The 120,022-nt window shown below is 40.7% G+C and overlaps 5 protein-coding genes and 1 non-coding gene across 9 annotated transcripts in view; 4 read left to right on the top strand and 2 right to left on the bottom strand.

Moving 5' to 3' along the window:
- The first annotated feature begins 16,938 nt into the window (after nucleotides 1-16,938).
- Nucleotides 16,939-44,077, top strand: CCDC110 (coiled-coil domain containing 110). 3 transcript variants are annotated; one of them, XM_025385487.1, is made up of 7 exons: nucleotides 16,939-17,023; nucleotides 17,831-17,935; nucleotides 25,978-26,033; nucleotides 26,314-26,379; nucleotides 27,865-27,975; nucleotides 28,787-30,899; nucleotides 43,716-44,077. In XM_025385487.1, the coding sequence occupies exons 1-7, from the start codon at nucleotides 17,014-17,016 to the stop codon at nucleotides 43,754-43,756; spliced, it is 2,502 nt and encodes an 833-aa protein (XP_025241272.1). In that variant the 5' UTR covers nucleotides 16,939-17,013; the 3' UTR covers nucleotides 43,757-44,077. The 3 variants fall into 3 exon arrangements, with proteins under 3 accessions (XP_025241272.1, XP_025241273.1, XP_025241271.1); XM_025385486.1 differs by lacking the exon at nucleotides 43,716-44,077 and adding an exon at nucleotides 31,208-31,257 and having other exon boundaries at nucleotides 16,945-17,023; XM_025385488.1 differs by lacking the exon at nucleotides 27,865-27,975 and having other exon boundaries at nucleotides 43,716-44,071.
- Nucleotides 39,685-63,359, bottom strand: C5H4orf47 (chromosome 5 C4orf47 homolog). Its single transcript, XM_025385489.1, has 8 exons — nucleotides 63,204-63,359; nucleotides 59,494-59,666; nucleotides 56,838-57,057; nucleotides 52,842-52,979; nucleotides 52,665-52,740; nucleotides 48,414-48,593; nucleotides 44,129-44,295; nucleotides 39,685-39,926 (listed from the first exon to the last, which is right to left on the bottom strand). The coding sequence occupies exons 2-8, from the start codon at nucleotides 59,600-59,602 to the stop codon at nucleotides 39,878-39,880; spliced, it is 939 nt and encodes a 312-aa protein (XP_025241274.1). The 5' UTR covers nucleotides 59,603-59,666; nucleotides 63,204-63,359; the 3' UTR covers nucleotides 39,685-39,877.
- Nucleotides 63,360-63,622: 263 nt separating this feature from the next.
- On the top strand, nucleotides 63,623-87,257 carry UFSP2 (UFM1 specific peptidase 2). Its single transcript, XM_025385145.1, has 12 exons — nucleotides 63,623-63,741; nucleotides 67,358-67,436; nucleotides 70,585-70,768; nucleotides 70,850-70,916; nucleotides 73,530-73,687; nucleotides 74,053-74,245; nucleotides 75,250-75,396; nucleotides 78,169-78,333; nucleotides 78,511-78,635; nucleotides 80,527-80,603; nucleotides 82,889-83,013; nucleotides 86,325-87,257. Exons 1-12 carry the CDS (start codon nucleotides 63,739-63,741, stop codon nucleotides 86,409-86,411), a joined length of 1,410 nt encoding a protein of 469 aa, XP_025240930.1. The 5' UTR covers nucleotides 63,623-63,738; the 3' UTR covers nucleotides 86,412-87,257.
- Nucleotides 86,552-90,276, bottom strand: ANKRD37 (ankyrin repeat domain 37). Of its 2 annotated transcripts, XM_025385148.1 has the most exons (5): nucleotides 89,807-90,276; nucleotides 89,467-89,619; nucleotides 87,764-87,855; nucleotides 87,019-87,222; nucleotides 86,552-86,781 (listed from the first exon to the last, which is right to left on the bottom strand). In XM_025385148.1, coding segments are annotated over exons 1-5 (477 nt in total). In that variant the 5' UTR covers nucleotides 89,834-90,276; the 3' UTR covers nucleotides 86,552-86,780. The 2 variants fall into 2 exon arrangements, with proteins under 2 accessions (XP_025240933.1, XP_025240932.1); XM_025385147.1 differs by having other exon boundaries at nucleotides 86,552-87,222.
- Nucleotides 90,277-106,798: 16,522 nt separating this feature from the next.
- LOC112625637 lies at nucleotides 106,799-106,986 on the top strand. Its single transcript, XR_003119717.1, has one exon. It is a non-coding gene; the product is annotated as a U2 spliceosomal RNA (small nuclear RNA).
- Nucleotides 106,987-110,242: 3,256 nt separating this feature from the next.
- LRP2BP (LRP2 binding protein) overlaps nucleotides 110,243-120,022 on the top strand; it is a 10,244-nt gene continuing 464 nt past the window's right edge. Inside the window, exons 1-7 of the mRNA XM_025385149.1 lie at nucleotides 110,243-110,363; nucleotides 111,406-111,518; nucleotides 112,681-112,794; nucleotides 113,883-114,025; nucleotides 114,102-114,207; nucleotides 115,262-115,485; nucleotides 117,233-117,407. Coding sequence (XP_025240934.1) covers nucleotides 110,258-110,363; nucleotides 111,406-111,518; nucleotides 112,681-112,794; nucleotides 113,883-114,025; nucleotides 114,102-114,207; nucleotides 115,262-115,485; nucleotides 117,233-117,407 — 981 coding nt within the window. The 5' untranslated portion in view covers nucleotides 110,243-110,257. The remainder of the gene's footprint in view (nucleotides 110,364-111,405; nucleotides 111,519-112,680; nucleotides 112,795-113,882; nucleotides 114,026-114,101; nucleotides 114,208-115,261; nucleotides 115,486-117,232; nucleotides 117,408-120,022) is intronic.

Raw genomic sequence — 120,022 nt, 5'->3', positions numbered from 1 at the left:
ATGATCTCACCTCACTGCAACCTCAGCCTCCTGGGCTTAAGCCATTCTCCTGCCTCAGCCTCCTGAGTAGCTGGGATTATAGGCGTGCGCCACCACTCCTGGTTAATTTTTGTATTTTTAGTAGAGACATGGTTTCACCATGTTGGCCAGCCTGGTTTTGAACTCCTGACCTGTGGTGATCCTCCTGCCTCGGCTTCCCAAAGTGCTGGGATTACAGGCATGAACCACCACACCCGGCCCCTTTTTGTTTTTTTGTTTGTTTGAGACAGAGTCTCACTCTGTCACCCAGGCTGGAGTGCAGTGGTATGATCTCATCTCACTGCAACCTCTGCCTCTTGGTGAGATCTCAGCTCCCTGCAACCTCTGCCTATTGGGCTCTAGCAATTCTCCTGTCTCAGCCTCCCGAGCAGCTGGGACTACAGGCGTGTGCCACCACGGCTAATTTTTGTATTTTTAGCAGAGATGGTTGTTTCACCATGTTGACCAGGCTGGTCTCAAACCCCTGACCTCAGGTAATCCGCCCTCCTCAGCCTTACAAAGTGCTGGGATTACAGGCGTGAGCCACCGAGCCCGGTCTACAAATTGACGTTTTAAAGCTAATTAGAATGTTATGTGTGGTTGATTTGGAAACAAAGTACCTATAAGAAGTGGTTATCTTGTAGAAATTACTTTCAGATTTCTTAGTAATATTATCCATCATTCATAAAAAAAAAAGAAAAGAAAATAACATAAAATTAGGCCTGGCGAGGTGGCTCACACCTGTAATCCCAGCACTTTGGGAGGCTGAGGCAGGCGGATCACAAGGTCAGGAGATCGAGACCATCCTGGCTAACACAGTGAAACCCCGTCTCTACTAAAAATACAAAAATTAGCCAGGCGTGGTGGCCGTGCCTGAAGTCCCAGCTACTCGGGTGTCTGAGACAGGAGAATGGCAGGAACCTGGGAGGTGGAGCTTGCAGTGAGCGGAGATCAGGCCACTGCACTCCAGCCTGGGCCACAGAGCAAGATTCTGTCTCAAAAAAAAAAAAAACACATAAAATTAGATATTAACATTAGCGTTTTAAATCCCTGAAAACTTTGTCTCAGTGTGCAGAGAATGTCCAAGAAATGTCAGCATGTCATAATTCATGAAAACCCAAAGCACAATTCCATTCTCCAAATTATTCAAAAAATAATACAATATCGAAAACCTAGTTGCTACTGCGTCGGTAAGTATGGCAAATGCATAAATAGATTTTAAATTAAGATTATATTAAATACCAAATGTTTACTTTAGGATGAAAATTACTCCATTCATTTATTTGATTATTAATCTTGTGAAGAAGGATACACGGGTTATCCATTTCTGCACCAAGAGCAAAATGATGTTGTGAGTTCGAGAACTCCCTCTCAGGAGGCCAAATTCCTATTCCACCTCATCTTCTGAGGTGTCTGAGTTGAAAAGCACAAGTGTGTGTGTGACCAATGGGTACAGGCACTGAGGTGAGCACATATCTGTGGTCCTTTCAGGCCCTGAGGATATGTAATAGTGTCACGTGCTGGAGCCTGCACTGTGCGCAATTATGCCCCAGACACCACTTCCTTCCGTGTTGCTCAGCCTACCTCTTCTTACATCTAGGGCCCCTGTGACCGCTCTCTGAGTTCCCAAAGCTCCCAGCCATCACCCTTCTAGAGCACTGCTTCATCCTGCAGACCTTTTATTCCACCTCATGAATATACTTGATCCTGATGGCAATTCCTCCGATTAATGCTTGCTCTGTCAGCTATGCTGATAGACTAAAGCATGCTAATGAGTACTACTAATTTGCTTTTTTTTTTTTTTCTTTTGAGATGGAATCTCACTCTGTCACCCAGGCTGGAGTGCAGTGGCGCGATCTCTGCTCACCGCAACTTCTGCCTCCCTAGTTCAAGTGATTCTCCTGCCTCAGCTTCCTAAGTAGCTGAGATTACAGGGGAGCACCACCACGCCCGGCTAATTTTTGTATTTTTAGTAGAGACGGGGTTTCACCTTGTTGGTCACACTGGTCTCAAACTCCTGACGTCAGCTGATCCACCTGCCTCACCCTCCCAAAGTGTTGTGATTACAGGTGTGAACCACCGCACCCGGCCTAATAATTTTCTATTGCTCTCATTTATGTCAGACATTTGCATTTTGTTCCAGAGACAGTCCTTTCGTGGACAAGAATGTCTTCAATGGTAGGAATTCTAGATAATTAGTTGGCTGGTGGCAGGCCATTAGGTGGCTCTCAAATGACCTCATTATTATGAACAGGAACAAAATTAATCACAGGTTCAATACGCAGTTCAGCTATTTGACTTTACTCTATTTAACCTTCCAGATGACACCAGAAATTGATATCCTTTTCTGAATAATTCAAGTTATTTCAACACACGGAAGATCAGAAAGCATGTGGTAATAGATGTGTATACATGTGTCATCCCAGGTAGAAACACGCCCAGTGTACGTCCTCATGATGCTTGGGAACAATAGCATGTTCTAATATGTGCTCTCCAGTGTACACTCATGGTGTTCACAGCGATCAAGAAGTGCAGCTTTGGAGCAGCTGGCACCTCACTCCATTTAATAATAGTCAATTGCGATGGATCACACCTGAAGATTCAGCTGGCTCATCCATCGTAATGTAGTTAGGACAGGTTTTGAGAGTTATTTGATCAAATAACAATTCAATTCCATTTTTTAAAACTTTTTATTAAAACATGACACACTTGCAGAAAAGCGCACACACACTGAGTGTGCTTGCAGCACAGTGAATTTACTCACAAAGTGAATAAACCCCTGTAACTGCCCAGTGATGAGGAAAGAGAAGACAGCTAGCTCTCGAACCCCCTTCCTCCCTCTCCCTTTTATTAACATCCCATCATCTCCAAAGTCTTCCACTCTGCTAACTTCTAACACCATAAACCAGTATTGCCTGGTTTTGAACTTCATGTTTTTAATAAATATTTATATTTTTATAAATATGTTTTATATTTTTATATTTAAATATTTATATTTCTTCTGTGACAGTTCCTTACACACACACTTATGCTTTCCATTGCTCTTCATTCCTTTCTGCATGTCTACATTTCCATCTTCCTTTAAAACTCCCTTTAGTTGTTCTTTTTTTTTTTTGAGATGGACCCCCAGGCTGGAGTGCAGTGGTGCGATCTTGGCTGTCTGCAAGCTCTGCCTCCCGGGTTCATACCATTCTCCCGCTTCAGCCTCCCAAGTAGCTGGGACTACAGGCACCTGCCACCACGCCTGGCTAATTTTTTGTACTTTCAGTAGAGACGCGGTGTCACCGTGTTAACCAGGATGGTCTTGATCTCCTGACCTTGGGATAGGCCCACCTTGGCCTCCCAAAGTGCTGGGATTACAGGTGTGAGCCACCGCACCCGGCGACTTTAGTTGTTCTTTAGTGCAGACCTGCAGGTCACAGATTTTCTCTATTCTAGTTCTGAAAAACGTTCATTTCAGTTTCATTTGTGAAGAATATTTAAATCAGTAAAGCATACTAGGTTTACAATTTATTTTTCTTTATGTTCTCTTATTGTGCCAAAATATACATAACACGAAATTTACCATTTTTAAGTATATGATTCAATGGTATTAATGACATTCATGATGTTGTGCAACCATCATCAATATCCATTTCCAGAACTTTTTCATCATCCCCAAACAGAAACTCTGTGCCCATTAAACAATAATTCCCCAGTCCCCTTACTTTCAGTCCCTGGTAACCTCTATCATACGCTATGACTGTGGCAATGCGTACTTGAGGTACCTCATATAAGTGGAATCGAACAGTATTTGTCCTTTTGTGTCTGCTTGCTTTCACCTGGCAGAGTGTTTTCAAGTTTTATCTATGTTGCAGCATGTGTCAGAATTTCACTCCTTTTTAAGGTTGAATAGTATTTCATTATATATATATATATATATATATGCCATACATTTTAATCCATTCATTTATTGATGGAATTTTTTTCCACGTTCTAACCATTTTGACTAATGCTGCTATGAACACTGGTGTGCACACTAGTTATTTTAACATCTTCACCTTCAAAGATTGTAATACTGATGATGACTAAATTGTCACCAAAGACTGTTAAAAAAAACACAAACATAATGATCCTTCGCATTTTGCACATGCGTCACAATCTTGACTTCGCAATCTATGAATGGAGCTGCTGTCTGGGGAATACAAAGACAAAAATTCCACCAACTGAACTTAGTTTTAAAGAAACCTGTTGTTGGGAGAGGAGTTCTACAGCCAAAGATCTGCCTATGAACCACCATGTATGGAAAATTACTCTTCCAAAGAAGAACCAGACAAGTAGATGATTTTTGATGTCACGTTTCCCCTAACTCCTAAGTTTTCTGTAAGGGAGAGAATGTGTTCATGCCGCCAATGCGTCAAGATCAGTGAGAGGTGCTCAGTGAGGAAAGAGCACTTGGTGGAATGCGGGCTGCCAATTACAAATCTCCAGATAAAACAGAGAGAAAATGTGACTATGTCTCCACTTGAGATCCCTAGTTAGCCAACAGATCAGGCGCAGGGTAAAAACACAAGTGTAATTATTTCAGTCTACTAGAAGAGCAAGAAAAAACGCCTTGGGGTCTACATTTACGCTTATTAACTACTAAACTAAATGAATTAGTGTTTGTCAGGCAAAGAAAACTGAAAAATCAGGAATTGCACTCCGTAACTGCCACAGTGGGTTTCTTCTTCGTTTTTTAATCAACATAATGTAAGTGAAATGATTGGAGAAATGAAAAGAAATGAATTTATCATAAAAAATGTATATTTTAATATTTAGGTATGTGGGCATAGCTAAAACAGAAGATAATAGGAATTAATCAGTATGAATGCAGTAGCTACGAATGCAGACTAATATTTATGCATGTGGGCATTCCTATAACAAAAGATAATAGGAATTAGTCAGTATGAATGCAGTAGCTACAAATGTAGACTAATGTGAGTGCATTATATTGGCCCGTCAGACACCTAAGAAGTGTTGCTTTTGGTGACTTGATTAAGTTGTGAACAAAGTTTTTTCAAACAATCTATTAATTTACATGGCAGTTGCAGTCATAACACCTTCTATTTATATTAAACATTACAAAATCATTTTGCATTTTACAAGGAAAATAGATTCGTTTTTATAATCATGTAATTATAAACAGGTTTTTCACCTACATGAATATCTGGCAAGACCATTAAATGTGCAAGCAATGCAGAAGAATTTTTCTTTTCTTTTTTTTTTTTCTGAGACAGGGTCTCACTCTGTCACCCAGGCCGGAGTGCAGGGGCACAATCACAGCTCACTGTGCAGCCTCAACCTTGTAGGCTCAACTGATCCTCTCACTTCAGCCTCCTGTGTAGCTGGGACTACAGGCACGTGCCACCGTGCCTGGTTAATGTTTATATTTTTTTGTAGAGATGAAGCCTTGCTATATTGCCACAGTTTGTCTCAAGCAATCCTCCCACTTCAGCCTTCCAAAGTGCTGGGATTACAGTCATGAGCCACCGCATCCGGTCAATACAGGAGAATTCCTCAATATGTAGAACTGTTTGGCACATTACAGATCGTTTCATATCCCTGGTCCAATTGTACTAAATCCCAATAGACCTCCCATCCCTGTAACAGCCACAACACAGAGGCAAATAATCCTCTGAAGTGTATCACCATCATTGAACTTCTTGTCCTTGAAGGTGATTAGACGGAATTGTTCTAGATAAGGAAATGACCTGACGATGGCTCCTCAGGGCAATAGTAAGGGGTTAAGGGAAGAAGACCAGGGTACACATGTATAAAAATGTAATTTGTATGCTTCCACAAGTGCTAGAGACCTAGGCCTACCATATACCTGAAACCCAAAGATGGTAAGACCCTGAATAAGGATGTCTTTGTAGTTATTTAAGAATTCCATTTCCAGGTTTGCCATAGAGTAAGTGAGCCAGACGTGGAAATGGAATTCCTAGAAATAACTAAAAATATTAATTGTGGAGCCAATTGACTTTAAATTGTCCTTAATCATGGGCGAGAAACAATGAAAGCATCAGACACAATGCCTGAAGATCAGCGCAGAGCCCTTTACCCAGTCACCTGGATTGTGAAGCCTGGGTTTTGTTTGGACAAGAACCTAAAAGTTTCCCCTTACTTGTCATTTGTACCTAGATCAGAAACTGAGTATGGATCTCTTGTTAAGCTAAGAAAAATGAAGAAAAGTTACAACCTGAAAACTACCGCACATCACTGTGTTTGATAAAGCATGGTGGTCTGTCTCAAAAATGTTATTTTGAGAATTCCTAGTCTTGTGTTCCTTTACAAGGAACAGAAAACAGGCAGGCTGGAAAGCTGGACAACAGATTTAGCAGAACTTCTAATCATTTTAGCTGGAAAAAGCATTTGTGGATGGGTGAATTATTTGGGTCCAGAAGTTAACATTATTAGGTGACATCAACATAAATGGCAGAGTAAGGACCTCTGAAAATTATCTTCTCCATAAAAGCGACTAGAACAACAGCACAATTGTCAGAATCAACTTTTTCACACATCTGGAAATTAACCCACATCTTGCAATAATCCAGGGAGCATTCATTTAATAAAAACAGCAGAATCTTGGTAAGAGCAGTGAGCTCTGGGTGTTTTGTTAGGTTGGTGCAAACGTAATTGCAGTTTTCTCATTGTTGGAATTTGCCATTTGATGTTGGAATACATTCTCAAATAAATGTGGTTATGTTATACATTATTTTAATGGGCATTTCTCACTATGCTTTTTTGTTAATGACTTATTACTTGCTATTTATTTTAGACTATGGAAATGATGTTAGACAAAAAGCAAATTCAAGCAAGGTTTTTATTCAAGTTCCAAATGGGTCATAAAGGAGCAGAGACAACTCACAACATCAACAATGCATTTGGCCCAGGAACAGTACAGTGGTGGTTCAAGAAGTTTTGTAAAGGAGATGAGAGCCTCAAAGATGAGGAGCATAGTGGCAGGCTATCAGAAGCTGACAACAACCAGTTGAGAGCAATCATTGAAGCTGATCCTCTTACCTACACAAGAAGTCACCAAATAACTCAACAGTGACCATTCTACGGTCTTCCGGCATTTGAAGCAAATTAGAAAGGTGAAAAAGCTACATAAGTGGGTGCCTCATGAACTGAGTGAAATTTTTTTTTAAATCGTCATTTTGAAGTGTCATCTTCTCTTATTCTACACAATAACGAGCTGTTTCAGATTGTGATGTGTAACAAAAAGTAGACTTTATACGACAACCAGCTCAGTGGGTGGGCCAAGAAGAAGCTCCAAAGCACTTCCCAAAGCCAAACTTGTACCAAAAAAAGGTCATGGTCACTGGCTGGTGGTCTGCTGCTGCTGTGATCCACTACAGCTTTCTGAATCCTGACAAAACCATTACATCTGAGAAGTATGCTCAGCAAATCAGTGAGATGCATGGAGAACTATAATTCCTGCAGCCAGCATTGGTCAACAGAAAGGGCCCAATTCTTCTCCACAATAACGCCCAACCACACATCGCACAACCAACGCTTCAAAAGTGGAACAAATTGGGCTGAAAAGTGTTGCCTCATCCACCATATTCACCTGACCTCTCACCACCAACCGACTACCACTTCAAGTATCTCGACAACTTTTTGCAGGGAAAATGCTTCCACAACCAGCAGGATGCAGAAAATGCTTGCCAAGAGTTCGTCAAATCCCAAAGCATGGATATTTAACTACAGGAATAAAAACTTATTTCTCATAGGCAAAAATGTGTTGATTGTAATGGTCCCTGTTTTGATTAATAAAGATGTTTTTAACCTAGTTATAATGCCTTAAAATTCACAGTCCAAAACCGTGGTTACTTTTGCCCCAACCTAATAGCTTCCCCAGTCCTATTTCCTGAGCTCCAACTCCATGACAGCTTTGAAAACCAAAAGCCCTCATTCATTATTAAAACCAGCAGCCTAGTTTGACAAACTCCAAATGGGATAAACTCAAAGAGATCCACACTTAGACACATCATAACCAAACTGTTTAAAGCCAAAGACAAAAGAGAGAATCTTGAAAGATCAAGAGAGAAGCAACACATAATGTACAAAGGATCCTCAATGAGAGTAAGAGCTGATTTCCCATCAAAAACCATGGAGGCAGAGGCAGTGGGATGATGTATTCAAAATGCTGAAAGAAAAGGATTACCAACTCAGGAGTCTGTAACCAACAAAGCTATCCCTTAGAAAGGAAAGTGAAATTAAAACATTCCCAGATAAACAAAAATTAAAACATTCCCAGATAAACAAAAACCAACAGAATGTGTTGCTAATAGATCTGTCTTCCAAGAAATACTAAAGAGTGTGTATGCAGTTGAAATAAAAAGACACTGGACAGTGACTCAAATCCATATTATTAAATAAAACAGCACTGGTAAAAGTACACATAAGTAAATATAAAAAAGAGTGTAAATATACATCTACACACACACACACATATATATATAGTAACCCCTTTCTTCTCCTCTGAGACTTAAAAGACAACCACATAAATAGATAATTATAGACTGGGCATGGTGGCTCAAGCTTGTAGTCCCAGCATTTTGGGAGGCTGAGGTGGGAGGATCACTTGATGCCAGGAGTTTGTAACCAGACTTGACGACATAGTGAGACCCCTGTCCACAAAAAAAAATAAAAATAAAAAAATAAAAAATTAAAAAATTAATTATCCAGGCATGATGGCATCTTCTTGTAGTCCTAGCTACTTGGGAGGCTGAGGTGGGAGTATTGCTTGAACCCAGGAGTTCAAGGTTGCAATGAGCTATGATTGTATCACTGCACTCCAGCCTGGGCAACAGAACAAGGCCTTGTCCTCTTAACTTGTCCTCTTAAAAAAAGAAATACATATATATAATATAAATAAAATAAATCTACATTTATGTGTGTATATATACACACATACATAAATGCACATACACACACATATAAATGTAGATTTATTATATGTATATGCACACACATATATAAAAATGTAGATTTATATTATATATATTTAAGGCCAGGTATGGTGGCTCACACCTGTAATTCTAGCACTTTGGGAGGCCAAGGTGGGCAAATAAGCTGAGCTCAGGAGTTCGAGACCAGCCTAGGTAAAATGGTGAAACTCTGTCTCTACTGAAAACCCAAAAATGTATCTGGGTGCAGTGGTGAATGCCTGTAATCCCAGCTACTCAAAAGGCTGAGGCACAAGAATCACTTGAGCCCAGGAGGCAAAGGTTTTAGTGAGCCGAGATTGTGCCACTGCACTCCAGCCTGGGTGACAGAGCAAACTCTGTCTCAGAAAAAAAAAAAAATTTAATTAATTAAATTTAAATTTAAATTTAAAAATAAAATATATATTCTATATATATAAAATAATCTACATTGATGGTCACACAGACGTAGACGTAATTACATAGAAGCAATTTACATAACAATAACAAATACATGTAATTTGTGTAACAATAATAGCATACAGGAGTTTAAAGAGAACAAAACTATATTGAAGCAAAATTTTGTAGATAATTGAAATTAACTTGTTATTAATATAAACTACATTATTATAAATTAAGATGTTAATTATAATCCTCAGGGCAACTACTAAGGGAAAAGATAGATAGTAGATAGATACATATATATATACATACATACATACATACATGACTTCCCCAAATTTCCCAAATGTATCTCTTAAGGGAATTAAGATGGTATACCAGAACATATGTATAAACAACACTATTTAACACAAAATAAGGCAGTAATGAAGGGAATTGAAAATTAAGGCATAAAATATAGAAAAACAGCAAATGCCAGAACTAAATCCTACTTTATCAGTAGTTATATTAAATGTAAATGGGTTAAACACTTCAATTAAAAGGCAGAGATTGGCACAATGGGTTTACATAACATGATTCAGCTATTTGCTCCCTGTAGGAGACACATTTTAGATTTAAAGACACAAATAAATTGAAAGAAAAAGATATGGCATGCAATGGTAACCAAAAGAGAGCTGGAGGGTTATAATAATACCAGATAAAACAAGTGTTTAGAAAAAAAATTGTTACTAAAGAAAAAAAAGAAGACATTTTAATGATAAAAGAGTAAATACATCAAAAGGATATAACAATTATAAACATATTGCACCAAACAACAGAGCCCCAAAATAAGTGAAGCAAAAACTGACAGACTTGAAGGAAGACAATTCAACAATTACACTTTAAGACTTCAGTACTCCACTTTCAATAATGCAGTGAACAACTAAAGAGATCAATGTGGAAATACAGAACTTGAACAACTCTACATGTCAGCTAGACCCAAAAGACAATTATAGAAAATACCACCCAACAGGCTGGGCATGGTGGCTCATACCTGTAATCTCAGCACTTTAGCAGGCCAAGGCAGGCAGATCACAAGGTCAGGAGATCGAGACCATCCTGGCCAACACAGTGAAACCCCATCTCTACTAAAAATACAAAAAAAAAATTAGCTAGGCATGGTGGCATGCATGGCGTGAAACTCCATCTCAAAACACACACACACACACACACACACACACAAAACTTATTAGAGCTAATAAATGAATTCAACAAGGCTGCAGAATACACTAGCGACATACAAAAAGTCAATACTTCATAATGAATAATCTGATATTGAAATGAAGAAATTGGCTTTATTTACAAAGTAACAAGAATAAAATACTTAGGACTAAATTTTAAAAAGTAACGCAATACTTGTACACTAAAACTACAAATCATCATTGAAAGAAATTAATGAAGACTTAAATGAAAAGACACTGTATGCATGTATTACAAGACTTACTATTGTTAGGGTCGCCATACTCCTAATTTGAGGCACAGATTCAATGTAGTCTCTCTCAAAATTCCAGCTGCCATTTTTGCAGAAATGGACAAGATGACCCTAAAATTCATATGGAAATGCAAGGGATCTAGTAAGAGCCACAACAATCTGGAAAGAGAAGAATAAATTTGGGGATTCATACTTCTAGATTTTAAAACTTACTATGGTAATCAAGACACTTGGAATTGGCATAAGGATAAACATATAAATCAATGGAATAGAATACACTCAGAATAAACCCATACCATTACTGGTACAAATGTAAAATGGCATACCTGCTTTGGAAAACAGTTTGGCAGTTCCTCAAAATGTTAAACATTGAGTCACCTATGTGATCCAATTTTTTGATATCTAGTATACAATAAAGAAAAATGAAAACATATGTCCACACAGAACTTGTACACAAATGTTTGCAACAGCACGAGTCATAACATCCAAACAGTGGAAATAACCTCCAGGTCCACTAACTGATGAACAGATAAACAAAACGTGGCCGATCCATACAGTGGAATATGATTCAGCCATAAAAAGGAATGAAGTACTGATGGATGCTACCACATGGATGAACCTTGAAAATAATATGTTAAAGAATCCAGACACAAAGGCCATATGTTGCATAGCTTTGTTCATAGGAAACGTCTAGAATAGGCAAATCCATAGACACTGAAACTAGGTTAGTGATTGCCCAGGGTTCGGGGTGAAAGTAGAGTGGGGAGTGGGTTGCTAAAGGGTACAAGTTTTGGGGGGTAGTGATGAAAACGTTCTGGAATTAGATAGTTGTGATGCTCGTACAACCTTATGAATATACTAAAAACCACTACATGACATACCTTTAAAAGGTGAATTTTATGGCATGCCAATCATATCTCAATAAGATCAGCCAGTCCACATATTTTATGGTTTCATTAATATGAAATGTCCAGAATAGGCAAATCTGCAGAGATAGAAAATAAATTAATGATTGCCTAGAACTGGGGGGTTGGGGTGAAATGGGGAGTGATAGGTAATGGGTGCAGGGCTTTTTTGGGGGATGACGAAACGTTCTCAAGTTGTTTTGTTGTAAGATTGTTCCAGCATATGTGAATATACTATGAACCATTGAATCACACTTTAAATGGGCGAAGTATATCTCATTAAAGCTCTTATTTTTAAAAAGAACACTAATATGAATATGTATTTGTCACTAATCTGTTAAGTATATACATTCCTAAGAACGAAATGTTTAGGGTCAAAAGAAACAACATGGTTAGAAATATTCTTCCTTATTTAGATGTTTTATAAATCCCATTTCTGGAAATGCGTGATCGTTGCTGATATAACAGCAATGGCAAACACACAGCTCTTACTATGTACCAAGCACTGTTCTAAATGCTTTACATGCATGAACTCGTTCACTCTTCACAGCAGCCCTGTGAGGTAGCTACTCTTTATCTTCCTATTTTACAGATGAGGAAACTGAGACACAGAAGTTATTCAGTTTCTCCTGTAGTAAATGGAGCCAGAATTTGAATCCAGATAGTCTGGTTTTGGAATCCAGGCTCTTTGCTTTTCACTTAGGATAATCATAAGGTTTTCACGGAACCACAAAGTTCTCAGTAAGCTTTGTCAAAATTATCTCTTGGATTCCATTTCAATATAACTTACTTTAGGTATTAGAGCCTAATGGTTACAAAAATGAGCTGTGGACTCAGGCAGAGGTGACATGAATCCCAACTCTCTACCTTTCAGCTGTAAGAAACAGGGAAATCACGAAATCTCTCCAGACCTCAGTTTCATCAACCCATAAGCTTAGGATAATACTCCTTTACAGAGTTGCTGTAAGAATTAAGATAATTCATATAAAAATATCAAACACATCACCTATTAAGTAAAGTGTAATCCTGTAAGAAACTATTATTATATATAATTTTTACTATTCAATTTCAGATCAAAAATGATGTTCCTCTTTCTTCCAATTATTCTTTGGTACCAAAATCAAGGGTCAATTAAATGAGCACAACTATATCAAGCTGCAACGTTCACAGAACTGGATTCCTATTCCTGCGAATCCCAAGACAGCTGATGTTTCACACTGAAACTGATCAGGTTCATGGAGCTCACTGGAGCTTTTCTTCATCCGAGGAGGGCAGTTTTAAAAGCCTGATCTCACATGAAACCCAACTCCACCAAAGACTCACTGACAATCCTCTATCTGTTACATCCAATGGTAATTTCAAGCAATTCTTAATTCTTGAAGGATTTAGAAGACTGACAATTAAAGTCAATTCTGAGTAAGATTTCCAGCTACCGACACATTATTACTAATCCTTCCAACAACTTTGCCAAATAAATATTTCACAGATGAGGGAAAGTTTCAGAGAGTTGGATTTTTGTACAGGGCCAAACAAGTAGAATGAAAAAAGCATGTAAACGCACTAATATTCACTAGTAATAAGTAATACGGTTTGGAAATCTGCAAACCTATAAAAATTTAAACATTATTAAAATTCCTCCTCTCTATTGTATGGTTGTATTTTTAGCACTGATAAGTTTTAGTCCATATTTGTTCTCTTTAGAATAAAAATCATTTCTTCCATGAGTGCTAGCAAAAGCAGTGTGGAATAATAAAAATATTAAGTAATACCGTCACTAAGAAGGTTGTCATGGAGACAGCTCTGGATAAGGACTTGGAATGCAGGCACGGCTCGGCCTTCTGCAGAATGAGGAGAGGGGACAGGATGATCTCTGAGACCTCTAACATGCAAATACTCAATGATCTGATATCGACATTGTCTTCACCCGTGTCAGCTAGGCTGGCCATTCCATTTAGTGAGGGCATGCTGTCAATGTGGCCAGATTCTTGGTGCAATTTAGAAGTTTCTTTCTGTTCCATGGTCATAAATGCCACCTCTGACTCATGCGTGGCTCACAACAGAAGTCAACCAAGGAGCATGCATTTATCATTGCAAATTAATTAGCTCCATTGGAAGTACACATTAATGGTATCTTTATATAGCAAGGGAACATGCTATTATTATTAATGTAAAACAAAGTGGCCTGAGGCAGTGCAGCTCCTTAAGTGTCTAAAAACTAGAAGGCAGTTTGGCATGAAAAAGAAGGGGGCTCTCCTAACTTCTAAGTCAGATAAAAAAGGAAAAAGAAAAAAGGGGGCTCATGTACTACAAGTTGAATTAAAGACTCCTCAGTCTGGAAGAGGCTACAGAGACTACTGCCTTTGATGGACTCAAAGTGATAACACCTATTCACCCGTAGTAAACTTCACAGACAGCACTGTTCTGACCTAAGGGCCTTGTTACAGAGAAAGTGTGTTCCCCGTTGCTTCTGTCTCTGTCATCTCTACAAAATGGCCAGATCTTCACACATTCAAAGAGACTGTTAGTCCTCTGTCCTCCTCTTGGTCCAAGTCATGTCTATTACTCAATTCCCATCCTATTACTCTATTCTTCAAGTTCTCTTTCCAACTTATTTTTTTGCACCCAGTCTGTCTTTGCCACTGATTCTTATTCCGAGCCTACAAACATGCTTAAGTACTCCACCCCATCCTAAAAATATCCCTTTCCCTAACACCTGCTCCTTCACGAGCTACTTTGATATTTCTCTATGTCTATCCCTGTAGCACACCAAACTTGTTATAGTTAAACAAACTTCACTCTCTCAGTAACCCATCATAACAATAAACCCTCTTAAAGCAGCAATTAACTTCCTAAGAGCCACAGCTGGAGTTTACCTTGTTGGCTTATGGAGTTCATTCTCATATAGATGAAATCAGGTTAAAACTAACACTAAAGGCAATTTAAAGAAGGCTGCGGGGAGAGGTGTTTGTATTTGGATAAAGCCTTTGAGTTGCGGAAGGAAGGCCACTACCCACCCAAGACATCCTAAGTCACCAGCACACGGGTCCTCTCTGTGATCAAAACACAACTGCCCAAAATTTCATTTTCTTTTTTTTTTTTTTTTTTTTGAGACGGAGTCTTGCTCTGTCTGTCACCCAGGCTGGAGTGCGGTGGCGCCATCTCAGCTCACTGCAAGCTCCGCCTCCTGGGTTCATGCCATTCTCCTGCCTCAGCCTCCCGATAGCTGGGACTACAGACACCCGCCACCACGCCCGGCTAATTTTCTGTATTTTTAGTAGAGACAGGGTTTCACCATGTTAGCCAGGATGGTCTCGATCTCCTGACCTTGTGATCTGCCCACCTTGGCCTCCCAAAGTGCTGGGATTACAGGCGTGAGCCACTGCGTCTGGCCCCAAATTTCTTACACCCTAAGGGCAATCTGGTCATTTTTTTCATGCTACTATAGATTTCATCTATGATTAATAATAGCCTTGTGATATCAGGTTTAAAAAAAGGTCTTATGAAACTGAAAAACCCAGAAGTATTTTAGTCTGGTAATAAGTTGCTAAGAATAGGTTCACTAGCTTGTTTTTGTGCAATGCTCTTGACTTTACTCCAGATTGTTAAATCTGCAGCTGTTAGTCAACAGGTGAAGAGGATTCCCTAGGAGGAGCTACTGTTTGAAGATCTTTGAAATATTGTGACTCACAGCTTTTGTTTAAATTGGTACTTCAGATTTTAATTCCATCCTTTAGCAAATGATCTTCACAATCAAAAAAACGTCAAAGATTTTTTTCAGGGCAGTTTTTTCTTTTTCTTTTTCTTTTTTTTTTTTCTTTTTTCTTTTCTTTTTTTTTTTTTTGAGACAGAGTGTCACTCTGTGGCCCAGGCTGGAGTGCAGTTGCACTTTGTCGACTCACTGCAGCCTTTGCCTCCTGGGTTCAAGTGATTCTCCTGCCTCAGCCTCCCAGGTAGCTGGGATTATAGATGTACTCCACCATACCCGACTAATTTTTGTATTTTTAGTAGACACGAGATTTCACCATGTTGGCCAGGCTGGTCTCGGACTCCTGACCTCAGGTGATCCACCCACCTTGGTCTCCCAAAGTGCTGGGACTACAGGTGTGGGCCACAGCGCCGGACCTAGAGCCCATTTCTTTGTTTGTTAGTTTGGTTTTGTTTTTTTGTTTTTTTGAGACGGAGTCTGGCTCTGTCGCCCAGGCTGGAGCGCAGTGGCGTGATCTCGGCTTACTGCAACCTCTGACTCCCGGGTTCAAGCGATTCTTCTGCCTCAGCCTCCTGAGTAGCTGGGATTACAGGCACGCGCACTGGAGCCCATTTCTATAGGAAACAAGAAATTAGAGGAAGTAAGCATTGAAACTATCATAAGCAGTTTCATTTCAATGAAAGCAAGCCATGTATTACTTATCATCTAGTATATAGCAAATTATGATATCCTGGTGATTGTGATTTTGAATTTTAATTTTCAAAATTTTGTAGTAATGGTTTACTACAAAATAAATAATATATAATCGTTTAAAACTTTAAAGAGCACCATTCTCTGATGGGCAGGAGGATTAGCTGAGGGCACACCCAGTCCTTGGTTAAAGGAGGTCGGGTTTCCCGTGAATGCAACATCAATCCTGCACGTGATTCACCAGGTTCGTAAAAATTAACATGCGTAGACAAATGAAGACCACTGTCGCTTCCGACAGCTTTAATAGGCATATTTTAATACATGTTTAGGTTAAGTTCATTATTGGGAAATAGGAGTCTCCTTTTCATGGTAGCAAACAAAAGTCCTTTCACAATATTGCTCATGGGCCATTCAAATCCCCAAATGCTGAAACTCCTCTGAGGGATGCGCTGAAACGAGAGAACTAAGAATAAAACCAGCAATGAAGTGGAGATGCGGAAAGACAAAGGGGAAGCTCTCAGGTGTGTGTCCGTCCCCAGGCGGTCCCTTTCTCTGCACCGCTTTGGTACAGCGGGTACTGCCGCAAGTCCGAGTGTGAGCAAGCCCGTCCTGGATAGCCGCGTGTGTGCGGGGAGGGGCCCAGGTGGGCTGTCCCAGGCCAGGTTCCCAGGGAAGCTCTCGGGGAAGAGTCCGGAGTGACGAGGGACCCACCGGGACCCCACCAGGGACCCCAGCCGAGCGCGCGCCGCCGAGGGTGGGGGTGGGGCCAGCGCCCCGGCCACCCGGTTACCCGGCGACAGGATGCCCTGAGCGGGGCGGCGGAGCGGGCGCGTGCGGCGGCTGTTGCGAGAGAGATGAGCCGCGGCGATGAGCCCAGGTAAGAGTTGGGCGGGGCTGGGCTCCTAGGGGAGCCGCGGGAACGGAGGGCAGCAGAAGGGCATTCAGCAGGCGGCTCCCCGCTCGAAGCCCCGGGGCATCCCGGGTCCGCCCTTCTGCACTTGCCGCACATCTCCTGCTCGGCCCTAGGGCTGAGCACCTGCTGCGGCCCCCTCCTCCGGCTGTGATTACAGGTTAGCTGCGCGGTCTGCCGCCGCTGCCCGCCCACCGCGCCCTCGGGCGGCCGCTTGCCGAAAGCGCCGTGCCCCGCCCCAGGCCCGGCCTGTTGCCATCCCTCCGCCCCGCCCCACCCTTCAGCCCTGACCCCGCCCCACTCCTCTGCCCCTACAGGTCCCGCCCAGTCTCTCCGCCCCATCCCATCCCTGCGCCCCGCCCCAGCCTTCAGCCCCGCCCCCTCCTAATTATCTCCGCTCCGCCCTCCCCGCCCCATCCTTCCGCCCCGCCCCAGCCTTCGGCCCTGACCCCGCCCCGTTTCTCTGCCCCCCGCAGCCCCGCCCAATCTCTCCGCCCCATCCCAGCCCTCCGCCCCGCCCCAGCCTTCAGCCCCGCCCCAGCCCCACCCCAGCCCCACTCCCTCCGCCCCGCCCCAGCCCCATTCCCTATGCCCAGCCCAGCCTTCAGCCCTGACCCCGCCCCATTCCTCTGCCCGCCGCAGCCCCGCCCAATCTCTCCGCCCCATCCGCCCTCAGCCCCGCCCCGCCCCATCCCTCTGCCACGCCCCCACCTCCAGCCCCGCCGCGCCACGCCACGCCCCGCGACCGAACAGCCCCGGACGGTTCTGTTACAGAAAAGCAGCCCCAGGAAGAGGATGAAGTTGACTCCGTTCTCCTTTCAGCGTCCAAGATCCTAAATTCCTCGGAGGGGGTGAAGGAAAGTGGCTGCAGTGGCACAGGTAAAATCGCCAGGCTGTAAACGCCGCCTTTAACTATACACAGGCGGCAGCACCTGGCCCGCGCCACCTGCTCACCTGGCGTGCTTCCCACGGCCGTGATGACACTGACAGCAGCCGCCACGGCACTCGCGCTTTGTGCCAGTGCTGTTCTATCTAGGCACGTGATGGATCAACTCTTTTTTTTTTTTTTTTTTTTGAGACGGAGTCTCGCTCTATAGCCCAGGCTAGAGTGCAGTGGCCGGATCTCAGCTCACTGCAAGCTCCGCCTCCCGGGTTCCCGCCATTCTCCGGCCTCAGCCTCCCGAGTAGCTGGGACTACAGGCGCCCGCCACCTCGCCCGGCTAGTTTTTTGTATTTCTTAGTAGAGACGGGGTTTCACCGTGTTAGCCAAGATTGTCTCGATCTCCTGACCTCGTGATCCACCCGTCTCGGCCTCCCAAAGTGCTGGGATTACAGGCTTGAGCCACCGCGCCCGGCCTGGATCAACTCTTTAATTCTCACAACACTTCTACGCAGTAGGTGCTGTCACGATCCCCATTTTGCAGATGAGGAAACGGGCACAGAGAGGTTAACTCCCTAAGGTCACACAGGCAGCATGGAATGGGGCGGGCATTCAGCAGGGCGGCTCCGGACTACCTGTCTTCACCACCACGCTATCCTACATTGCTTCTCTGAATGCTAAGTAAGAATTGTTGAGTTTTTTGGACACACACTAAAACGATATGCAGTCAGCCCTCGGTATCCGGGAGTTCCACATCCTTGGATTCAACCAACCACAGATGGAAAATATTCAGGGGGAAAAAAAAATTTAAAAATAACAGTACCGCAATTTTTAAATGCAAATTTTGAACAGTATAACAGCCATTTACATAGCATTTACATTGTATAAGGTATTACAAGTAATCGAGAGATGATTTAAAGTATATAGCAGGATATGCATAGAAGCTATGCAAATACTACCCCATTTTGTATTAGGGACTTGAGCATCTGCAGATTTTGCTATCTGCAGAGGCTCTGGAACCAATCCCCTGTGGATATCCAGGGAGGAGTGTATACCTTTTCTAAAGAAAACTACTTTTTACAGTAAATGTTTATAGACTACAGGATATTATATGGGGAGGATGTTTGAAATAGCCACATAGCTAAAGTTTTCAAGCTCCACATAAACTATGAATAAGATGGGGGTACCCAGCTAGGGGAATCTGAGGACATTGAAGGTGGAGTCCCAGGTGACTACACGCCTCTCAGAGGAGCCTGCTGTGAGGTGACATGCCGGGGAAGGAGCAGAGCACGGGGCAGAAGAAGGGTCTAGACTGATGTGCCACACCTGGACCCCCAGTTGCCCCTCTGTAGGATATGGATAATCCTGATGCCAAAGTGCTGAGCCCCAAGAGGTCTGAGTTTGGGACAGGATTTCTGCACCGTCACCATCCAACATCTTCACAAAATGCCTTGTTGGGGCCTGGAAAGAAGAGACTAGAGCAGTCACACCTCAGCAGACGGAAGACACCCAGGTGCCCAGGCACCCCAGTGGAGGCCAGCAGGACAGGCACTGGCCAGTCCCCTCTCCGCCCTCCTGCCTCCACCCATGAGATATGCAGGTTTCCCTGGGCAACCAGGAGGGGCAAAGGGGGCCCCTAAAAACAGGAGAAAGAGTCCTCACAGAGAATTGAGACATTGAGGTAGCTCTGTATTTACCTCAAAGAGAGCATGTAAGGTCAGAGGAAATAGAAGTACCTTAATTTGGCAAGCTCACATGTTTTCTAACATGAATGAGGCTTAGGGTTCTGGAGAAAAATGCCAATATGTATAGAAAATAGTTACATGCAAAATAGCACATGTATTTGTTTAAGAGTTACAGTCTTTCTTGTCAGAACACAGTGGTTACAGGTATGGTGTTGACACAGGACAGGTTCTCAATAAACACCAGTTATCTTGAGTCAGGGGCCACCCAGGAATTTCCTGCCTGCAACTACAGGCAAAAGTAGGAGGTATGGCTGGCGCCCTTCTCTCTATTCTCCTGTTGACGCTTCATTGTCACCAAGTGATCCATTCCCTGAGTACTGACAAAATAATGACCTGATTTGCATAACTACTGCCAGGTTACAAAGAGTTATAGAATGTTCCTAAGGTCTCTATGATTTGAGAACTAGTGGTTAACCTAATTCACCCTTACTGGAATGGGTTTGTGAGAGACTTTTGAATTTGAGGATGACCAGGGTATTGTTCCCAGCACCCTGTTCTACCTGAGTCTTCATTCATTCATTCATTCGTTTGTGGAGCATATTCTTTTGAGCATCTGCTAAGTTTCAAGTGATGTTCTAGGTGCTGGGGATCCAACAGTGAACAAGACATGCAAGATTCCCTGCCCACAGGGAGCTTACCTTCTAGTGAGGGAACGGACAGACAAAGGCTATTGCGTGTGTGTACGTGGGGAATAAATTCTATGGAGAAAATAAGGCTGAGAAGGGGTGGAGGAATATTTGGAGTGGCAGAGGTGGGTGGGAAGCGTGTCATTTTAAACAGGGTGGTGGGAGAAGTCCTCACTCAGCAGGTCACATCTGAGCCAACACCAGAAGGAGGTAAAGAAGCAATCTGTGCAGATTTCTAGGGAAACAGCATTGCAGGCAGAGAAAATGGCAACTGCAAAGACCCTGTGGTGGGAGTGTGGCTGGTGTGACTGAGGAACAGCTCTTGTAAATGGAGCAGAACAAATAGGGAAGGGCAGGAGGGAGGAACCAAGACCGGGCTTTGAATTTACCAAATAATCATCATATCGCCTCTGCAGCAATGACTTCGTGTCTCTTGAGCATTCACTATGTGCCGTGCACTCAATAAGGACTTTACCTACAAACTGGACACTTGCCTGCAGTTACCCTTCACTGCGAGTGTGTGGCAAAGCTAGAATTCACATCTGGGCATCAGGCAACCTGCTGCATAGCTCTTTGCATAATGACTGTGACAAAGCCTCATGCAGAGGGTGCCACACCTCACAAAGCTTTGTAAGACTGGGACGTCTAGAAATGAACTTGAATTGTCACAGCAGAACTCAGTATTAGAACCTGCGGCCAGGCATGGTGGCTCACGCCTGTAATCCCAGCATTTCAGGAGGCCGAGGCAGGAAGATCACCTGAGGTCAGGAGTTTGAGACCAGCCTGGCCAACATGGTGAAACCCCATCTCTACTAAAAATACAAAAATTAGCCGGGTGTGGTGGCACATGCCTGTAGTCCCAGCTACTCAGGAAGCTGAGGCAAGAGAATCTCTTGAACCCGGGAGGCAGAGGTTGCCATGAGAAGAACCTAAGAATTAGAAAGCTTGCAGAGAGCCTGACATCCTATATAGAATCATTATCCTGTTGCATTTTCAGGATGTATTTGCTCCTCTTGGTCTGTTTGCTACGGGTATGCAGTCGATACTTTTTGTATACATTGAATACAATATTTTTTGCAGGCTCAGAATAAAAATTACCTCAAAAGTCATCCCATTGATAACTCTCTTGTTTTTCACTTTTGACACAAATATGAAACAGCTGGAAAATTTACGTTGGATGTAAGATGAGTACTATTCCTTACATTCCCAATAAACTCTAATCTTGGTGGGTGGGACCATGTCTCCAGTTTGTTTATATGCCTCCCGATATTGTAATTTTAGCAGGGACTTGGTAAATGGTGAAGTGTGATTGTGTTTTATCTCCTGGGTTCTTGGATAACTTCCCTTCCAATTCTAGAATCACATAATTCTGTGTGACTACGTTTTGCTGAGTTTTTAAATTACCTTTCCTTTGGGAATAAGTAGCAGCCAACATCTCTGAAACGCACAAGAAAAACAGAAAGTTATGTTGACAGCTTTTAAAAATAGATGACTCCAACCCCCTGCCTGTTCTCTGCCTGCACGGAATCATTGCTGGAGAAAAACACTCACTTGTGAGTCATGCCATGAATCTAAAATGAGTCCTCAATGCTATTGGGAAAACTTACTTTAGTTCCACAGCAAATTCTTTTTCAAACCCTCTGCAAGAAAAGCTATTTCACTCCTCCTGTTCTCAAATCTCTAACACCTTTCTCCCTGGCCTCTCCCCTTGTAACATGGTCCCACACTATGTGAAAAAAGTACAAGCACTCACACCCAAACTCCTTCATTCTCACCCTTCACATTTGTGAAACCCATATTCTAGGTCTTCTCCCATTTCAATGGAAGAATTGTCCTTGATCAATCAAAAGTGGTTTCCTTTGGATCTCATCTCCTGTGGAATTCTCAAGTACCCAGCTTCTGCAATTAGCCTCCCTCATTGTCCAGAATTATTGCTTTTCTCCCTTTCTGCTATGTGATTCCAGCAGCAAACAAGGATGTTAGAATGTCTTGTAGTTAAAAAAACAAAACAAAACAAAACAAATTCCTTTAGCCAGATGTGGTGGCACACACCTGTGGTCCCAGCTCCTCCAGAGGCTGACGTGGGAGGATCGCTTGAGCCTTGGAGGTGGAGGTTGCAGTGAGCCAAGATGGCGCCACTGCACTCCAGCCTGCGCAACAGAGTGAGACCCCATCTCAAAAAAAGAAAAAAAATTCCCTCTTCAACTTCACATCTCTTCCAGGATGCACTGTCGTCCCCTCCACAGTGAAACTAGAAAGAGCTACCTATCCTCCATGCCCACCAATCTCCACGTTCCATTCTCTCCTCAAGCACTTCCTTCGGGCTTCTATGCATGTCCTTCCGCATGGCCAGCAGTGACATCTATGTTTGTTTGTTTGTTTGTTTGTTTGTTTTGAGATGGAGTTTCGCTCCTATTGCCCAGGCTGGAGTGCAGTGGCACAATCTCGGCTCACTGCAACCTCCACCTCCCAGGTTCAAGCAATTCTCCTGCCTCAGCCTCCCGAGTAGCTGGGATTACAGGCACGTGCAACCACGCGTGGGTAATTTTTTGTATTTTTAGTAGAGACAGGGTTTCACCTTGTTAGCCAGGATGGTCTCGATCTCCTGACCTCATGATCCGCCCCCCTCGGCCTGCCAAAGTGCTGGGATTACAGGAGTAAGCCACCGCACCCGGCCCACCCATGTTGAATGATGTGTTCATTGCTGCTCCCATGAACCATACACTGGTAGACCCACCTGGCTGCTGGATATCTCTCCTATGATGTTTAACAGACAACCTAGCCTTAACATATCTAAAAATGTTTTTCTCCTAACGTATGTTCCTACTCTACTATTTTCCCCCAGTAAATGACATCATTACTCATCCATCTGCTCTCACCAAAAACCAAGGAGTCATCCTTCATTCCTCTCTCCTGGCCCCAACGAATCCTCCAGCAACGCTGCTGGCTTCATCTCCAAAGTGTATTCTGAATCCACCTACTTTTCCCCATTTTCCCCACCACCATTCCAGTCCAAGATATCTTCATCTCCACTTGGATTATTGCAATAGCCCTGCAGTTGCCTTCTTACTCCCACCCCATAATCCATTATCATGCAGCAGAGTGACCTGTAAACTTTTCAGTCAGATCAGATCATTCTCATGATGGAAACCTTCGAAAGTTCCCCATTTTACTTAAAGGAAAAGCCAACCCGCTCAGCTTGGCCCGGAGGCCCTGCGTAATCTAGCCCCATCTCCTGCTCCGACGTGTCCTCATCTTGTGCTCCCGTGGGTTCATTAAGCTGCCTAGTAACAGTGCAATCACGCTGAGGCCAAAAAAGGTTGAAGAGGTGGAAGATGAAAAATAGATGTAGACAACAGGTATAAATCCCATTGTTTTCTTTAAAATCTTTGATTTACTATATCCCTTTATTAAGTCTGTACATTTCTTTTGGTCTTATATTTCTTATTTGATTTTAGCTAAAGGAATCTTATATTTAGCTTTGAACTTGCAAATCCTCCTAATGAAAGAAAATCTGTACAGAAAAAGGAAGCTATTGCTGTAGGTATAGGAAGGAGATAGAATGTTGAACAGTTACATCATTCAGAATAAAATTGAAGGCTGAAAATATTTATGAGAATGATATCCTATCTTTGTGTTTAAATAAAGAGCTGTGTGGAAATTACGGTTACAGAACAGAATGTAAACATAAAACTTCACAGTGTATAAATCATATAACTAGCAAATATCATGAAAAGAGGGAAGTAGGCATCGAAGGAAATAGAATGCTAATTTTCTCACCTCTCTTGGCAGGGAGTAAGTCAAAAATGAATACAATAGAACTTTTTGTTATTGAAACAATAAAGATTTCAATCTCAATTCATGTTAATTTTCATTAGCTTATAGAGATCTCTTAGAAAATAATATCTCTCATGTAGTTAAAAAAAAATCTAAATACTAGAACTAATTTCCACTACTTGCAGTTTTTAAAATTCTCTTAAATTCAAGTAAATATGGGTACTATTTATGTAAAATACCGTTGATGTATAAAAGGATTCCACTTCGTCCACATATGTGCGTAGAGAGCTGACTGAAAGATGGCACCTAAAACTAACAGCAGTTTGTTGCGGGTGGCGGGATTCTACGTGGTATATTCTTTCCGGCGTGCTCTTTGCTCTGGTTAAGTTCATTAGAAGAGATTACTTTAGAGTCTGAAAAACTTGGTGTTTCCTTCCTATGCTGGTCTGGGCCTTCCTTCAGTTCCTTATTTTTTAGATGAACAGTTCAGGATACCAGGAGTTTAGCTGCCAGTTTATTCCCAAGAAGAGGCAAAGCTGAGCAAGACTCAGACAGACTTGCCCTCCTTCCCCGCCCTCTGACTGAAGCTTCTTCAATAGCCAGGCAGCTCCAGGCTCCAAACCAGCATTGCCCCTTTGGTGGTGAGGGTCAGAGGGCAAAAGGGGTGCCGTACTTTGCAAGCAGCTTCTCTAACATCTGACAGTCTGCCAATCCAAAGGAGATTCTCTGACCTCTTTAAAAACTTAGGGCAGAAATTATCAGCCTAGGGAACATTCCATCATAGCTCACATTTTACTTAGGACACTGAAAGCTTTTATTAATACACTCTTTAATAAAAAGTTGACAAAGCAAGCAGCCCGACATGCAGGCGAAGAGGAATGTGAGGAAATTTGCAAACATGGTACAGTCTCCCCCTGTTGCAGATCTATACTCTATTCAGGAAGGTATCAAGAAAGTGACATTCTGCCTATTATCAAAAGAAGTTGGAGCACTTCTGTCTACTGTGTCTCAGTATCCGAGTCACCAAGCAAAACACAACAGTCAGGCACCAGATGGAACAACGCTTTACTCACAGAGCGAAGAGACGAAGAGAGGGAGCAAGATCAGCCTCAGTAGTGGGTGTTAGTTCGCCACAGCCAGAGGGCCCAGTCCGTCTAGCAGGGGACAGATAGAGTAGTGGGGTTGGCCAGGTATCATATGACACACACACTTAAGCAGAACAAAGGAGTACACACTGAGTCTGAAGCAGGGAGTGCCATCCCCACACATGGTAGCAAGTCCAGCACAGGCTGTGAGTGAGGACTTTAGAAAGAGTCCTCTCGGTAAAGACGTGTTCCAGGCCCAGGCCCATTCATACAGGGCCAAGAGGGGATCTAAAGACCGAGAATGTGCAACTTCCCAAGAGAAGCCACGTGTGGGTACTGTGCTTAAGACCAAGACAAAAAATACGCTGTTGATCCAACTTGGTTTCCATAAGGGGAAAAGTGTCATAGAAATTTCATAGAAACTGAGGTCTATCTATATACTACTTTGCCAAGAGTCTCCCATAACATGAGGAGTATTAGTTTTTCTTTTTTGTTTTTTTTTAAATGTAGTTTATATCCCAGAAACAAAGATATTTGATATTTGAGTTTTTCAGAGTTTTAAGTGTGGTGTTGCAAATTAATGGTGTACTCTAAAAGGAAAGACACTACTATAGCCTCAAGTGGATATATTAAGTCAAGCAAGAATGATCACTTAAGCTTATTGTGGGACTAGCATAGTGTGAATATCAGAAGTTCTCATTATCTCTGCCTCACTATCCAAGAGAGTTCGGAGACCGCTTTCTATTACAGGTATTAAAAAATAAAATTTAAGAATTAGCTTATGTGGTTTTCCCATTTTGCTTCTTAGAATATGGCTGCATAGCAGAATCAGAGAACCAAATCCAACCACAATCAGCATTGAAAGTGAGTCTCTATTTCATTTTATTATCTCCAAAATTCTGGGTAAAGGCTGATCTTTTTCAGAACAAATACTCCCTAAATGCGTGCGGGTTCTCCCACTTTATCTTCACAAAGATCTCCATGAAAGCACATTGAAGAGTTAGCAAAATGACTAACAATGTGAACCACCTGGCCCTCATGGGATCCTTTCAAGTAATAGGCAACTTTGGGAGACATAAAATCGTAACAATTCAATAATATGTTTACCTCCCTAAAAATATTCAATTTCTTACTTTTGTCATAGGTCCTTCAGCATCAATTGGAATCATTTCAGGCTTTGCGAATGCAGACTTTGCAGAATGTCAGCATGGTATGTTTCTTTTAATCTATATATGAAATATCTAACCTTAAAGTATCATCCCATCTTCTAAGCTGATGATCACTAGCCAATGGATTAGCTGACACAGAATTTAATATAATAGAGGTCACAGCATATTCTAGGCTCAAAATTTCTTTTAAGGAAACTGCATTCTTCTCTCTGTTTTACTTGTGTTTGGAAGCAAGCCAAAACACGCAGCAGTCGCTGATCTTTTAAATACATGTTTAAAGTCTGTATACAGACTACAAATAGGGACCCTCATTGTTAGTGACATAAAATCTAATTCAAACTGGCTTAGGGGAAAAATGCACTTTAACAGCTCAAGTAAATGAAAGTCCTGGAGAGAGCCCACTTCAGGATGGCTGAGTCCACGTGATTAGGTCTTGTGTTGTCAGAGCAGGTCTCACTCTGTATCCTGATTCTGCTTTCCACAGTAGGGGATTCTCAGACTCCCTGTGGCGGTAGAAGATCTGCTAGAAGGTCCAGTTCTTTTTCCTTCCAAATTCAAGTCAGAAAAGAGAGTACACTTTGCTTTGAGAAGGAGTTTTCGCTCTTGTTGCCCAGGCTGGAGTGCAGTGGCATGATCTTGGCTCCCTGCGACCTCTGCCTCCTGGGTTCAAGCAATTCTCCTGCCTCAGCCTCATGAGTAGCTGGGATTACAGGTGCCCACCACCATGCCTGGTTAATTTTTGTATTTTTAGTAGAGACCAGGTTTCACCCTATTAGCCAGGCTAGTCTTGAACTCCCGACCTTAAGTGATCTGCCCGCCTCGACCTCCCAAAATGCTGGGATTACAGGCGTGAGCCACCGCACCCGGCTACACTTTGCTCATAATAGTTTAAACTGAGGTTCTTGGCCTGATTCAGACTGATCCCGACTGGGTCACAGGCAATGCTTGAACCAATCACTGTCAGGTGGCTACTATTTCCTGACTGGTTAGCGCTCAGTCAGGTGCCCCTGGGAGTTAGAGGCCGAATCAATACTACCATAACCACACTTCATCCAGAAGAAATAAGGAGAAGTATAAACAGAGGGCTAGAGTATGGATATGGGGGGTATGTAACACCCACATATTCACTAAAGACCCAATGTAAACTTCATCCCAATGTTCTTCTACTAAAAGCACCTGCAGGGAAATGGGAAGGGAAGATAACTCCTCCTAAAGGGGACAGAATAGATTCCAAAGGTCTCTTATTCAACAATGTAAAAATCAGACGTCTAAAATCATTTGAATATAGTTCATAAAACTTTGTTTTACTAAATTGTTTCTGACTTTATAACAATTAAGGCATAATTTTCTTAAAGATGAACAATAAAGATTACAATAAATTAAGTAGCTTTTATTTGTATTCGATACAATGGGAAAGACTTTTTATGGGCAGGAAATTTAAACACACCTTTTAATTTTAACATCTATTATTCCTGTACATTCATAAGTTTACAAATCTGGAATCAAATTTTTCTCAACTTTTAAAGGTACAGTCGGAAATCAGTGAAATATTGAACAAAAGTATTATTGAAGTAGAAAACCCACAATTTGGCTCAGAAAAAAATCTGGCGTTTGGTGCACGCATTGAAAAGGATTTGGTATGTTATTCTATAGAAATCATTTCTGTATGTAGGTACTTCAAAACGTGACTACCATCAGTTCCTTTCACTTTACGTGGTCCCCTTTGTTATAGGAAAAATGGACCATCAGAGATGAAAATAAGGAAAGTCCAGTCCTGAAACCCTTAAAAGACATGTGTTTTTTTACCTCTGTTCTTCTGCAATTTGCCCATTTCTCCTGAGAGTCTGGAAGGGACATTTGACTTTGTCCAGATCCCGAAAGATTCCCAAGTAAATTCAAATACAAGGCAGTTTTTATAGCCAATCTATTCACTTAGGATTGACCTAGGTCTGTGGTAAATTCCCTAGAAAAGCTCCAAACCAAAGTTACCATCACTGTGTCCACACTGACTCGAATTCACACTTCCGGGATAGTCACAGTCCTAAAATCACCTGAAGGGAGTACAAGCTAAGGTTAACAAATAGCTCAGAATTAGAAACATTCATTTGCCTGAAACTCCCATTTGACCTATCAGTTTCATCTTCCCCACCTACCTATGATGGCCTCTTGAAGGACGCTAAATTTCTATATTTCTGAAATTGAGGAGTTGGCCCAAGTATCTCACCCCAAAGGAAATAAGAGCAAGTTCTAAGCAAACTGTGAAGACCAGAGTTACAGATCTAAAAACAACTGTTGGAGAAAATAAATCATACTTGTTATGCTCCTTTGCTGTGGAAATGGGTAAAATGCTTGTTTAGGGTACATAAATAAATCCTCCACAAAATATTATCTGTACTGCTTGGACATGTGGCAAATGACAATACATTTATAGTGTACTTCTTGTTACAGCCTACAGAGAATCAAGAAGGAAACCTTTCTATGGAGAAAAGTCGTCATTTTAAGGATTCCAAGACACTTCATTCAGTGGAAGAGAAATTAAGTGGTGATAGTGTGAACAGTCTCTCTCAAAATATAAATGTTCCATCCCAGATGCATTTCGAGGACACTTTAACTCTGAGAACTTCAACAGACAATTTATCTTCAAACATAATTATACACCCTTCAGAAAATTCTGACATCTTGAAGAATTATAATAACTTTTATCATTTTCTACCTACTGCACCTCAAAATGTGATGTCTCAAGCTGATATGGTAATTCTGGATAAATCCAAAATTACTGTGCCTTTTCTCAAGCATGGATTTTGTGAAAATTTAGATGACATTTGCCATTCTATCAAACAAATGAAAGAAGAGCTTCAAAAGTCACACGATAGGGAAGTGGCACTTGCAAATGAACTTCAGACTTTAAAAACTGATCCAAGTGTTCAAAGTAATGATAAATATGACCTGTCCCCTATTCACCAGGAAAAAATGAACTTTATTAAGGAAGAAAACGTGGACCGTAACTTAAATGAAGATATAAAATCAAAGAGAATTTCAGAATTAGAGGCATTAGTAAACAAATTACTCCCCTTCAGGGAAACAGTGTCAAAATTCCATGTGAATTTTTGTAGAAAATGTAAAAAATTATCCAAGAGTGAAATACACAGGGGAAAGAGAAATGAGAAAAACAATAAAGAAATTCCCATCACTGGCAAAAATATTACAGATTTAAAATTCCATTCCAGAGTTCCAAGATACACACTGTCATTCCTCGACCAAACAAAACACGAAATGAAAGACAAAGAAAGACAACCATTTCTAGTAAAACAAGGATCAATAATATTTGAAAATGAGAAAACTTCCAAAGTTAATTCCGTTACTGAACAGTGTGTTGCAAAAATTCAGTACTTACAGAATTACCTGAAAGAATCTGTGCAGATACAGAAAAAAGTAACAGAACTGGAGAATGAAAATCTGAACCTTAAGTCCAAAATGAAACCTCTTATCTTTACCACACAATCTCTCATACAGAAAGTTGAAACATATGAAAAGCAACTTAAGAATCTGGTTGAAGAAAAGAGTACTATTCAGTCTAAGTTAAGTAAAACAGAAGAAGACAGCAAAGAGTGTCTTAAAGAATTAAAAAAAATAATTAGTAAATATAATGTTCTCCAAGGCCAAAATAAAACTCTAGAGGAAAAAAACATACAACTTTCTTTAGAGAAGCAACAAATGATGGAAGCATTCGATCAACTAAAAAGTAAGGAACACAAAACTCAAAGTGATATGGCCATTGTCAATAATGAAAATAATCGAATGAGTATAGAAATGGAAGCAATGAAAACCAATATTCTATTGATACAAGATGAAAAAGAAATGTTAGAGAAAAAAACACACCAGCTTCTAAAAGAAAAAAGCTCACTTGAAAATGAACTAAAAGAAAACCAGCTAGAGATAATGCAGCTAAAAGAGAAAGAAAGATTGGCAAAAACCGAACAAGAGACACTTCTTCAAATAATAGAAACAGTTAAAGATGAAAAACTCAATCTTGAAACAACATTACAAGAATCTGCTGCTGCCAGACAAATTATGGAAAGAGAAATTGAGAATATTCAAACCTACCAATCTACTGCAGAAGAGAATTTCCTGCAAGAAATAAAAAACGCAAAATCAGAAGCAAGTATTTATAAGAATAGCTTGTCGGAAATTGGCAAGGAATGCGAAATGTTATCAAAAATGGTCATGGAAACCAAAACAGATAATCAGATTCTAAAAGAAGAACTAAAGAAACATAGTCAAGAAAATGTAAAATTTGAAAACAGCATCAGTAGACTTACTGAAGACAAAATACTTTTAGAAAATTATGTAAGAAGCATAGAAAATGAAAGGGATACCTTGGAATTTGAGATGCGGAATCTTCAACGAGAATATTTAAATTTAAGTGATAAAATTTGTAGTCAGCATAATGACCCTTCAAAATCAACTTATATTTCAAGAAGAGAGAAATTCCATTTTGACAACTATATTCATGAAGATACCGCTAGTCCTCGGAGTAGGCCTTTGGCTTCAGATTTGAAAGGTATGCAAGTCCTGGTAGATTAGTAGAGATGTGTTTAAGATTCTTGTAGCCTGTTGGGCACTAGCCAGAGTACAGAAATAAGGAGGAAACTTTAAGATGAATATAATTTTGTTTTGTAAAATTTGTATCTAATGTATTATACAGTGAAATTATTTAGGAAATTTTTCTAGATAAAATTTATATTTATATTAATTATGTACATTGCATGCGTACAAAGCAACTTTGGCAGTGAGCAAGAGGGAGTTAATTACTATTTTAAAGTATAAGTAGTACTCCCACCTTAAAAGAATTCTTTTTTTTTTTCCTAGGAATTCCAAGTAAACTATATCAGTTGCTTCCATCCAAGATCTATAAATAAACGGCTAAAATCAATGTTTCAAAACCTTTGTCCAAGTACTTTTCCACCCCGAAAATAATTTTAAATTGTATGATGACATTAACCTGGTAATTGATTAGACTAGTTTTTAAAATTAGAAATTGGAATTAGGTATATATTTTATATTGTCAAGAACAGTGGCGAATGTGAGGTTTTACCCAACTGGTAAGCTCATATTTTAGCCTGCTACAGTTTTGTGGGTTCTCGTGGAAGGCACAAGACTCCTGAGTGAGAGACTGAGGATAGTTTGTTACAACAGCAGGAGTCAGAGTGTCAGCATGTCTGCATTGGTTCCCCGAGCCCCAATTTCTATAAGCAGCGTAAAGAGGATCATACAGTGGGTTGCATCACAGGAGAGAGCGAGCTTAGAAACCCAAATATTATAATGGCTAGTAAGATGCCTGCCCGTTGCTGTAGGTGGAAACATTGCACTGGACAATAAGCATGCCTGCCCTGGCTCCAGAGCAAACACGATCTCTAGCTTCCAAGGTTGCAGGCACACCTGTCCTGGGCTCCAGAGACACTCTGTCTGTTCAAATATTCAAAGACTGCTGTTCAAATATTCCTGGTTGAATTTTGCGCAGTGCTTTTCCTACGTTTATTGAGGTGATCCTGTTTTACTCCTTCAATCTGTCACTATGGTAAATTATGTTAAGAAACATTCACCTTGAATTCCTGGGACAAACTCCACTAGGTGAGGTTGTATTATTCTTTTAATATATATTCCTGGATTCAATTTGATAATATTTTGTTAAGGATTTCTGCTTCTATATTCAGAAGGACGTTGGTCTGTGTTATTTTCTCGTAATGTCTTTGTCTGGCTTTGGTATCAGGAAAATCCTGTTGGGAAGTGTTTCCCCTCCTCTATTTTCTGAATGTGTGTAGGATTGGTGTTATATTATTCCTTCCTTAAATATTTAAATACGTAATACTCATACATATTTGGAAAATATGTAATATGTAAATATCTACCAGAGGGCCTGGGTTTTTCTAAATGGGAAGGTTTTCCATTGCTAAATGATTTCTATTAATGTAGAACTATTCAGATTTTCTATTTCTTGAGTTAGGATTGATAATTTGTATGTTCTGAGGAATTTGTACATTTCTTGTAAGTTCTCAAATGTATTATCATAAAGTTGTTCATAATATTCCTTATTAGCATTTTAACATTCAAAGGACTTACAGCGACGTCCCCTCTTCAATTTCTGACATTGGTAATTTGGGGGTTCTTTTTTCTTTATCATTCTTGCTAGAGTTTTAGCAATTTTACTTTTCTTTTCAAACATCGGCTTATTATTTCATTGATTTTTCTCGCTGCTTTGTTTTTTATTCCATTGATTTCTGTTCCTATTTAGTAATTTTATTCCTTTGGGTTATCTGGGGCTAATGTGCTCCTTCCCTAGTTTCGCACCCACATTAACTGCACCATAGAGTCTGGTATGTTTTCATTTTCATTCAGTTCAAAATATTTTCTTTTTCACTCGTGATTTATTCTTTGACCCAATGGATTAGAAGTGAGTTGCTTGATTTCTAAATGTTTGGAGATTTTCAGTGATTTTTCTTTTATTGATTTCTTATTAATTCTGTCTTGATCAGAGAACATGCTCTAAATCTTTTTTAATTTATGGAGACGTGTTTTATTGCCCAGAATATGGTCTGTCTTGGTTGATGTTTCAGGTGAACTGGAATGTTCTATAAATGTCAACGAAGTAAACGTGTTGACAGGATTGAGCAAATCTATGTCTGTACTGATCTGGTGTCTGCTTGTTCTAACAGTTACTGATAGAGGAATAGAGAAGTTGATTTGTTCATTCTATAAATTTGTTTAATGTGTTTTAAAGCTATTTTATTTTATTTTATTTTATTTTATTTTATTTTATTTTATTTTACTGTTATTATTATTTTTTTTAGATGGAGTCTCAGTGTTGTCAGCCCAGGCTGCAGTGCAGTGGAACAATCTCAGCTCACTGCAACCTCCACCTCCCGGGTTCCAGCAATTATCCTGTCTCAGCCTCCTGAGTAGCTGAGATTACAGGCGCCCACCACCACGCCTGGCTAATTTTTATATTTTTAGTAAAGATGGGGTTTCACCATGTTGGCCAGACTGGTCTCGAACTCCTGACCTCAGGTGATCCACCTGCCTCAGCCTCCCAAATTGCTGGGATAACAGGCATGAGCCACCGTGCCTGGCCAAAGCTCTCTTATGCATGCACACACATTTAGCACTATTATGTCCGCTTGGTAAACTGATACCCTTATTATTATGAAATAACCCTCATTATCCCTAGGGGTATTCCTTGTTCTAAAGTCTCTGATATTAATATAGCCTCTCTAGTTGTCTTTAGATTGGTGTTTGCATAGTATATCTTTTTGCATGCTTTTATATTTATTTTGTAATGATGAATCAGTACGAGAAACTCTGAATAGTTAAATAATAAATATATACCATGAAAATGGATTAGTAAATCCTGGAAATCAAATATAAATCAAAGAACTAAAGCATTAAGAAAATAACTAATGGTGAGCACTATATCCATTTAAATACAAAATTAAGATTAAAGAACTATGAGAATTGTGGTTACAAAATAGAGTGTTAGTGTTAAAAAACATTGACAATATAAAACAAACAATATAACTAAAAAGTTAGGTGCATCCTTTTACTTTTAACCTACCTTTGTCTGTTTTGTTTACTGCTGAATCCCAGTGCCCAGAGCTATGCCTGGAATATAGCAAGCACTCAATATTTGTTAAATGAATGATGAATTAACAGGCTGCCATTACACTAGACTATTAGGCATAGGCTGGGCCTTCACTCTGTATGAATGTTATAAGGAGTTTTAAGTATCAAGAAGTTTAGACAAAATTAGCTGGATGGGGTGGTACATACCTGTAGTCCCAGCTACTCATGAGACTGAGGTAGGAGGATCACTTGACCTCAGGAGTTTGAGGTTGCAGTGAGCTATGATTGTGCCACTGCACTCCAGCCTGGGTGACAGGGTGAGACCCCATCTCTTAACAACAACAGCAAAGTTTAGACAAGATGACATTTTAGGTTCCTCCCTTCCTTCCTTCCTTCCTTCCTTCCTTCCTTCCTTCCTTCCTTCCTTCCTTCCTTCCTTCCTTCCTTCCTTCCTTCCTTTTTCCTTCCTCCCTCCCTCGCTCCCTCCCTCCTTTCTTTCTTTTTTTTTTTTTTTTTGAGACAGAGTCTTGCTCTGTGGCTCAGGCTGGAGTGCAGTGGCCTCATCTCAGCTCACTGCAACCTCCGCCTCCCAGGTTCAAGCTATTCTCCTGCTTCAGCCTCCTGAGTAGCTGGGACTATAGGCATGTGCCACCATGCCCAGCTTATTTCTGTATTTTTAGTAGAGATGAGGTTTCACTATGTCGGCCAGGCTGATCTCGAACTCCTGACCTTAAGTGATCCTCCCACCTCGGCCTCCCAAAGTGCTGGGATTACAGGCATGAGCCACCGCGCCCGACCATTTTAGGTCACTTTCTAACAGTAGTGTAATGATTTCAAATTGCTTTATGAAGATTTTTGGAAATATATATATTGGGGGGAGGGAGGATAATATATGTTTTTCTAGCTAGCTCCAATAGGCTTATAGCCTGCCCCCTTAATAAGGTGTGAGGAGGAATAAACTGGAAACAGGTCTTCTCAGTCTTTTTTCTTGTAAACTAACATGTGTTCTATAGTTGATTTCCTACAAGTAAGTTACCTCCATCTTACCCTGCTCTCCAATTTTGGTAAAGGCTGTAGAGTGACTAACATAACTTGAAAGCAGCCAGAGGCTGGGCGTGGTGGCTCACTCCTGTAATCCCAGCACTTTGGGAGGCTGAGGCGGGCGGATCACCTGACATCAGGAGTTCAAGACCAGCCTGATCAACATGGTGAAACACCGTCTCTACTAAAAGTACAAAATCAGCTGGTCGTGGTGGCGTCACCTGTAATCCCAGCTACTCAGGAGGCTGAGGCAGGAGAATCGCGTGAACCCAGGAGGCAAAGGTTGCAGTGAGCCGAGATGGCGCCTTTGTACTCCAGCCTGTGCAACAAGAACGAAATTCCGTCTCAAGAAAAAAAAAAAAAAGCAAGAAGGCTGAGGTGGGAGGATTGTTTGAGCCTAGGAGTTGAAGACGAGTGTGGGCAGCATAGGGAGACCTTGTCTCCACAGAAAATTTGAAAAATTATCCAGGTGTGGTGGCATATGCCTCTGGTCCCAGCTACTTAGGAGGCTGTGGCAGGATTGCTTGAGCCTGGGAGGTTGAGGCTGCAGTAAGCCATGATCACACCACTGCACTCCAGCTTCGGCGACAGAAACTAAGACCCTGTCTCGGGGAAAAAAAAAAAAAAAAGCAAGACTATGTGGCTTTGCCAGTGCTAGTTGTGCTAACTTGGACAAATTAGTTCATCTTTCTCAAACTCCATTTGTTGTTAGATGTAGATTAAGAGATTAATAATTAAAAACATATTAATATGGAATGCACATGGAATGGTATCTGGTACATTGCATTATATAAGTGTTATATAATGCTACTAACTTACTTTTGACATTGTAACAAAATACCACAAGGGAAAATTCAGTTATAATTGATGAAAATTCAAATTAACAAATTACCTTACAACTTATTGACAACAAATTATTTGATGGATAATGATCTAGTGGTTGTTTTTGTTTTGTTTTGTTTTCGTCTGTTTGCTTTTAGAGACAGGGTCTCACCATGTGGCCCAGTCTGGCCTCAAGCTCCTGGGTTCTGGTGATCCTCCTGCCTTGGTCTCCCAAAATGCTGGGACTACAGGTGTGGGCCACTGTACCCAGCCTTAATAGACTGATACATATTATTTATTTATTTTACAGCTTATAAAATATTTTAAATTTGGTTTTCATAATTCTTCCAGGTAGATAATACGGATGACAGATAATTCAAGAGTCTTAAGAAATTAATTTGCTCTACTGTAGACAGCTATAATAGTAACAGGTTGAACCTGGTTTTTTTTTTTTTTTTTTTTTTTGAGATGGAGTCTCACTGTGTTGTCCAGGCTGAAGTGCAGTGGTGCAATCTTGGCTCAATGCAATCTCCACCTCCCAGGTTCAAGCAATTCTCCTGCCTCAGCTTCCCCAGTAACTAGGATTACAGTTGCCCGCCACCACGCCTGGCTAATTTTTGTATTTTTGGTAGAGACAGTGTTTCACCATATTGATCAGGCTGGTCTCGAACTCCTGACCTCAAGTAATTCACCCACCTTGGCCTCCCAAAGTGTTGGGATTACAGGCGTGAGCCAGCGAGCCCGACCTTAAACTTGGCTTATTATTCTTAATGCATGTTCCACATTTATATACAAAAGTAGCAGGCAGTCTCTGAAGAAGCAGGATAAGATTTCAAAAACTATGATGTACTACTGCTTAACTTTCTCTCTGCTTAACAGTTCTTACTAGAGCTTATTATTGATCTAAGTCTCCCTTAAAGTTAAGCCTTTCTTCCATGTTAGGCCGACATCCACAATTATTGTTTCAGATTTGAGCCTTGAACAGATGTAAGTAGACGGTTTGTAGCAGAGACTGATGTCTGGCTAAGCAAGCTTATTTCTTCCATTACTCACTGATGATGGATACAGAAAACTACTCAAGTCATACAGGCATCATCACAGGAGAGTAGATAACTAGACGTGTAAGTTGTCAAGAGACGACACCAGAGTCATGGCTGAGTCTGAGGAATAAAGCTGTTTCACAGGAAACTACCTAATGTTGTATTGTTACATTTTCAAAGTTCAAAGAAGAGACAATAATTGTAAGAAAACAATCCATGGGCATCATAACTAGTTTGCACCTGTCAGATCAAACATGTGTGCATGCTTTCCTCTACCAACACTTAGAGAAATCTTAATTGTTTTACATATGTCATTATTCCCATTGCTGGTTTCCATATTTGGTTTTCTTTTTTTTTTTTTTTTTTTTTTTTTTGAGACAGAGCCTCGCTCTGTCGCCCGGGCTGGAGTGCAGTGGCCGGATCTCAGCTCACTGCAAGCTCCGCCTCCCGGGTTCACGCCATTCTCCTGCCTCAGCCTCCCGAGTAGCTGGGACTACAGACGCCCGCCACCTCGCCCGGCTAGTTTTTTGTATTTCTTAATAGAGACGGGGTTTCACCATGTTAGCCAGGATGGTCTCGATCTCCTGACCTCGTGATCCGCCCGTCTCGGCCTCCCAAAGTGCTGGGATTACAGGCTTGAGCCACCGCACCCGGCCTCCATATTTGGTTTTCTGTAAACTGACACAATACATTTATATAAAATCCAGATAAGATCTGTCAATTGTCACACTGCTGCTAAAACCCTTCAGGAGAGCGTTAGATTAGTGTTCCCATCTATGAATATGATATGAAGTGTTTTGTCTTAAAAAGGCATATTAATAAAAATTAACTATAGTTAAAAGATTAAAATGAAAATTATAATTTTTAAAGCTAAAATAAATTTCGATAAAATCTGAAAATATAAAACTCTTATCTCAAAAGAATTGGGATTACAGGCGTGAGCCACCGCACCCAGTCTAAGAATAAATATATTTATAAGGCTTGTTTGGTAACATTATCGATATATAACCATAGATGTTATTCACCTATGTGTACTTGGTAAGGCCATTCCTATTCTGAAGACAAATGTATTCAGTATTACTCTTTGATTCACATTATACCCTTGGTAATGTTTTTATGATATTAATTGCACAGTGTTAGTTATGAGGCAGGCATGAAAAATTCCTTTAAAACATTAATTGTAAAAATTATCTGTACCACCTGCACTCCTCCTTCAAAAGCCAGCTATGTATGTCTGGCTTGACATAGTTCCCTCCACTTAAAAAACGTGGGTAGGCCCAAAAGAAGAGTCTTGTAGCCTTCTACAATCTGATTTCCAGCTCTAGGCAGCCTGGACTGGCAGAAGGACAAGTTCTAAGAAAGCATCACGTATTTGTCCTTTTTCACAATGCTGATAAAGACATACTGGAGACTGGGTAATTTATAAAGAAAAAGAGGTTTAATGGACTCACAATTCCATGTGGCTGTGGAGGCCTCACAATCATGGTGGAAGGCAAAAGGCACGTCTTACATGGCAGCAAGCAAGAGTGAAAATGAGAACCAAGCAAAAGGGGTTTCCCCTTTTAAAACCATCAGCTCTCGTGAGACTTATTCACAACCACAAGAACAGTATGGGGGAAACTGCCCCCATGATTCAATTAACTCCCACCAGGTCCCTCCCACAACATGTGGGAATTATGGGAGCTGCAATTCAAGATGAGATTTGGGTAAGAACACAGCCAAACCGTATCACACCATTATCTAAAATAACTTCCAATGTATTAGTTGATATTTAGATAATTTACATTTCCCTTTTAAAATACAAACACCACTAGCCCCTGCCCCTGGTGAATGAGGGCTATCAATACCTCACTATGAATTACAGTAAGATACTTAAATCATGTCTTTTAAGAGCTGATTTTTTTTTTTTTTTTTTTTTTTGAGACGGTATCTTATTCTGTTGCCCAGGCTGGGGTGCAGTGGCACGATCTTGGCTCACTGCAACCTCCACCTTCCAGGTTCAAGCAATTCTCCTGCCTCAGCCTCCCGAGCTGGGATTACAGGCATGCACCACCATGCCCGGATAATTTTTGTATTTTTAGTAGAGACAGGGTTTCACTATGTTGGGCAGGCTAGTCTTGAACTCCTGACCTCATGATCCACCCGCCTCAGCCTCCCAAAGTGCTGGGATTTCAGGCATGAGCCACCGTGCCTGGCTTAGAGCAGATATTTTTAAAAGAGACAGGGCAGGTGAAGGAGAAGAGATAACTTGGGGACTAGCAGGTAAGGCCTCGGTGAGATGCCCCAGGTGAGGCAGCTTGACAGCTAGAGAGGAACATGGGAGGACACCAAAGACTGACTTCATCCATCTTCCAACTTCAGAATTTTTATAAGATACTCAACTAACAAGTACATCCCCCTCAACCCCTCAACTCATCCTGGGGCTGCCATTGGCTAAATAACCTGATGCTTTACGTAAGTCACAAATAGAGGGCGTATTACCATATAAGCTGAAGCATTTGCCTCACTATGTCATGTGTATATATTGTATCTATGTAATAATATAAATGGATCTAACATTTATCTCTGATGTTAAGAATGCTTTAGTAGGCTATGACACTTGGATAGCTATCAATCCAATTTTCAATACTTCTGAGAAGAAACAGCAAGAATTTATTGTGTACTTTCTACCCTTCCAGCAGTCTCTTCCACTCCTCCCCTCCAACCATGCAATTTTTTAACATTAGCAGTAAAAGCAAATGACAGATTGCACTTCAGGATTTCATACAATGTGTACACATGTTCTGCTCAGACACATAGATCTAAAAACATAAATCAGCAACCATGTGTTATTAGCAAATACTATTTATTAATTAAGTAGTAGTATGAAAACAAGGAAGAGAATTAGAGTTGCAGGCTTAAATTTCTTTTAACTGCTTGAGCTATCTGCTCCAAAACATCTTATATTTTTTCAAATAATTAGCTCTTGATAATGAATTACTCGTAGTTAAGATCTAGAAAGCTACTTGTCTTCCAGTTGCTAATAGGATGGTACTGAAGCAGTCTTGTAGTTCTTTGAATTTAGTGCCCTAAAATTGGAAAGTAAACACACATTAATTTTTTAGGTGCAAGTCAAATACCTGTACATTTTTTTTTTTTTTTTTTTTAAAGACAGGGTCTCGCTCTGTCGCCCAGGTTGGAGTGCAGTGGTGCAATCACAGTTCACTGCAACCTCAACCGCCTAGGCTTTTAAGCAATCCTCCTGCCTCAGCCGCCCAAGTATCTGAAACTACAGGCATGTGCCATCATGCCTGGCTAATTTTTATACTTTTTGTAGAGACAGAGTTTCGCCATGTTGCCCAGGCTGGTCTTAAAATCCTGGGCTCAAGTGATCTGCCTGACTTGGCCTTCCAAAGTGCTGAGATTACACACATGAGCCACCAAGCCCAGCCTATCTGTACATTCTTATGAAAACTTTTTTCACTAAAAAATTTAAAACTAATATACTTTGTAACATATTAACAATCCAAAACTAAAATTTTCTCATCAACTTAAAACACTTCATTTTATTAAAGCCATATATACTTAGAAGATATAGTTTAAGAAGGAAAACAATTATGGAATCAATTTTAAATACTACTGTCCAAAGGTTTACTGGTTTTAAAATTAGGGTAAAAGAAGCTAGAACTTGATTCAGGATAATGATTTGATAATGTATTATAAAAAGAAAGAGATTTCAATAAATTCAAAATTACTAAACGGAAGATAAAATTCAAATTTTTCAAAAGAACAATCACTTATTCTTCTCTTTCTCCCTGCTCCAAACATATAGGCTACAGCATCATAGAACTTTCTCAGGTTTATTCTCTGCAGAGAAAAGAACACACAGAAAACCTGAAATACTACCCCCCTTCCCACACACAAAGTTCCATCTATCAGACGGTGGGTGTGGTGAGGAAAATTCTAATTTTACCACCTGTTTATTAGATGAAATTGGGCAGAGTAGTGATAGGTGGTTTGCCAGAGGTTAAAGGTTAAAAGGATAGGAAAAAGCTCCATATCTTCCTGTTTCTAAGTCCAGTACTTTACCAACTAGCCCACAGAGAATAGTATTCCTGTAGACAACAGTTTAAATTACACACATTTACCCTAATATCTAGGGGAATCGTGGTTCAGTGACACAGATCAGTTTTTGTTAATTCAGAAAATGTGAATTTTGCTAGGTCAAAATCAATTTTCCTTACTTATTCCACAAAATTGTCACCAAAGTGCTACAAAGAGTAGATAAAATATGCAAAAATTGGTCATCATCGTCATCGATATTAGCTTATTATAATAAAACCCGTATGTGTTAAGCTACCATTCAAAATGTATATCCGGCCGGGCACAGTGGCTCATGCCTGTAATCCCAGCACTTAATCTCAGCACTTTGGGAGGCTGAGGTGGGAGGATTACCTGAGGTCAGGAGTTCGAAACCAGCCTGACAAACACGGCAAAACCCCGTCTCTACTAAAAATACAAAAATTAGCTGGGCATGGTGGTGGGCGCCTGTAATACCAGCTACTTAGGAGGCTGAAACAGGAGAGTTGCTTGAACCTGGGAGGAGAAGGTTGCAGTGAGCCGAGATCACGCCACTGCACTCCAGCCTGGGTGACAAGAGTGAAACTCCGCTCAAAAAAGGAAAAAAAGATGAAATGTATTTCCAAAACCTGTTCCTTCAAACCCATATATGGTGTCAGCAAGACATGGTAGACTTGGAAAGCTTGAATTGGCTAATTATTGCAGCTAAGAAGGATTCTTCATTTCACCTACATTACCTCACTTATAATAGCATCTCATACATTAGTGACTTTGTGCTAACTGCATAGTTTAACTTCTATTTGATGGTATCATAGCAATTTAGAGCTTTTGTCAAAGTAGTATTGGAGTCTGGGGGGTGGTTATTCTATTTTACATAAAATGAGAATGTACTATGCTTCCAGTTAATTGCAATGACACTATATTACTGAAATTGAATTCATAGGAAAGACACTGGTTCTAACACTCCTAATGAGATGCATGCATGGCTTAATACAGATGTCATAGTATTGGAGTCCACTGAAATACAGCATTCTGTAGTTAATGCTAGTGACACACACAAGTGCTCAAGAAAAAACTTCACTTGACAAATGCTTTATGCACTTGCCATTTGGGAAATACTGAGATAAATGTTTTGAAAAAATATAAAATCAAACATAGCTATAGGTAGCAAAATGACTATCATATAAGGTATAACATATATGAATGGCTATAACACATAAAAGACAGGTTCAAGATAGAAGTTCAGTAGAACTCCGTCTGAGGATATTAGCAGACTTTAGAGAAGAGATGACAGAAGATAGAAGGCAGAATGAACAACCTTACCAGCAATGTAGTAGAGTAGGTTAAAATAAAGTACATGTATTTCATAAGGCTCAAGAAAAAGATGCACGAAAATAACAAGAAAGACAACAGGAAAGCAGGTTATGGCCACCTTACAAGGGGCCTTCAGTTTTTTAAGCAAATGTTTGAAACTAGATGGCATCTCAAGCTAATTAGTCCCCATGAAACCAGAAGATAACTTCAGTATTTTTTTTTTAGAGAAAACACATCTTAAAGTACATAAAATACAGTAAAATCATGTATATCACAAAAAATGTTGTGGGCTGTAGATATTATGTCTGAAGTACCAAACTGTAAGCATTTTAAATTTTCCTTATTTGAGATCATTTTTTCTAATCTTGCAAACTCTCAACATAAAATTTAGTGCTAGGTAGCCCCTGAATGATGTAAAGCTTAAGATGTCCAGAAATTGTTTTTCAACTTAAGCAACGGACTAGATTAAAATAATTCAGTCAGAAAATTGGATACATATTGAAGCTCTAAATGGATGTTGAGTGAGAGAATCAAGTGAAAAAAAGCCATTGTTAGGTATCCAGGACCACAGAGTCTTCTCAGCAGTCTCATGAGCAAGAAGAGTAGTACAAGTATGAACATCATCCAAGTTAGGGCACCCCAAATTATCAAAGTTTTAAGACAGTATCAACTTACTATGAAGTCCTCTTTCCCAAAAGAATTCAGGTATTCGAAATCATATTTCTGGTTAGGTAAACGTTAACACATAGCACTGGTATTTTTAATTTATAAAAATGTTAAGTAATTTGTCTTTAGCTGATTAGTTCTGCTGGTAAATACATTGTTCCAAAGAACTTAACAAGTAGTCAATCAGAAATACACCTTTGTGCGGGGCATGGCGGCCTACGTCTGTAATTCCAGCACTTCAGGAGGCCGAGGCAGGCGGATCACCTGAGGTCGGGAGTTCGAGACCAGCCTGACCAACATGGAGAAACCCCATCTCTACTAAAAATACAAAATTAGCCGGGCGTGGTGGTGCATGCCTGTAATCCCAGCTACTCAGGAGGCTAAGGCAGGAGAATCGCTTGAACCCGGGAGGCAGAGGTTGTGATGAGCCGAGATCACGCCATTGCATCCCAACCTGGGCAATAAGACGAAACTCTCTCTCAAAAAAAAGAAAAAAAAGAAAAGAAAAAGAAAGAAAGAAATACACCTTTGTAATAAAGGGCAGTTTTATTTTTGTGAAATAATACTAATGTTAGTATTATAATTACTGTCTCCAAGTGATAAAGATGTACTACTGTTTTATAAAAGAATGTAAATTTAGTGTCCTTTAGACACAGAATAACTGATTGTTTTTACTCCAAAGAACTTTCTCAGTTTTGAGAGTATACAAAACCTGGATAAAATTGGAGTTTTAAGATACTTTGATAATAAACTTTTTCTCAAAGCATTATAGTTACGTTGGCATTTTTAATTAACCAGAATATTTCCTATTTTCACAGGTTATCTCAAAGTTAAAGACAGAACTCTCAAGCATCATTAGGATTCCTCACTACTGCTAAGAAACTCCCTTGGAGAAATAGCCAATGTTAACGTGTACTGCTAACTGAACGATGAATATCTAACTAGTCTCAAATGACTCATAATGAGGCGCTATAGATTTGCTTTAAAAATTACGCACAGAATGGTTTGGTGCAGATAACTTAAGCTTTTTCAGCTGGGAATTTCAGAAGATGGGGGAGAACTTCTACAAGGGAGGGCAGGTACTTGTATGTGGAAGAAGCTGAGATGTCTAAAGTCACCCAAATTTGTCATTTAAAAAAGTATATATAAATAAAAGATACTATTTTGAAGAAGTATAAAAGTTGGAAACAATTGTTTCTTGGTTTGTAAGCTAAGCATAAGGTTTTCCCACCTTCTGACATTCAAAGTCATTATACTTTCAACTGGTCTGCTTTTTGGTCCACCTGGTGGGTGGAAAATCTTATCGTTTTTGCCAGAAATAGTTGCCAATTTAGCCATATAAGGGTCAGCAGAATGTGATGGGTAAGGATCAAATGTTCCTGCCTTCATTCCACCAGGCTGCAAAGAAAAATGAGACAACTTAATGTGATTTTGTAAAATGCCTCTACAAAATTAGCTTGTGAAGAAGTTCATACATATTTTTGTAGTCTGCAGAGCTGGTTTTAAAGAAGATGATACTGTTTAATTCAAACACCACCAAAAGGTCTCCCTACCACCAACTTTATAGGGTCAAAACACCATAATCCAAAAGCTCTCAATAAAAATGACAATATTTATAGTAAGGTAACAGTCTAAACTATTGCCAAGCATTAATATTTTAGAGTTTATCAGGCCAGGCTATCACTTAGTTAGAAAGTGAGTCTATTAGTAAGGGAAATCCTAGGTCAGATGTATTTTGATAGAGAATGGGGAACAAGGAGTGTGGCACAACATGAGTTTACTAAATGCCAGTCAATGATGGAGAAGATACTTTAAAAAAAAGTAATAAGCGGCTGGGCGCAGTGGCTCAAGCCTGTAATCCCAGCACTTTGGGAGGCCGAGACGGCTGGATCACGAGGTCAGGAGATCGAGACCATCCTGGCTAACACAGTGCAACCGGTCTCTACTAAAAATACAAAAAATTAGCCAGGCGTGGTGGCAGGCGCCTGTAGTCCCAGCTACTCGGGAGGCTGAGGCAGGAGAATGGTGTGAACCCGGGAGGCGGAGCTTGCAGTGAGCTGAGATCTGGCCACTCCAGCCTGGGCGACAGAGCGAGACTCCGTCACCAAAAAAAAAAAAAAAAAAAGTAATAAGCAATAGCACAAAGAAATAGAAAGCAACAGGAAAATGTAATCTACTTTACTTTTCTTGTAGTCTTTTAAGAGAAGTCAATCAAAATATTTTTCAACCTGTACACAACACAGAAATATTTGCTTTGACTTCTTAAACTGATTTGACAGAATTTTAAACTTTATATTCTATATAATCACAGGAAATTCTATAGAATCATAATAACTCATTTAATTAGGCACTCTTGTAATGTCTATGCCAAATATACATGAAGATTTAATTCATTTGAAAGATACCATTGTAAGTTTTCAAGTTTTCCAGATTGAAGACACATGGATTATTTTAAACATCACAATAACAAGAAAACTTAAGAAAGTTTAAATTAATTTAAAAGTATAAAAGCAAAATGAATGAATTAAAAATAGAAAAGCATAAATAAGCCCAAGCGATGCTTTAAAAAGTAAATTAATAGCTATATCTGTAATAGAATTAAGAATGAAAAAGAAGTGAGGAAAGTCTATACCTATATTAAATATCAAAAATACAAAATAGGCCAGGCGCAGCAGCTCACGCCTGTAATCCCAGCACTTTGGGAGGCTGAGGCAGATGGATCACCTGAGGTCAGGAGCTCGAGACCAACCTAACCAATATGGCGAAACCCTGTCTCTACTAAAAATACAAAAATTAGCCGTGCATGGTGGCACACGCCTATAATCCCAGCTCTTAGGAAGGCTAAGGCAGGAAAATCACTTGAATTGAACCTGGGAGGCAGAGGTTGCAGTGAGCCAAGATCGTGCCACTGCACTCCAGCCTGGGCAACAGAGCAAGACTCCGTCTCAAAAAAAAAAAAAAAAAAAAAATATATATATATATATATATATATATATATATAAAAATATTTCCGCAAACCCCAAAAACCTGAATGAAATGACTGATTTTCTAAGAAAATATAAATAATCAACATTGACCAAAAAGAGATAGAAAACCTACACAAAACAGATGGAGAAAGACATGTAAGAATTGAGAAAATTAGCAGAACCATCCTGCAATATGGCTAAGCTCAGAATGCTTCACTGTGTGAACGCTTTCAAGTCTTCAGACAGCCGACATTTCTAGTGCTATCAAACTGCTATAGAACATAGAAAAACAAAGAAATTACCCCATTGCTTTAAGATGCCTGCATCCACTTGTACCAAAATAGAACAAGGCATATACATAGTCTTAAAAATACAGACCAATCACACTTCCAATTATTCTTGCAAAAATGCTTAATAAAATATTAGCAAATAAAACACAGTATTATATTTTAAGATTAATACAACACAGCCAAGTGAGATTCATTCCAGGAAATATTGTTATTCAGCTTATGACAAGTAAAAAGTGGGGAGTGAAGGGATAGTCTAAACAGATTACACCATTTGATAAAATTCAACATATATTCAATAAAATTCAGCATATGTTCCTGATTTATTCCTATTTTTGGCATCTATAAAAATGAAAAACTAAAGGTATCCCTATTAAAGTCAAGATTAAGGCAAGGATGGCCACTACTGCTGGCTTAAGGAATTGGGCATGAGCGTGACATAAAAAATACAAATATATGAGAAAGGTGGGGAGCAAAATTATTTGCAGATAATATAGAGCAGTAAAGCAAAAGAGAATCAAGAAAATAACCATCAGAACACAAAGTTTAATGAAGTTGCCAGTTATTTTTTAAAAATCAAATGTTTTTTATAATGACAAATAATATGAAGGAAAATATGTTGGGAAAAAAACCTTATTGACCAGAACCTTAAAATAACGAGGAATAAATATAAGATATAATATAAGCTATGCGATGTAAAATACAAAACTCTACAAGCGAGATACAAGGTTAAGTGGCTTACTCCTGATTCTGAAGATTCAAATTATAAATATGTTAATATATCCAAAAATACAAAGAGTAAATTTTATCACAAAATATCAAAGTTCTTTCTCTTTTGGGAACTTTAGAAAATAATTCTGAAGTTCTGGAGAATATGACAGAATAACCAGCACAACTTTTTTAAAGAGTAAGAAGAGACTAGACCACTCACTATTAAATATAATAGAACTTAAAAGGATTTTTTGGGCCAGAAATAGACAAATAGATTAGTCAAATGGAATGAAAACTCAGAAACATACCTTCAAAAATAAGAATTTTGGTTTGATAAAAATGGCATTTCAAAGTAATGGTGTTAAAAATGAATTATTCCATCAGTCATATCGGGAACAACTTTATTTTTAAAAAATCAGTTCTATTAAAGTCTAATTCACCTGCAATAAACTATACCCATTTAAAGTGAACAATGCTACAAGTTTTGGCAGATGTCTACACTCTTGAAATGACTACCACAATTCAGATACAGAACATTTCACCCCTGCCCAAAGTTTCCTCATGCCCCCAAACTAAATAAGAGCTGGATTCTTACCTTACTCTTTACATCAAAATGCATTTTAGATAAATATTTAAATGCAAAAGGATATGACTAATAGAAGGAATTAAGAAGCCACATTATTCTAATATTAGTGGTAAAGAGAGCCACTCTGAAAATGACAAATGAAAATGATAAATCTGACTACATCAAATCATGAAATTCCTGAACAGAACAAAACATCATAACCAAAGATCCAACAGATTAAAAAAATTATTTCCAACACAAATAACAAAACGAGAGTAGTACCCTTCATATATGAGATCTTACAAGAGATCTCACAATATTGATCTCACAATATTAAAACATAAACTTTGAAATACAAAGTCTGCAAGAAAAACAGGCAATTTACAGAAAAAAAAGCATTGACTAAGGTTTATACACTGCTGGAGCATTTTAATTTTTATTCTCACTTGTTAACTTCTGCAGTAGGAAGATAGTTAATTTTAATTGCCATTTTAAAAACTAAAAGATGGTTTGGCTTTTTATGATTTTAAGAAAAACTAGACCTAGGGTCTAGAGAAGCACTTCAAAAATTCATTGTGAATTCACCAGGCGTGGTCGCATACTCCTGTAATCTCAGCTATTCTGGAGGCTGACGCAGGAGAATCGTTTGAACTCGAGAGGTGGAGGTTGCAGTGAGCCTAGATCATGCCACTGCACTCCAGCCTGGGCAACAGAGCGAGACGCTGTCTCAAAAAAAAAAAAAAAAAAAAATTATAAATTCAAATACATTTGAAGAAACTAATAATTACTTCATGACAAGAGCTTCATTATCCCCTACACTATTCATACTTGGTGATTTCATGTAATTTTGTAAAAATGGGTCCCATGATTCTTGGTATCAGTACGAACAAAAGTTTATTATTTATATGGGGAAAAAATCATTTGACAGCAAGAGACAGTATTTCTTTATAATGCTTAATTTTTTTCATCCTAAAATTGTAAACTTGCCTTTTTACCAGGAGAAGAAGGTTTAAAAGTGTTTGAAATTGATTCTTTCTTCTCTTCTTTTTTAATTGGTGGTAAAGGTTCCTCAGAAAAATAAGGATTAGCATCAAAATAGTCCCTTGGGTGAAGATTTAACTTAAACGGTGCTCCTTTAAGTAAACGATGGTGTTCTTCATTCGCTTTCTGTAAATTACAGAGTTTGAAATTACACAGCATAAATTTCACAAATTGAAAATAACCCAGAGTAAAATCTTTTACATTGTAATATAAACATGATTCTTAAATCCATCCTGCTCCATGTACTTTTTTAAAACATTAATTTGCTACGTTCTATTTTTATGCTACGAAAGATATGCCTACTTGCAAACATAACTACGCTTATTCATTTTGGATACACATTTATTTGCGGTACTGAGACCTTATCACCTGAAGGAATCTATATTAACTATGTGGGCAGCATGATGCAGAATAACAAGAGTTGTCTCTAGTTCTCGCCTTTCCTGCTTTGTAGCATTTCTCAGAGATTCTGGGAAAGTTACGTTTTAGTGTCACATCTTCAACTGTGAATGCGGACATTATCATTCCCCCCGTAATGCTGTTGTAAAGATCACATGAGACTATGTAGATATATGATTTTATATGTGTATATATGAGATATGTATATATAACATTTTTATAATTTTTAAAAATATATGTATATATGAGATTACGTATATATCTCATATATGTATATTTGAGATATATACATATATGTATATATAACATTTTTACAATTTTTAAAAATATTTCATATGTATACATGAGATTATGTATATCTCATATATCTGTATATATGAGATGTAGATATATATGAGATATGTATATATGTATATATTACATTTCTATAATATTTATTGCTATCTAGTATTCAAAGCAAAACAGCAGCCATGTTTTCCTCTTATGTTATAATCTTTTCTATCAGACAATATTAAGTATAAAAATCACTGGCTATTAATAAAGTAGCAAAAATCAAATTATGAAATATAGATTCAAAAAAACAACTACACAGTGAATATTGATACTTTTTTTCACTTTTGCAAATATAAAATCTGGTATTTCATCATTCAACAAACTGAACTGAAAACACTTGATAAATGAAATCTAAAATAGATAGTTACTTGAGAGAAGACTAACTTTCACTACTAGGAACCCACTGTAGCACTTTCAGAATCCTTTCCTCTTTTGGGATTTTTCTCTCGCCCTTGCTTGTCCTCTTCCTTTCTCCAGCTTGCAGGACATTCATTCATTCTTGGTGATCTGCTCTCCACTCTTCCATATCACAACGATGGTACTGAAAATTTATTCTATTGATCTTTTGGGGCAGTGTTCCGCAAAATTTAGTTGTCATGGGAATCACTTGATAATTTATTTAAATTACAAATCACCAAGCCCTTCCCTCAAAGATTTCTGATTGCATTGGTCTGCTGTATGGTCCATTAATCTGCAGTTTTAACAGTCACCCTCAGTGATTCTCATGTGTGATTATAATATCATGTTTTAGGATCACTTTTTGCTAGAGCATGGTCACCTTTTACCAGAAAAATACTGTATTTGTCTTACCAACCCCTGCCCTAGAATGTTCAGTTGAGTACTGGTCAGCAGATGTATGAGAAAACTATTCAAAGCCCAGAGAAGAACCACCTGAAAGACTGTGAGGTGACGGTGTCTGGCTCTCACATAGAACTAGGAATGGTGCTGGTTGCCATCAGCTGTGCAAGAAAATGTCATAATTCACACGGCATCCGACGGAGTACCTAGAAAGGTCTTGCCTCAGTAGTGGGGAATAACTAGCCCTAGATTGAGCATAGCTCCTATCACACCTAACAAATCTGAAATGCAAGACCTGAAAAGATAAAAACCATTTCTAAGTAATGTGACAGCATTCCAGAACAAAGCCCAAGAACATTTACAAGAATACAAGAATATACAGCACTCAACAAAGTAAAATCCTCAGTATTTGACATCCAGTGAAAAAAAAACTGCCAGTAATTCAAAGTAGCAGAATATGACCCCCATACTGAGAAGAAAAAACAATTATTCAAAATCAACCAAGAACTAATATAGATGTTAGCATTAACAGAAAAGGGCATGAAGACAGTAAGTATATTCTGTACGCTCAAAAAATTAAGTAGAGACAGGTAAGACATTAAAAATACTCAAACTTCTAGAGAGCAAAACCACAATGTATGAGATTAAAAACACACTGGTTGACATTAACAGCAGATTGGACATTACAGAAAAATAGATTAGTGAGTTTGAAGATGCAGCAATAAAAACTAACCAAAATGAAATACATAGAAGGAAAAAAGGACATTTTTTAAAAGTTAATAGGACGTTGGTAAATTGTGGGACAATTTCAAGAAGCCTAATACACATGTAACTGGAATTTCTGAAGGGGAAGAGAAAGACAGATAAAAATATCTGAAGAAATAATAACTGGAAATAGTATAAATTTGATTTGAAAAACTATAAACCCATAGATCCAAGAAGCTCAATAAACCTCAAGCACAAGAAGGATGAAAGAAAACAACACAAAGTCACATCATAATCAAACTGCTTAAATGAGTCATAAAAAGAAAAAACAATTGCCAGAGAAAAGGACACATTGAACACAGAAGAATAAAAATGAGCATGACAACAGGTTTCTCATCAGAAACAATTCAAGCAGGAAGACAGTGGAGTAACCTTTTTTTAATACTGAAAGAAAAAGCAAGATACATTTTTCAAAATTAGTTTTAGGATATTAGTAAATCTAGGAATATAAAATTTCTGCCTTATGTATAAGTTCTAAAAATGAGGATAAAAGAGCTTTTTCTGTTAAGAAAGTATCTTATGCCCAATAAGTATAGGGTAAAAGATTAATTACTGAGCCACTATAAAATTCCACTGTATGTAGTTGTGTAGTATGTACGTATTATTATTCCTACAGATGAAAATTAGTTTATATACAATTTTATAAGAACCAAGGTTTCTGCCCAATTTAATGGAAAACTGTTCCTGGGGTTTGGACATGCCCGTCAGCAAAATGGTCATTATTCTCTCACATTCTACTGGTATTTAAAATTACCATAGCAAAACTGTTACAGCCTGCGTGCCTATAAAAACAAAAACAAAAAGCTATCAAGTGATTGCCATTTAATGCTTTATGTCCAAATTAACTTGACTTTTCATTACTACCAGCTTTCTTTATGTTATGGTGATATTGTGAAATTCTGTTCGTATGGTTCTAAAATTTATAAGGGTTCCTTTATTTATTTACAAATAGACATTCCCCATATAAAGGAACAGGTCTCATTATAAGTCAAATATGGTACACAGTGAGTGTAAGAGGCATATGCTAGTAAATTTCAGTTTTTATCTCTGCCATTTAATAAAGTGAGCAGTTTTCTCCTATCCTTTCCTCTGTCTCCTCATAGGATTCATCCATTCTCTAACCTCCACCTTTTCCCATCACCCCTCCACTCCTCCATCCCATTCGCTCATCGTAATGGCTTCTTGATCAGCCCAAAAGTATTACCACTATTTTTGCAGGCACAGATAGTAGGGTGTGTTGGGAATATGGCTAAGGGTCAGGATATAACTCTTTATTTAAAATAGAACATAGTTGATCAGGCCAGGCTAATAGAAGTTTCGCAGCTAGTTTAGAGAGATATAAAATAGATGTGGTAAACCATAGCAAGAGATAAAATTCATCCTGGAAAGAGCTGAGAGAATATACAGCAAGGTATGAAAATCTAATAGAACAGTAAAATTATCACAATTCATAAACATGAGTTTGCCACTGCCCCAGTGATACAAATAGATAGAACAAAACAAAATTAGATCTCAAGTGAATTATTATTATTATTATTATTATTATTATTACTGAAACAGAGTCTCGCTCTGTCACCCAGGCTGGAGTGCAGTGGCGCGATCTTGGCTCACTGTAACCTCTGCATTCTGGGTTCAAGCGTTTTCCTGCCTCAGCCTCCTGAGTAGCTGGGATTACAGGCGTGTACCACCACACCCAGCTAATTTTTGTAAGATTAGTAGAGATGGGGTTTCACTATGTTGGTCAGGCTGGTCTCCAACTCCTGACCTTGGGATCTGCCCATCTCCGCCTCCCAAAGCACTGGGATTACAGGCATGAGCCGCTGCACCCAGCCTCAAGTGAATTATTAATATCGAGTTAACTAAATAAAAGAAAGGTTGAAACATTCAAAACAGATTTTTTACCTTATAATTTAGTTTTGCTGCATCATAGAAGTCGGCAGAGTGTGAAAACTGTTTACCTATGGTAATATTTGCATAGCTAAGGAAACAAAGTAAGTAACGGTGACTTCAGAGTTCAGAAATTTAATTTTTTAAAATTTCAAAACAAAACGATATGACAAAGTACTAAAAATATCTTACCCATATCCAGTTCCTTTCTTTCCTGGGTTTGTGTATAAATTCTTTCCAGGTGCCTTATATTTTTCTCGAGGTCTTGACTGTGCGCTGAAAAATGGGACTGGACCACCTATTGTTCCATAGTAGCTTCCTAAGCCACATCTTAAATACAATTTTTTGGTGTTTTAAAAGGAAGAGGTTAAAATGGCAAATTTTAAGTCTATTTTACCATAATTTTTAAAAAGATTGGAAAAAAGAGAAAAAAATAGTTTTAATCTAATTTCATTTTCCTCATTCTTCAGTCACAGATTTTGATGTGAGATATGTTTTTAATATTTGTATTATTTTAAAAATTCTATAAAAGTAAAACTGCATAATCCTTAGGAAGTTAGAATCATTCCCATTAATTCAGTTAACTGTAACAATAAACAGAGTCTTTTGTGTTTTTAGATTAATTTATGGGCACTTTATGGCAAGTTAGCTAATAAATGGCTAATTACTTCTCACTATCCATCCACAAGAAACTACACTTCCAAAACAAATATTTAAGACTGCTGTTTCCACTACTGATGGAAAGTGACTCAGGGAATTTGGGTGCTAATTTTCTTCTGTTTGGTTTATATCTCATAACTTTACTGCAGAAAAAATTAACCAAATATTTTCTTTTTTTCCATTTTAATGTTAAATTTTCTGGGCACACAGTATCTATGCAAAATCATTAAAGTGTTTACTGTCCAGCACTTTCACAGATTTTTTGTTAAAACTTCCACAATAAGAATAACTATTGTTAGCGACAGTCATAGTCTCTAATTCTTAAGTTACCATTGAAGCAAACAAATTTTAATAATCAGAAAAAGGTCTACAAGACAAATGAAACCTTATTACTATCAAAACTTGACACTGTTCATACATCTGAGTTAAAAATTTCAAAAACTTGAAAGACATCAACATTGATTGCTTATTATCAATACCTTCAGTCTACAAATGGTAGGAAAGCATATTTTAATTAATCCTTCTTTATGAACCTATAGAATGAAATTCTAAAATACAACGAGGAAATAGAGCAGGGATAATGCAGAGAAAGGAGAACTATTCACAGACAGGCATAATTTACCCAGAGCATGATTTAACACAAGCATTAAAAGTCATTCTATTTAGAATTTATTAAATGCCTGCGGTTCTGGAGGTGGGCGTGGTGGCTCACGCCTGTATTCCCAGCACTTTGGGAGGCTGAGGTGGGTGGATCACCTGAGGTCAGGAGTTTGAGACCAGCTTGGTCAACATGGCGAAACCCCATCTCTACTAAAAATACAAAAAACTAGCTGGGCGTGGTGGCCTGTGCCTGTCATCCCAGCTACTTGGGAGGCTGGGGCAGGAGAATCTCGCTTGAACCTGGGAGGTTGAGATCGCAGTGAGCCAAGATAGCGCCACTGCACTCCAGCTTGGATGACAGAGCCAGACTCCATCTCACATACATACATACATACATACATACATACATACATACATACATAATAAATGACTATGGTTCCATAATTTGGTGTTGAATAAATTTCTGTATAAGGGCTTCTTATTTATGACACCAGTCTCCCTTTTTGGAAACACTTTCTGTATCCACTAAATTATAGATGTTTTTCACACATCTGTGAATTTTTTTAAAAAAGGAAACCTAGTCTAACTATGAAACTGTTATTATTTCTTGGCTGACAGATGAATATAAGCATATTATAAACTAATGTATCAAGGTAGCAATTCCCAATTATTACCACATGAGTCAAAGTTTATCACAGGCAGGAGAAAAGACTGAAAAATAGGAAAAAGTTATTTCACATATTACATGAAAAAGAAAGAAAGTAGTGACAAAAGGAAAAAAATCACATTTCTAAATTTATATCTAAGAAAATGAAAAAGTTCAAGAAACAGTAATAATAATAAAAAATAATTCAAATCTATCCAAAGTGTCAAAAGGTAGAAAAAGATGAAATTAAAGAAAAAAAGAAAATCCTTACTCTATTTTTTTTCAGACAGGGTCTCACTCTGTTGCCCAGGCTGCAGTGCAGTGGTGCAATCTCAGCTCACTGCAGCCTCAAACTCCCGGCTCAAGCGTTCCCCGCAACCTCAGCCTCCCGAGTAGCTGGGACTACAGGCATGCATCACCGCGCTGGCTTAATTTTTGTGTATTTTGTAGAGATGGGTTTTTGTCATATTGCCCAGACTGGTCTCAAATTCCTAGACTCAAGCAACCCATCCACCGCAGCCTCCCAAGGTGCTGGGATTACAGGCATGAGCCACCGCACCCACCGAAAATCCTGACTCTTTTTTGTTTTGTTGTTTTGTTTTTGAGATGGAGTCTCTGTCGCCCAGGCTGGAGGCACAATCTTGGCTCACTGCAGCCTCCACCTTTTGGGTTCAAGTGATTCTCCTGCCTCAGTCTCCCGAGTAGCTGGGATTACAGTCGCCTGCCACGATGGCAGGCTAATTTTTATATTTTTAGTAGAGATAGGGTTTCACCATGTTGGCCAGGTTGGTCTCAAACTCCTGACCTCAGGTGATCTGCCCATCTCAGCCTCCCAAAGTGCAGGGATTACAGGTGTGAGCCACCGTGCCCAGCCAAAAATCCTCACTCTTAATAGAGACAATAATTTTGGCTGACGTTGCCTACTAGAATTAGAAGGAAGTATAAGTTATACAAAGTAGTTTTACTAGTCTCAAAAAATACAGTAAATATACACAAAATTAGACTTCAGTTATCATCTATCAAATTAATAAATTGAGAGAGTCAAAGCTATTGAGTGTGAATGAATAATACCTTTTTTTTTTTTTTTTTTTTTTTGAGATGGTGTCTCACTCTGTCACCCAGGCTGGAGTGCAGTGGTGCGATCTCGGCTCACTGCAACCTCAGCCTCCGGGGTTAAAGCGAGATTCTCCTGCCTCAGCCTCCCGAGTAGCTGGGACTACAGGTGCGTGCCACCATGCCCAGCTAATTTTTTGTATTTTTAGTAGGGACAGGGTTTCACTGAACATTACGTCTTAAGTCTCAGTTATATAACATTACATTGACTTAATGGTCTAATGTTAAACTAATTTAAAGGGAACATTGATAGTTGTCATAACTAAGATACTGTTAAACCTCATAAGTATATCTTCACAATAATTTAAAAATAATGTATTTTTGATCAATTATTTTCTTCATCAAAAAAGAATTTCTGGCCAGGTGTGGCCCAGAACCCTCCTCCACTTGAACCCAGGAGGCAGAGGTTGCAGTGAGCCAAGATCATGCCACTGCACTCCAGCCTGGGCAACAGAGCAAGACTCCAACTGAAAAAAAAAAAAATTATCCTAATTCCACTTTTTTTTTTTTTTTTTTTTTTTAGACAAGGTCTTGCTGTGACATCCAGGCTGGAGTGCAGTGGCTCAATCATAGCTCACTGTAACCTCCAACTCCAGGGCTCAAGGGATCCTCTCACCTCAGCCTCCTGAGTAGCTGGAACTAGAGGCACATGCTACCACACCCAGCTAATTTTTTAACTTTTGTAGAGATGAGGTCTCACTATATTGCCCAGGCTGGTCTCAAACTCAAGCATTCCTCCTAGCTTGGCCTCGAAAAGTGCTAGGATTATAGGCATGAGCCACTGCACCCAGCCTTACACTTTTATTTATACTTCGTTAACAGCAGAAAAAATAGTCAGGGGCATAGACATGATAATTAAAGGCAATTTTTTCCCCAATCTGACTTTGCAAGGTTTTCAAACAAATTTTATTATTTAAGTTGTTTTTATTATATCAACAAATAGAGCACAGTGATATAGATAATCTAAAATTTAATATAATGAGAATATATTTAATCAAGATTACTTGTCAATCTAAATCATCCAATACAACTATCTCCACCTGAGACAAACTAAGAATAACACTTAAAAATTCATCTTACATAAGTAAGTCCCACAGAAAAACAAACATTTAATTTAGGGATAAAGGTGCAGGAAATCTATTTAAGACTTTTCCCCAAAAAACACTTACGGCTTTTTCTCTCCACTACTAGGGAAGAAGGCTTTGCCTAGATTTTTTCTGGCTGCTTCCATCATATCCCGTCTCCTCACTTGATTCAGATTCACGTAGCCTTCTCCTTCAAAAATCCTTACAAAACGGGGATCGAAATAACCTGCCTGAAGGTCTGACATTGCTTTGGATCCCCCAGGTAGCATCTGTTTACTTTTGCTTGCAGCCTCATTAAATGGTCCTTTAAAAATAAATTAGGCAGATGATAATTTTGAGCTTACTAGCAATTAAAGGACATGAAAAAGAAGAGAACAGTTTCCAAATACCATTTGGGCCAATGATGAATTTTGAGCTCTAGAGCACTGTTTTGAAATATTCCCTGAGAGCTCTGTGTGAAGGGCTATCTTGACAATAAGACCTAAGTGGTTTTCACCAAAACATTGTAATATTTAAGGCCTTGGTGATAGACTCTGAGTTTTAGAGCTGGTAGAGACCTTAAAGTGATCTAATTCAATGTTTCTCCAACTACAGACTAGGAAGCGCTGTGTGAGATGGCAGTCAGTGTGTGTCCGTAGGTCTAAGAGACGGGTGTTTCATACTCAAATTGAAGCAATTCCTCTCTGGGGCATATACTCAAGACACATGAGTGTCCATGGCCACTAACAGACATTAACAAGAATGTTCATAGCAGTTTTATTCATAATAATCAAAAACATAAAACAGCCCAAATGTCCATCAACAGGAGAACAGATTTTTAAACTGTGGAATTTATACAGTGAAATACTAGTAGCCCAGTAATTTTTTAAAGGCTGTTTTGATAAGTATTTAAAACATCTTTCATAATTTAGATCTAGGAGAGCTCTATTTGAGGAGAACTTTGGTAACATGGAGAATTTTTTGAAGTGCATACAATCCCTAATTCAACTGGCTATTAAAACGTGAATCTGTATCCTTGACTTTTTTTTTTTTTTTTTTCTTTTTTGAGACGGAGTCTCACTCTGTTCCCTAGGCTGGAGTGCAGTGGTGTGATCTCAGCTCACTGCAACCTCCGCCTCCCAGGTTCCAGTGATTCTCCTCCCTCAGTCCCAAGTAGCTGGGACTACAGGTGTGCACCACCACACCTGGCTAATTTTTGTATTTTTAGTTGAGACGGGGTTTCACCATACTGGTCAGGCTGGTCTTGAACTCCTGACCTTGTGATCCACCTGCCTCAGCCTCCCAAGGTGCTGGGATTATAGGCAAGAGCCACCACGCCTGGCCTGTATCACTGAGCTTTTTAAACTTCTTTTTTTTTTGACAAGGTCTTCTGTCACCCAGACTAGAATGCAGTGGTGTGACCATGGCTCACTGCAGCCTCAATCTCCAGGGCTTAACTTCCTGCCTCAGCCTCCAAGGTAGCTGAGACTATAGGCGCAGGACACCATGTCCAGCTAATTTTTGTATTTTTTGTAGAGACAGGGTCTCACTATGTTGTCCAGGCTTGTCTTGAACTCCTGGCCTCAAGCAATCCTCCCACCACCACCTCCCAAAGTGCTGGGATTACAGCTGTGAGCCACCACACTTGGTCAACTTAAATTTTTGAAAAGGTAATACATTCAAATAGTTCCAAATTCAGAAGTATAAACATTTTCACAACAGGTCTTTCTCCCATACTTGGCCACCCAATTCTTCTTCCACAGGCAAAGAGAGAATCATTTTGTTTCCCAAAGAATGTTCAGGTATGTTCAAGCGAATGTTTTCATATGTATCCTTTTTCATTGTTTTAAATGCTGTCTCAGAAGAATCACATTGTTAATGCTTAGCACACTATATAGAACATTCTCCACCTTGCTTTTTTATTTGACAGTGTATCTTGGAGATATCTCCAAATCAGTGTGTTTTATTTTGTATTATTATATAGAAGTAATTGGATATCCGAAAATTGAATGGAAACATTTAAATATTTATGTATATTAGCTCTTTTTATTATTTATGACTTTTGTAAAATCCCTCAGCCATTCACTTAGCATTTCATTTCTCAGGAAGGTAACAATGGATGGCCTTCTTGGATGCAAATGTAAACGCTGTTTGCATAGGGGAGTGTCCCATCTAACCAAAATATTCTGGGAGAAAACTGCCAGGCACTTTTGAAAAGAAATAAAATTACCTATGAGGACAATAAATGAGGATAGAGTACCCTCATAAAACCAGATTCCTATTCTCATAAAATAAAGTTCTTGCTGGGTGCAGTGGCTCATGCCTCTTAACCCCAGCACTACGGGAGGCTGAGGGGGAGGGATCTCTTGAGGTCAAGGGTTCAAGACCAGCCTGGGCAACATAGTGAGAGTCCCCACCTCCACAAAGTATTTAAAAATTAGCTGGGCATGGTAGTGTATGCCTGTAGTCCCAGGGACTCAGGAGGCTGAGATGGCAGGATCCCTTGAGCCCAGGAGTTTGAGGATGCAGTGAGCTATAATCAGGCCACTGCACTCCAGCCTGGGGAACAGATATCCTGTTTCTAAATAAATAAATAAATGAAATCGCTTAACTCCATTGAAATTTTACAAGTTAACAAACTTTAGAACTAAATGCTTTAAAATATAAACCACTAAACAATCATTCAATGTAAATACTAAATTCTAAATTTGATCTAGAAAATACCCACTATTCACCCATAGAGGAAAGCAAATATACTTACGATTAAACTGTGACACATATTTATCACCCACAGTAATATACTCCATCTCACTAAAGAGGCCAATCCTTTCCATGTCCGTTTTCCCTCCTTCCGCAGGCACGGTAGGCATGGTGGTGCTTTCTACACTGCTAACTTCAAAATTTCCCTAGGGTCACTTCTTTTATCGAAAAATCCTACTTTACATTGGAAATAAAAATAAAAGGGAAATGTTTAGAAAACAGTGGTTACTAATCTCCAGTTCTAATTACTTTCAGTCTGAGAGTTTTAAGGTTTACTATGAAACAAGAGCCTCATACTCTATGGGGAAAGAACCAGTCTGTGGAGGCGGGGAGAACAGTGGGATTCAGAATTACCCGTATGAGCCCTCCCCCTTGACTCTCCATGTGAAGTGCCCACGATTACAAAGGAATGTGTAAGATATCATCTATTACACTGCCATTTATCTGTTGGAAATGATAAAATTATTACTGTATGGTGTATTATAAACAAATCCTCCTGAGAAGTTCAGGGTAGATTTAAAAATCCTAATTACAGAAGGCAGACATTTTTACAGTTCACACATAATGATTTCAGCATCCTGCACTGTCCCTTATATTGAAAATATAACAGCTTTTCAGAGTGCACGACACATCTAGGTATTACCCTACAATTCTTGAGGGTTTTTTCAAGTTTAAATAAACATAATAAATGTGCCACTGGCAAAATTATCAAGGGAATGGGGAAGAGAACAATTATGTAGGCGAGATAAAGACAAGAACAAAAACAAAAATTCCACAATGAATTCTGAGTATTTGTTAACGGTCGTACTTCAGCTCTGAGCTTTCTTTGGAAATGACCACTTCAAACAAAGGTGAAATATTAAACATGCAACTCTTTATTTAGAAACCAATTTTTTTTAAGACAGAGTCTCTCTCTTTTTTTTTAAGATAGTCCCAGGCTGGAGTACAGTGGCATGTTCTTGGCTCACTACAACCTCTGCCTCCTGGGTTCAAGTGATTCTCCTGCCTCAGCCTCCTGAGTAGCTGGATTACAGACACGCGCCACCATGCCCGGCTAAGTTTTTGTATTTTTAGTAGAGACAGGGTTTTACTATGTTGTCCAGGCTGGTCTCGAACTCCTGGCCTCAAGTGATCCACCTACCTCAGCCTCCCAAAGCTCTGGGATTACAGGCATGAGCCACCGTGCCTGGCCAGAAATTAATTTTTTTATTTTTTATTTTTTATTATACTTTAAGTGCTAGGGTACATGTGCACAATGTGCAGGTTTGTTACATATGAATACATGTGCCATGTTGGTGTGCTGCTCCCATTAACTCATCATTTATATTAGGTAAGAAATTAATTTTTAATAGTAGACATGTTCTAAAAAAAAAAAAAAGGAGGAGGCCCAAAGAGCTAAGAATACTTACATCCATCCCGTCCTAAAGTTTTTAAGGTACCAACTATGAGCTAAGCACTGGGCATACACAGCGAAGAAAACAAACATTGGGTAGTCTTCCCAGTTTGTGACCCAAGGTAAGAATTTTTTTTTTTTTTTTTTTTTTTGAGACAGAGTTTCACTCTTGTAGCCCAGGCTGGAGTACAGTAGTAGCGGGCTCTCGGCTCACTGCAACCTCCGCTTCCCAGGTTCAAGCGATTCTTCTGCCTCAGCCTCTCGAGTAGCTGGGACTACAGGCGCCCGCCACCACGCCCAGCTAACTTTTGTATTTTTTTAGTAGAGACGGGGTTTCACCATGTTGGCCAGGCTGGTCTCGAACTGCTGACCTCAGGTAATCCACCTGCCTCGGCTTCCCAAAGTGCTGGCCACCGCGCCCAGCTGGTAAGAACCTTTTACCTTAAATGTACTTATTTATTTACTTATTAAGATGGAGTCTTGCTCTGTCGCCCAGGCTGGAGTGCAGTGGCGCTATCTCAGTTCACTGCAACCTCCGCCTCCTGAGTTCAAGCAGTTCTCCTGCCACAGCCTCCCAAGTAGCTGGGACTACAGGCAACTGCCACCACGCCCGGCTGATTTTTGTATTTTTAGTAGAAACGAGGTTTCACCATGTTGGCCAGGCTGGTCTCAAACTCCTGACCTCAAGTGATTCACGCGCCTCGGCCTCCCAAAGTGCTGGGATTACAGGCATGAGCCACCGCGCGGGGCCTTTTACCTTAAATTCAGAGCAAGCTGTTTCAGTGCCTCTCTGCAAGCCAGCCTGAAACAATGGCTCACCTGGTCATGAATCATTGCTAATAGGTAACACCAAAGGAGCAAGTGAAGATTCATTTTAAACTAAAACATAAGCAAGCACAACGCACTTCTCCACATCCTACCTCTTCCATTAATCAGGGATGCTTTAAAACCAAACTTCAGTCAAGATGTAGTACTTTCATTTACCTTATATTTCAAAGCTCCACTCCCCTGCCCAACCACAAAGGATTCCAGTGCTGCTACTGGGGCCTAAATGTCTCAGGCCCTGTATCAGCCAGCCTCATCTGTCACCATGGAAACCCCTTCCGTGGCCCCTTGGCTGCAACTGTTCTCTTTCTGTCCTTAGGCTGGGCTCTCTCCAGCCACAGGACCATTGTCCATGCCCTTTCTCTTTAGCCACCTACTTCAGCGTGCCGACCCTTTCTCTCCCCAGCCCACCCCTCGCCATTAACACTGATTCTTCCGACTGCTCAGTTTCTTAATCCCTTCTTTAACTCCATCACAGCGGCATGCACTTCTTCCAAGCCCTCATCGTGGTTGTCTGCTAGGTCACCATCTTATTTTCGTCATGAGGGATCCTTTCACGAACAGTTGTTTGCCCCAGGAAACTTGGCTCCACAAGGGCAGGAGCTCTGCGAGACTGAGGTTCCCCGCTCTCACGGTATCCCCGCGTGTGAGCAGCTCCTGGCACACAAGCCAGCCAGGGAGGAGGGAAGGAAGAAATTCTTGCCTAGAACTTCCCCACTACTTAACTTTTTTCTTTAATGTAAATGACGAGTTAATGGGCGCAGCACACCACATGGCACATGTATACATACATATGTAACAAACCTGCACGTGGTGCACATGTACCCTAGAACACAAAGTATAATTTTAAAAAAAAGAAAAAATATTTAACTTTTTCCTTTTGTTTTTTTTGAGGCAGAGTCTCGCTCTGTCGCCCAGGCTAGGAGTGCAGTGGCGCGATCTTGGCTCACTGCAGCCTCCGTCTCCCGGGTTCAAGCCATTCACCTGTATCAGCCTCCCAAGTAGTTGGGACTACAGGCACTCGCCACCACGCCCGGCTACTTTTTTTTTTTTTTTTTTGTATTTTTAGTAGAGACGGGAGTTTCACCATTTTGCCCAAGCTGGTCTCGAACTCCCGAGCTCAGGTGATGCGCCTTCCTCGGCCTCCCAAAGTGCTGGGATTACAGGCCTGAGCTACCGCGCCCGGCCCCGCCACTACTTAACTCTTCTTGAGCAACATTTACAAAATTATTCATTCATTTATTTAACAGATAGTCTGCCAGCTTGCTGGCAGAAACTAGAAACACAGATTTAAGAAGGCATAGATGCTGCCCGCAGGACCTTACAATCTATTAGACAAGAAAATAGAGTATAGCCGAATGATGGCACGTTCCCTTGGAAAAGTACGGATAGAGTGTCGTGAGAGGTGAAGAAGGGGCAGAAACTGGAGGAGGTGATGACGAGTCTATTTTCCAGGAAGGAAACGGAGGTGGCAGGTATCTAAGGGACAACACCTGGCGTCCGCGAGGACCAAGTCACCTCTCCTGAGGACACCCACTCCGACAGCCGAGATCAGGTTGTCCCAGCTCGTCCAGCTTAACTGTGCGGCGGGAACGGCGAGGGTTCCCGGGCGCCCGCGACACGCCTGGGCTGCGAAGCGCCTCTGCACGTTCCACAACAGCTGGCGTTTATTGTGTGATGTGTTGCCCCGGGTACGGGAGAATCCATTCCAAGCACGCTGAGGGGGAATACGAGGAGATTCGAATCCGCATCGAAGAACACACAGAAGGATGTGTGAGTGTTCGCAGGACAGAAAAGACTTAACTAAGAGAATTCATCAAACATAAGTCTTCCGCTACCCGCCCCGCCTCGCCGTCGGCGAGGGACTGTAGTGTGGTACGCTCCTTGACGTAATGCCGCCGAGCATGTCGGGAGTTGTAGTTGGTCCGCCCGGGCCCCGCCCCTCGACCGTGCGGTGACGCCACTTCAGGGCCGCCCCCTGAGCTTTTGGGCAGGCGTCGTCGTCCCTGTCACCGCCACGTCGCGGACATGGTGAGTCCACGTCGCGGACATGGTGAGCTAGTCACCGACCCGTGTGTTTTTCCCCGGACTTTGGCAGCCGCCACGAGCAGGGCTCCACAGCGCCTGAAAGGAGCTGGTCCTGCCGGGGCCCAAGATGGCAGCTGCGAGCTCCGCGGGCTGGGCGGCCCTGCGGTTCGCCTGTCTCCGCGCTGGGCCGGAGGGAAAGTGCCCCACACAGTGTGCACCCCGCCTCGGCCACTTTGGACACGCACCCCTTGCTGCTCCTCTGTGTGAAAGCATTTTGAGAGACTTTTCGGCGTTTTTGAAGCCTTGCAAGAAGGGCTTCACCTGGGAAAGACAGGCGCAACTTTCTTCTATATTATATTCCCCTAGTTCCCGCGGTGTCTCCCTCCCCCGGTTTCCCTCCTGTCTCATTGCTCAGCAAGGTTCTCCAATCCTTATCCTAAATGTTGGTGCTCTTCAGGGATGCTTTACACCTTATGCGGTCTCCTAAAATTTTATCTCTAAGTGAGACCTTTCTTCTGAGCTCCACACCCACAAATCTGCTAACCGTGCCTCCACGTGGATAGCTCATATGTATTTCAAACTCAGCAAGTTCCAAACTGTGCATTTCCACCTCTCCACACGCCACACCTGCACTTCCTCCAGGAACCCCCAGCTCTATACATGGCACCACCATACATCCTGTTGTGTCTGCCCAAAACCTGGAAATCATCCTTGACATCTCCCTCTTCTCAACTCCCGGACGTGCAGTCAATGATCAAGTCCTGTAGATTCTCCTTATAAATGTCTGTCTGTTGTCACTGTCTCCACTCTTACCATCCTTGGCCTTGAGATCTAACCATCTGGGGTATTCACCTACGTGGTCTTTTAACCAGCTCTTCACTCGTCGATGTCCCTGCATGGAATGGGGTGTTGCACCTTCACTCACCCTTCAGATCTCAGCTTCAGTATTATTTCTTCAGAGAGTATCTCAATCGGAAGTCTAGGAAGACTAGTGCTTTTATGAAGAATGTCTTACGGAATCCTCATAACAACCCTGGGAAGTTGTGTAGTTTTTCAGTTTTACAGAAGAGAAACAGACATAAGTGACGAGTTAAATTGTGTAAAATTATACAGTCAGTAGCAGAGTTCAAATGTGCTCTTTCCTGTCTAACTTTTATCTTCAGTATCTTTAAATATTTTTTATTTAAATGGGTACATACTAGTTTGTATGGTAGTATTCTTTATTTAACCGACTTCTTATTAATAGCTATTTAAGTGGTTTCCATTTATTTTTCTGTGATGAACAACAGTAGAATAAATGGACAACATTGAAGCTAAATTTGTCCCGAACTTCCTTGATTGTTTCCTTAGAATAAATTCCCAGAAGTAGAATTGGGACAAAGGGTATATGATCTTTCAGCAGATTACAATTTTAGAATAAATAAAAACAGTGACCCTTATAGAAATGTGACAAAGGATTTGTAAAATGAGAAGAATTGTATTGGTACCTATTTAATACTGTTCTGAGGATTGGAGTGAGTATGTGTGTTTAGCATAGTGCCTTTTACATGTTTTTGTTTTATTTTGTTTTATTTTTTGGAGACAAGATCTTGCTCTGTTGCTCAGGCTGGAGTGCAGTGGTGTGATCACGGCTCACTGCAGCATTGACCTCCCAGGCCCAAGCAATCCTCCCACCTCACCCTCCCGAGTAGCTGGAACTACAGGTGCAGGCCACCACACTCAGCTAAATTTTTTTTTTTTTAAAGAGATGGGGGTCTTCTGTGTTGCCCAGTCTGGTCTGTAAGTCCTGGGCTCAAAGTGATCCTCCTCTCTCCGCCTCCCAAAGTGTTGGGATTACAGGCATGAGCCACTGCACCCTGCCTGCCTTTTACATTTGAAGAGCTCAGTAAATGTTAGCTTATTCATTTATTTCAAAATAGGGGTCTTAGTGTGTACTGTGGTTCTTCAGTCTGTTTGAGAGATGTTTTGAGAATCTGATGAAATTTTGAAACTTCTTCCCCAAAGAAATCTCCCCCTCTTTGCTCCCTTCCTGTCTCTTTCTGTCGTGTGTGTGTGTATATATGTATGTATGTATGAATATGTGTATCTGTGTGTATATATGTTCACACCCAATGATACATGTCATTTGTCATATATCATCAACCAACTGAAACTCAGCATATGGATCCAAGTTAAGAACTGATCTGTTCCATTTTGCAAGTGCTCTTTTCCCTTTATAAGTTGTAAGCGTCCTGTGCCTTTTTTTTTTTTTTTTTTTTTTTGAGACGGAGTCTTGCTCTGTGCCCCAGGCTGGAGTGCAGTGGCGCGATCTCGGCTCACTGCAAGCTCCGCCCCCCGGGTTCACGCCATTCTCCTGCCTCAGCCTCCCAAGTAGCTGGGACTACAGGCGCCCGCCACCGCGCCCGGCTAGTTTTTTGTATTTTTTTTTTTTAGTAGAGACGGGGTTTCACGGTGTTAGCCAGGATGGTCTCGATCTTCTGACCTTGTGATCTGCCCGCCTCGGCCTCCCAAAGTGCTGGGATTACAGGCTTGAGCCACCGCGCCCGGCCTGTGCCTTTTAATTTTCAGCAAAAACATGGTTTTCTTATGGCTATATGATATTCATTTTTTTAAAACCGATCTCCTGTTGTTGGCAGTTAATATCCATATACCTGAATCTTTGTGTGGTTTTCAGATTTTTCTTAGACTAAGTCTAAGATTCTAAATGCATATCACTAGATCAAGCCTATGAATATAAACCTTTGATTCTTCCTGCCACATTCTCTGAAGAATTCCACCAGTTGATATTCCCACCCTCAGTATTAGTTTCCTCTCATTGTCTTGACTCCCTGATATTATTATATTAGATTCGGTGCCTTGTCACATTCTTAAACTAGTTCTTTACCGTTGATGTTTTATTGTCATTGTTAAATCTGTCAAGATTATAATTTAGAAAGATTGTCTTAAAGCAGTAGTTCTCAACTGTTCACAGAATCACTGGCATGGGGGCATAGGGTACTTTCAAATATCCCTGTGCCAGCTGGGCGCGGTGGCTCACGCCTGCAATCCCAGCACTTTGGGAGGCCAAGACAGGCGGACCACTTGAGACCAGGAGCCCAAGACCAACCTGGCCAATATTCTGAGATCCTGTCTTTACTAAAAATACAAAAATTAGCCAGGCGTGGTGGTTCATGCCTGTAATCTCAGCTACACGGGAGGCTGAAGCAGGAGAATCTCTTAGACCCAGGTGGCGGAGGTTGCAGTGAGCTGAGATTGCGCCACTGCACTCCAGCCTGGGTGACAGAGTGAGACCCTGTCTCAAAAAAAAAAAAAAACAAAACTCCCTGCGCCTAGGCCCACCCCTTAGACCAATTAATCAGAATCTCTGGGAGTACAGCCCAGGTATCAGTATTTCAGTCTCCCCGGGTGATTTCAGTACAGAACAAAGGTTGAGAACCCCTGATTTAAAATTTTGGAGTTGCTTTTGTTTTCATTTTTTCCATGAATTAACTCATGACATAATTTGAGGAATCAAGATTAATTAATGTCTTAACACTAAACTCAATTAGATTCTAATTTATATGAAAGTGAGTTTGTTTTGTTTTACAAGGAAGTTTGTCTTTATCTCTATTTGTTCTAGGTGATTTCAGAAAGTATGGATATACTCTTCAGAATAAGAGGAGGCCTTGATTTAGCTTTTCAGCTAGCTACTCCTAATGGTAGGTCTTCTGAAAAGTTCTTTTTTATTAGAAAATTGATAGTGAAATTTACTGATATTATCTCCATTTTGCAAGTGAAACTGAGTGAGAGATAGGATGAACTAAGATTATATTGTTAGTAAGTACATTAAATGGGACTTACACTTAGACACTGTGTTCCAGCACACTCACCAGCCCCTGGCGCACCTCTGTGCAGATTAGAAAAAGATGTTCCTTTTCTTAAGAAACTTTACTCCCCTCTTCATTAATTGTCACAATAAATGTAAATATCCACAATGAGCATATTGTAAATGTGCATCAAGAATTGTACATTACAGACTTGCAATTGTATATATAATCCTGAGTCTCCAGAACCTACTCTCTTAAATGCTACATTATATGGGGATGAGTACAAGAACTCTATGGGAGAAAAATCAACAAGGTTTATATGAAGCAAATTCTAGGATGTCTTCCTGTTGCTGACTTGAACAACAGTCACAAACTGAGATAAAGAACATCAGGAGGAATGGGATGAGCTGTGTTTGAGATTTTGTTTCATTTGATGCCAGTGGGAGGTCGAGTACAGATTCCCAACAGGCATTTGGCTGAGTCAGAAATTTAGAACAGTGTGGTCCGAGTTGGAGCTAGAGAATGTCATGTCTCTGAAGGATGATAGTTAACACCGTCATAATAAATGAAATCACTCATGAAAAGTACAATTGGTGGTACCAGAAGCCACGGAGCAGTTCAGAAAGATAAGGAATGAAAAGTACTGTATTAGTCTGTTTTGCATTGCTCTAAAGGAATACCTGCGACTGAGTAATTTATAAAGAAGAGGTTTATTTGGCTCACAGTTCTGCAGACTGTACAAAAAGCATAGTGCCAGTATCTGCTTCTGGTGAGGCTCAGGAAACTTTCAATCATGGTAGAAGGCAAATGAGGGGGCAGTGTATCACATGGCAAAAGAAGGAGCAAAAGAGAAGGGAGGAGGTGCCAGGCTGTTTTAAAGAACCAGCTCTTTTGTGAACTGATAAGAGTGAGAACTCACTCTTATTACTCTGAGGATGGCACCAAGCCATCCGTGAGGGCCCATGATTCAAACGCCTCCCACCAGGCCCCACTTCCAACACTGGAGCTCCCATTTCAACATGAAATTTGGAGGGGACAGACACTGACATGCTTAACTTTAAAGGCTTCACAATTTTTTTTAGGTAACTTTACCAAATAGTCCTTTAGGGATAAACAGAAGCTAATTTAAAATTATGTTTGTCTTTTGTAGTGCAACTGAAAATCTTTAAATTCTGCTTTCTGAAACATATCAAGATATTTTAATATCTGATTTGTTATGAATAATCTCTTCTGTATGATAGTCCCAAAGTATTTATTTATCAAGATACCAGTGTGGACATTATTTATTTATTTATTTTTTTTAAATACTTTTTGAGCAGAATCAGGTCATTGAATAAATATTTAACTACGAGGTTAAATAGGCTTAGGATTTAGGAATGTAAGGCTAAGGCAAGTATTTAAAGATTGTCCCCTTTGACTATATCTTCTTATATTGTTTTGACTTTGGAAACATAAAAATGTTTCCAAATTGAATATGTCGAGTATTCAAAAACATTAAAATACTCAAATTTTTTGAATATTCAAACATTTTTTAAAAAGTCTATTGAAACGAAATCCTTGAAAACAAAAACAAACTAAAGCAAATATCATGTTGGTGACATAACCATACAGAGGAAGAAAAACCAACTGTGACTTGAGAACACAGAACTTCGATTATATAGGCGTAGTGGGATATAGTCCAAGGAGAAGAAGAACTAAGACATTTACATTTCACTAAATAGTTTTATTGCTATAAGTAGTACATTATTTTAATAGTAACTGGCATCTTATACATTACTGATGGGAATATAAAATGGTATGGCTGTGAAAACAGCTTGGCCGTTCCTGAAAGTGTTAAACAGAGAGTTGCCGTGTGACTCAGAAATTCTACTCTGGGTGATCACCCAAGAGAACTGAAAACACATCCACACAGAAACTGAACTTATGCACAAATGTTCATGGCAGCATATACATGACAGTCAAATAGTGGAAACAAATGTACATCAGTTTATGAATGAATAACAAAATTGGTGTATCCACACAATGGAATATTATCCTGCCATAAAAAGGAATGAAATACTGATTCATGCTACAATACAGATGAAACATTATGCCGAGTGAAAGAAGCCAGACACAAAAAGTCACATAGTGTATGATTCCACTTATGTGAAATGTCCAGAATAGGCAAATCCATAAAGAAAAAAACAGGTTAATAATTGCCATGGGTAGTATGCTGAAATTCTTTGCATTTTGCAAAGGAAGCTGAGAGATAAAAACTAAGATCATATAGTTAGTAAGTGGATTGAACGGGATTTAAACTTAGATATTGTGTTCCAGCATCTCCACCAGCCCATGGAGTACCATGTACAAATTAGAAAAGATGTGGGAGGGCCGGGCGCGGTGGCTCACGCCTGTAATCCCAGCACTTTGGGAGGCCGGGGCAGGCGGACCGCGAGGTCAGGGGATCGAGACTATCCTGGCTAACACGATGAAACCCCGTCTCTACTAAAAATACAAAAATTAGCCAGGTGTGGTGGCGGGCACCTGTAGAACCAGCTACTTGGGAGGCTGAGACAGGAGAAAGGCGTGAACCTGGGAGGTGGAGCTTGCAGTGAGCCCAGTTCGCGCCACTGCACTCCAGCCTGGGTGACAGAGCGAGACGCCGTCTCAAAAAAAAAAAAGAAAAGAAAAGAAAAAAAAAGACATAGGAGGTAAATCAGAAAATTTTCAATTTGAGAAAAGTGGGGGGAATGAGAAACGACTGCTGGTAGGTACAGGGTTTCTTTTTGGAGTGATGAAAATGTTCTAGAATTAGTGATGATTATAAAACCTTATGAATATACTAAAAGCCCTAAATTGCTTTAAAAGAGTGAATTTTATGGTCTGTGAATTTTGTCTCAATTTTTTAAAAAGATAGGCAAAAACTTTTTAAATAATTATTGAATATGGGGGGGGAATGGGTATTGAGAGTTTTACTTTGCTCTACTTTTGTGTAGGTTTGGAACCATTCATGTTGAAAATTTTGTTTTTCTTAACTTCTATTTATGTTCTTTTAATTTAGAAATTTTTCTCAAGAAGGCGCTGAAACATGTGTTGAGTGACCTGTCAACCAAGCTTTCTTCAAACGCCCTTGTGTTCAGAATTTGCCACAGTTCAGTGTATATATGGCCTAGCAGTGACGTAAACACCATTCCTGGAGAACTGACTGACGCTTCCGCGTGTAAGAACATACTGCGCTTTATTCAGTGAGTACGTTTGAAGATTTCTAGAAATGTTTTCAAAACATCATTTCATATTGTAAACGTCTTTGTGTATTAAAAATTTAGATTTGAGCCGGAAGAAGATATAAAACGGAAATTCATGAGAAAGAAGGACAAAAAATTATCAGACATGGTAAGCAAACCATCTGTCTTCTCTACTGATAAAACTGTTAAATCTTTGAATTTGGAACTGAGTGCAACCTTAGAAATAATTTAATCTAACCCTCTTATCATAGGTCAGAATATTGATGTCCAAAAAGATTAAATGACTTGCCAAAAGTTGTATTTGTCTTACATATCTCAACTTTTGTCTCATTATAATACATAATCTCAAAAGGGTTGTTACTGTAATGCTTTCTCTGCTCCCATGAAAATAAAACAGCCTGAATACATTTATAAATTATTTAAATTAAATCGAGGCATTCTGAATCATGACAGAGCGACACACTGTGCCACATAAAATAAATAGTAAATGGTTTATTTTTCTTCACACTATTCTTGGTTCTGTTGCGTGTGTGTGTGTGTGTGTGTGTGTGTGTGTGCGTTTTGAGATGGAGTTTTCACTCTTGTTGCCCAGGCGGGAGTCCCATGGCACAATCTCGGCTCACTGCAACCTCTGCCTCCCGGGTTCAAGCGATTCTCCTGCCTCAGCCTTCTGAGTATCTGGGACTACAGGTGCCTGCCACCACACCCAGCTTATTTTTGTATTTTTAGTAGAGACAGGATTTCACCATGTTGGCCAGGCTGGTCTCAAACTCCTGACCTCAGGTGATCCACCTGCCTCGGGCTCCCAAAGTGCTGGGATTACAGGCATGAGCCACTGCGCCTGGCTGGTTCTGTTGATTTTTGAACCAATATTACTGAGTACCTGCCATGTGCCACAAACTTTTAACAGATGTTGAAGATAAAAAATGGAGATGCTTCTTCAAGGCACGAAGTTGTACAAAGTTAATATGACTACAGTGTTTCCAGGCTAGGAGAGGGAGAATGGGTGGACATAAGGCTGGAGAGGTGGGCACAGGCCTCTTTAGAAGAGGCCTAACTAAACCACTAGCTATGGAAATACAGAAAAGGGATTGGATACGAGAGATATTTAGGGATACAGTGGATTCTGCTTGGAAACTAACTGGCAAGATCAGTTTCTTGCGTGAGTAAAGATGGAAGGTGAGGAGGACATGAGGTTGGGTTGGGCCATGTTTAAGACCTCAGTAAGATGTACAGATGAGCTGTTAGATTTACAGATGTGGAATGCACAAAATAATTATGGGCTGGATACAATGATTTGAAAATTACCGGTAATTGGAGCTTGACATTTTGAGGGGTACAGGTGAGTTCTTTCTAAGACTGTTCCTCCTTTTGGATTTGTTTTATGCTTCCTTGCTATTAGAGTTAGGTCATGTATCATTGGCAGGGATACCACAGAAGCGATGTTGTGACCTCAGCACATCATATGAAAGAGAAACAGTTATCAGTCTGTTCCTATTATTGGTGAGGTTAACTTCACTTACCTAAGATGGCATCCACCAGTTTTCTCCGTGGTAAAGGTACTGTTTTTTCCCTTATAATTAGTATCTTGTGGGAAGAAACTTTGATACTACATATGTGTCTTACTTTAGTCCTCATCAGATTTTTACCCACCACTTTTAGCATCCATTGATAATTTTTGCCAGAATCCAGTATTAACGTGGTGATTACAAAGTGGTGATTTTTCTAAATCTATCATTTCCTTCTGTATTATCTGCCATGGATTCTTATTTTATGCAGTAGTTTATAATCTGGTACTATCATTAGTTATTTTGATGCTCACATTTTCCAAGATTTGGCCAATAGAAGCTTCTTCAAGCTGGCTCCGGTGCCTTTCTAACATTGTAATTTTGGGCACTTCCTACTTTTTTCCAGGTGCAACATGTGTTTTCCCTGTTCTAGCTGGGGAATCAGTCATTTTTCCATGGGCACAAACTTTTAGACATTTATACTGTCCACACACACACACACACACACAACACATTCATTTTTATCTGTGTAAATCACATTGATACCTCCAGTTCCACTTCAACCCTAGAGTGCTTGACCTTTTCCCAGTGAGAAGTCTGTCTCCCAGGATCCTCAATATTTTGCAAAATTTGTTTAGTGTAGATTTCAGAATTGTTCCATACCCCTGTAAAAATCAAACCTACAAAGTAGAATTCAGTATTTGTTTATAGTTATTTATGTATTAGACCAGGGGTATATAGTTACATGTTTGAAAGTTCCTTTGGTGTGTGGTTATTTTATGTTCATTTGATTTTTTAAAAATTTTAAGTCAATATAAAAGTGGAGAGAATCATGTAATGAACCCCAGTGAACCTATGCATGGTTTTAATGTTTATCAACACATGGCCAGTCTGATTTCATCTTTACTTCTTAATCCCTCTCCCCACATTATTTTGAAGCAAAAAGTAATTTCTTTTTGAAATAATATTTGTGCTTTTAATCTTTTTACTGTAGTACCGCTTTATATACTATCCTTTAAAAGTCCTTTTACCGGCTGGTCTGGGGGTAGTGAGTTATCTCAACTGACCATTCACAGCCAGTTACAGATTGAACTCCTTGTTCTCTACTCTTTCCCCGCTTTTCACTACTGTACTTGACTAGTCTTAAATTTTTTTTCTTAATAAAAAATACATTTTTGAAAAGTCTTTTTAATTACTCTTTATATTTAGTGTTTAATATACTCCAAGTTGACTATTCCTGTTTATCTGTATAGCATCAAATAGTAAATATAGATCTTATGCTGGAAATGTCAACCTCCCTGGCAGCTGTAACGCCCATCATTGAAAGGGAAAGCGGAGGACACCATTATGTTAATATGACTTTACCTGTCGATGCAGTTATATCTGTGGCTCCAGAAGAAACATGGGGAAAGTAAGTATTTTTGTAGTACCACTGCCACATTTAAATCAGGGCCCTTCCCCAAACCCATGTTTCTGTATCCTGTAGGCATACGTAAGGTGCGATTTTCTCCTTGTTTATTATTAACCTAAGAGCCATCTATTAGTTAAATGGTTATTTGGAGGAAGTAGGGTGGGTAGCATGCTAAAACCTGGAGGATTTCCCTTTATCCACAAGAGCAAATATACAGTTTCTTTTATAATGCATAATTCAGACTTCCTTTAGCAAACCTGGTCCAATCAAGTTTTTTACTATATTAAGAATATATTAGCTCTGTACTTCTCTTTATTGTAGCCACTATAACTTTTGTTAATACACTTATATGTTTCCCCCCACAGAGTTCGTAAACTCCTAGTTGATGCAATTCATAATCAACTGACTGACATGGAAAAATGTATTTTGAAATATATGAAAGGAACATCTATTGTGGTCCCTGAACCACTGCACTTTTTATTACCAGGGAAAAAAAATCTTGTAACAATTTCCTATCCTTCAGGAATACCAGATGGCCAGCTGCAGGCCTATAGGAAGGTAAAACCAGTTCATTTATTCTTAGAAAAAACAATAATGACTATCATTCATTTTGTATTTAATTATATATTTCCACTAAATGGAAGGGATTTTGTGATTTAACTTAAAAGTGTAGAAGTTAGACTGTTCATTTTACACATTATTTAATTTCTGTTCTCTTGAAACTTTAAGTAGTATTAGTGAAAAAATCTTATGTTGAACCTGTATGTAACATTTTAATTTTAAATGCTCGGTGTGGTTCATATATTCTGTGAAATTGTAATATTTTTCCCTAATGAAACATAGAAATGAAAAGGTGCTTACCTGCCTAAAGTAGCTGGTGTAAACAAATTTCTGTAACTTCCAGGTTTGTGAAAGAAACAAGATGACAGTTAGGGAAGGAAAATGATAACTTATGCTAATTCTGAATAGGGTTTATGGTAATACTCCACCAGTAAGGTTATTTGGGCTTTATTAGAGGAATTTGGGAGCAAACATTACCAGCATTCAGAGTAATGAGGTTTACTGGCAAAATGGCTGGTTGTGGAATACATCTTTTTGGTATGTGGACTTGCTTAGAACTCATCAAATTAGACCACGGAGCATCTTCCTAATTTCTGTCCTTAGGGAGAGACGTGATACCCTGACCCTCTGTATGTGGCAGTGACTTGGTAATTTACTCATTTACAAGGCCATTTCAAAGCCAGTCTTTAGCCTGGATGTATTTTAACAGACTATGTTACAATAATTATTTAAAAATTATCTCAGTTCTCTTACTCTAACAATTTATATTCATTTTTCTCTGTTCCCTTCCAGTTTCTACCCAGATACAGACGTAAACGAAAATAAATCTTGGTTTTAGTTCAGTTTTCACTATCTTTGATGTTAGTGAATTAAACCATAAGTGTTTGGAAACTTTTATAACCCATATATAATTTTCTGTGTTTTATAACATCTTTATTTATTGACTAGGAATCTAAATCACCAACATTTTTTCTTTTTCCATTGATTCTGACTTATTTTAGGAGTTACATGATCTCTTCAATCTGCCTCATGACAGACCCTATTTCAAAAGGTCTAATGCTTATCACTTTCCAGATGAACCATACAAAGATGGTTACATTAGAAATCCACATACTTATCTTAATCCACCTAACATGGAGACTGGTATGGTGAGTTTAACTAATTATGGGAGTCATTTGATCAGTAATGTTATTAGTTGTTTTTTGTTGTTACCTGGTAGAAGACTTGATTCATGATACATTCATTCCTAAAACATGATTTATCACCCATCTCTGTTAACAGGCATTGCTTAAGATAGCAGTAATTAAAAATGGTCTAGAAAAGTTAGTAATAGGTAGTATATACCACATTTATCTTACCAAAATTCTCCTTATTTCTTTAAAGGCTTGTCCCATTTTTTCATTCTGGATACCTGAGAAATCATGCTAATTAAGGGCATAGTCTACCCAAACCATACTGTAGGATACGTCTTTTTTTTTTTTTTTTTTGAGACGGAGTCTCACTCTGTCACTCAGGTTGTAGTGCAATGGTGTGATCTCAGCTCACTGCAACCTCCACTTCTCGGGTTCAAGCAATTCTCCTGCCTCAGCCTCCTGAGTAGCTGGGGTTACAGGCACCTGCTACCACACCTGGCTAATTCTTGTATTTTTAGTAGAGACAGGATTTCACCATGTTGGCCAGGCTGGTCTTGAACTCCTGACCTCAAGTGATTCGCCATGTAGGCCTTCCAAAGTGCTGGGATTACAGGTGTGAGCCACCGTGCCCAGCCACTGTAGGATAAGTCTACACTTATTTTCTGTGTAACATATACCCGGTTGCCATAGTGAAGTATTCTGTGTAACATATACCTCACTAAAGGTAGCTCAAATAAGAGTGAACTGGCAGAGGGTGTTAGAAGGGTTACTTTAAGGATGCATGGAGGCCAATGTGAAAGGACCTTATAGGCATCCAAGATTAGGAATACCAGTACAGCCGGGTCTCTTAGAAATAGCAGCCCTGTGACTGGCAGCTGTCCCCCCTCAGTCTCTCTCAAGGACTCCGTGGATACCTTGGTGGCATTGCTGTTGCTTTCTGTGTATGCTTGTGATCCTAACTGGCCTGTTCTTAACTTTTACTCTGTCTGCTCAGCCTCATACCCTCTGTGTCCTTACTGTTTCAGCTTGTGTGTCACTTTTTCCTGTTCTTCCTCAGCTGCTCAGTGTATGCCTCATTCCAACTGCATTTCCTGCTCCCGGCTGCCTGGCTAACTCTGCACCTCTCAATTCAGATTCCCAAGAGAAAGAAAACTTGGCCATTGTATCGTAGCATTTATTGAAACTTGTATTTGTTTCCTAAAAAATAATCACATACTTGATGGCTTAAAACTACAGAAATGTATTGTCTCAGTTCTGGAGGTCTGAAAGTAGTGTCATTGGGCTGACATCACAGTGTCAGCAGGGCCACCTTCCCTCCATAGGCTCTGGGGGAGAATCCATTCCTTAATCTGGTGGCTGCTAGCATCCTTTGGTTTGTGGCCCCATCGTTCTGATCTCTGTCTCCTTGGTCACATTACCTTCTCCTCCTATGCCCACTCTTTTAAGAATATATGTGATTGCATTTAGGGCCCACTGGAATCCAGGATAACCTGCCCATCTTAAGATCCTTAACTTAGTCATGTCTATAATACCTTTGCTTTTCTTTTTTCTTGTACTTTTTAGCACAGAGGGTGCATTCACAAGTTCCAGGGATTAGGACATACATTCCTTTTGGGAGCCACCTTTCAGCCTGCCACAATGGTCAAGTTACAAATTTTTCTATCTGTGCTTGGGCAGAATATATATTCTCTAATTGTTGGGTGAGGGTTGGTTCCATCTTTGCCCCTCTCTCTTCTCACCTAATTTTTAAAAAATAATAGTTTGGAGCCAGGCATGGTGGTATGTAACTGTAATCCCAGCTGCTCAGGAGGCTGAGGCAGGAGGATCACTTGAGCCCGGAAGTTTAAGACCAACCTGAGCAACATAGTGAGACCCAATCTCAAAAAAATAAAAACAGAAACCCAGTTCTTTAAAAAAAGACGTATACATTCTTAGCATTATAAGTAAGAACTTATGTGATATTAGTAATTTATTTATCTTTATTTTTTGAGCCTTAATTTAGGGTCATCAAATCACATACCTGGGCTCTAATCATAGCAGGTTTGTAAATTTGCACAAACATTCTTCCTGTGTCCCATGATATGGACCCTTCACTTGTTTGTTCATTCCTTTATTCCTTCCTTCCTTCATTCAGCATTTATTCAACAACATTTATGCCAACCGCGTGCCAGGTGTGTTGTAGAAGCTTGGGCCCCAAAATGGATAAGACACGGTGTATGTACTCACTGAGCTCACATACTAGTGTAGGTAGGCAGATATTTTTTAAATGATACGTAATATGTCAGGTAGTGATACACTTTGACAAATAAAAACATAAAGAGGACAGAGATGACAGGTGAGGCAGGGGGTGGGGCAGTGAGAGAATGAGTGGGCCATCTGTAGACTGCATGGTCAGAGAAGACCTCTGACATCTAAATGGAGACCTGAGTGAAGTAAGAGTGCAAGCTGGACAATTAAATTGGGAAAAGAGAGCTCCAGGCCAAGAGAACCATGAGGCTCCGAGGTCATGTTGCCCCTGGTATATGGGAAATGAAAGTAGAGGGAGCAATGGGGAAAAGTTTAGGAGATGAAATTGAAGAGGAGGCCCGAAGGTAGGTCCTGCTGGGCCCCGTGGTAAGGACTTTGAACCTCAGATAAAAAGCCAAGAAGGTATAATGTTAAACCATAGATCTGTGAAGGCATTTTTATAAGGAACTACAGTAACATTAAACATAATTCAGGAGCATATATAGAATATGTACTTCTATCCTAAGTTAATATTTCACTGTGTTTCTTCTCTGTGTATAGATTTGTGTGGTCCAGGGCGTATATGGTTATCATCATTATATGCAGGATCGGATCGATGACAATGGCTGGGGCTGTGCTTATCGATCTCTGCAGACTATCTGCTCTTGGTTCAAACATCAGGGATACACAGAGAGGTCCATTCCAACACACAGAGAAATTCAGCAGGTACAGAACGTATCATTTTAAATTATAATCAACTCTACATTTCATTAGCCCTTAATATAATATACCATTGATAATATTTGTTACCTCATGGTGCAGACTTATTTCTGTTTTGAAGAAAAAAGTATTCTTAATGCCTGTCTTGTGTATGGATTTTTTTATATTTTTAAATACATAAAGGCTCTAGTCGATGCCGGTGACAAACCAGCAACATTTGTCGGATCACGGCAATGGATTGGATCTATTGAAGTACAGCTGGTACTAAACCAATTGATTGGTATAACTTCAAAAATACTGTTTGTCAGGTAAGGACACTTAAAGAAATTAGATAAATTATTTCAAAGTGACTTTGTGAGTAATGTATACTTGTATTATTTAGGCCTAATTTTAGCCTAGAAGAGGAAACCTTAAAAATATATTAACGTTGAGTAGTTATAAAAATTGTATTAACAGTTTCTTTATGCTCCAATCTTTTAAAAAGTTTTAAAAGGAAAAACTCAGATGTTGATCTATGACTGACCATTTTGTTTACCTCCTGCTCTTTTTCTTCCTAAAATATTAATAATCCAGTCATGAGTTCAAATAATGTATTCATTTTGTCTTTTCCAGTGTATCTTAACCATAATTCTAATATTAAAATGAGAAAATATAAATAAATAATTTTCTATGACCATAACTGGCTTACTCCTGATTGTATGAGCTTATGTTTTAAAATACATTTTCTAGCTGGGCGCAGTGGCTCACGCCTGTAATCCTAGCACTTTGGGAGGCCGAGGTGGGTGGATCCCCTGAGGTCAGGAGTTTGAGACCAGCCTGGCCAGCAGGGCGAAATCCCGTCTTTACTAAAAATACAAAAAAATTAGTTGGGTGTGGTGGCACATGCCTGTAATCCCAGTTACTCAGGAGGCTGAGGCAGGAGAATTGCTTGAACCCAGGAGGTGGAGGTTGCAGTGAGCCACGATCGCACCACTGCACTCCAGCACAGGTGACAAAGCGAGACTCCCTTTCCAAAAAAAAAAAAAAGAAAAGAAAAAATACGTTTTCTAAAAAAAGAGAGAGAAAAAACCCAAACAACAAATAAAATACATTTTCGATTGTTAATTATACTAACATTGTCCTCATTGTATCAGTCCTCAGTGGTTATGAAAATCAGTGGTAAAAAATGACAGACTGGCTGGGCACAGTGGCTCATGCCTGTAATCCCAGCACTTTGGGAGGCTGAGGTGGGTGGATCACCTGAGGTCAGCAGTTTGACACCAGCCTGGCCAACATGGTGAAACCCTGTCTCTACTAAAAATACAAAAATGAGCTGGGCATGGTGGTGTGTGCCTGTAATCCCAGCTACTCAGGAGGCTTTGAGGAAGGAGAATCCCTTGAACCTGAGAGGCGGAGGTTGCAGTGAGCTGAGATCGCGCCACTACACTCCAGCCTGGGCAACGGAGCAAGACTCCATCTCAAAAAAAAGTAATAAAAAAAAACAATGACAGGCTTAAGTAGTGAAGAACTTTTTTTAAAAGTTACAGTTTTGGTACGTTAAAACATTATACATTCCTCATTAAGCAAGAGCTAAGGTTTAGCACCACCGGACACCTCCCCCCAAAAAATACCTCCTTTCATTAGCCCATCTTTCTTTCTCTTCTCAAAAGTAAGAATTCTGAGAGTCCCTAAAAATAGTATGTTGCACTTGAAAACATTTTGCAGCTTTCGCGTTGATTTCAGACACGTGTTTTAGTCGGAGACTCTCCTGGTGTGTAGACAGGTTGGTATTTTGGGTCCCAGTGTAAAGATGAGGAAATACAGACTGAGAAGTGCACCAACAAGAGGGCAAGAACCCAGCACTTAACACTCATTCTTCTGATCAGTCCATCCATAAGAACTCCCTGAGCACCAAGGTGACGTTTTAACTTCATGTGAATAAACCCAGGCCGCCTTTACGCAGTCCAAGAAGCAGAAAATCAAGGTCTGTTAGCTTCTTAACTACCACACTTAGCGGCCTGAAGTATTTTGAGTTTATGTTGCTTTAAATCGCACAGTTTAATTGTTCTGTCAGTTCCGTACCACTTAATTTTTTTACATTTATATATTTTATCAATAACAACCTGAAAAAACAAGAATGTAGGAAACATTGTCTTCTCGCTCATTATTTGGCCTTAGTGTTGGAAGTAATTCATCTGATAGAAAATGGTTTCTTTCTAGCCAAGGTTCAGAAATGGCCTCTCAAGGACGGGAACTGGCTAATCATTTCCAAAGCGAAGGAACTCCAGTTATGATCGGTAAGCTGTTTCAGACATCGTTTTTGGTAGAGTGAGTATTATGTAAAACTTATCATTGATATAAATATTTAATGTTGCATAAAATCAGTCATTTAAAAACTTTTGAAATTAACTTTTATACCATATATATGGATCTCTGGATATTGAAAAAAATTTCCAAGGTGGCTTAAGGGTTACAAAACAGATTATAATAACCAGAAGAAGCAAAGGCTGAGAAATGGTAGCTATGTTCAAACATTTAAAGAGCTGAGAGCAGTATTAAAAAGAGGAAATGGTCACTCAGCTGAGCTTCGTAAGTTATGACTTTGTTGCTAACTTGGCTGGCTTTGTGACATTTTGCAAATTACTTATGTCTCTGGATTTTATCTGTAAAATAAGAAGATTGGATTAGCTGATTTAAAGATGCTTAATTCTGTGAAGAACAAGACCTGTCCTATGATGACAGAAGGCAAGCTGAGACTAGTGTGTAAGAAATGGAGGTAGAAACGGTGTAGTGGCTCACACCTGTAATCCTAGCACTTTGGGAGGCCGAGGCAGGAGGATAGCTTGCATCCAGGAATTTGAGACCAGCGTGGGCAACATGGCCAGACCCCATCTCTACCAAAAAAAAAAAATACACAAATTAGCCGGCATGGTAGTGTGAGCCTGTAGTGCCAGCTACTTAGGAGACTGAGATGGGAGGATTGCTTGAGCCCAGGAGGCTGCAGTGAGCCAAGAAATCCACTGCTCTCCTGCCTGGGTGACAGAAGTGAGAAACTGTCTCAAAAAAAAAAAAAAAGGAAATGGAGGTAGGCTGATGTCAGCAAAATATCAGAAAGAACTTAATGAGTTAGGCCAGTCCCGGTAGCTAACGCCTGTAATCCCAGCACTTTGGGAGGCTGAGGGGGGCGGATCACTTGAGGCCAAGAGTTTGAGACCAGCCTGGCCAATATGGCAAAACCCTGTCTCTACTAAAAATACAAAAATTAGCTGGGTGTAGTGGCACGCACCTGTAATCCCAGCTACTTGGGATGCTGAAATAGGAGAATCGCTTGAGCTGGGAGGTGGAGGTTGCAGTGAGCCGGGATTGCCCACTGCACTCCAGCCTGGGTGACAGAGCAAGACTCTGTCTCAAAAAAAAAAAAAAAAAAAAATTCCGGGCACGTCGGCTTACGCCTGTCATCCCAGCACTTTGGGAGGCCGAGGTGGGCGGATCACGAGGTCAGGAGATCGAGACCATCCTGGCTAACACAGTGAAACCCCATCTCTACTAAAAAAAATACAGAAAATTCGCTGGGTGTGCTGGTGTGCGCCTATAGTCCTAGCTACTCAGGAGGCTGAGGTAAATAGAACATATAGTCGGGTTTTACACCGAGATGTTCCATTGCCCAGGACGGGCAGGAGACAGATGCTTTTCTCTATCTCAACTGCCAAGAGGCCTTCTGCCTCTTATAGTAATCCTCCTCAGCACAGACCCTTCACGGGTGTCAGGCTAGGGGACAATTAGGTCTTTCCCTTCCCACGAGGCCATATTTCAGACTGTCACATGGGGAGAAACCTTGGACAATACCTAGCTTTCCTAGGCAGAGGTCCCTGCGACCTTTGGCAGTGTACGTGTCCCTGGGTACTTGAGATTAAGAGAATGGTGATGACTTTTCACAAGTATACTGCCTTCAGGCACTTGTTTAACAAAGCACACCCTGCACAGCGCCAAATCCTTTAAACCTTGAGTCACCACAGCACATGTCTCTTGCAAGGACAAGGTCAGGGGTAGGGTCACAGATTTGAGATGGTAACAGCATCTCAAATACAGAACAAAATGGAGTCTCTTATGTCTACTTCTTTGTATATAGACACAGTAACAGTCTGATCTCGCTTTCTTTTCCCCACACTTTTATAGTTTAGAGCAGTCCATTTTAATGCTATTTTAGATCAGTTAATAGGCAAAGTATCTTTTTTTTTTTTTTTGAGTCTTGCTGTGTCGCCCAGGCTGGAGTACGGTGGCGTGATCTTAGCTCATTGCAAGCTCCACCTCCCAGGTTCACACCATTCTCTTGCCTCAGCCTCCTGAGTAGCTGGGACTACAGGCACCTACCACCACGCCCAGCTATTTTTTTTTGCATTTTTTTAGTAGAGACAGGGTTTCACTGTATTAGGACCTCGTGATCTGCCCACCTCGGCCTCCCAAGGTGCTGGGATTACAGGCGTGAGCCACTGTGCCGGGCCATAATCTGTCTTTTTAAATTGAATAGGCATTTGACATTTGTTTATGTCTTCATTCTTATTTCCTATTTTTTCTTATATAGGGGGAGGAGTTTTGGCCCACACGATACTAGGAGTTGCATGGAATGAGATTACAGGGCAGATAAAGTTTCTGATTCTAGATCCACATTATACTGGTGCTGAAGACCTGCAAGTTATTTTGGAAAAGGTAAGTATCCATTTAACACAAATTGAGACACAAGGCAAAGAACCTAGAAATGAAGGATCACAAACTGGCTGGTAACAGAAAGAGAGTAAGCTGAGGGCAGAGATCCTGCCTGTGAGGAGCCTTCTGAGGCTGTTGTCAGTAGCCCTCTCTGTATAGGGAACGTGCAGGAACAACGCACATTGCAAAAGACAAAATGTAGATTTATAGAAACTTTCTCAGTTATTGAAATTAGTAATAGGACACACACTCATAAATATATTCCTTTGGAGATTTTAGAGCTTTCATAAACAAATGTATCAAAGTTTATCAATGTCTTAAAATAGATGAGTGGAATATATAAACTTTTAAAATTTCAGAAGTAACCAAAAGATAGCTAAGCAGTTTGCTAGACATTATGGAAGCTTGACTAATTTTAATTTATTTACATATTACCTAATCTCACTCTATAAAGGGTTTGAAGTTGATACATGTCTAAGAGTATTTGTTCTTACTTACAATAGCAGGTAAGGGAGGTAAAAAGTTGTTAATTCATAGACAACTAATTCTCACATATGAAAACTCAGCACCAAGTCTTTAGGAGAAAGTATTGTAAAACATAATTAACTTGAATTTTAAGTAACATTTATCTTCTTTGCCAAATACATTGAAATTGCAGAGAATACATACTTTTAAACCATAAACTAAAAATAAAATGTTTTAATATGTTAAAGAGTTTTAAGCCGGGCGCGGTGGCTCACACCTGTAATCCCAGCACTTTGGGATGCTGAGGTGGGCGGATCACCTGAGATAAGGAATTTGAGACCCACCTGGCCAACATGGTGAAACTCCGTCTCCACTAAAAATACAAAAATTAGGCGGGTGGTGGGCGCCTGTAATCCCAGCTGTGTGGGAGGCTGAGGCAGGGTAATCACTTGAACCGAGGAGGCGGAGGTTGCAGTGAGCCGAAATGGCGCTATGGCACTCCAGCCTGGACAACACGGGTGAAACTCTGGCTCAAAAACAAAAAAAAACCAGTTCTGAATGTGTGTAGTCCAGTTGTCTTCTACTGGCAGTTTACTGGTCTTTTGTTTATGAGAAGGGTAAACACTAACAGGATGGACGTGTGTTATTACAGTTGTAAGTGTTTTTCCTTTTGCTTTTCTCTTTCACAGCATTTGGAATTTGAAGTCTCTAAAAGGTTTCTGACTGGTACATGTATCTTACTGAATATAGTAGCAGTACTCTGGTTCTGTAGCAAGGTGTTCGTTCAGTATTTATTAAAGTACCTAATAAGTGCCAGGCACTGTCCTAAGCACTAGTATTACACGAGGTTTTTAGGGAGCTAAAACCTTTAGTGTAGGGCAGAGAAGGACAGTCCAAAAAGGACTCTCAAGAAAAAAAAATGGTATCTCAGGTGCTTTTACGAGGCTGATGCTGTAGCGGAACCCTGTAGGAACAGTGAAAGCTACATTCCAGGTAGATCAGTGTCCAGAGCTAGGTGGAGGGGAGGCTGGAAGGACACACCAAGCTCAGTCAAAAAGGGTGGTCTTGGCGGGCGCGGTGGCTCACGCCTGTAATCCCAGCACTTTGGGAGGCGGGCGGATCACGAGGTCAGGAGATCGAGACCGTCCTGGCTAACATGGTAAAACCCCGTCTCTACTAAAAATACAAAAAATTAGCGGGGCACGGTGGCGGGCGCCCGTAGTCCCAGCTACTTGGGAGGCTGAGGCAGGAGAATGGCATGAACACGGGAGGCAGAGCTTGCAGTGAGCCGAGATCACGCCTCTGCACTCCAGCCTGGGCAACAGAGCGAGACTCCATCTCAAAAAAAAAAAAAAGGGTGGGGGGTGGTCTTTGTGAACCAGGCATTTAGATTTTTTCTTAAAGGCAGGGAGAAGCCTTAATTATTTTCATCATAAAATTTATCTTTTCTGGTTGGCTCAAGGGACTCTGCACTACATGGCATTATCTAGATAAGGTTTCTGAACAATTAGAGTAAGGGATTGTACCTGGTTCCTTTCTCTGAGAATTGCAGTCTCCATCTTTGCCAGTTATATTTCTATAGAACTTTTCAACAGCAGATACCTCCTTGCGCTATTTGTATGCACAAGAAACTGTGAAGCCATCACTGGCTACAAGCAGGCTAAGGCACTCCAGGCTTCCACCTGGAAATGGTTCACTTGACTCCAGAAATCCAGGAGGCCAGAGGAGAGTTCCATCTCCGCCTGACCTTTGTCTTCTTGTGGTGCTTTCTTGTTTGAAGTTCCCAGGCTGGTCATCTCTCAGGAAACAAGCATGTCCTAAGCACCATGTCCCTATACAATCCCATTTTGACACCCTCTCTACCCATTTCTCCTTTAAGAAATTTGGATCTGGTTACCTGGATAAGACCTTCATGTGTAAAAGGATCAAAAAAAGGTTAAAACAGAGAATGAGTCTTTTTTCTATTTGTCTGTTAAGAAAAACAGGACATTAAGAGAAACTTTTGCTGAAAAAATGAGATGATAAATAGAATGCTGGTTACGTAGGGAGAGTGGGGAGTAGGACTGGTGGAGGATTTTTTACTTTTGTTTTTTTACAATGTGTATCTTATTTGGGAGGGAGTCAGACCACTGCTTGTCACTCACTTCGTGGTATTTTCAGAGTCTCAGCCTCTTCGCAAGGATTTCTCAAAGCATTTCATTTGAGAATCATACAATACAGACCAGTTATTGGCTTTTCCTTCAAGTTTCCTTCTTTAATAACTCAGTGGTCCTAGAAGAAATCTGAGAAATTTTCATATTGTAAGTGAGCTTTTGCTTGAAAGTCATTTTCTCTGAGGTCAAAAAGGATGAATACTGACATGAAATATAGAAAGTAGAATTGAGTAACACCTAGGATTTGAAAATGAAAGGGCACAGAGTGCCAGGCAGGGGGCAGGCTGAGGGTTCTCACTACAGTGCTTCAATCCTAAGATGCCACTGAATGGTCTCTTACAGCCCTTTATGGACTACTCAGAAAAACAGACTGCTAGCTCAACTGTCACATGCTGTCAGTTTCAAGCAGTAAAACTATACATCTCAGAATCAGTAAAGTGTAGTATCTGGAGTAATTATAAGTAAGTTTTTTAAAAATGATTTTTATGATGAATTATATAGAATTAAAAATTCAAAAATCTACCTTAAAAAGGTAAGTTACTTTTCTATGCTTAGTAGGAGTTCAAATCCTTGAATGATAAAGCCATTTAGAGTCTTATCCCAAGGTCTTGCTGACAGAGCCTGATGTCACGATTTCCATGACATCATCTTGTAACTTTGTAAAAGGCTTTTCCCTTTCCCTTCTCCTCTATCCAGGGCTGGTGCGGATGGAAGGGTCCAGACTTTTGGAACAAGGATGCATACTATAACTTATGTCTTCCTCAGCGACCAAATATGATTTAAAATATCTTGGAGTCAAAGACTGCAGTAGAGTGGTATTATAAATTTGTGAATAATCAGTTTAATTTCACCTTAAATCCTGGTTCTAGTTTGACGGTTTAAATTATGACCTTTTTCAAAGGTTGTAAATACTGCACGGAGAATGTATTTTTTAGACATTCCTTTAATAAAACTTAAAAGACAAAGCATACACAACCAGCATGTTATAGGCATGTAAATACATGTGTTCTTAAATGGATCTTCACTTGGAAGAAAGTTTTTCCTCCTTCTCAGAAGGAGTTTAGACACACATATGGTAAAGCCAAAAGCAGGAGCTTATAGATCTGCATGAAATGAGGGCGTTCTTCAGACTTCTTCATGACCCACGTGACATCTGTTTTTAAAAAAACATGCTGACGTTAAAAACTTTTTTTAAAAAAATGAGTTTTATCCCCAACTTCCACCATGCAGGCCCATTTTTGGTCTCTAGACTCATATAACCAATATTAAGATGTTAATGAGAATGAAACACCACTACTAGAAATGAGTGTCAATATTAAATGGAATAATAAATGCTATGCAAATGAGATCAATTGCTGAGGGAGGAAAACAGCAGCTCTGAGTTACTTACCAACACTTCCTTTTCCCACTGATATTTCCTACACTTCCAAAACTTCGTTTCTGTCTGAGCACAGGAACACGATCATTCCTGTCCGAGTGTTCACTTGGTTTTATTGTCTGCATGCATTTAATTGTTGTAAGAAACTTGGCACAGTCTGGAAATCCACATGACCAAGCGAGATCTTCAGCTGTTTGCCCGTTCTTATTACATAAACTGAAAATATGATAAAAATTGAGTTAAATGAAAAATTGAACTTAAGTCTTTTTTTAAATATCTTACAAGGGAATTTTGGGCTCATACAAATGTTGACTGCAGAACAGAAGAGGTAAAGGATGCGTAGGGAAATCGCATGTTTGGTCACTATTGTATCCTCAGCAACTAACAGAATCCAGCATAGAGTGGACATTCCAGTTCTGAATGAATGTAAGAATTATCTGATGCTTAATACAGTGTATGAGTACCCAAAGGTAGTCAATGAGAACTACAGAATGGGTTTTCCTAAACTGAAACTGAAGTAGAATACAGTCATACTGAACAAAATTGCACCTCTGATTGCTGAGGATCTGACTTTTTACTGACTCGAACAGAGTATTATTAGACAGCACCAACAACCTAAGTTAACATTTAAATGATTAACACTAAATTATCAATTAGGCAAGCATTATTTTTAAAAGCACATGTAACTAAGGTTTAGGAGTCTGATTAGTTTAATCCAAGGAAACATGAAATGTGAAGCCACTGTTTTCATACTCACTCAATCTGGGCATCACTGGCTACAAGCAGGCTAAGGCACTCCAGGCTTCCAACTTTTGCTGCCTTGTGTAGTGGAGCTTCTCCTAAAACATCCTTAAGGTAAGACAGTACATTTTAGAGTCTCCCAAAAATACTTTTTGTGGAAGATGGTGAGTGACATCTAATATTAGCTATTTAAGGAAGCTAGTTAGAATTGCATTGTACTGGATGGAATCTTTTTTTTTTTTTTTTGGCAGAGAACACAAACACTTTTCGTGGGTTTATTTTGTTAATATTCATTCTCAGTTCAGGTTTTGGGTTTGTTTTCAGAAATGAGAAGTCTTAAGTCACTTTAAGATTAAGAAGTAATGTGTTTTTGATACATATAAATGTGCATCAACATCTGTTCTAATTAAAAACACTATTGATAATTGTTTACAAATGCAAGATTTCAGGAATGCAGAATTAATTTAAATAACTAGTGGATTATTATAACTTCACCATTCTAGCATATGCTCTGAAATGATTATCATTCATTCCTTTATTTAGATCTTCTAGATACTTTTAGTGATTACATTAGGGATAGCCAACTCTCTGGGCTAATTTGAAACATAGGAATGTACTATGCTTGCATATTCATTTCAGTATGGAACCTTCTGAAAATCTCCTCCTTTGGACTGAATTTTTTACTTCAAGCTTTTCATTTTTTTTCCCTCGGTAAGCTGTAAAAGCTTATTTTTGATAAGTTAGTTTGCTTTTTCATACCGTTTTCATTAATAAAAACGCGTGGCTGGGCGTGGTGGCTCACTCCTGTAATCCCAGCACTTTGGGAGGCAGGCGGATTACCTAAGGTCAGGAGTTCAAGACCAGCCTGGCCAACATGGTGAAACCCCGTCTCTAATAAAATACAAAAATTAGCCAGGCATGGTGGCGTGTGCCTGTAATCCCAGCTACTACAGAGGCTGAGGCAGGAGAAGCTCTTGAACCCAGGAGGCAGAGATTGCAGTGAGCCGAGATTGTGCCATTGCACTCCAGCCTGGGTGACAAGAGCAAAACTCCGTTTCAAAATAAATAAAAACGTGTAGCCATATCCACATACATTAAAATGTAAGCAAATAAAAAGAGTTCTCCCAGAAAAGTTTACAATTTAAAATTCACCATGTTTCAATATTCAACGGAAGATGAAAACTACATTAAGAAAATTCTTTAGGAAATTAGAATGCTTGTGGACATAGCTCACAAGTATTTGAATTGCTACCGGGAGACTTAGTAGTGTAGCAATTACTTCTTTTGAAATAAACTAGATCTGTGCTGTTCAATATGAGTCAATAGCCACTTAAGGCTAGAGTATCTGAAATGTGGCTAGTCTGATTGGAGATATGCTGTCACACCGGATTGTGAAGACACAGAGTAAAAGAAAATGTAAAACATCTAATCAGCAATTGCTTTATGTTGATTACATATTGAACTGATAATATTTTGGACAAATTGGGTCAAATACTAAAATTCCATATTTATTAATGTGGCTACTTAAAAACTTGAAATTTCTCATGTCCTCACATCAAGACTGGAAAAAAATTTTAAATTACATCTGTGTCTTGCATTCTATTTCTGTTGGACATCGCTGCTATAGAGCTGAAGCAACTCTCGGCGTCTGAGGAATGTTTGTTTGGATCTGGGCTGGAGGGGAGGGCTGTGCACAGCAACAATCAGTTACCTAGTTACCTGTTGGTTGAGGTCAGCGCCCGTTTGCAGCTGCCAGAGAAGAAAGCAAGCAAGGCCGCTTCCTGCGGCTAAGTGGACAGGTGACTGCTCGCAGGGATCCGGGGGTGCGTTGACCGAGGCTCCTGTCTCCAGCAAATGCTTCAGACCATCCACCTGCGGGAAGAGAACAAATCCAGCACCTCTCTCACCTTTGTCCAGTCCCGCGCCCCTCCAGGCTGGAAATCTCCTCGCCCTTCACAACCAGCTCTGACCAGGCGAGACCAGGCAGCGCCCAGTGGTCAGTCCCCGCGTTCCCGAGAAGACGCGTCTGGAAACTTGAGCCTGCAGGACGAAAGCTCACCTCGGGGTTGCAATCCAGCAACAGCATTTCCCGCCTAAGGCAGATGACAAGAATCCTCGGAAGCGCAGAGCGGTGGGACGCTCGCCGCACCGCGGCAGGTAAGAGTGCGCACGCCGGCCCCAGCACGGGAGAATTTAAAGACCGCTGGGACTTGCGGGCCGGCCCTTGGCAGCCGCGCCCCAGCTCCGGTTGCGCCCGAGCAGTCTAATCCCCAACCACCGGGACCCGGTCCAGCCCCGCGGAGGCCGCACGTACACAAACACTGGCACGTGGAGCCCGGCGCCGGGGGCAGGATGGGGCGGGGGCGGGCGCGCGAGGCCATCCGCCGATTGGCCAGCTGCGGATGCGCCAGGCCTTCCCACCTCAGGGCGGGGCCCGCGGCCGCCGCACGGAGCCTCAGCGCGCGTGCGCAGGGTAAGTCAGTGGGCGGGGACGGACAGGAGCCCGGGCGGGAGGGGTGCCGCGGCCGCCATGAGGCGCGCTGAGTTTGACACGTCTCCTGGTAGCGCGCCCGCCCTTTAATCCTTCCGGAGAAGCGGGAGTTTCGGCCGCAGGTTTTGGCTCTGCCGGCGCGCACGTAACCAGGAAACAGGGAGCCGCACGCAGCTCCCCGTCGACGCCGCGCTGAGAAGCCGCCGTGCACGGCGCTGCTGCCGCCTCGGCGCCGGGGAATGCGAGTTCTTTTATCTCGCGCGCCGTCGCCCGCCTCCCAACCCGGGGCGTGAAGGCAGGGACCGCGAGCGCGAATTCGCGGGGATGGCTGTCCCGAGCGGCAGCGGCCGAGCCCGGCCCCCGCAGGGGTCCTTGTGGAGGAGCCCCCGGGGAGAGGCCGCAGCACGCTGGGGCCGTCACGCCGGGCTCTCCTCACGGGAGAGCGGCCCCGGCCGCGTGCGATTCGGACCCGCGGGGCTGGGGATGGCGCCCTCCTGCGCCGCGGGTGCTGCCGGGCGTGCGTCGCTGCTTTTGTAGAACAGACCTGACCTCCGATGGCTGCCGCTGACGTCAGAGCTGCTCCCTAGACTCTCCCTAAGCGCTTTTCCAGAAGGATCTGCGTAGACACCAAAGCTCCAGCCTAGTGGTTTCTTTTCCCCTACACTTTTAGTGATTCCCTTGTGTTGATGCCTTTGAAAGCACGGAGGAATAAATACGTTTGTTATTGTGCTGTTAGAAGACAAGCTCATGCTTGTCCTCTAAAGATAAGTGGTCTTTTCATTCTAATTTTTGTTTTGTAGTAAGAGCCATAAAATTTGCAATCGCAAGTTTATGTTGTTAGTTACCCAAGGGGTGGTTTTAAGCATTTTTATTCATATGAATGTTTGAACATAAATGTGTGTTCATAGAATCATTCTTACATTACGTATTTTTAATACTTAAACTATTCGCAATACCTTTTAATGATGTTTAAAGAATGGCAGTGCAGAGATTACTGTCAGAGAGTTGTGAGGTGATCTCGTGTCCATATTGCCAATTTCCCTTTTCTCTTGTTTAAATTCAGTAAACATTCCTTTTTAAAACACATGCATTGAAGCTTCAGGTTTGCACAGAAGTTCATTTTCAGGAATTCCCTTCAAAGAGTATCAGACACGTTCTTAGAGTTTTGAACATAAATATTGCAGTTAGCATATGTAATGGGATATTTGTGTGGTGAAAGTGCCTCCATATTTCATATCTTTTCTTTGAAACAAGATTTCTGTTGAGTATGCATTAAGTCTGGTAGTTATATTTTAACTGCCTGTTACATATGTAAATTTCATAAGGAAAGGAAATTTTGGGAGTCGTTAACAGCTTTTCTCCCTTTAATCACAGCGTACTTGTCCATAGCTCACATTGTTTTCAGAAAAAAAAAGTTATATCTTAGCTGGATATCTGACTTATCCTTAGTAATGGGCCTAGAAACTATAAACTGAACAAAGCTTATAATGCACGAAAACAGGGTAAGTACATTTGGGGGATAATATCTTACTGGCAAGTGACTGGAGTTTTCACCAGGCGTGTAGCAGGTGGGATCAGTATTCTAAAGAGGAAGATGATCTAAGATGCATATTCAGTAGGTGTTCTCCTAAGCAGTGCTAACTCTGCATGTTTTAATTGCTGGTAGATGTGTTTCCAGAACGAGGATGCCATTTACAGGGAGTGTTAAAAAAAAAAAAAAATGTTGGATGATGAGTAAGTGACCAAATAAATGAGAGGTGTGTGGGCCGAATCTTGAGGGTAGGAGTTTGCTAAGTAGTCCAGGAAGGGAAGAGTGTTTCTAAGAAGTGTAAAATATCTTCCAGTATTGAGAGCACTGTATGTGGTTCAGTCTGGGGGCAGTGTGTAATCCACATACAGCAGTGATGTGAAATAGAGAGAGGCTGACAAATGAGAAAGTATTAACCACTAACGTCTATTCCAGTTTGTTATATTACAAATTGACATTAACTGAGCACTTGTGCCTCAAAACTAATGCTCATAGGTATTATCTGCATTTTACAGAAGAGGAAATTGAGGCTTAGAGAGGTCCATTAACTTGTCATGTTTATTAGGTGGTAAACCAGGGATTTGAACTCAGTTTGACTCCAGACCCCACATTCTTGTCATATCTATATGTTTTAAATAATTTTGGTCACCTCTGGTAAATTCAGGCTACTAAGATTGGTTTCTTTAATGCAAACTAAAGTTTTTTGTTTTTTTTTTCTTTTCTCTCCTCTGAAGCACAGTCTCGCTCTGTTGCCCAGACTGGAGTGCAGTGGTGTGATTTCAGCTCAGTGCTACCTCCATCTCCCTGGGTTCAGGCGATTCTCGTGCCTCAGCCACCCAAGTAGCTGGACTTACTGCTGTGCACCACCACACCCAGCTAATTTTTGTATTTTTGGTAGAGACGGGGTTTCACTATGTTGCCCAGGCTGGTCTCAAACGCCTGACCTCCAGTGATCCACCTGGTTTGGCCTTCCAAAGTGTTGGGATTACAGGCGTGAGCCACCACGCCTGGCCACGAAAGAGTCTTCACAGAAAATCATTATAATCCATAGAAAAACAACTCTTTTATTTAATATTGACTGTTAGTGTAGCCTTGTTCCTGGCATTGAATCTCCCACAATACTAAACCTAGTACTTCCTATTCAAGTAATTACTCTTGAGGGCCGGGCGCAGTGGTTCACGCCTGTAATCCCAGCATTTTGGGAGGCTGAGGCAGGTGGATCGCCTGAGGTCAGCAGTTCGAGACCAGCGTGGCCGACATGGTGAGACCCTGGTCTCTACTAAAAATACAAAAAATTAGCTGGGTGTGGTGGCGGGCGCCTGTAATCCCAGCTACTCAGGAGGCTAAGAGAGAATCACTTGAACCTGGGAGGCGGAGGTTGCAGTGAGCTGAGATCACACCACTGCACTCCAGCCTGGGTGAAAGAGCAAGACTTCATCTCAAAAAAAAAAGAAAAGTAATTACTCTTGAATAAGTGAATTGTGCCAGGTGAAAATTATTAAAAGTAGTTGCTGGAACTGATAAGCTAATTTTGTCTATTTCCTGCTTGCAGTGGTTTTCCTGGTAAACGCTGGAAAACGTTACCAAAAGGCCCAGTATTGAGAGGAGGAGTAATTGAGAATACCTAATTCCTACTTGCCACTATTTTAAAACATTAATTGGATTGTATACGTGTAGTAATGCCTTAGAAAACTTTAGCTCTAAAGCAAGGGAAATAATGTAAAGCAAAACTAAAAATCTCGCCAGATGCAGTGGCTCACGCCTGTAATCCCAACACTTTGGGAGGCTGAGGCAGGCAGATCGCTCGTGGCCAGGAATTCGAGATCAGCCTGGCCTACATGGTGAAACCGTCTCTACTAAAAATACAAAAAGTAGCCAGGTATGTGGTACGTGCCTGTAATGCCAGCTACTTGAGAGGCTGAGGTGGGAGAATCACTTGAACCCAGGAGGCAGAGGTTGCAATGAGCCGAGATTGTGCCACTGCACTCCAGCCTGGGTGACAGAGCGAGGCCTCATCTCCAAAAATACTGAAAACTAAAAATCCCAGTAGCTGGCCTGGTTTCACAAGTATTTTATAAATCCCTTGAGAAGATCATAACTGTCATGCGTGTCCGTGTGAAGTGACCACCAGACAGGCTTTGTGTGAGCAGTGAAGCTTTGTAATCACCTGGGTGCAGGCGGGCTGAGTCTCGGAAAGAGTCAGCGAAGGGAGATGAGGGTGGGGCCGTTTTACAGGATTTGGGTAGGTAAAGGAAAATGACAGTCAAAGGGGGGTTGTTCTCTAGCAGGCAGGAGTGGGAATCACAAGGTGCTCAGTGGGGGAGCTTTTTGAGCTAGTATGAGCCAGGAAAGGGGATTTCACAAGATAATGTCATCGCTTAAGGCAAGGACCGGCCATTTTCACTTCTTTTGTGGTGAAATGTCATCGGTTAAGGTGGGGCAGGGCATTTTCACTTCTTTTGTGATTTTTCAGTTATTTCAGGCCATCTGGGCATATCTGTGCAAGGCACAGGGGATGCGATGGCTTGGCTTGGGCTCAGAGGCCTGAGAGTAACACCAAAGCATTGAAGTAATACGCATCAAGCATTTCCGAATATGATGTCTTAATTGTTTATTGCCAGCCAGGCACCAATGGTATATCAGTGTTGACCAGTCCACTGAGTCTTAGAGGTAACAATATTTTTATTAATAATGATATTATGGCAATAATACTTCTATCGTTCATACACTGAAGGTGATACTATCATTCCAAATGTGACAGCTTTTCAAAGACAGAAGCTTATAGCCAGATCTGGAATTTCAATAGATTTTTATTTTAAACTTTTTTTTAAAACGTCGACAGATTTAAGATGAATTAATTAATCAAATATAATTCTGTCCTTCATTGGCCACTGTCAAGAAATCCATGACCCTAATGATTGTAAAAACGGAAGGATTTCTCACAAATTCTTCTTCCTCTTTAACATAAATTCTTCCAGCCTTGATAACTCAAACTTCTTGGGGAAGGTGATAAATTCTATAGTTATTCTAAACAACTGCTGCAACAAGACATTGTGGCAAAATGAAAAGACAAAGTATAGTTATCCTCTTTTGATGATGTTTACTTTCCTGAGAGCCTGTATCAGAAGGGATCCAGTGGTCTCAATGGTTTTAAAAAAAAAAAAAGTGTCCACTTCTTCACTGTTGTGATAAGAACTTGGACAACTTGAAAGGTATTTCATATTTTTGTTATTTCTGCTCCTGGTTATATATTCTTTCAATGAAATGTGGAAATTACATATGATAAATTTATAGAATTACATGAAGTAGAGAAAAAGGTAGAAAGTTAGTCCTTAATATTAAACCGATCGATGGAGGCAACCAGGTTTATTGTTGGAGAGGGAAGTTACAGATAAGTAGAGAAGGCTAAAATGAGCCATGTAGTAATGCATATGTCCAAAATGTCATTAAGAATTCATAGTTAGCTTAATATAGATTCAGATGGAGAGAAGCAGAAATAATTATAGATGTGTGTGTATACATGGGTTATACATATACATATGTTCTAGCTCTGCCTGCTGTGAGAGGACCTAAAGCAGTGACACCCCAGTAAAAATGAACACACCCAGTACCCAGATCTGGGTTTCTAATGCCATTCTCTAGTAAAAGAAACCAGGGCTCCTTGCAGAAATTGCTGATTCTAGGGCTGGGGCAGGGAAAATACAAGCTGAGCCTAGAGCGTCGTGTATACCAGAACAAGGAAGAAAATACTCAAAAAGCAGAAGGATGGGGTGTGTCAACGGGACCCAGGAGCCAACCTGAAAGAGCTCCCAGTGGACAAAACTGGAACAAACTCATGTACTATTGGATTATAACTCAATAAATAGTTATCCATGAGTCTATACTGATATAAACAACTGAATGAATAAATAAGTAAATGGGAGATGGGAGACAGAAGACAATGCTTCTTTACAGAAGAATTTCAAATACTTAATGTAGATTTCAAATACTTAATTTCAAATACTTAATGAAGATGAATTCCGCCTCCAATGCCTTCTTGAATGTGGGCTACACATAATGACTTGCTTCCAAAAAGTGGAGTATGGGAAGGGGGAAAATAAATAACTTTACAATAGAGAAGCCTATTGGATGCTGCCGTGGCCAGGTAATTGTTAACATCCTCACTGGAAAGTCCTGCTGACGATGTGATGGTTGACACGATGGGATGAGAAGGCCACTTCACCTCTTTGGTATTCTTCCCCAAAACCCATAGCCCAGTCTAATCATGAGTAAAACAGATGAACGTGGATTGAGGACGTTCTATAGGATACACAGCTAGTATTCCTCAAAACTGTCAAGGTTATGAAAAACAAGGAAAGTTGAAGAAACTGCCGCAGACCAGAAGAGGCTCAGGAGACATGCTGACTGATAATAGTGTGGTGACTTGGATGGGATCCTGGCACAGCAAAAGGACTTTAATGGAGAGATCAGTAAAATCCTAATGAAGTACAGAGTTTTAGGTAACTCATGAACCAATGTTGGTTTCTTAGTTGTGGCAGACATACCATAATAATGTCATGTTGACAGTGGGGGAAATTGAGGGGACACTTGGGTGTTTTTGCAACTTTTCTGTACATCTCAAATTGTTGTAAAACATAAAGTGTACTTCAAAAAAGAGGAATTGAGGCCAGTTAAAGCTCTCACAGTGGCAGAGTTCTCATAGCTGTTTGGTCTGCTTATCCAACACACTTCATTTCCTTGTAAGACATGCTGACTGCCCATCGCCCTGACCATTGGAAGGCCATAGGCATTCTCTAGAATGTCAGTCGCTTGGGCTCACACCAGTTGAACTGTGTGCTTACCAACAGTCCGTTTTTCCACACCTGGAAGGATTATTATAAAATGTAATTCAATTAAATATTTTTTCTTTTTTTGAAATGGAGTCTTGCTCTGTCACCCAGGCTGGAGTGCAGTGGCGCCATCTCAGCTCACTGTAACCTCTGCCTCCTAGGTTCAAGCAATTCTTCTGCCTCAGCCTCCCTAGTAGCTGGGACTACAGGCATGTGCCACCACGCCCAGCTAATTTTTTTGTATTTTTAGTATAGACAGGATTTCACCATGTTGGTCAGGCTGGTCTTGAACTCCTGACCTCAAATGATCCGCCTGCCTCGGCCTCTCAAAGTGCTGGGATTACAAGCATGAGCCACCCTGCCCGGCCTCAATTAAATATTATGTAACTGATGAGATATGAGTAAGACATGAGAGCTTGTTTTTAAGAAAATGAATGCTTTCAAAGTCAAGTCACTACGGAAAATTGTTTTGAAGTAGATGAGAATATTAAGTCAACTGTAAAAGATGGGGGAAAGAATTCTGTACTTGGATTGTTTATGGGCATTTTAAAATTTATACTCCATTTTAAAGAAACCTAATCTGGAATTCTTATGCCCATGATTTATGCAATACAATGCTAAATTCTCACAGTCGAACACTAGTTAAATCACTTCTGGCCCTAAATGAAAAGATTGGGAAATAACTAATTTTTTTACACATTTTGAGTATGAAGTGCACATGGCATTTTTGGACACTCTTTTATTAATCTCCACTGTCATTCTTGTGTGACCTCCTGCCACTCCCAAGAATGCTAGGTTAGAGGGCTCCGAATGTGTTTACTGTGCAGTCTGTTCCTTTCACGTAAAGAATGTAAGGACCGTAGAGGAACAGATACTAAGGTTGTCACAAATTTGTATTACCAGTTGCACCTGCATAAAATTGGATAACTAAAAATGATTTACTTGATGATTTGAGACACTCAAAAGTTTAAAACTCAGTTTTTTTTTTTTTTTTTTTTTAATGAAGGTCATTTAAAGTGCCTGGAAAATGTAGAATACTAGATATATACTCTGAATAGAACTTAGCATCATATATTACATTGTTATTCACTTGTTTTAATTATTATTTTAGGCCAGCACAGTGGCTCACGCCTGTAATCCCAGCACTTTGGGAGGGTGAGGTGGGTGGATCACGAGGTCAGGAGTTCAAGACCAGTTTGGCCAACATAGTGAAACCCGTCTCTACTAAAAAATACAAAAAATTAGCCGGATGTGCTGGCGTGTGCCTGTAATCCCAGCTACTTGGGAGACTGAGATGGGAGAATCACGTGAACGTGGGAGGTGGAGGTTGCAGTGAACTGAGATCGCGCCATTGTACTCCAGCCTGGGCAACAGTGCGAGACTCCGTCTCAAGCGGGGTGGGGACCTTGTGAGGAATATGGAGCTGCTGTAGGCAAGGACAGATAGCCTTATGGCTGTCCATCTGTGGCCAGTGGTAGTACATTTATAACTTCATGACAATATTATTACAGAAATTTTGAGAAATAGAGAAGAAAAACGTACAGGTCCACAGTCTCTTACTTGCAATTCAAAAATACATGAAGGTCTGAAACGAAGTATGTTTATAATTCTTAAGGCAGGAAGAACATCTTACCTGCACACACCGGAGACTTTATTTAGTGTTTATTCCATTTTTTGTGAACAATATTACATTTTACTGCAGAAATACAATTATGGCAAAAGGGTGCAATTCTAGAGCATGCCCAGGAGGTTCTGCACGGGGGGGTACACGTGTTATATGTTATTTGTACGTTGTGTGACAATTCCAAAATCCAAACGCGTCTTCATTCGAAAACGTATCTGTTCCCAAGCTTTCAGCTAAGGCATTATACACCTGCACATAATCCACAGTTCAACACAGTGGTTTTTTGTGGGTTGGTTTGTTTTTGAGACTGAGTCTCGCTGTTGCCCAGGCTGCAGTGCAGGGGCGCAATCTCGGCTCACTGCAGTCTCTGCCCCTCGTCTCCCGCCTCAGCCTCCCGAGTAGCTGGGATTACAGGCACCCACCACTAGCCCAGCTAATTTTTGTATGTTTAGTAGAGACAGGGTTCCACCATGTTGGCCAGGCTGGTCTCGAACTCCTGACCTCAGGTGATCCGCCCACCTTGGCCTCCCAAAGTGCTGGGATTACAGGCATGAGCCACTGTGCCCGGCCAACACAATGGATTTGATGTGTTTACACATAGGGTCTTTTCTCCCCTTGCTTCTTTACTTTTATATAACAGTAAACATCATGTATGTACATGTCTCCAGGGCATCCAATTGACTCTGTCCTCAGTTCAGTGGCCTTCGTAGTGCTGGTGCCGCAGCTTGTCACCACTAGCTAGTCCTTTCAGTAAGTCCAAAGCAACTACGTTTCAACTGACCCCTCCGTTGATAAGAGTCCCAGGCACTGCTGGACGGTGCGGTCTCCAAGGTCCAGGAGTCACGCTGGGGTGTACCTGTCTCCTATAGCCAAAGGTTTGCCCAGGACTAGTGAGGATGCAGCTTGTGCAAAGACTAAAACAGCATCAGGCAGCTTTTCCAAAGCACAGAAATGGCTGGAATCCACCTGCCCCTTGCCCTCAAGAGCCCTGAGGTAGGCTGGAGCCCAGCCTTTTCTCTTGTCCTCTCTGCCCACCACTTTCTGGGCCTCTGACCGATGCCTGGAGTTTTAAAATTAATATTTAAAATGTTAATGGTTTTCTGCATATAGGTCATAGACACTTATCTGAGGTGATTCCCACATATTTTATATTTTTGTGTAATGAGCATTCCTTGCCTAATGTACTTTCTCACTGGCTGTGAAAGATACGCTTTTCATTTCTGTCCGTTGATTTCACAGCCTGTCGCTTTCCTCAGCTAATCACATGAGGCAGCCTTTAAGCTGATCCCTTTGGATTTCCAGAGACCCAATCATCATGTCCAAGAAAGATAATTATGCTTCTTTTAAAAAGATATCTTGTTTGTTTTGTGTTTTATTGTTTGTCCAGAACTTCTCAAATGTTACTGCATAATAATAATGGCGATACCAGGAATCGTTGTTTTGTTTTTCTTTTCAACTAGAATACTGCATTTTCCTCTCTGAACATAACTTCTGTCTTGCTCTAAATTGAAATCTGTATCTTCCCTGAGAAAGACACAACTTCCGCTGAAGATCAGACTGCAGACACCTTGAGCCTCACTGTATAAGATGATGTTATTTCTGCATTTTCTCCCCCCCGAGACAGAGTCTTGCTCTGTCGCCCAGACTGGAGTGCAGTGGTGTGATCTCAGCTCACTGCAACCTCCACCTCCCAGGTTCAAGCAATTCTCCTGCCTCAGCCTCCCGAGTAGCTAGGCCTACAGGCGCCCACCACCACGCCCAGCTAATTTTTGTATTTTTAGTGGAGACGGAGTTTCACCATGTTCGCCATGCTGGTCCTGAACTCCTGACCTCGTGATCCACCTGCCTCAGTCTCACAAAGTGCTGGGATTACGGGCGTGAGCCACCGCGCCCGGCCTGGGATGATGTTACCATACATGCAGTTTGTCCAGGGACATGGGGAGGTGGGGTGACAAGCAACGTTAATGGGCCTACAAAGGAATATTGTATAAAAGATTTATCTGGTTTCTGTTCAGCGTGGTTCTCATACTCTAGGACAGAGGTCAATGTAAATTTTGGTTATGACAGATTTTTTTCAGTTCTCTTTGTGACCCTGATTTTGTCCATTCTTTTTATGATTTATGCCACACTTGGATGGTGATGAGCAATTATCACATAGTTTAAGGAATTCTACTCATGTATTTTACTAGCTGACCTCGGAGGGATATACCAGCCCAGAGTGTATTTATAGCTCTAACAGTGTCAGCTTCAGCGAGGACCCGGCAGCCGTAACTGCCAACAAGGTTTTCCCCATTGGGAACAGGACAGATAGACGTGTGGGTCCCACACAAACGGCAGGAAGGTTTTGAGCATATCAGTGTTTCTTAGCCTGTTTTATTTGATCACAGAACACATGGTAAATCCGAGAAAAATAAAATCAAAAGCTACTGGACTCTTTCATCCCGTGCTTGCCACAGCTTATCTGGTCCTAAAACACATCCTGTCTTTCCCCACTTTTCCTCTCTTCAGGGCCTGATGGTGTAAATCTGCCACACCCAAAAGGAAGGGCGTGGGGAAAAAGCACTTTTGTTTTAAACACACAAATGGATGTAGCTGGACGTGGAGGGGAGGTGCGGGGAGGGCGCGGAGCGGGAAGAACAGGAAGCTACTGCCTGAATCAATATTGTCTTTTGAGATCTCAGTAATAGTTATTCTTTTCTAATTTTTCATCATATATGTGTAGATGGTGTTTCCAATTACTATATGAACACTATAGGGTTTTTAAAAACTCCTATCAGGCAATAGTACTGAAAGGAAAAATAACGGTAAACATGGGGGTTTGAGGGTTGGCCAGGGAGGCTTATTTCTCTCTGTTTTCTTGGGCACTGGGAACATGATCTAGTATGACAGGAACTTCAATGTTGAACCTCAATTTTAAAAGAACTTTAAATACAGTTATTCATTATTTCATTTCAACACTGGATTAGGCCAACTATTAAGTGTAAAAGAGCCAGTCAGAAGCATCAGCAAATACAATTCAATTAATTTAAAAAACCCAGAAACTTTAAACGCTTGGCCCACTGAAAGTTAAATGGAATGTCTAGGCTCATATTTATATGACATAGTCTAGGGTGCTGTTTTAGTCTGTTCCTCCTTCTATAACAAAATTCCTTAGATTGGGTAATGTATAAACAACCGAAATTGATTTCTCATAGTTCTGGAGGTTGGGAAGTCCAAAATCAAGGCACTGACAGTTTCAGTGTCTGGTGAGAGTTCACGGTCTGCTCTCAGGACAGTGCCTTGTTGCGTCCTCATACGGCAGAAGGCAGAATGGCAAAAGGGTGAGCTGTCTCCCTCTAACCCTTTCCTAAGGGCACAGATCCCATCCTTAAGAGCAGAGCCCTCGTGGTCCAGTCACTCCGTGGGGCTCCACCTCTTAATACCATCACCTTAGGGGGTAAAGTTTCAACATGTGAACTTTGGAGGGACACACACTCTAAGCATAGCAGGTACTGTGTCAGGATGAGGACTCAGCATGTAGTTGTACTCATGGGCAACAGTTATTACAGCAAAGGAATACACAACAAGATTAGCAACAACAACAAAGGCACAGGTGGAATCCGAAGAAACCCATGCCCAGGCTTACGTTCTCTGCCTTCCGTGAGGAAGCACACAGCGCATCCGCCTGTCTCCAGTGGTGAAGAATGCAGGGACCTGTGCGCAGTGTCTGTCCCTGAGGAAGCCCAGGAGAGAGGTTTTTGTCGGGGGCAAGTCATGTGGGCGTCCTCTGCCTCGCAGCTACCACAATGACAGAATCCCACAAGGAAGGCAGATACTCACCACAGATCACATTGTTTGTGCAGCAGTTGAAACACAGCAAAACCAGTCTTACCAGTTAGGGGATGGAAGTGCCAAGTTCCTGATGTCGGCCAAATGCCAGCCTTGCCAGCATGCCCTTATAAAGATGGCAGCCTCGGGCCTGCCGTGTTCACTGTTTTCTGCATAGGTACACAAGCCACATGACACTAACATACTTAAAACACATTTCACAGCAGTAGTGTGTTTTTGGAGATGGGGTCTCGCTCTGTCACCCAGGCTGGAGTGCAGTGGCACAATCATAGCTCACTGCAGCCTCAAACTCCTGGGCCCAAAGGATCGTCCCACCTCAGCCTCCTGAGTAGCTGGGACTGTAGGTGTGCACCACCACACCTGGCTAATTTTTTTATTTTTAATTTTTTTGGAAGGACAAGGCCTCACTATTTGCCCTGCCTTGTCTTGAACTTGTGGCCTCAAGTGATCCTCCCACCTTCATCTCCCAAAGTTCTGGGACTACAGGAATGAACCACCACACCCAGCCTGAATACAATTAGACGGTTCAGAGCACAAAGTTTAAATGCAAAGTTGCCTATAAAAGATGTAATATACATACTTCAAAACACAACTACTGAGGTGGAAGTATAACAAATGATGAGGGAAGAATGATCTTTTCAACAAACAGGCACTGGGCAAATGGATATCCACACGCAAAAGAATTAATTTGGACCTTTCCCTCATATACAGAATGAACTCAATGGATCAAAGACCTAAATGTAAGAGTAAATATAAGACTCTTAGAAGAAAACACAAGGGTTAACCTTTGTGACCTTGGATTAGGCAATGGTATTTTTTTAGATGTGACACCTAAAATACAGGCAAGAAAAGAAAAAATAGAAAAACTGGACTGCATTAAAAATAAAAAGGTTTTCAGATCAAAAGAAACTATTAAAGAAAAAAATCCACACATTGGGAAAAAATTATAAATTATACATCTGGTATGAGACTAGTATGTAGAATATATAAAGAACTATTATAACCCAACTGGAAAATGGGCAAAGGCTTTGAATAGACATTTACAAATGCAGATGCAAAATGGGTAAGAAGCACAGGAAAAGATGCTTAACATGATTTTTCATTAGAGAAATGCAAATCAAAACAATAATGAGATGGCACTTCACATCCACTCAGATGGCGATAATAAAGATGGGCAACAAAAGTGTCGGTGAGGATGTAGAACCTTATACATTGTTGATAGGGATGTGAAATGGTACAGCCCCTTTGAAATACAGATTGGCATTTTCCCAAAATGTCAAACATAGAATTACCATACGACCCAGCAATTCCACTCCTAGGTACATACCCAAGAGAATTGAAAACATACATCCTCACAAAAACTAGTACACAGATGTTTGTTGCAGCATTATTCATAACAGACCAAAGCTGGAAACAATCCAAGTGCTTATCAACTGATGAACAGATTTTTTTTAAATGTGGTATATCCATATAATGAAATGGTAATCATCCATAAAAGGAATGAAATATTGATACATGCAACAAAGGACATGAATGTTGTAAACATTATGCTAAGTGAAAGAAGCCAGACATAAAAGACCACGTGTTCTATGATTCCATTTATATAGAATATCCAAAATAGGCAAATCCGTAGAGACAGAAAGTGGATTAGCGCTTGCCAGGAATCGAAGGGATGAGGAGAATGGGGAGTGGCTGCCAATGCTACAGGGTTTCTTCTGGATGATGAAAAGGTTTTGGAATTCCATAGTGGTAATGGTTGCACAACTTTGTAATTATGTTAAAAACCTCTGAATTGTACATTTTAAAAGGGCGAATTTTATAGTATGTGAATTATATCTCAATTTGTAAAAAGTGTAACAAGTGGATTAACATAAATGTTAATTCAGGAAATCAGAAGTATAAAGATGCAGGATGAGCCATACAATAATTTCCTTACATTCTTCTGAAGAACAGACTGAAGCCCCCCAAAACAGCAGTAGTTTCCTGTCCCTCTTTGGAAATAGCCAGGACTCTTCAGCCTGAATTAGAGGCTGTCTCATACTTGTCACAGTCAGGACAACTGAAAACTTTTTACTAGGACTCCTGATAAGTCAGCCTAATTGAATGGATGCTTTATATTCAGAATTCAAATGAACCAAGCAGTCTTCCCATAAATTACTCAAACTACCAGAAATCTAAACCAGCAATTAATTTAAAAAGGGATTTTGTGCCCAATCACTTGGAAACTATTTGGCAGTATCTACAAAAGCTGACTATGCATACTCATTGATCCAGTAACTACTACTACAATGTTTATCCCCAATAAAAATATGTACAAATTTTCAGGAAAAAGCAGGCACAAGAATGTTCCTAATAGTCCAAAACAGAAGCTACCCAAAGTCCATCAAATAGAAAAGATAAATTGTGATATATTCACACCATGTAATACAACAATATGAAGGAAAAAAATTACAACACAACAAAATGGATGAATCAAGGTCAAGGGAAAGAAACTAGACACAAAATGTTACACACTGTATGATTCCATTTATATAGTGTAAAAAAACAAGAAAAAGTAACTTGTGCCATTACAGGTGCATGTAGGATTTACACTTGAGTTCATGTAGTGACCAGAGGGGAATACAACAGGACTTCTAAAGTGCTGATAAGGATCTCTTTCTTGATCTGAGAGCTAGTTACATGGATGTGTCTGGCTTGTGAAAATTTATCAAGCTGTAAACTTATATATACATTTCTGTATCTTTCATTTACTTCAGTAAACAGTTTTTAAATGGATTGCTTTAACAGCAGACTAGATGTGGCTAAAGAGAGAATTAATAAAAAGGGAGAGGTTACTGAAGAGATTACCCAGAGTGTGTCAGAGAGAAAAAAAAACAGATGGAAAATCTGAAAGGCAAACTTAAGAGACATGAGGAGAAGGTCTTATCAAAACGCTGGAGAGAGAAATGAAATAGACTGGGGCCTCTGAAGAGCATGGTGGGTTGACTTGTGTTTCCAGCCAAAGATACACCTGAGTCCTAACTTCTGAAACATGTGAATGTGAACTTCTTTGGAAATAGGATATTTTACATGTAATCAAGTTAAGAGGAAGTCATGTTGGATTAGGGTGGGTGCCAACTCCAATGACTGGTGTCCTCATAAGAGGGAGGAGAGAACACACAGAGATAGAGGAGACACGAAGGGAAGGCCATGTAAACACCGAGGCAGAGGTCGAGTTGTGCAGCTACAAGCCTGGGAACATCAGACATCACCAGCAACCACTAGAAGCTGGTGGGGGATGCTTAGGATGATTTTTTCCTAGGGCCAGAGGAAGCATGGCCCTGCCAACACCTTGATTTTGGACTTCTAGGCTCCAGAACTGTGAGAGAAGAAATTTCTGTTCTTTTAAGCCACAAAGTTTTTGATATTTTGTTTTAGTAGCCCTAGGAAACTAACACAAACAAATTATCCCTGAGAATGTTTGAGAGCTAATAAAAGACACCAATCCAAGACAGGAAGCTCAAAATTCCCCAAACATAATAAATATCTAGTCAATCTAATAAATACCCAGTAAATCCATCAAAAAGGCAATACAATAAAAAATGAAATGTGAATAAGGTAGATAGAGTGAAAGTACAAAATAATAAATAATTTCAATTCGGTGGTAATTAAAATAAATGTAAAAGAGCTAAATGTTCCGGTAATATTCAAAGATTATCAGCTTAGGTATAAACAACACATCATCAAATCTAAATGCATGCGATTTATGAAACACGCCTGAAATATGAACTACAAATCAACAACATAACCCAAAGGCAAAAAGACTTAAACATTTAAGAGAAAAGATGAATGACCAAGAAACATATGCAAAAGCAGCTTGTGGGGAGGATAGGGGTGCTTGGGTAGGGGTAGCAGGTGGGAGGAATGGGTGGAAATGTGTGGAAGGAAATGGGTGGAAATCACACAGGGGTGTACAGGAGACTTAAAGATAATGTGATTTTAAAAAATTGAGCGACAGCATGATGAAACCCTGTTTCTACTAAAATACAAAAAAAACTAGCTGGGTGTGGCGGCATATGCCTGTAGTCCAGCTACTCAGGAGGCTGAGGCAGGGGAATGTATGAACCCTGGAGGCGGAGCTTGCAGTGAGCCGAGATTGCGCCACTGCACTCCAGCCTGGGCGACAGAGCGAGACTCCATCTCTAAAAAAAGAAAGTGAGTGACAGGTACTTGGATGTTAATTGTCTAGTTGTTATTCATTCTTTATTTATATATCAGAAAATTGTTTGTATCTATTCGACATTTAATTTTTTAAACTTGAAAAGTTAAATACAAGTTTTCAACATTATGATAAGTCTTGCATAATCATTCCTCACTCGTACGCACCTCTTTTTAGTTACGAGGACCTGGTCTATTCCAAATGCTTCTCTCTTTTCCATGGGTTTTCAAGAAGTGAATCATTTCTTGATACTTCCATTCTGATTCTAATCTCTGCTCATCATAACCACAGAGGAGTCATAACTTGTCTGAATCTTTGAGGAAATAGTCATTTTCTTTCAGCCCTCAGGAGGCGGCTCTAGTCTGTAGTTCTGCTTGACCCTGCTAATTGTCAGAAAAGCAGATCTAACGTTCCTTCTCTCTATGGAATCCCTACTCTCAGGTCGTTCTTCCCTTCCTGCCACTGAGCATTTTCAATAACGTGATTCATCAATAACATGATTCAATAACAGCTAACTTTAGTCCTGTTCGCAATATCAAACATTTCACATAATGTTGCTTCTCAACTTTTTGGTCAAGATCAAGTATAATATCTGTTCTCATCAATTTAATATCTGATCCATCCTCTATCTGAAGACAAGAGATTAAATGGATTTTTGGAGCAGGGAGATGCAATAGGAGCTGGCTCCAACCCCACACATGGACATGGTATCGCAGTACCTCCTGGAACGCTGCGCCCTCCCCGCTCCAAAAACATTCACATGCTAGAGCATACATACCATGCACAATGTGCTCTAACATGTTATGGGAAGGAGAGTTATCCTTTATTATGCCAGCTGTAGAAAGATAAGAATAAATATATTTTCCTCCATATGTCCATTGTCTTAGGTTCACTTCCCCAGAAGCAGAGTTCCTATTGGGATTTTTGTTCACGTGTATACCAGGGGGTGGTCTCAGGAGAACAGCGCAGGAGGCATGCTGAGCAAGAATGTGGGCTCAGGTAGAAACTAACTTCATTCTGACCTCACAGAGCACAATTACACTACCAAATTTATCTCACCTTGAGGCTAAGGGGTGTCAGGACTGTACAGGGTCTGCGATTCTACCCTACTTAACAACTAACAAGCCAGCCTGTTTCATGGATGCTGGCAGAAGACACAAGACTCTTGGATTAGAAACAGATGACTTTCTTACTTATAGCAGAAGCCATAACCAGAGTGTCAGCATGATGCTTGAGCCAGTTCTCCCTGCCCCCCAGTACCCACAGAGGTGACACAGAGGGCCCATTACGGATTCCCGCACACTCTGTGGGCTGCGTTATAACAGAGGAACACTGCGTTATAACAGAGGAACACTGCCCTTGGGGGATCCACTGCTCTTTAGAGAACCAGCCCTGCTGTTTGTCTGTGAGGAGACATTGCCTTCTTCTTCAAGATTACTTGCTGCAAACACAACCTTGAGAATGGCCCATGTAAAGAGCGGAGCCAGCCTTGCATTCTTGACACATCCAGCAAGAATGTGCAGAGATGCTCAAGATGCGTGGCAGACGGGCTCTCCTAATCAGGGAGTGGTCTGTCTCCAAGAAAGAGGGAGCAAAGTGTCCTGGAGGAGGGGACTTGTGTGGCTGTGGACAAAGCTATGGAGAAGGAACAGCTGTGAGCTGTTTTCCTTCAACATCCACAGTAGCTGGGGATGAGGGGGTACCACCTCCGAAAGAGGATCTGAGAAGGGCGCCTTTAGCATCCATGCCACCTGCTTTTCCCTTAAAATCACAGATTTCTTTCAGATTCTATATTATCAATTACTGTCTACAATTTCTATTATAGAATTTTCTAAATTTACAACATGTTATGCAAAGAGTTGTTAAGTTTCAAATAATGATTTTATACCTAATCCCAAGATTTGGCAGAGATAAATACATCCTCTTGCTGTTTTCAATCTTCTCTTTGTGTTCATTTTTTCTAATTAAAAAAGTACTAAATTTTGGATTATCCTCTTACAAGAGACTTGTCATGTTAAAAGCTCATATTAGTTTTGCTTTTTGGAGAGTTTTGCTTTTTGGAAAGACAGAATAGAATAAAGAAGTGCAGCCTGGGCACGGTGACTCACTCCGGTAACCCCAGCACACTGGGAAGCTGAGACAGGAGGATTGCTGGAACCCAGGAACTTGAGACCAGCCTGCATAACATGGAGACCCCATCTCTACAAAAATTTTAAGGAATTAGCTGGATATGATGGCACATGCCTGGAGTCCCAAGTACTTGGGAGGCTGAGGTGGGTGGATCACGTGAGCCCAGAAGGTTGAGGCTGCAGTGAGAGCTATGATTGTACCACTGCACTCTAGCCTGGATGACAGAGTGAGACCCTCTCTGAGAGAGAGAGAGAGAGACAGAGAGAGAGAGAGAGAGAAGTGCGCAGGTGCTGGGACATGCCAGCTGTTCTGCTTACCTGTTCTTAACTAGCCCTGTGGCCTTGGGCAAGTTACTTAACTTCCCCACTGTCCCTTGGTTTCCCCATACATTAAATGAGTCTCATAATGGACCTTATTTCATAAAATTTTGTCAGAGCTGCCTAGAAAGCCTTACAACAAAGGTCAATACTTGGCATTTAATAAGAGCTCAGAAAATCTTTGATTTTGTTTTCCAAATGTCTCCAAAACTTCTTTTAAGCTACAGCAACAAAAACCATGTGCATTCTTCTAACCACAAAAGGCAACATGAGTTTAAACAAGGTAAGGTATTGTTTTCTGATTTGTTTCATTTCTGATGCCCTTCCTGAATATGTCCAGTTTTTTCTTAGCCTTTTTGGAGAAGTAGCATATTGAGTTAATGTCTTCGGTGAAAATAAAACTTCCATATTCAATCTCTCAGTCATAAATGAGTGCTATCTGCATCATCCCTTCTTAATACCTTACCTAATATTGCTTCCCCCTAAGTAAAGCTCATTGGGAAATTTTATATTCACTAAAGGCAGCCATAAGATTTGGGGAATTATATAATCAAGAATTGTATATATCTAAAAAGGAACATTATAAAATCCTCTAATTCAGACCACCTATAGTACAAACTAAAGATGAGGAAATTGACTCTTAAAAAGATTAAATGACTCTTCCAAAATCACAAAGATAATTCAGTGAGTTTTTTCCTCTACTAAATGTTCCTTTTTTCTGCATTTCATTCTCACTTAAGCAACTTATTGTCTCAAAGAGCATCATGTAATGATATAAAACACAGCTTTCCAATCACACTAAGGGTCTCTCGATGTCTTCTCTTGACCACCAATCAGGAACCTTTGCTGGAAGCTTGTTTCTGATTGGTGAAAGTAAGCCGTAACAGTGGAATGCCAAGGAGTAAACACAAAAGCGTAGCAACAACTGAGTTTGCTGTCTCACTACCCTCAGCCTAGGCCAACCTGGACTCCTTCACCCCAAATGAGGTGACCTCTACATTTTATATGAAGACACTGATTTACCATTCAACTGTGATCCATCTTATAACATGGCAATCCGATACAGACAGGAAGATAAAACTGAACACAGCTAAAATAAAGTGTATTCCCAGGTAAAATAGACACGTGCTTTAATTTGAAATGGATTCGTCCGATGAGTGTCAGTTACAAGGGCACAGAAGGTACCGGTGCAGAAGAGCTGTCTCTGTGGGCAGTGTCACAGGTCCCCTAAGGGGCAATGCTTCTGCTGGGCGACATGACCCATCTTAATGTATAAACCCATAGCCAGACAGGACGTGCAAACGGGTCTCATGGTGAATGCCATGCTGTGGAAAATGACACGGAGAATGGCTGTCTCTCAGCTGGGGAGGGTCTTGGTGTCCTAGGAAAGAATGTTCACGTCCTAGAGTCGGTGGTTGGTGTTCTATCTAGGCGATGAGGGAAGGATGCTTTTCATAATGAGCGCCTGGTGGGAATAGAGTCTGTTTTTGCACTTTGCTGGAGGAAGACATTTCTACCACCTTATTTTTTATTCTTGCTTACAGAATACACATTGTGGAAAAAGGATGAAGTTGACCAGTGAAAAGTTGCCCAAGAACCCCTTTTATGCCTCCATATCTCAATATGCTGCTAAAAACCAAAAATCGTTCCAATGGAAAAAGGAAAAGACTGGTACGAATCCTAATATTTAAGCTTCCCTTGGAAAATACTTTCACTAATAGTTCATTTTGTATGCTAGAGCAAACGAGACAAGAAATACTGTGTTTGATTGATTTCAAGGAAGTGGTTAATCATTACAGTCCTTTTGAGTTTTCCCACAAGAATCTGTGAAATTGCTCATTTATCTGGTAGCAAATCGTCAGTGAGGTCTCACAGATAGTTAGGTCTTGAGTTTACTCTCAGGACTTAAGGACATGCTTCTAGAAAACACAAGCCAGATGTCATGTTTGTTAAAGAGAACAATGCCATGCTTTACTTGCAATTATTATTTAAATACCTGATTTCCCCTATAGCCTTAAAAATATTATATTAGGGATGGGATGCTCATTTGGTTAGAGGAGCTCTCATTAAGGCTCAAATTAAGAATTTAACTCACCTCTCCAGACGGCTTTGCCCATTGAAGACAAACCAATGCATAGACTTATACCGAGCCCTGCACTGCTACGGCTCTACTTGGCCATAAGCAGGGTTAGTGCGAAACCCATCCACAAGTATTGCTTTTTTTGTTTTTGTTTTTGAGATGGAGTTTTGCTCTTGTTGCCCAGGCTTGAGTGCAGGGATGCGATCTTGGCTCACCGCAGCCTCCGCCTGCCTGAGTCTCCCGAGTAGCTGGGATTACAGGCATGCACCACCACACCCCCCAATTTTGTAGTTTTGGTAGCGTCGGGGTTTCTCCACGTTGGTCAGACTGGTCTTGAACTCCCAACCTCAGGTGATCTGCCCGCCTTGGCCTCCCAGAGTGCTGAGATTTACAGGCGTGAGCCACCGCGCCCGGCCCGTATTGCTTCATTATACAGGGCACAGTGTTAGGTACTGTGACCATGCCCTTTTTTCAGGTAATATTTCTTCCTTGCGCTAAGGAGGCCAGCTGTAGGAATGAGTACTAGAAAGAAATATTGTCAACAGTGTTAGATGGATTTTACATGATTCATTACTTCAGGAGAGAAAATTCCTATTATGTGGTTAATGGAATTCCTTACCTTTTAAAAATCAGATCATTACAGCCATGCTAATTTGGTGGATAAGGCATTGCAGCTCTTGAAGAAAAGAATACTGAAAGGAGACACTCTGGCATATTTCCTGAGAGGTCAACTATATTTTGAAGAGGTATCATTTTTTGTTTATTTGTTTTCATTTCCTATAATTCTGTTGTTAGATCCTGAGACAAAAATTTCATGTAGAGTTTCTTACTGTGTTATACTAGGGAAATTCTGTCCAATTACATAGACTATGGCTGTGGCTTTAACAGTGGGATACAGTGCTGCTAGCTTGAGGAGTTACCTGACCTTTCTTCATAAAATCCATGTCATGAAAGCCATTTATGGGAGTCATTTTAGTATAAAATCCATTTCACACTATATATTAAAAATCAAATTTTTATATATTTGCTCAAAATATTTAATAATACAAATTATATTATCAGGCCGGGTGCGGTGGCTCACATCTGTAATCCCAGCGCTTTGGGAGGCCGAGGCAGGTGGATCACCTGAGGTCAGGAGTTGGGAGACCAGCCTCTCCAACATAGCTAAACCCCGCCTCTACTAAAAAAAAAAAAAGAAATAGCCAGGCATGGTGGTGCACATCTGTAATCCCAGCTACTTGGGAGACTGAGGCAGAGAATTGCTTGAACCTAGGAGGCAGAGGTTGCAGTGAGCCGAGATTGTGCCACTGCACTCCAGCCTGGGTGACAGAATGAGACTCCCTCTCAAAAAAAAAATTATATTATCAGATATCTTCATATTAATAATTGAAGCCCTGATTTTTATCTAGTACTTAGAGGCGGCTTTAGTTGTTCCTGGACAGCATAGGAGGAAATCGCCCTCGTTCTCCACATCTTGTTGGGATAACCTGGAAAGTAGACTGAGGCATGGCTATGCCAGCTGTCCCCCCAACTTCAGTAATGTAGTTTTGGTTTTTCACTGATTTCCCCGGGAAGACTTGAAAAGGGACAGACTGTCCTTCACCATTCGTTGACTATTTGGGCAGCTGTTCACCTATATCCCACTTACTCTCTCACTTTTCAACGGCACCTTCATCTATCCTGGCAACAAATGTTTGCTGAGGGCTCATTGTGCACCTGTCACTCTGAGGATGGCAGAGCGCCACGGCAGACAGCGTGCTTCGTCAGCATGGGGCATGGGTTCGGACGTGGCTGCACTGCTTGTTAACTGTGTGTTTAACTTGGGCAGAAACAGTTGGCCACTTGGTGCCTTTGGGATTACTTAAAGATCATAAGAAAAATAATTAAATATCTTCTGGGCGCTTCTAGGGATGGTATGAAGAAGCATTAGAACAGTTTGAAGAAATCGAGGAGAAAGACCATCAAGCAACTTACCAGCTAGGAGTGATGTACTATGATGGGCTGGGGACCATTCTAAATTCTGTAAGTTAGTGTCTTGGTCACAGTGGGTAAGATTTCATTGTCAGTGGATTGTTGGACACAATTAAAATTATATTTTAATACTTTTTTTTTTTTTCTTTGAGACAGAGTCTCGCTGTGTCACCCAGGCTGGAGTGCAGTGGCACGACCTCGGCTTACTGCAACCTCCACTTCCCGGGTTCAAGTGATTCTCCTGCCTCAGCCTTAAGAGTAACTGGGATTACAGGCACTGCCACCATGCCTGGCTAATTTTTGTATTTTTAATAGAGACAGGATTTCACCATGTTGGCCAGGGTCTACTAAAAATACAAAAGTTAGCCTGGCGTGGTGGTGCATGCTTGTATTCCCAGCCACCTGGGAGGCTGCAGTAAGCCAAGATCATGCCACTGCACTCCAGCCTGGGTGACAGAGCAAGACTCTGTCTCAAACAAAAATCAAAATATATTTGATTGTCCAGTATTATTTTCTTCTTTTGGGTGATGTTTGAAGGTTTGTGTCTGATGGATCTGGGGGTGGAGGGTGCAGATCTGTCCCTGCTAGTGGTTAGAATACCTTCTATGCTTTCCTTGTGACCACAAAGCAGATGTTGTATTAATGCGTAAGATTTGTATATTAGATACAAACTATGAGCACGCAGTAAAAGTATGCTTGAATGGAAGATGGTGTTTGTTAGGGGCTCACAAGTGTATTGTAAGAATTATAAATGTGAAAGAAGTTCCGGGCCATGCTTGCCTTTTAGTCAGTTCTAAGAACTGTGATGATTCAGGATAAGGGTTATTAGATGGGAGGGAGGAGAGAAAAAAGGAAGCCCATATTGAGACTTAAATCCACTCAGGCAGCTGTAAACGGAAGGAAATTTCTTATATCCCAGAGCTCCGGGGAGTGCCTGGATAGGAAACGTACTTTTAGAGATTCTTTCTGTCCTTATCGCTTGCCCGGCAGGATCCAGGACAATCGTAACTCTTGGGCACAGATTCATAGTATTACACATCATGTCAGAGGGCGGACACTTCACAGCCTTATTGGGAGAAAGAAATTCAGTTTGGGTAAAACTAAAAACTAGGGTTTTTTTGCTCTTTCTTTTGTCGAAGGAGAAAGGGGTGGACTACATGAAGAAAATTCTTGATTCTCCATGTCCCAAAGCAAGACACTTAAAATTTGCAGCTGCTTACAACCTCGGAAGAGCTTATTATGAAGGAAAAGGTGTTAAACGATCAAATGAGGAAGCCGAAAGGTAACCCTACCTGGGAACAAGATTAGGTTTGAATGGAATGCCGAAACCAAGAATAACATGCCTCGCTTTCTCGTAGACTGTGGCTTTTCGCAGCAGACAATGGAAATCCCAAAGCTAGTGTGAAGGCTCAAAGTATGCTCGGGCTGTATTACTCAACCAAGGAGCCCAAGGAGTTAGAAAAGGTGACATGCCCCTCTTTTTTAATGCCAGTGTTATATTTAGATTAATATTTGTTTCACTACTTTTTTTGAGAAAATGGTGGGGAATGTTGTTTTAAATCTCTCTTACATTTCCTTAAAATGTAAAGGAAGTGTACATTTTAGGATCTCAAAGCCCTTTTATTTATAAATGTCCCCTTCCCTACCTCTATAGAAGGAAACCATGAATGTGAGAGTATTTTGTGTCCTATAGTATCAAAGCTAAAAGAAGAGAAACAGTCCTGAAATTACAGCCAAAATCCTTTTAATCATGAATAGATGAATATTAGCAGTGACTTGAGAAATAATTGATACTAATAAATAAAATATACTAAGAATTAGTTACAAATAAAGTCCATCTAAGATTTTCACAGAAATACAATCTTTCATCCATGGTTGAAACAGTTTCCAAAAAAATCCTATAGGGAGAAGGAAATGGGGGCCGAGTCCTACTTGTAAGAGAGGAGTTAATGGCAAGTTTGCAAGAGGCATATAACAAGTAAGGCCATCTTCGGATAGATGAGCAGCCACCTGGAATTTTGTAAACGAGTTCAAATTCACTGTAGCGGAGTATGAGGCAAATGTGCTTGAGGCTACATACAGCGTTTATCTGGGGTTGTCTTTGATCGCAGGAGCTGCCATCTCTAGAATCCACAGGGAGCTCGAACTCTCCCTCACCATCAGCAGTCTCCTCTCCTCCGCTGGGCCGCATGGCTTTCAGACACTTAGTTCCTATTTGGCACCTTCCTGATCCCTACTCTGGAAGGTCCCCAAATCCTGAAACCTAGGACAGCTGGTGCTTCTCTGCCATAAGCTGTCTGGACTGTGACCTCATCTGCACTGCGGAGAGACGGCAGAGGAACTCACCTCCACACAGCGTTAGGCATGTGTGCTAGTGTGAAACGCGTCCAAAGGCCTACAGCTCTTTCCTAGAGATGATTAATAGTGCTATCTAGGAGCCACAGATTTCTGTCTAGTATTCCCTTATAATTTCATCTAGTGGATCACAAATACAATGATGAAACTGTGCTTTTCTTAGGCATTTTACTGGCATTCAGAAGCGTGTGGCAATGGAAATCTGGAGTCCCAGGGTGCACTTGGTCTCATGTACTTGTACGGACAAGGCATCCGGCAGGATACGGAAGCTGCCCTGCATTGCTTAAGAGAAGCAGCAGAACGCGGAAACGTCTATGCTCAAGGGAATCTCGTGGAGTATTACTATAAGATGAAATTTTTTACAAAGTGTGTTGCATTTTCTAAAAGGTGAATGTCTTTGTCTGTTTCGTGCTGCTGTAACAGAATGCCACACACTAGGTATTAAGAAACAGAAATTTATTTCCCACGGTTCCAGAGGCCAGGAAGTTCAAGATCAAGGTAGGTGTGGTTGTCTGGTGAGGGCTGCAACCTCCAGAGGGGAGGACCATCATGTCCTCACGTGACAGCGGAAAGCTACAGGAAACCTCTTTTATAAAAAGGGCTTTCGTCCTATTCATGAGGGAGGTGCTCTCATGGCCTCATCCCCTCTTGAGGGCCCCACCTCTTGATACGATCACACTAGCAACACTGGGATTTTGGAGGGAACTTTATTCAAACCCTAGCAGTAGTGTTGGAATAAACTGGATGAAAGCATTGACAAGAATGCCTAAGAATGTTCTATGCCAAATCCTTCCCAGAGCTTTCTGCGGTATTAGCAATGGTAGCTACTGAGCACTTGAAATGTGTCTAATACAACTTAGCACTAAACTTTTAAATGTTAATTAACATAAATACTCATATGGCTAGTGGTTACCATACTGGATAGCACAATTCTATGCCATTAGCCTTCAAGATTTCAATGCTACTAGCTGAAGCAAGTTGCTTAAGAAGCAATTGCTTTATGTGTAAGAAGAGAATATCTTTATAGCAGGATCATAATAGTGTACTTAACACAGCTTGGCATATCACACGTTTAGCACGTCTTCATTTCTTCCTGCGCTCCTCGGCCATGCAGTTCTATAACTGCACAACTAAATATAGCTCCATAAGAACTGAACATGAGAATATGGTGAAAAGACTGAGACTATATCTAATAAAATATACAAAAACGTCTTTTCCCAGAGTCTGTAAGGCTCCATGTACTTTCCTACACTTCTTTACCCAGTGTATAAAAGCAGTGTGTCGGGGACACAGACCTGGGTGTACTCTGGAGTGTCCATCAGACTCTGCGTGTGCTGGTGTTTCCCAGTCACACCCTTCCCACAGCGCCAGGTCTCCCCTCTCTGCGAGCCCTAGTGCAGGGCAGTGATCTACAAGAGGATGAGGGGAGGGAGGGGCTGCTTCTCCCCGCGTCCCCGGCGTCTCGGGCTCCAGGCAGCAGACCACTTACAGGAGTGATTGCCAGTATCTCAAAGCAAGTGTCCGTCTTAGTTAGAACTAAAGCTTTAAATCATTCTTTAAAATCTTTGGCGTTTTCCATTATTTCCCACATTCCTACTCCATTAACATTGTGGTTAATGTGGAGGTGACTGGATCACATGCTCACATGATTCTACGTATTTGTGTCTGGGTATAAAGGATGACTTCTTTCCCTTGTCCGTTTTTAAAGACGTGCTAGTGAAAGGGTTTTCTGGTCCTATGTGGCTAATGTCCAAATTGAAGGTGGCTGTTTCCATACGTGATCCAGAGAAGTGGAAAATGCTTTCTTCTCCACGCAGTTTAAATCCACAAAGTGACATTAAACTTCCAAGAGTAATATGACAAGAAAAAAGAAACATACCTTTGTTTTCTAATGGTGATTGAGCCTGCTGAGCATAATTACAGAGATGATGTAAAGTCACCACTAGGGTAAGCTCGTCTTCTCCTGGTATGAGTTGGCTATACGAACCCTTCACCACGCAGCAAACAACTTAGTTCTTAAAGCAGTAGAGAGAAATCACTTCGGGGACAAGGTCAGTTTCTAGGCACATCGTTTTACAAACACTTACGCCATAACTGATGTCCTTTTCCATTTCACCACTCTACGTCCTCTCAGGATTGCTGACTATGATGAGGTGCACGACATCCCCATGATTGCCCAGGTCACAGACTGTCTCCCGGAGTTCATCAGCAGAGGCATGGCAATGGCATCCTTCTACCACGCAAGGTGTCTCCAGCTCGGCTTGGGCATCACCAGGGACGAAGCAACGGCTAAGCACTATTATTCTAAAGTAAGCGTTAGAACAAAATATCAGTTCACCCAAAGAGAAACTGCCAGGCTTTAGTTGCAACTTGAAGGGTTTTACGGATTAGTGTTTTTTCTACTCAATTACTGTGCAGATAACCTCTGTCTACAGAGACGCTGTCAGACATGCAGATTGTTTGCAGACAATTGTCAGATTCTTATTAGCATAATTTTGCTCAAATGATTAAAAGCCCTATTTTGATGCAAATTACTCTTTCATTCTGCTACTATCTGCAGCCTAAGGCCCAGCACTAAGACCTTAAAGCTGAACAGTTTATGTCTTTCATCTAAAAAAGTGTGAACCTATGTGTTCATTCTAGTACGGTAATGAAATACGGTTTAAAGGTTTTTTTGAGCGTGACATCTACCCCACTCAGGAGGGATATTCTTGAGCTTGAGGTAGTCAGTGAAAATAAGCCTTTCATATTTTAATCCGTGTGATCAATTTATTTAGATCCCAAACGCATTTCACATCTCAAAGTAACTACTAAAAACTAAAAAGCAAGGGCTGTGGCAGTTGCGGGGGTGGGGGGGCGGTAAAGGAGATCATTATGAATACTAAGTTTGGATTTTTTTTTTTTAAAGAAAACCCAAAAAGCTGGGCCATCATATCCATGAGTCAAAATTAGAATTACATCATAGCAGACTTGGTAGAGCAGTGTTTATAGTGCACAGATCGCTCAGCCTGAGTGGGGGAACAAGGGAAGGAACAGTCTTCTCAGTCCCTTGGCTGACTCTGATATTACCGCAGTGGTTCCCAAGCTTCTCTGCGTGTTAAAATCACCCGAGGATCTTTTACAAATTCCAAAGTTCAGGCCTTATTTCAGAAAATTTCAATCATGGTGTCTAGGAGACAGAAGCATATTTGTTGAAGCTCCCCGTGGGATTCCAATGTCAGGTAAGTTTGGGAACCCTAAATTACTTTAAAATTAAAACTTCCAGAGCATCAAAGCCATATTAACACACAGACACACAGACACACAGCACACAGCCAAATGCAACTGATCTTTAAGATATTTACCTCTACTCCATTCTTCGTATGAATAAACGGTTGTCTAACTTTTTTCATTTAAATGCTTTCTGTACCGGCGGGGCACAGTGGCTCATGCCTGTAATCCCAGCACTTTGGGAGGCTGAGGCGGGCAGATCATTGAGGTCAGGAGTTCGAGACCAGCCTGGCCAACATGGTGAAACCCAGTGTCTACTACAAACATATTTTGAAATGTGGTATATAGTCATCCTGCATAAAGCAGCAAAACAAGGCCAGGTACGGTGGCTCAGGCCTGTAATCCCAGCACTTTGGGAGGCCGAGGTGGGAGGATTACCTGAGGCCAGGAGTTTGAGACCAACCTGTCCAATATGGCAAAATCCCATCTCTACTAGAAATACAAAAATTAGCCCATCATGGTAGCACGTGCCTGTGGTCCCAGCTACTCGGGAGGCTGAGGCACGAGAATCGCTTTAGCCTGCAAGGAGGAGCGTTGCAGTGAGCGGAGGTTGTGCCGCTGCACTCCAGCCTGGGCAAGAGAGTGAGACTCCATCTCAAAAAAAAAAAAAGCAAAACAGATTCCAATCTGAGAATGATTTTCCATATGATGGGAGAAAATAACCCCATTACTCTGCATCTAGGATACTGTACTCTAGGACTCTAGGATACGCATCAAGGATACTGGAGTCAGTTTGGGCCATTGGGGATACTGATAAAACAGAGATAATTTAGAGGCAGTGACCCAGGGAAGGGTCTGGAATGAGGCATGATATGAGAACAGAAACCTTCTCTCTCAGAGCAAAAGGACACGAGGGATCCCGACAGTGGCCTTCACTGGACCGGCAGTGTCCCACAGGAAGGGAACAGGTGGGGAGGGAGCGGAATCAGAGCCCATGGCAGGCAGTGTGTTATGGCAGACGGTGAGGCTGTAAGATGGTAACTGGGACCTCGAGGTGGCAGACCCAGGCCTTGCCCTCAGCTCTGCCACCGTCAGGCAGGGAGACTCCAACTTCCTGGAGTCTTAGGTTTCTGTGAAACCAGCATTACGTATTCTGTTAGGACCCTTCAAGGATTCTAGAGTGCATGGAGAGAAATACCAGCCTAAAATAAGGGCGAGTTTTCTAACACAACAATTCAGGAAACAAACAAAAACACAGGTTTTCTCTAAAGGTGGCAACTTCCTGCTACTGGAAGCACACAAGCAAACACCTAGTGACCAACTATCATGGCTACTGAAGGGACAATTTCTGCACAGAGTGGGGTTTGGATGAGAGCTCTGTCCCGCATTGTTGCCAGTCTAGAAATTATGCACCTTGTCACTGTTTAGACATCGTAAGACTATTTTAGCTATATATTTTAAAGTAAGATTATTACAGATGCTGTTATTCACATACTGAGATCATAACAACTTTGAGGCCAAATGTTAATGCTTTCCATTTTACTTATCTTAATAATTCATGACATACAATGCCATCATTGGTGCTTAAGTTCCCTTGATTCTTGACACTGATAAAATGTTTTTCAAATTGATCTATTCTGCAGAGGTTAAAGTAGGACATCAGAATAGAACGTATCTTAACAAATTTCCTTGAAATTTACTGTACTATTCTTAA

Source organism: Theropithecus gelada, chromosome 5, assembly GCF_003255815.1.
Source record: "Theropithecus gelada isolate Dixy chromosome 5, Tgel_1.0, whole genome shotgun sequence".
Lineage (NCBI taxonomy): Eukaryota > Metazoa > Chordata > Mammalia > Primates > Cercopithecidae > Theropithecus > Theropithecus gelada.
Note: the sequence above shows the minus strand (reverse complement) of the source record. Positions and strands in the feature narration are given on the sequence as shown.

Bases quoted from the DNA above. Each gene is read 5' to 3' on its own strand.
- CCDC110 (XM_025385486.1), top strand. The intron at 26,034-26,313 runs GTGAGTCTCTAT...CTTTTGTCATAG, and splicing joins AACCACAATCAGCATTGAAA to GTCCTTCAGCATCAATTGGA. The intron at 30,900-31,207 runs GTATGCAAGTCC...TTTTTTTCCTAG, and splicing joins TTTGGCTTCAGATTTGAAAG to GAATTCCAAGTAAACTATAT.
- C5H4orf47 (XM_025385489.1), bottom strand. From the start codon at position 59,602: ATGCCTACCGTGCCTGCGGAAGGAGGGAAAACGGACATGGAAAGGATT. The intron at 52,980-56,837 runs GTAAGTGTTTTT...ATTGTATTTAAG, and splicing joins AGTAGTGGAGAGAAAAAGCC to ATGTGGCTTAGGAAGCTACT. The intron at 52,741-52,841 runs GTAAGATATTTT...TTGTTTCCTTAG, and splicing joins AAGAAAGGAACTGGATATGG to CTATGCAAATATTACCATAG.
- UFSP2 (XM_025385145.1), top strand. The intron at 70,769-70,849 runs GTGAGTACGTTT...TTAAAAATTTAG, and splicing joins AACATACTGCGCTTTATTCA to ATTTGAGCCGGAAGAAGATA. The intron at 83,014-86,324 runs GTAAGTATCCAT...TCCTCTATCCAG, and splicing joins TGCAAGTTATTTTGGAAAAG to GGCTGGTGCGGATGGAAGGG.
- ANKRD37 (XM_025385147.1), bottom strand. From the start codon at position 89,833: ATGCTGTTGCTGGATTGCAACCCCGAG. The intron at 89,620-89,806 runs GTGAGCTTTCGT...CTCTTCCCGCAG, and splicing joins TGCTGGATTGCAACCCCGAG to GTGGATGGTCTGAAGCATTT. The intron at 87,856-89,466 runs GTAACTAGGTAA...TCTTACCTTAAG, and splicing joins GCGCTGACCTCAACCAACAG to GATGTTTTAGGAGAAGCTCC.